General features: G+C 39.8%; 1 protein-coding gene across 4 annotated transcripts; it reads left to right on the top strand.

The window, feature by feature from the left end:
* The first annotated feature begins 16,823 nt into the window (after window positions 1-16,823).
* On the top strand, window positions 16,824-97,154 carry MAGED1 (MAGE family member D1). Of its 4 annotated transcripts, XM_006052111.4 has the most exons (14): window positions 16,863-16,900; window positions 50,352-50,439; window positions 91,029-91,102; window positions 91,813-92,541; window positions 93,195-93,863; window positions 93,998-94,061; window positions 94,278-94,357; window positions 94,555-94,646; window positions 94,884-94,963; window positions 95,055-95,097; window positions 95,371-95,433; window positions 95,991-96,105; window positions 96,350-96,735; window positions 96,944-97,154. In XM_006052111.4, the coding sequence occupies exons 3-13, from the start codon at window positions 91,058-91,060 to the stop codon at window positions 96,725-96,727; spliced, it is 2,358 nt and encodes a 785-aa protein (XP_006052173.1). In that variant the 5' UTR covers window positions 16,863-16,900; window positions 50,352-50,439; window positions 91,029-91,057; the 3' UTR covers window positions 96,728-96,735; window positions 96,944-97,154. The 4 variants fall into 4 exon arrangements, with proteins under 4 accessions (XP_045020450.1, XP_006052173.1, XP_045020449.1 ...); XM_045164515.1 differs by lacking the exon at window positions 50,352-50,439 and having other exon boundaries at window positions 16,824-16,900; XM_045164514.1 differs by lacking the exons at window positions 16,863-16,900; window positions 50,352-50,439 and adding an exon at window positions 76,314-76,338.
* Window positions 97,155-137,129: the final 39,975 nt, after the last annotated feature.

The following is a 137,129-nucleotide window of genomic DNA, read 5'->3' as shown; positions in this document are numbered from 1 at the left end:
ATAGCTATCACAGAACAAAGTAGATCTTTTGTTTTACTTTTTAAAAATTGAGTTATAAAAATTGGACAGTTACATGTATAAGAATGAAATTTGAACATTCCCTAACTCCATGTGTCTTCCCTGTGACTCAAGTGGTAAAGAACCTACCTACAATGCAGGAGACATAGAAGACACAGGTTTGATCCTTGGGTTGGGAAGGTTCTCTGGAAGAGGGAATTGCAGCTAACTCCAGTGTTCTTTCCTGGAGAATACCATGGACAGAGGAACTTGGCAGGCTACAGTCCATGGAGTCGCAAACAATTGGACACGACTGAAGTGATTTAGCCCATAGCCCTAGCCCTAACATCATATACAGAAATAAACTTGAAATGGATACTGATCCAAATCTAAGACCAGATACTCCTAGAGGAAAGCATACGCAGAGCAATTTTCAACATAAATTGCAGCAGTATTTTTTTGGATCAGTCTCCTAGAGTAATTAAACAAAAACAAAAATAAACAACCAGTACCTAATTAAACTTAAAATTTTTTGCACAGCAAAGGCAACCATAAACAAACAAAAAACACACAGAATTGGAGAAAATAGTTGCAAATTATGTGATCAACAAGGGATTAATTTCCAAAATATACAAATAGCACTTACAGCTGAATTAAAAAAAAAAAAAAAAAACAATCAAAAAACTGGGCAGAAGTCCCAGATGGACATTTTTCCAAAGAAGACATACAAATGGCCAATGGGCAGATGAAAAGATACTCAACATTACTAATTATTGGAGAAATGCAAATCAAAACCATAATGAGATATGTAACTGATACCTCACATGAGTTACCAAAAAGTCTAAAAATAATAAATGCTGGTGTGGGTGTGGAGAAAAGGGAACCCTCCTACACTGTTGGGAGGGATATAAATTGGTATGGCCACTACAGAGAACAGTATGGAGGTTCCTTAAAAAACTAAAAATAGTTACCATATAATCCAACAAGCTCACTCCTGGGCATATATCCAAAGAAATTTCTAATTAGAAAAGATACATGCACCCCAGTGTTCATAGCAGCACTATTTACAATAGCCAAGACATGGAAGTGACGTAAGTGTCCATTGACAGATGAATGGATAAAAGATTTGGTAGCTATATACAATGAAACATTTTCAGCCCTAAAAAAGAATGAAATTAAGTCATTTGCAGCAACGTGGATGTACCTAGAGATTATCACACTAAGTGAAATAAATCAGACAGAGAAAGATAAATACCATAAAGTATTATGTATATGTGGAATCTAAAAATACAAACGAGCTTATTTACAAAACAGAAATAGGCTCACAGACTTTGAAAACAAGCTAATTTCTCAAAGAGAAAAGTGGGGAGGGTTAAATTTGGGATTAACAAATACAAACTACTATATATAAAGTATATAAATGACAAGGACCTATGGTATAGCACAGGGAACTATATTCAATATCTTGTAATAACCTATAAAGCAAAAGAATTTGAAAAACAATAGATGTGTATGTATAACTGAATCCCTTTGCTATAAACCTGAAACATTGCAAATCATCTCTTCTTCAATTTAAAAACTAAACATTTTAAAAAGAAGTAAATGTGATAGTGGGAAAGAATAACAAAGAACAGAAAGAAGCCAACATAGGTGCACAACTGGAATTCACCCAGTTGGACAACTCTGAGAAATAGTAAATGCATCTTAGAGTTATATCAATTAAGTTATAGGAAACTACTGTATTTAGCCACTCATTCCCATCACTTATTAGTTTTTCTAAGGGAAATATCTAACACCTTTGGCTTGCTCTGACTGAAAATAAGTGTACTAGGAATTCCCTGGTAGTCCAGTGGTTAGGTCTCTATGCTTTCATTGCCAAGGGCTCTGGTTCAATCCCTGGTTGGTGAACCAAGATACCACAAGCCACACAGAGTAGGGGAAAAAAATACTTGTACTCCTATCCTATAGCAAGAAACAAAATTAAAAGTTCCCTCAGACAGAAAGTTGAGAAGTTCAATAAGGGCAACCTTCATTGTAAAGACATGAGTGTGGACAGGATATGGGCAGGGCAACAGTATCTGTCTCAGAGTTTATTTGATAGTGATTATGCTTCCCCTGTAGCTCAGTCAGTAAAGAATCTGTCTTCCTGGGTCAGGAAGATCCCCTGGAGAAGGAAATGGCAACCCACTCTAGTGTTCTTGCTTAGAGAATTCCATGGTCAGTGGAGACTGGCAGGTTACAGTCCATGGGGTCTCAAGAGTCACACACGACTTAGCAACTAAACCACCACAGTGATTATCTGAGGTATATAATACCTTCAAATGTCAAACAAGATATGAGTATTAAGGAGTTAACTGACAATATAAAGATTTTTTAAAGAACATATGAATCAATATAAAATAAAAAGTACAGATCATTTACATTCAAAGACATGACAATCCTTGGTGGGAAATGAAAGTAATAAAAATAAAAAAAAACACAGGATACTTTTTGATCAACCAACACAGTGGAAAATAAACATTTGGGAAAAAAATTAAAGTGTAATTGACATATAACACTATATTAGTTTCAGGTGTATAATAATGATGTGATATTTGTATATATTACAAAATTATCACCACAATAAGCCTAGTTACCACATATAGTTACAAAAAGTGTTTTTTTTATGATGAAGACTTTTATGTTTACTCTCCTGGCAACCTTCAAATATACAATCCAGTATTTTTAACTAACTATAGTCACCATCTGCACATTATATCCCCAAGATTCATTTATATTATAACTGAAAATTTGTACCTTTTGACCCCCGTTCACTCATTTTGCCCACCTCTACCCTCTGCCTCTGGCAGCCACCAGTCCGTGTTCTGTATCTATGAGCTTGGTTTGTTTTTGCTTTATTTTTAATTTCATGTATAAATGAGATCATATGATATTTATCTGTGTCTGACATTTCACTTAGCATAGAACCCCAAATTTCATCCATGCTGCTGCATATGGCACGATTTCCTTCTTTTTTTGTAGCTGACTAGTAGTCCATTTGTCTATTATCTTCCATTGATAGACATTATCTATCATCTTTATCTAGTCTTCCATTGATAGACATCAGGTTTCTCAAATATCTTGGCTATTGTAAACAATGCTACAATGAACATGGGAATGCTTATATCTTTTCTAATTAGTGTTTTAATTTCTTTGGATAAATTCCCAGAAATGGAATTGCTGGATCATATGATAGTTCTATTTTTAGTTTTTGGAAGATCCTCCATACTGTTTTTTATTGTGGCTGCACCAATTTACATTCCCATCAACAGCGCACAAGAGTTCCCTTTCCTTTACATCCTTGCCAGCACATTTTGTCAAACAGTACTGAGCCTGAGTATTCATGTTTTCCCAGCTTGACACCAAACCCACCTAATCCATTGTTATGGTTCAGTGGCTAAGTTGTGTCCAACTCTTTGCAATCCCATGGACTGGAGCATGCCAGGCTTCCCTGTACTTCACTATCTCCCGGAGCTTGCTCAAACTCATGTCCATTGAGTCAGTGATGCCATCCAAACATCTCATCCTCTGTTGCCCCTTTTCCTTCTGCCCTCAGTCTTTTCCAGCATCAGGGAATTTTCCAGTGGGTTAGCTCTTCACATCAGGTGGCCAAAGTATTGGAGCTTCAGCTTCAGCATCAGTACTTCCAGTGAACATTCAGGGTTGATTTCCTCTAGGATTGACTGGTTTAATCTTCCTGCTGTCCAAGGGACTCTCAAGAGTCTTCTCCAGCACCACAGTTTGAAAGCATCAGTTTTTTTGGCACTCAGCCTTCTTTATGTTCCAATTCTCATCTCTTACCTCTCATTTAGCATGATGTACCCTGCATATATAAGTGGAATAAGTAGGGTGACAATATACAGCCTTGATGTACTCCTTTCCCAGTTTGGAACTAGTCTGCTGTTCCGTATCCTGTTTTATTACTTCTTGGCCTGCTTTCAGGTTTCTCAGGAGGCAGGTTAGGTAGTCTGGTATTCACATGTCTTTAAGAATTTTCCACATTTTGTTGTGATCCACACAAAGACTTTAGCATAGTCAATGAAGCAGAAGTAGATGTTTTTTCTGGAATCCCTTTGGTTTTTCTATGATCCTTGCTTTTTCTATGTTGTCAATTTGATCTCTAGTTCCTCTGCCTTTTCTAAATCCTGCTTGTACACCCAGTCTGTTACCAGTTATTTATCATTCACATAGTAGAATATCAATAGGTGCTAGTAAAAGTGAATGATGCTAATAGAATTACAACCATTACTCCAATCAAGAAAAGTGGCAGGATGCTGTAGAAAAAGTAGTGGTTTACTTCCTATTTTTCATCTTTCCTGTCTAGACAGCAAGTCAAAAACTTTATTTTTTAAATCAATGGTATTCTTTCCTGTGTTTATTTTTTCATCTGCCAATTATCAATTTTTCATGTTTCCCAGGCCACAATGGCCAAAAACTTAAATGACTAATAAAGGAATATTTCTTTTATTCTGCTCCCACCTAGTCTTCAGAAATTTCAGTCTTTGGCAAATTACTTTGAGAGAACCCAGGAAGGTTTCTTTTGCCCCTCAGGTTTTCTCACCTTGTTTAGCATAAGAATTACCTCAAAGCCTCTCAGGCCTAATCTCATCCTCCCCACTCTTCCTCCTACCACTCCTCCTCCTCCCCCACCTCCTCCACTTTCTCCTCCTCTTCTTATTTTCCTTCTGTTAATTTTTGTGTTTAGTATGAGGTAAGGGTCCAAATTCATTCTTTTTGATGTGGATATTCAGTTTCTGAGGACCACTGAAGGGACTATTCTATCACTATAAACTGTCTTGTACTCTTGGTGTATTGATGATGAAAATTAATAGACCTAATGATGAAAATCAATAGACCAATTGCAAGAGTTTATTTCTGGACTCTCCACTTTATTCCATTTATCTGTATGTCTATTTTTATGCCAATACCAAAATGTCTTGATTGCTTTAGCTTTGTAGAAAATCTTAAAATCAGGCAGTCTATGTCCTTCAATTTTGACAATAAAGATTGTTTTAGCCATTATCAGTCCTATGAATTTTATGGCTAACTTGCCAATTTCTACCAAAAAAAAATGTAGGATTTGACAAGGGATTGCATTGAATTTGTAGATTAATTTGGAGAGCATTTCCATCTAAACAATACTAAGTCTTCTGATTCATGAACATGTGATTTCTTTCCCTTTATATAGGTCTTCTTGAATTACTTTTAATAATGTTTTCTAGCCTAAGAGTATACTTTTTAAACTTCTTTTATTAAATTTACCCCTAATTGTGTCTTCTAATTCTATGGTAACTGGAATCACTTCCTTGATTTCATTTTTGGATTGTTTAATGCTAATGTATAAAAATATAATTGAGTTTTGTATATTGATCTTATACTTTACAAACTTGTTAAACTCATTTATTACTTCTAATAGGTTTCTTTTGGAGATTCTTAGGATTTTCCCTAAATGAGATCATGTCTTCTGCAAATAGAGATAGTTTTACCTATTCTTTTCAATCAAGATTTGTTTTTTTAATCTTGTTGCATAACTGCCCTCTCTAGAACCTCTAGCACAATGCTCTAGTACAGTGTTTAAAAACTGTGGACGTGTCTATCATTGCCTTATCGTTTATCTTAGGGAGAAAGCATGCAATCTTTAATTATTAAGTGTGATAATAGTTGTGCATTTCTCACAGAAGACCTTTATAAGATTGAGGAAATTCTGCTCAATTTCTAGTTTGGCTTTTTTAAAAAAAATCTTGAAGGAGGATTGGATTTTGTCAAATGCTCTTTCTGTGTCTATTCAAATAAGTCATGGTTTTCGTCTTTTATTCTATTGATATGGTGACTTGTTTTAATAGATTTTTTGATTTTGTACCAACTTTACCTTTATAGGATATATTCTACTTGGTCATAATATGATCCCTTATATATGCTGGTAGGTTTGTTTTGGTAGTATATTTTTTTTTTGAGGATTTTTGTGTAAAAACCTGTAGTTTTCTTTTCTTGTCATTCCTTTGTCTGCTTTTGTTAGTAGGAAAATATTGGCCTTGTAGAATTTGGGAAATATTTCTCTTTTTCTTGGGGCTTCCCTGGTGGCTCAGAGGGTAAAGCATCTGCCTGCAATGCAGGAGACCTGGGTTCGATCCCTGGGTCAGGAAGATCCCCTGCAGAAGGAAATGGCAACCCACTCCAGTACTCTTGCCTGGAAAATCTCATGGACAGAGAAGCCTGGTAAATTACAGTCCATGGGATCGCAAAGAGTCAGACATGACTGAACAACTTCACTTTCACTTTCTCTTTTTCTATTTTCTGTAACAGTTTGAAAAGAATTATTATTGATTCTAATTAATCATTTAAAAGTTTGGTAGAATTTATCAGTGAATCTGAACGTGTATTTTCTCTTGTAGGAAGTTTTTTAAATTACAGATTCAATCTCTATAGTTGTTATAGTTTTATTTTGATTCTCCACTTCTTCTTGAATTAGTTTAGATAGTTTAATTCTTTCTAGGAATTTGTCCATTTCATCTGAGTATTATAATTTATTGGCAACAGTTGCTCATAGCATTCTCTTATATACTTTCTTGTTTCTTTACTGTCAGAGTAACACCCACTATCTCATTCCTTACTTTAGTAATTTGAGTTTTCTGCCTTTTTTCTCTTGGTCCTTCTAGCTAAAGTGTTATGAATTTTGTTGGTCTTTTCAGATAATTGATTTTTTTGTTCTCTTGATTTTCAATTTGTTGTTTTATGGCCTAGTGTAATTGTCTAACTTGGAGAATGTTCTGTGTGTACTTGCCAAGAATATCTATTTTGCCTTTTTAAGTGGAGTGTTCTATAGATGTCTATTAAGTTTATGTTCTTTACAGTGTTGTTCAAGTCTTCTAATTCCTTGTTGATCTTCTGCTTTATTGTTCTGAATATCCTGAAAGTAGAGTGTTAAAGTTTCCAACTATTATTGTTGAATTCTCCATCAGTTCAGTTCAGTTGCTCAGTTGCGTATGACTCTTTGTGACCCCATGGACTGCAGCATGCCAGGCTTCCCTGTCTTTCTCCATAAAAGAAAGAAAGTGAAGTCTCTCAGTTGTGTCCAACTTTTGCGACCCCATGGACTGTAGTCCATCACGTTCCTCCGTCCATGGGATTTTCCAGGCAAGAGTACTGGTGTGGGTTGCCATTTCCTTCTCCAGGGGATCTTCCCAACCCAGGGGTTGAACCCGGGTCTCCCGCATTGTAGGCAGAGGCTTTATCATCTGAGCCACCAGGGAAGATGTCTTTCTCCATAACTCTCTTCAATTCTACAACTTTCTCCTTTCATTTAATACTCTGCTTTGGGGTGCATATATATTTACAAATTTAATAACTTACAGAAATACTCTTTTATCATTTTAAATGTTTTTCTTTATGCATAGTAAACATTTTTGTTTTAAAGTATATTTTTTTCTAATATTATTGTAGCCACTCCAGCTTTTATACTTAATAGTGAAAAGCTGAATGCTTTCTCCCTAACTTCTGCAAAGAGGCTATTCTCACCACTTCTATTCAATATTGTATTTGTAAGTCCTAAACAGTGCAATTATGCATGAAAAAGAAATAAAATTTACATTAATTGGAAAGGGGAATAAAAAGATTCCTTTTTTTCAGAAAACATAATCGTCTAGAAAAAATTGCCAGGAATCTACAAAACCAAAACCCCTAGAAGTATCAAATGAGTTTAATAAAAACTCAGGATATAGGTCAGCACACAATAGTGAAATTTTTTAAAAATTGTACTAGCTCCAACATTTAAGCAAAATTGAAGAAACAATACAATTTATGATAACTCAAAAAGGAAAACCATTAGGTGTGAATTTAACAACAACAACAAAATAAACAGAATCTGGATCTGCAGGTTGAAAGCTATAGGACACTGATTAAAGGAAGCTAAGAAGATATAAAGAAATGGAGATGATCTAGTGCTCATAGATTTGTAGAGTCCTATTAATAAGATAACAATTATCCCAAGTTATTGTATAGATTTAACATAACTTCAATCAAAATCACAACAGGATTATAGGTAGTTATAGAAAAGCTGATTCCATAATTCATAGGGAAAGTCAAAGCAATTAGAATCATCAAACCAATTTTGAAAAAGAAAAATGTATTTGGAGGAATCACACTACTTGAGATTAAGATTTACTTTAAAACTACAGTTATTAGCGGGACTTACCAGGTGGCTCAGTGGTAAAGAATCTGCCTGCCAATGCAGAAGATGCAGGAAACTTGGGTTTGATCCCTTGTTTGGGAAGATCCCCTGGAGGAGGAAATGGCAACTCACTCCAGTATTCTTGGCTGGAAAATCCCATGGACAAAGGAGCCTGGCCGGCTACAGTCCATAGGGTTGAAAAGAGTTGGACACAACTGAGTGACTAAGCACACATACAGAGTTATCAGGACAGTATGATATTGGTGAAGGAGTAACACACAGATCAGTGAAAAAGAATAGAGCATTCAGAAATAGACCAATACAAATACAATTAATTGATTTTAAAAGCAAAGATACAGATTCAATGGAGAAACAATTGTCCTTTTAACAAATGATATGCATACTAAAATCACTAAGAGATTCTACTACATATCTGTTAGAATAGCAAACATAAAAGTAGTATAAACAATACCAAGTGCTGGCAAAGATGTAGAGCAATTATAACTCACACATTGCTGGTGGGAACACAAAATATTAGAGTCACTTTGGAAAACATTTTGGCAGTTTCTTATAAACATCTATACATCATAACCATTTATAAGCAATCCTATTCCTAGGCATTTCTTTTGAGAAATTAAAATTTATGTTCAACCAAAAGACTGATATGAATGTTATAGCTGCTTAATTCATCATCTTCAAAAGTGGAAACTACCCAAATATTTTTCAATTGGTGAATAGGTAAACAATTTGCAATACATCCATATGATGAAATGCCCCTCATAAATAAAGACTAATGAATGGTTGTTATATGCATCAACTTGAATGAATCTTAAAGGTGTTATCTGAAGTAAAAAAAAAAAGCCTGTCTCAAAAGGTTACATATTCTATACTTCCATTTAGATGATATTTTAGAAAATAATTAACTAGATTGAAAGAGAACATTAGGAGTGGGAAGGCTGTGTGACTTAGGGTATCATAGGAAATTTTGGGAGTTATGGGATTATTCTGTATCCTGACTGTGGTTTGGTTACATGATCTATGCTGTACATACCATAAAAAGTAATTTACTGTATGTAATTAAAAAAACCTTTTTATTTTGTTTTGGAGTATAGCTGAATAACAAACAATGGTGTGATGGTTTCAGCAGAACAATGAGGGGACTCAGCCTACTATATGTCATTTTTTAAAATGACAATTGTCTATATACCAAGATGAAATTAATGCCCATAAAATACAATTAAATGAAAAAATAATGGTGCAAAATAATTTGTATCACATGTGTTGTTTGGTAAAAACGTAAATATATATATATGTGTGTGTGTGTTTATTTGCATATGTATAACATATCTTTTGGAGAAGGCAATGGCAACCCACTCCAGTACTCTTGCCTGGAAAATCCCATGGATGGAGGAGCCTGGTAAGCTGCAGTCCATGGGGTCGCTAGGAGTCGGACACGACTAAGCGACTTCACTTTCACTTTTCACTTTCATGCATTGGAGAAGGAAATGGCAACCCACTCCAGTGTTCTTGCCTGGAGAATCCCAGGGACGGGGGAGCCTGGTGGGCTGCCGTCTATGGGGTCGCACAGAGTCGGATACGACTGAAGTGACTTAGCAGCAGCAGCAACATATCTTTGGAAGAATAATTAAGAAATGCACTAGGTAGCTAAGGGCCAGGTATAAGATGGAGAGTTGGACTTCCCTGGTGGTTCAGTGGTAAAGAAACAGCCTACTGATACAGGGGACATGAGTTAGATTCCTGGTCCGGGAAGATGCCACATGCCACAGGGCAACAAAGTCCAATTGCCACAATGATGAGTCTGCACAACTAGAACCCACAAGCCACAACTACTGAGCCCATGTGCTCCATCTACTGAAGCCCATGCTCCACAACAAGAGGAGCCACCACAATGAGAAGCCCACTGTGTACAACTAGAGAAAGCCCATGCACAGCAATGAAGACCTAGTGCAGTCAAATTTAAATAAATAAATAGATGGAAAGTTTTTATCATATATCATTTTGTCTCTTTTATGGCAATTTGAAATTTTTCTTTATATCTTTATTAAAATATATGATATATAGAAAATAATACATCTAATATATTTCCCATTCTAAACAATAGAATGGGGAAGACTAGAGATCTCAAGAAACTTAGAGATAGCAAGGGAACATTTCATGCAAAGATGGGCACAATAAAGGACAGAAACAGTATGGACCTAACAGAAGCAGAAGATATTAAGAAAACATGGCAAGAATACACAGAAGAACTATGCACAAAAGATCTTAATGACCCAGATAACCACGATGGTGTGATCACTCACTTACAGCCAGACATCCTGGAGTGTGAAGTGAAGTGGGCCTTAGGAAACATCACCACAAACAAAGCTAGTGGAGGTGATGGAATTCCGGATGAACTATTTCAAATCCTCAAAGATGATGCTGTTAAAGTTTTGCAGTCAATATGACAGCAAATTTGGAAACCTCAGCAGTGGCCACGGGATTGGAGAAGGTCAGTTTTCAGTCCAATCCTAAAGAAAGGTGATGCCAAAAATGTTTCAAATTACCACACAATTACACTCATTTCACACACTAACAAAGTAATGCTCAAAATTCTCCAAGCTAGGCTTCAGCAATACGTGAACTGAGAACTTCCAGTTGTTCAAGCCGGATTTAGAAAAGGCAGAGTAACCAGAGATCAAATTGCCAATATCTGTGGGATCATCGAAAAAGCAAGAGAATTCCAGAAAAACATCTACTTCTGCTTCATTGACTAGGCTAAAGCCTTTGACTGTGTAGATCACAACAAACTGGAAAATTCTTTAGGACATAGAAATACCAGACCACCTTAGCTGCCTCCTGAGAAACCTGTATGCAGGTCAAGAAGCAACAGTTAGAACCAGACATGGAACAACAGACTGGTTCCAAATTGGGAAAGGAGTATGTCAAGGCTGTATATTGTCACTCTGCTTATTTAACTTTTATGCAGAGTACATCACACGAAATGCCAGGCTGGATGAAGCACAAGCTGGAATCAAGATTGCCAGGAGAAATATCAATAACCTCAGATACACAGATGACACCACTCTTATGGCAGAGAGTGAAGAGGAACTAAAGAGGCTCTTGGTGAAGGTGAAAGAGGAGAGTGAAAAAGTTGGCTTAAAACTCAATGTTCAAAAAGCTAAGATCATGGCATCTGGTCCCATCACTTCATGGTAAATAGATGGGGAAACAATGGAAACAGTGAGAGACTTTATTTTTCTGGGCTCCAAAATCACTGCAGATGGTGACTGCAGCCATGAAATTAAAAGACACTTGCTCCGTGGAAGAAAAGCTATGATAAATCTAGACAGATTATTAAAAAGCAGAAACATTACTTTGCCCATAAAGGTCTGGATAGTCAAAGCTATGGTTTTTTCCAGTAGTCATTTATGGATGTGTGAGTTGGACCAAAAGAAGCCTGAGCACCAAAGAATTGATGTTTCTGAGCTGTGGTGCTGGTGAAGACTCTTTTGAGAGTCCCTTGGACTGCAAGGAGATCAAACCAGTCAGTCAATCCTAAATATTAATTGGAAGGACTGATGCTGAAACTCCAAAACTTCGGCCACCTGATGCAAAAAGCTGACTCATTAGAAAAGCCCCCGACGCTGGGAAAGATTGAAGGCAGGAGGAGAAGGGGATGACAGAGGACAAGATGGCTGGATGGTATCACCCACTCAATGGATGTGAGTTTGAGCAAGCTCTGGGAACGGTGAAGGACAGGGAAGCCTGGTATGCTGCAGTCCATGGGGTCGCAAAGACTGAGCAACTGAACTAACTAATTCCATTCTATTCCTCTACAAATTTAAGTGTATGCATTTTTCCTTATTGTACTTTTTACTCTCACTGTACTTCTGTTATTTTAGTGGTAACTTCTGAATATTTCTTAATTATTTAACTTAACAATGTCTGAATTTCAAAAATATATTAACTTCTCTACCAATTTTATTCTGATCTCTATCTCTTCCTGAGTTGTATGATATTTTTGTTTAGAATCTTTGAATCACCATTTTTTCAACCCACCACTCAGTATGATTATGTTTTTAATACACACCATGTTTTTTAAATTGACATCCATGTTTATCATTTTATTTACTCTTAATTCCTTTTAGCTTTTTAGACTGTCCTTCTGGTATCATTCTCCATATCCTGGAGTGCAATAGTTTTCTATCGTCTCTGTCCATCAGAAACACTTTTAAGGAGCTTTAAAAATATACATAAATGCCTGACCTCACTCCTAAGCTTTAGATTAACATTAGCTGGGATGGGGATCAGGGATTGGCATTTAACAAAGAAGAAAGATGGAAGCTCTCCTAGTTATATTAATGGGCATCCTGAGTTGAGAACTACTGCTTTATAAAGTCCATATTTATGTTGTTTATTGTTTGTCTTCCTCACAAAATGTAAATTACAACAGTGAAAGGACTTTTTTCCACTCTTTTATTTATGCTTTTATTTCTACCGCTTGGAACAGTGGCAATCGCATGATAGTTGACCATCAAATGTTTGTTGAGTGAATGAAAGTACTAAGAATAGTATACATGACAGAAGCAAACAAGGGGAGCAGTTGTCTGGTTTTGTTTAAAGAGTGAAACAAAGCATCAGCAAGGTTTTGAGCTGACCTTTGAAAGATGAATATGAGTTAGCAGAGTGTGAAAGCACAGAGATCTGAGATCTTGGTGCACTTTCCAAATTATAAGCAGCTGCATGAGACTTGGATTTAGGGAGAAGCTGTGTGTTGAGAGATGGAGTGAGAGAGAGACAGAGTTAGACTGTCAAGTGTTTTGTATATCATGGTTGGCATTTGGGGGAGAAACATGGAAGGTCTGAGCTAAGTGATCCTGATAAATCAGAAGTGGATGAAGTCTGTAAATGTCCAGTGAGTTTTTCTATAATGGCAACCTTCTCCCCCTTCACTACGTATTGTAACCCCGATAGTACATTCCTATCTCACTTTATTGTTGTTCAGTGTATGTCTCTTTTGTGACCCCCATGAACTGTAGCCTTCTAGGCTCCTCTGTCCATGGGATTTCCCAGGAAAAAATACTGGAGAAGGTTGTCATTTCCTTCTTCAGGGGATCTTCCCAACCCAGGAATCAAACCCTCATCTCCTGCATTGGCAGGCAGGGTTCTTTACCACTGAGCCACCAGGGAAGCCCCACTATTCCACTTACTTGGTTTATTTCTACACTTGTCACCTTTTAGCATGTATTTTCTAAAATATTTTATTATTCATGACACAAGAATGAAAGTTCTGTCAGAGCAGAAATTTTGCCCAATTTAGTCACAGTTCTATCCTCAGGGCCTGGTGCATATTAATTAAAATTTTTTTGCATGAAATAATCAAAATTTTGATTGCAGAGGGCACCAAGGAAAATGCTCAGGTTTCACTGCCTCTGGATTTATAATAATCCATTGCTTTTTTCTTTCTAGCTCAATTCCAAACACAATTAATTCTTAATATCATAAACCCCCTCATTTTCTGTATGTGGTCACTGATCACCACAATAGCCTCTAAACCAATCTCTCTGCCTCAAGGTTGCACTTGTTGCTGTTCAGTCGCTCAGTCATGTCTTACTCTTTGCAACCCATGTACTGCAGCATGCCAGGCTTTCTTATCCTTCACTATCTCCCAGAGTTTACTCAAACTCAGGTCCACTGAGTCAGTGATGCCATCAAACCATCTCTTCCTCTGTCGTCCCCATCTCCTCATGCCTTCAATTTTTCCCAGCATCAGGGTCTTTTCCAGTGAATCGGCTCTTCGCATCATGTGGCTGGATTATTGCTGCTTCAGCCTCAGCATCAGTCCTTCCAATGAATATTTAGGGTTGTCCCTTAGGATTGACTGGTTTGGTCTCTTTGCTGTCCAGTTCAGTTGCTCAGTCGTGTCCATCTCTTTGTGACCCCATGAATCGCAGCACACCAGGCCTCCTTGTCCATCACCAACTCCTGGAGTTCACCCAGACTCACGTCCATCGAGTCGGTGATGCCATCCAGCCATCTCATTCTCTGTCATCCCCTTCTCCTCCTGCGTCCAATCCGTCCCAGCATCAGGGTCCTTTCCAATGAGTCAACTCTTTGCATGAGGTGGCCAAAGTACTGCAGTTTCAGCTTTAGCATCCAAAGAAATCCAAGGGCTGATCTCCTTCAGAATGGACTGGTTGGATCTCCTTGCAGTCCAAGGGACTCTCAAGAGTCTTCTCCAACACCACAGTTCAAAAGCATCAATTCTTCGGCGCTCAGCCTTCTTCACAGTCCAACTCTCACATCCATACATGACCACAGGAAAAACCATAGCCTTGACTAAACGAACCCTTGTTGGCAAAGTAATGTCTCTGCTTTTGAATATGCTATCTAGGTTGGTCATAACTTTCCTTCCAAGGAGTAAGTGTCTTTTAATTTCATGGGTGCAGTCACCATCTGCAGTGATTTTGGAACCCAAAAGAATAAAGTCTGACACTGTTTCCACTGTTTCCCCATCTATTTCCCATGAAGTGATGCGACCAGATGCCATGATCTTCGTTTTCTGAATGTTGGGACTCTCAAAAGTCTTCTCCAGCACCAAAGCTTGAAAGCATCAATTCTTCAGTGCTCAACTTTCTTTATGGTTCAACTCTCCCATCCATATATGACTACTGGAAAAACCAGACAGATGTTTTTGTCAGCAAAGTGATGTCTTTGCTTTTAACATGCTGTCTAGGTAAGTTATAGCTTTTCTTCCAAGGAGCAACTGTCTTCATTTCATGGCTGCAGTCACCATCTGCAGTGATTCTGGAGCCCAAGAAAATAAAGTCTGTCAGTGTTTCCATTTTTCCCCCCATCTATTTGCCATGAAGTTATGGGACCAGATGCCATGATCTTAGCTTTTTGAATGTAAAGTTTTAAGCCAGCTTTTTCACGCTCCTCTTTCACTTTCATCAAGAGGCTTTTTAGTTCCTCTTCACTTTCTGCCATTAGGGTGGTGTCATCTGCCTATCTGAGGTTATTGCTATTTCTCCAGGCAATGTTGATTCGAGCTTGAGCTCATCCAGGCTTGCATTTCCCATGATGTACTCTGCATATAAATTAAATAAACAGGGTGACAATATACAGCCTTGATGTACTCCTTTCCCAATTTTCAACAAGGTTGCACTAGTACAACCCACTTCTATATTTTGATTTGAATCATTACTACATTTTTTCTTACTTAAAATTGTCTTTGATTTTGTTTTCCTCATAATTAAGCTCAAACTCCATAACATGGCATGCAAGGTTCTTCCTTGTCTGATCTCTTACATTCAGCCTTCATCTCTCATCACTGCTTCTTTCACACTATACTTCAAATCCACTATCTTTCTTCCTTTCCATTCATCCATTCCATCATTTAGTCAACATTAAACAAGTCTTCATTGAGTACTCTCTAGTATATAAGGAGTATTTTAGATTTTAATTATTCACCAGTCGATGGAGTAGCCATAGTTTCAACACTGTCTTCTCTTCATCTATTATTATTGTCACATTATAGTGCTACTAGTTGTTGATGTGTTCATTTTGCTCACTGGTTGGAGGGTCTTGAAATCCAGGATTATATCTTAATCTTCTTCATATGGACAATATGAGAAACAGAACCTTACACCGAGTGATTGTTCAAAATCTGTTGGTTGAATGACAAAACATGAGTCAAATGCTGAAATGAACTATACAAATACTAGCAAAAGTAAAGACCTTGTGCTAGCCCTTGTCATTGCCCTGACCACATTTTGGTAATTTATTTATTCATTCCACAAGCATCTATAATCACCTATTTTATGCTAGACTCTTACGTGTTTAAACGTTGCCTTAGCGCCTAGGCTGTGGGCTTCTAGTGCCATGTCTCTGGGTCTACCATAGTATTTGGTACACTTGCAAACTGGCTGAAAATAACCACAAAAGAGAAGAACTGGGGTATAGATTTTGGCCCTAGAGGAGTTTTCTGGAGGCAACAGCAATAGGTAACTCAATATTGAACTTTTAACCAAAGTAAGGCTTATTCTTATTATTGAAACTTTTTGTCAATTATCATTGTCTTCATTTGGGTGGGGGGGTATAAAAGTACACAAGAATGCTTTCTAAATGAGCTCACTTTCATTTGCAAATTTGAGTATGGAATGTTACTCTCTGGATACCATTCCAAGACAGAAATGATTCAGATTTACGACTTTTTAAAGATCTTGAAATTTTTATACCAGTAATTAAAATGAACTTATTTTTTAATTCCAGAAAGCAGTTAATCAGTATGGTAAATATGTAACTGTAGACATCCGAGAGTTAAGGAATAACAGTACTTGAAAGTCTGAATCAGCAAGGCGAGGTGACAAATAGGATACATAGAGTTTGGCAGAGATGCTACAGTTCCTGGGATGACTAGGGCTAGTAGGATTTGTAAAAAATTACTGATTCCTTCTTCCAGACATTCTACGTCACTATCCAGGTGCGCATCTGGTGAGAGAGCCATTGAGATACAGTATTTCAAAAGCTTGCTAGAAAGGCACAGGAAGTTGTCTGGAGTGAAGGCGGAGGTGGGGGCGGAGAGTGATGAGGCCGGGGGTGAGGGTGTGGCGTCCCGGGCAAAAGCTTCCGCCAAACAAAAGAAATTAGCACTTCCGGTCACGCCTTCATCTTGTCGCGGCGTTCTTCACCAAGGTGAGTGTAAAGAAAGGGATTGATAATTTTCACAAGTGAGTCCCCAAACACTTCAGGAACGCTTTCCTCTTTGTTTCACCACGAGGTGGAAAGAATTCATCTCCAGGGTACACTGAAGGATGTTTCTGACGCTTGTGGTTCTGATCTCTATCGCCACTCTCTCACTCCTCAGGAGATGGCTGGCCGTCGTCCCCTCCTTCTGACTCTTATGGTCCTTTTATGACTGATTATTCTTCACTTCACCTCTTTATCTCGAATCCTCTTCCCGGTCTTTATGAAGTTGGGTCATTCCCTGTACCATCGATTTTCTTTCCTACCTCTTACTCCCACCTTCCACCCCGCCCTCCTCTTAGCTCCAGAACTTTTGCTACCCTCTTCCCCGACTCCGGTTTCCCTGATGGCTCAGACGGTAAAGCGTCTACTGCAATGAGGGAGACCTAGGTTCGATCCCTGGGTCGGGAAGATCCGCTGGAGAAGGAAATGGCGCCCCACTCCAGTACTCTTGCCTGGAATATCCCATGGACGGAGGAGCCTGATAGGCTACAGTCCATGGGGTCGCAAAGAGTCGGAAACGACTGAGAGACTTCTGTTTTCTTTCCCCTAGTCTGAGCCTACATTCTTCCCTTTTTTTTCCCTTTAGACCTCAGTATTTTATTCCCCCTGAAGACTTCTGATTCTCTTTGGTCCTACTTCTGCAGAGGACAGTGAATTATTTATTAATACTTTATAAAACCAGGTGTGGCTTCAATTTCAAGGGCAAGGCTGTTTTTGTTGTCTTTAAAAATAAGCAAAGGAGCAGAAAATTTTTAGAGCTCTCAGAGACGTAGGAACTTGTTCAGATTATGTACTTGTATTTATTTATTACCCTAAACGAAATCACATATCAGATATTGCACTGGTTTCAGCCTATGACATAAAAAAATTTTGGTATACAACTGAATCTCCAAATTTTGAGTGACAAACATAGTGAGTTTTGCTTATAACTTGGTGTCAGCTTTAGAGGGTGGAAGCTTTCCCATCTTTAGAATTTCTCACAGGGCAGAAATGGTTGACAGATATGACATCCAATCACAAATTTATTAATTCATGTGAGTTGGGTTTATTATATAAATATTTTCCTGGTGTTCAGTAGCAACATTGAAGAACAAGTTGACAGATTTTTAAGACAAAGAATTTTTTTTTTGGAGCTATGCATGTATTATCTGTTTGGTGCAATATGAATTTTGTCTTTTTCATTTGTTGCAATGTGAATTTATGTTTTTGCGCCATTTATCATGTGTAAACTGTCTTGCAAGACTATTCATTAATTATCACAATTTATTATTTCAATTCCAAGAGAGAGAAAATTAAATTTATAATGAGGGTGAGGGGTATTTCAGGTTATAAAGAGGAATTTAACTAGCAGTCTCCTTGAACAAGCAACTTATTCCCTCTTCTGTAATGTGTTAGACTTGCCAAAATAAGGGATGATTAAGTATAGTTGAGAGACAATGAGTGAATATATAATAAATATATAATAGGTTGTGATAGAGAGGGTTGTACTATGTTAGATAGGAAAGGCAGAAAGGCCTCCCTGGTGTTGTGACATTTGAGCAGAAATCTAAAGGAAAAGAGGGCACAGACTATACATATATGAGTGGGAAGCCGGGATATATTTATGACAGTGGCTTTGCATTTGTTGGTCATTTTGCTTCCAGCATTCCCTCTTCTCCCCTCTGCCTGTGGTCACTAGCCAATGGCAACCCACTGCAGTATCCTTACCTGGAAAATCTCATGGACAGAAGAGCCTGGTGGGCTGCAGTCCATGGGGTCGCAAAGAGTCGGGCATGACTGGGCGACTAACACTTACTTACTTACTGCCTACTCGAATGATCTAATCTGTCCATGTAAGTTCCCCATATTGTCTTTCTCCTGGCTAGCTTCTTGCTACCATTTAGGTGAATTGTCAGTTACCAGCCCCTCTGGGAAGACACGTCTGCCTCTATCCTCACCTCTTCCTCAATGAGTTAATTTGTGGTGCATTGTATGCTAACCTGCAGCTTATTTGCTTTCCTCTCTCACTGCTCTTTTCTCTTCGTGTTCATAATGTTGCCCATAAATGTTTGGTGTGGTAAATTGAAATGAATTTAGTGCCTGTCTTTTATATACAACCTTTTTAATGTAGTTGGCTCCCTAATTCATGTTCAGAACCACTGTTTAAAAGTCAGTATCATTATTGTCATTTTCCTGATGACAAAACCCAGACTCAGGTGGTTAGTAACTTGCTAAATGGTAGTGGAGTTAATGGAGTTAAAGTCTGTCAGATACTCAGTACTGGCCTGATTGTCTCTTTCTCTCTCTCTGTCTCTGTTTATTAATGAGAAGTAGAAAATACACAGAATATTTTATTAGACATAGTCTGGATATAAAAATTTCATTTTGTAAGCTCTCTTTCACAAGTCTGATTATATCAGGTACTTGATTTACTTCCTAGTTATAAATGTTAAGAGCTGAAAAGTGTGATGACTTTTTACTTGATTTTTTCCCCCATTTTCAAACTTTTTATTCTTTTTTTCCTTTTTAACTTTTATTGGGGTATGAATACATAAGGGTACAGCTGAAAGCATTGTCAGCGCTGTAACCTACCACATGATCCAGCAATTCCACTCATGGTATATATCTGGAAAAAGTGAAAACACTAATTTGAAAAGATGTGTGCACTCCAGTGTTCTTAGCAGCACTATTTACAATGGCCAGGATATGGAAACGACCCAAGTGTCCATCAGCAGATGAATGGATAAAGATATGGTGTATATGTACAATGGAATATTGTTGTTTAGTCACTAAGTCGTGTCCGACTCTTTTGCTACCCCCTGTACTGTAGCTCACCAGGCTCCTCAGTCTGTGGGATTTCCCAGCAAGAATACTGGAGTAGGTTGCCATTTTCTTCTCAAGGGGATCTTTCTGACCCAGGGATCCAACTCGCATCTCCTACATTGGGAGGCAGATTCTTTACCGCTGAGCTAGCAGTGAAGCTTTGCAATTACTCAGCCATAAAAAAGAATGAAATTCTGCCCTTTGTAGCAGTGTTGTATGGACCTAGAGAATATTATGCTTAGTGAAACAGAAATACAGATACTTTATGGTATCACTTATATTTGGAATCTAAAAAATAATACAAATGAATATATATATAGCAAAACAGAAACAGACTTGGTGATATAGAAAACAAACTAGTGGTTACCAGTAGGGAGAGGGGCAAATAGCAGGTATGGGATTAAGAGATACAAACTACTATGTATAAAATAGATAAGCAATAAGGATATATTGTATAGCACATGGATTTATAGCTATTATATTGTAATAATTTTAAATGGAGTATAATCTGAGTCACCATGCTATACACCTGAAACTAATATAATACTGTAAATCAACGGTAAATTCATGTTGGGCTTCCCTGGTGGCTCATCGTTAAAGAATCTGCCTGCCAGTGCAGGCAACGCAGGTTCGATGCTTGGTTCTGGAAGATCCCCTGGAGAAGGAAATGGCACCTTGCTTCAGTATTCTTGCCTGGAAAATCCCATGGATAGAGGAGATTGCAAAAGAGTGGGACACAACTTAACAACTAAACAACAGCATACTTCATTTAAAAAAAAACAATTATCAGTATCTGAAATCCCTTGAATATATTTCCCTACCAGTTACAATCTAAACCTCAAATTAACCACATCTTGGCTTCTATCACTGTATAATAATTTTCCCGTTTTGGGACTTTATAAAAATTTGGTATGTTTTTGTGTGTGTTTGACTTTGGCTTAAGATTTTGTTTTTGATACTGAGCCAAGTTATCAAGTGTAGTAGTAATTCCTTCATTCTTATAGCTCTGTATTCCCTTGTGTGAATATGCCACAACTGATAGGCAACTTGGTTGTTTATATCTTTATTTGGTCTGCAAATAGTACTATAAACATTCTACAACATGTCTTTTGGTGATATATACACAGATTTCTGTTGAACATATACCTAAGAGTAGAATTGATGAATTCATAGGTTATGGATAATATTAGCTTTAGTATGTATTGCCAACCAATTTTCCAAAGCAGTTGTACTAAAAAAACTCCAAATAGAAAATCTTAAGAGTTCCAATGCTCTAGAATATTGCCAACACTTACTGTGTTGTCTTTTTAAGGAAAAAATATGTAACCATTCTAGTGGTTATTAATAGTATCTTGTGGTTTTATTTTGAATATCTCTGCTGATAAATGTGCATCTTTTCCTGTTTGTTGGCCTGGATATGTTTTTTTCAAGGTACCTATTCAAGTCTTTTGACCACTTTTTCTCCTGGACCATCCTTTTCTTATTGTTCTGTAGAAGATCTTTCTTTAGTAAGAATGTGAATACTTTGTTAGATCTGTTTATTGCAAATTTTCAATTGCTTGCACTTTCAGACTCTTAAAGGTGTCTTTTGATGAACTGAATACAACCACATTTTGGAAATATCGCAGGTTTGCTACTACCATTGCAGTAAAGTGAATATCACAATAAAACAAATCATACACATTTTTTGGTTTCAAGTGCGTTTAAAAGTCAATTTTGCACTATGCTGTAGTCAAGTAAGTGTGCAATGCATGCATGCTCAGTCGTTAAGTCTTGTCCAACTCTTTGCAACCCCATGGACTGTAACCCACCAGATTTCAGGCAAGACTACTGGAGTGGGTTGCCATTTCCTCCTCCAGGGGATCTTCCGAACCTAAAATCTGTGTCTCCTGCATTGGCTACCTGGGAAACTCCAAGTGTACAATAGCACTGTCTAAAAAAGAATATACCTTAATTAAAAAATACTTTATTACTAAAAAGTGTTAACCATCATCACACAGGGTTGCCACAGACCTTTAATTTGTAAAAAATGCAGTATTTGTGAAGCACAGTAAAACAAGATATGCTTGTATCTCAATTCTAATATTGTTGAGTTCATAATTTTTCCTCTATATGGGTAGTGCTTGTTTGTCCTGGTTAAGAAATCTTTGCCTTTCTCAAAGTCATAGAGAGATTTTTCTATGTGATGTTATTGTTTAATCTCATTGATATTCATTTGATACTGATTTTATTGTATGTTGCCAGTATGAGATATGGATAAAGGCCCATTGTTTTGTTGTTGTTGTTTTGAAACAGACATCCAGCAATTCAATACCATTTATTGAAAAGATCATCCTTTCCCTCTAGCGTCATCATCTTCTTCATAAATCAGATGATTAGGTTATATATGTGGGTTTATTTCTGAATTCATTTCATTTTGGTTTTTCTATTGTATGAGTACCACTGTCATAATTAATGTAACTTTATAATGTATCTTATATATGGTCAGTAAGTCCTACAGTTTTGCTCTTTATCTTTAATAATGCTTTGGTTATTCTTGGCCTTTCGAATTCCATATACATTTTAAAAAATTAGTTAATATATTTATTTTAATTGGAGGCTAATTACTCTGCAATATTGTAGTGGTTTTTGCTATACATTGACATGAATCAGCCAGAGGTGTACATGTGTCCCTCATCCTGAACCCCTCCCCATCCCAGCCCTCTGGGTTGTCCCAGTGCACTGGCTTTGTGTGCCCTGTTTCATGCATCGAACTTGGACTGGTGATCTGTTTCACATATGGTAATATACATGTTTCAATGCTATTCTCTAAAATCATCCCACCCTCACCTTCTCCCACCGAGTCCAAAAGTCTGTTCTTTTTATCTGTGTCTCTTTTGCTGTCTCACATATAGGGTCATTGTTGCCATCTTTCTAAATTCCATATATATGCATTAATATACTATATTGGAGTTGTTCTTTCTGACTTACCTCACTCTGTATAGTAGGCTCCAGTTTCATCTACCTCATTACAACTGGTTCAAATGCATTCTTTTTAATAGCTGAGTAATATTGTATTGTGTGTATGTACCACAGCTTTCTTATCCATTCATCTCTGGATGGACATCTAGGTTGCTTCCATGTCCTGGCTATTGTAAACAGTGCTGTCATGAACATTGGGGTACTCGTGTCTCTTTCCCTTCTGGTTTCCCTGGTGTGTATGCCCAGCAGTGGGATTGCTGGATCATAAGGCAGTTCTAGTTCCAGTTTTTTAAGGAATCTCCACACTGTTCTCCATAGTGGCTCTACTAGTGTGCATGCCCACCAACAATGTAGGAGGGTTCCCTTTTCTCCACACCCTTTTCAGCATTTATTGTTTGTAGACTTTTTCATAGCAGCCATTCTGACCAGCATGAGATGGTACCTCATTGTGATTTTGATTTGCATTTCTCTGATAATGAGTGATGTTGAGCATCTTTTCATGTGTTTGTTAGCCATCTGTATGTCTTCTTTGGAGAAATGTCTGTTTAGTTCTTTGGCCCATTTTTTGATTGGGTCATTTATTTTTCTGGTATTGAGCTGCATGAGTTGCTTGTATATTTTTGAGATTAATCGTTTGTCAACTGCTTCATTTGCTATTATTTTCTCCCATTCTGAAGGCTGTCTTTTCACCTTGCTTATAGTTTCCTTCGTTGTGCAAAAGCTTTTAAGTTTAGTTAGGTCCCATTTGTTTATTTTTGCTTTTTTTTCCATTCCTCTAGGAGGTGGGTCATAGAGGATCCTGCTGTGATTTGTGTCGTAGAATGTTTTGCCTATGTTTTCCTCTAGGAGTTTTATAGTTTCTGGTCTTATGTTTAGATCTTTAATCCATTTTGAGTTTATTTTTGTGTATGGTGTTAGAAAGTGTTCTAGTTTCATTCTTTTACAGGTGGTTAACCAGTTTTCCCAGCACCACTTGTTAAAGAGATTGTCTTTTCTCCATTGTGTATTTTTGCCTCCTTTGTCAAAGATGAGGTGTCCATAGGTGCGTGGATTTATCTCTGGGCTTTCTATTTTGTTCCATTGATCTATAGTTCTGTCTTTGTGCCAGTACCATACTGTCATGATGACTGTAGCTTTGTAGTATAGTCTGAATTCAGGCAGGTCGATTCCTCCAGTTCCATTCTTTTCTCAAGATTGCTTTGGCCTTTTGAGGTTTTTTGTATTTCCATACAAATTGTGAAATTATTTGTTCTACTTCTGTGAAAAATACCATTGGTAGCTTGATAGGGATTGCATTGAATCTATAGATTGATTTGGTTATTATACTCATTTTCACCCGTATATATTTTTTAGAGGGCTTCCCATGTGGCACTAGTTGTAAAGAACCTGCTTGCCAATGCAGAAGACTTAAGAGATGTGGGTTTGATCCATCAGGAACATCCAGTGGAGGAGGGAATGGCAACCCACTTCAGTATTCATGCCTGGAGAATCCCATGGACAGAGGAGACTGAAGGGCTGCAGTCTCTAGGGTTGCCAAGAGTTGGACACGCCAGAAGTGACTTAGCATGCACACATTTTAGAATCAGCTTGTCAGTTTTCACAAAAATCCTTGGCATTTTGATTCAGATACCACTTTAATAGGTCAATTTGATACTTTCCCCATAAATATCTCATTGTTCATCTCCTAATATTAGGAACACTTTGTAAATAATTTAATTGTCATTATCTTACTAAGAAAACTTAACAGTAATTCCCTAATATCATATACCTACCTACTGCATTTTCAGATTTTTTTCAAACAGTCTTTTATTTAAAACTGTTATCCAACCTAATGTGTTTTTATATTTCTTAAGATTTTATTGTTATTTTCTATATTTTATTGAACTTGTTATATATTTAGTACTTTTCAAGTCATTACTTCTTCTGTTGCTCAAACTGTCTGGTTTGGAAGTAGCCATATGAAACTTCTTCACGTTGGCTTCTGTTTTTTTTTTCTTTTATTCCTGAAATTTTCAAATGGTTTTAAAGAAGAAAGTAGTAAGCACACGCACCACACATAACCATGCATAAATCCTTTCCCAAGCTTCAACAATTAATACTGTTTAACCAATTTCATTTTATTTTTTCTCCTCACCCACTTTTCTCACTGGGGTATTTGAGAAAATGGCACTCAGCCACTATGTCATTGGACAGATAAATAACTCATTATGGATCCTTAAGTCATAGGTGTGTTAAATAAGGAACCACAAGGGGACGACAGGATGAGATGCGTGGATGGCATCACTGACTCGATGGACGTGAGTCTGAGTGAACCCCGGGAGTTGGTGATAGACAGGGAGGCCTGGCGTGCTACGATTCATGGGGTCACAAAGAGTCGGACACGACTGAGTGACTGAACTGAACTGAGGCTGTTATACTTAATAAGATTAACAGTAAAACTTTATATTATCTAATACTCAGTTCATATTCGGATTTCCATGATTGTCTGAAAAATGTCTATTTACAGTAGCTTTGTTAAATCTATATCCAAAAAAGACCATTTATTGCTACTGGCTGTTTTTCTCTTGAGTCTCTTTTCCTGTAAATCCTCTAAAGCCCCCACCCCCATGCCCTGCCAGTTTTAAAGACTGTTGATTTATTGGAGAAACTAAGTCATTTGTCTGATTGACAAATGGATTTAGATGATTGCTTCTTTGATGTGGTTTTTATTGTTTTCTCCTTCCCATATTTCCTCTTCACTGGAATTTAGAGCTAGAGGCTTGATTAGCTTCAGTTTAATTATTTTTTAAAGGTAAGAATCATCTCAGGCAGTGTAATGCACTTTTTATTGCATTACCTCATGGGTGATTTTATCTTTTTAACTGATGTTGGGGTTGATTTGTGTTTTCAGGTGATCTCAGCCTGATCCCTCCATTGTAGCATTTCCTCCCAACCTTTCTCCCGTTGATTTTCGGAGCCACTGGAGATAACTGTCTAAATTCAGTATTTCAATAGTGGTTGTAAAGTAGTGGTAGAATTCTGCCAGTTATTCTGCATTTACTAGCTGGGATTATTTTATAAAGGAGAACTTTTCCTTGCCAGATATGTTTTTTTGTTCTAATTTATGTTTAATTAAAAGAAACTCAGGATTTATGAACAGAAATAGACTCACAGACATAGAAAACAAACTGACGTTTACCAAATGGGATAGTAGGATTAGGGGAGCAAGAGATAAATTAGAAGTTTGGGATTAAAATATACACTACTATTTATAAAACAGATAAACAGCAAGATCCTATTGTGTAGTACAGGGAACTGTGCTCAATATCTCATAATAACTTATAATGGAAAAGAATGTGAAAAGCTATATATACATACACATATGTGTATATAACTGAGTCACTTTACCATACACTTGGAACTAACACAACATTATAAATTAACTGTAGTTCAGTTAAAAACTGTTAACATTTAAAACAAAGGATAAATGCTTTTTTTCATATATCAGTTTTCAGAATTGATTTCCTAGAGACCTTCATTGCTTAATATTATTAAGAATTCATGGATTTTTATGTATTTAATGTGTATCCATTGTGATTAAAATTTTTCACTGAGGTATAGTTGGTTTACAATGCTGTGTTAGTTTCAGGTCTACAGCAAAGTGATTCAGTTACAGACATATATTTGTTCTGATTATTTTCCATTAGAGATTATTATAAGATATTGAATATAGTGCCTATGCTATACAGTAAATCCTTGTTACTTATCTATTTTATATGTATATTAGTGTGTATTTATTAAACCCATCAGTTCAGTTCCATTCAGTCACTCATTCATGTCTGACACTTTGTGACGCCATGAACTGCAGCACACCAGGCTTCCTGGTACATCACCAACTCCCGGAGCCTGCTCAAACTCAATGTATGTCGAACTGGTGATGCCATCCAACCATCTCATCCTCTGTCGTCCCCTTCTTCTCCTGCCTTCAGTCTTTCCCAGCATCAGGGTCTTTTCCAGTGAGTCAGTTCTTCACATCAGGTGGCCAAAGTATTGTAGTTTCAGCTTCAGTATCAGTCCTGCCAATGAACACTTAGGACTGATTTCCTTTAGGATTGACTGGTTGGATCTCCTTGTGGTCCAAGGGACTCTGAAGAGTATTCTCCAACACCCCAGCTCAAAAGCATCAATTCTTTGGTGTTCAGCTTTCTTTATAGTCCATCTCTCACAGCCATACATGACTACTGGAAAAACCATAGCTTTGACTACACAGACCTTTCTTGGCAGAGTAATGTCTCTGCTTTTTAATATGCTATCTAGGTTGGTCATAGCTTTTCTTCCAAGCAGCAAGTGTCTTTTAATTTCATTGTTGCAGTCTGCAGTGCAGTTCACATCTGCAGTGATTTTTGAGCCCCCAAAATAAAGTCTCTCACTGTTTTCATTGTTTACCCATCTATTTGCCATGAAATGATGAGACCAGATGCCATGAACTTAGTTTTCTGAATGTTGAGTTTTAAGCCAACTTTTTCACTCTCCTCTTTCACTTTCATCAAGAGGCTGTTCAGTTCTTTGCTTTCTGCCATAAGGGTGGTGCTATCTGCACATCAGTTTTGCCTGCTTCATTTTGTACTCCAAGGCCAAACTTGCCTGTTACTCTAGGTATCTCTTGACTTCCTAGTTTTGCATTCCAGTCTCCTATGATGAAAAGGGCATCTTTTTTTTGGTGTTAGTTCTAGAAGGTCTTGTAGCTCATCATAGAACCTTTCAATTTCAGCTTATTCGGCATTAGTGGTTGGGGCATAGACTTGTATTACTGTGGTATTGAATGTTTTGCCTTGGAAACCAACAGAGATCACTCTGTCGTTTTTAACATTGTACCCAAATACTGCATTTTGGACTCCTTTGTTGAATATGAGGGCTAGTCCATTTCTTCTAAGGGATTCTTGCCCACAGTAGTAGATACAGTGGTCTCCTGAATTAAATTCGCCCAAAGGGGGAGTATGGGTTTAATGGGGATTATTCAAGATGGTGGAGTTGAAGGATGTGCGTTCCTCTTCTCCCGTGAGAACTCTAAAACTGCAACTCACTCTGAACAACCATTGACAGGAGAATGTTGGATCCCACCAAAAAAGATACTCCACGTCCAAGGGCAAAGGAAAAACCCCAACAAGGCAGTAGGGAGGCAAAATCACGTTTAGAATCATACCCCACACCCGCCAGAGATGCTCAGAGGGATCAAACAAATTGTGCCATTTTAGAAATTAGAAGTAGTTTTCATTTTTCCTGTATCATTTGACAAGAATTCATTAGATCTTGACTTCATTGCTCTCTGATACATTTTAGGCTCATCATGTACACTGTCTGCCCCAGTGCTGGAATCAGTCATTTTGCAAGGAATCGTGTATTCTTTCAGTAAGGATTGGTACTTAGAAAACAAGATGTGAATGCTCAGGAGATTTTTTTTGTCATGTGCTCTTTTCCTCTCTATTTTGAATACATTTGAATGGCTTTATTTATGTAGTTTTTCATTCATTCAGCAAAAATTCACTTACAACGATATATATGGTGTTATGTTTGGTATAGGAGATGTGAAGGTAAATCTGACTAGTTTCTTGTCCTTGATGAAGGTTCATTATAGTGGTAATATGAATAAACAGTCAGTGACTAAAGAGTATGATCAGTACTCTGGTGGGCATAGGCAAGTGGGATTGACAGTCTGTGGCAGCACAGAATGGGCATTTGAAAATGCCTTGGAAAGAGGAGATCAGATCAGATCAGATCAGTCGCTCAGTCATGTCCGACTCTTTGTGACCCCATGAATCGCAGCACGCCAGGCCTCCCTGTCCATCACCAACTCCCAAAGTTCACTGAGACTCGTGTCCATCGAGTCAGTGATGCCATCCAGCCATCTCATCCTCTGTCATCCCCTTCTCCTCCTGCCCCCAATCCCTCCCAGAATCAGAGTCTTTTCCAATGAGTCAACTCTTCGCATGAGGTGGCCGAAGTACTGGAGTTTCAGCTTTAGCATCATTCCTTCCAAAGAAATCCCAGGGCTGATCTCCTTCAGAATGGACTGGTTGGATCTCCTTGCAGTCCAAGGGACTCTCAAGAGTCTTCTCCAACACCACAGTTCAAAAGCATCAATTCTTTGGTGCTCAGCCTTCTTCGCAGTCCAACTCTCACATCCATACATGACCACAGGAAAAACCATAGCCTTGACTAGACGAACCTTTGTTGGCAAAGTAATGTCTCTGCTTTTGAATATGCTGTCTAGGTTGGTCATAACTTTCCTTCCAAGGAGTAAGCGTCTTTTAATTTCATGGCTGCAGTCACCATCTGTAGTGATTTTGGAGCCCAGAAAAATAAAGTCTGACACTGTTTGCACTGTTTCCCCATCTATTTCCCATGAAGTGATGGGACCGGATGCCATGATCTTCATTTTCTGAATGTTGAGCTTTAAGCCAACTTTTTCACTCTCCTCTTTCACTTTCATCAAGAGGCTTTTCAGTTCCTCTTCACTTTCTGCCATAAGGGTGGTGTCATCTGCATTTCTGAGGTTATTGATATTTCTCCCGGCAATCTGGATTCCAGCTTGTGTTTGTTTCAGTCCAGCGTTTCTCATGATGTACTCTGCATATAAGTTAAATAAGCAGGGTGACAATATACAGCCTTGACGTACTCCTTTTCCTATTTGGAACCAGTCTGTTGTTCCATGTCCAGTTCTAACTGTTGCTTCCTGACCTGCATACAAATTTCTCAAGAGGCAGATCAGGTGGTCTGGTATTCCCATCTCTTTCAGAATTTTAATGTTTGATATTGGATGAATAGAAGAAGTATGAAGGTAGAGGAGCTATGAAGGGTTTCAGTCAGAGGAAACTGAAAGAGGCAGAGGGATCTTGATGTATTTAAGGAAAGGTATGTATATAGTTGGTCATAACTGAAACATAAGTTTTATGTAGGGGAAGAGAGACAAAATTGGAGACCTGGATGGGGTCCAGGATGTTGAGAGCCCCCAAAGTCAGGTCAGAGAACTGAGATTTGACTCTGAAGGCTATGAAGGAGAAGTAATGAAATTGTCTAAAGCAGATGAGATATATAATCACCCCTGTGATGTACTGATGATGCACTGGCTGGGTGGGGAGGAATGGGGCAGTAGGAGAATAATAAGGAGGAGAAACAGAGGAGAAAGAATGTCATGTTACAGTGAACCTCAGGTATGTGTGTAGCATGTGGGAGAAGTGTGTGTGTGTGCGCATTGCAATAGGTTATAACATATATACTATAGAGTATATACACACAATAGATTATATATATTACACATAGAACTATATGCAGCAGGTATATATAAAGTGTTTAATATATAATGTATGTACATACACACGAGTGTCCCACATACAACACACACATATAGAATAATATATTAAAATAGATCTGTGCTTACACACATGGATGTAGTGTTATGTGTTTATAATTCTGTATGTGGATGTATATCCAGGGGCTGTCTCATTGCCATGGATCTAGACTTTAGAATATTTCCTTGGAGAAGCATTTCCCATGGAAGGCGGAGGGGAGGGAAACCACAATAAAGATTCTCCTTGACCTAACATTAGTCATGCTCCTTTGAGCCCTTTTTTCAACTAAACTTTATCCTTGGGCATTGTCTTGGCCTACTTAGCTCAGTTTTAGAAAGAATCCTGCCAAGTCAATTTAGCAAGAGTGCCCCCACCCTTGCTTGATATTTTAGCACTCTGATCTGCCTTCAGTGAGAATCCCAAGTCAGTTTAGCAAAGATCAACTTAGTTTTGATGTCTCCTTTTAGTAATTTTCTATAGCTCCATGCCTGTAGATCCCCAGCTGTCTTTAACTGTATTCATAGTTGAGTCCAATCTCTCCCCTGTATTGCAGTAGTCTTGACACCTATCACAGTAGTCTTTAATAAAGTCTTTCTTACCATTTTAACAAGTATTAGAATGATTTTTTATTTAACAGGCCACACCAAAACTTTGGCTTATTGTGCTTTTCCTCTTCAAAGCTCCACCAGTTGGCACTGAGGCCCAATTGTGTATCCTTAAGTAATCTTGAGAATTCCTCTTCCTCCTCTCCTTGGGATTTAAGGGTATGGAGAGGGAGGGAGTGAGGTGATTTTTTTTGTTGGCTTCTCCTGGAGGTTAGTATGTCGCTTTAACAGTTATCTCTGGGAGAGTGAAATGATGATTGAAGATGCTTATCTCCTTTTATATGTTTCTCTGTGCCGGGCATTGCTGTATACTAAAAAACGTGTATTGCACTTCTCTTTTAAAACTACTGTCTTAAACTTTTAAAAGTATATAATGTGAAATTCATCTACATGGATATATAAGATACAGACTTGAGACGGTTCTGTTAGGTTAAGGATTTAGGGGAAGCCAGGGCAGTGAGTGTGTATGGATCTGTGTTGGTGAAGGCAGAGAGGATCAGTAATGTAGTTGGCAAAGGTGTTGATGAAGTGAATGTAGACTGTTGTCTATGAAAAGTAGAATAGATAACAAGTGGTATATGTATATTTTTAGGATGAGAAATTTGAGCATGTTTATATGTTCTGTAGTGGAGGAGCTAATAAAGTCAAAGAGGTTGTTGAGAATAGAGGAGAGAAATGGGGTAACTGGAGAAACAGGTGTGGAAAAGGTATGGTATAGTGAATATGTGGAAGAACTGGCCATGAGCAAGAGAAGGGGCATCACTTCTAATATCAGAGTTAAAGAGGGTCAGAAAGGCTTGTTTGTGAGGTTGTGGAGAGGCAAGAGATTGAGAGTTTCTTTCTTGCCCTGGTACATTCTCTGTGATAAGGTAGTAAGGGCTTTCTGGAGTGTGCGAGGGGATGAACAGGGGCCAGAGGAAGGAGGAGTAAGGTTGCACCCTTCTCTGGGGAATGGGAGAAGATTGATGGGCAGTAAGTAATAAATGCATATCTGAGCTGGAAATAAAGTGATTTTAGTCTTGTCCTTTTTTTCCAGGTGTATTCAGCTGCCAAGAAGTGGGAGCAAGGAAGGCAAACATTGAATTTGATTTTAGATTTGTGAATGTGTGATGATGATTTTGAGTGGTGGGAGGTTTGAAGGGCTAAGTGGGTTGTTGAGGTTACTGATGAGGTTTGTTCAGGTTATAGACCATGGGATCTAGTCTCACCAGGAAAGAGTGTATTCTCAGTAGGATTCTGTAGAGAAGCTGGGAAGATAGGTGGGTGGCTGTCAGTGAAGCTGTATGGTGACTTCAAAGCTCAAAGAGTGGATGTTTAAAAGGTAGAATTGTGAATAAGAAATTGTGGTCATAGTAGGATATTGGAGTTTAAGATTTCAGAGGAAAAGTAGTTCTGAATGATGAGAAGGTTCTGTGGGTGGGTGAATTGGAGTGGAGGAGGTCAAGGAACTGTGAAACTGGGGGATGAACAAGCTAGCCATGGGATCATCAAAGACAGGGAAAGATACAGGGTTTAAGAGTGGAGAGGAAGGTGAGAAAGATGCTCTATTTTGTAGAAGAAGGGGTGAGTGTGGCTGAGAAGCACATGGTATGACATTGATTGGACATTGGATATGACATTGGTTGGACAATCCTTTGATAGGAATGGAGATTTTTACAGAAGGGAGGAGGATGGAAGCAGCTTTGCACCAGATCCCTTGGGTGGTCCTGGCCTTGTTTCAACTTTGTCTTTGCTTCACAAACTTTTTTTTTTTTTTTTTTTTTTTTGCCAAAAACCAGGACTAGGAAAAAACTGGTGGTAAAATCTTGAATGTAAGGGAAGATAGCATTCTGTTCACTGATTCCTGTGCTTGGAGGGACTTGAACAACTGTCCTTAGCGACTTTCAGGGAAATGGCACTGCTGGTAGGACCGTAGCCTGCCCGGGCTTCCCGTTCTAAGAATTCTATTATAAATGAATGTGGATAACCAGTGCCTATAGCTTTCACAAAGGGGTGGATGCTTTTTATATCATCCCTTATGAGATGAAGAACACATGCTCTTAGGGGATGCTTTAAAGGAGTTCTATATGAAGGCCCTGGATTCTTTTTTTTTAATGTTTTTCAAATTGTGTAATATAATAAAAATACAAAAAGTTGCATAAAGTGTAAAAGTACACTGAAATGAGTAATTATTAAGTAAACACCCATAAAAGAACCTTCCAACACCAAATATAGAACATTGCAAGTTATCTAGAAGCCTAAATTCTCTCCCAGAGGTAATGGTTCTCTCTCAGAGGTAACCATTTATCCTGACTTGCCTTTTATGGTAATCATTTCTTCACATGTGTATACAGACACGTTTCCACATGCACACCTACTTGTACATTCTACTACTTATGAACATTTGGATTGCTTTCAGTTTTTGGCTATTGTGAATAGTACTGCTCCTGTTCCACATGTGCTTGAGATACATATCTGGGAGAGGGATTTGCTAGTAATAGTTTATGCATATCTTCAACTTTACTTTGTTGTTGTTCTTCAGTCACTCAGTCATGTCTGACTCTTTGTAACCCCATGGACTAGAGCAAGCCAGGCTTCCCTGTCCTTCATTATCTCCCACAGTTTGCTCAAACTCCTGTCCATTGAGTTGGTGATGCTATCTAACCATCTCATCTTTTTCCCCCTTCTCCTCCTGCCCTCAATCTTTCCCAGCATCAGGGTCTTTTCTAATGAGTTCGCTCTTTGCATCAGGTGGCCAAAGTATTGGAAATTCAGCTTCAGCGTCAGTCCTTCCAATGAATATTCAGGGTTGATTTCCTTTGAGATTGACTGGTTTGATCTCCTTGCTGTCCAAGGGACTCTCAAGAGTCTTCTCCAATACCACAGTTCAAAAGCATAAATTCTTCTGTGCTCAGCCTTCTTTATGGTCCAACTCTCACATCTGTACATGACTACTAGAAAAACCATAATTTTGACTATATGGATCTTTGTTGGCAAAGTGATGTCATTGCTTTTTTAACCTTAAAAGATAACTTTAAGAGATAATTAAAAGATAATGGAAAGTTGATTTTCAAAAGGATTGCACCAGTTTTGACTCCCAGTAAAAGTACATGAGGATTCATACTTTGGTTCTTTTCTCCCCTAGTTTTGAGGCCAGAATACTATGGCCTGGAGGTGATCAGAGATAGCCAAGGACTCGTGATTTGCTGTGAATATGGGGGACTTGATTACAATCTTACCTTTCTCCTGGAACAGTTGCCCTTAACTGCTTCAGTAGAGAACCTTGGTTTGGTCCTATCTTTCCCAGAATTTCTAGACCCAAGAATTGGGCCATAGAATTCAGTGTGGTTGCTCAGCCTTTGAGGCCATTTGAGAATGAAGATAACCTGGGTTACCATCCTACAATACTCCTCTTTCTTGGATGGTCCAAACAATGATCTTAGCAATTAGCCAGGGGTTCTGTGTGTGGACTCTAACTCAGTTAACTCTTCCTCATACTCAGGGCTCAAGAACTGAAACCAGGAAGTGATCAGAGATAATTAGCATATGTGGATAACATATGTGGATAACAAGATATAAAGACTTAGATGACCCTGTGTCATCTAAGGAGGATTCTTGAATAACCTCCTTTAGCCAACTCCAAGGAGGGAGCTGGCTTGTTCCTTTCTTTCCCAGAGTCTATCCCTTAGGGAATCTTTTCCTTAGGGAGGGCCATGGCTTGTTTGTTTCTTTCCCAAAGTCTCAGCTATTGAGAACCTTGGTTGGTTTATTTCTGTGGCCAGTGTGAAGTGAAGCTGGCTGGGTAAGCATTTGGATTGCTTACCAAAGTCTGTTTACCAGAGTCTCATTTTTTTTTTTTTTCCAGTTTCTTCTCTTATTTATTTGGGGTTTGATTTTTCCATACAATCATGCTCAACAGAAACCAAACTCTCTGGAAGATGCATATTCAACTTTAAAATGCCTTACATTTCTAATACTGGGGAAAGGCATTGTCTTCTAAATTGTCTCGGGGTCTAGAAAGTTGCTTTTAAATTTTTATTTATTTTTAAAATTAATTTATTTTTTTGTTGAAGAATAATTGCTTTACAGAATTTTGCTGTCTCCTGTCAAACCTCAACATGAATCAGCCATAGGGATACATATATCCCCTCCCTTTTGAAGCTCCTTCCCATCACCCTCCCCATTCCACCTCTCTAGAGCCCCTGTTTGAGTTTCCTGAGCCATACAGCAAATTCCTGTTGGCTATCTATTTTACATATGGTATGTAAGTTTCCATGTTACTCTTCCATCGCACCCTCTCCTCCCATAAGTCAATAAGTCCATAAGTCAATTCTCTATGTCTGTTTCTCCACTGTTGCCCTGTAAATAAATTCTTTGGTTCCATTTTTTTAGATTCCATATATATGTGTTAGAATATGGTATATATATTTCTCTTTCTGACTCACTTCACTCTGTGTAATAGGTTCTAGGTTCATCCACCTCATTAGTACTGACTCAAATGCATTCCTTTTTATGGCTGAATAATATTCCATTGTGTGTATATACCACAACTTCTTTATCTATTCATCTGTCCACAGACATCTAGGTTGCTTCCATGGTCTAGCTATTGTAAATAGTGCTGCAATGAACAATAGGATACATATGTCTCTTTCAGTTTTGGTTTCCTCAGGGTATATGCCTAGGAGTGGGATCCTGGGTTATATGGTGATTTTCTTCCTAGTTTTTTAAGGAATCTCCATACTGTCTTCCATAGTGGCTGTATCAATTTACATTCCCACCAACAGTGCAAGAGTGTTCCCTTTTCTCCACACCCTTTCCAGCATTTATTGTTTGTAGACTTTTTGATAACAGCCATTCTGACTGGTGTAAAGTGATATCTCATTGTAGTTTTGATTTGCATTTCTTCAATAATGAACAATGTTGAGCATCTTTTCATGTGTTTGTGAGCCATCTGTATGTCTTCTTTGGAGAATTGTGTGTTTAGGTCTTTTTCCCACTTTTTGATTGGGTTGTTTGTTTTCCTGGTATTGAGTTGTATGAGCTGCTTGTATATTTTGGGAATTAATCCTTTGTCAGTTGTTTCATTTGCTATTATTTTCTCCCACTTTGAGGGTTGTCTTTTCACCTTGCTTATAGTTTCCTTTGCTGTGTAAACACTTTTAAGTTTAATCAGGTTCTACTTCTTTACTTTTGTTTTTATTTTCGTTACTCTAGGAGGTGGGTCATAGAGGATGTTGCTTTGATTTATGTCATCGAGTGTTCTGCCTATGTTTTCCTCTAAGAGTTTTATAATTTCTGATCTTACATTTAGGTCTTTGATCCATTTTGAGTTTATCTTTGTGTATGGTGTTAGGAAGTATTCTAATTTCATTCTTTTACATGTAGCTTTCCATTTTTCCCAGCACCATTTATTGAAGAGGCTGTCTTTGCCCCATTGTATAGTTTTGCCTCCATTTTCAAGAGTAAGGTGCCCATAGATGTATGGGTTTATTTCTGGGCTTTCTATCTTGTTCCATTGGTCTATATTTCTGTGTTTGTGCCAGTACCATACTGTCTTGATGACTGTAGCTTTGTAGTATAACCTGAAATCAGGAAGCTTGATTCTTCCAGCTTCATTCTTTCTCAGGACTGCTTTGGCTATTTGGGGTCTTTTGTATTTCCATATGAATTGTGAAATTTTTTTGTTCTAGTTCTGTGAAAAATGCCACTGGTAATTTGATAGGGATTGCATTACATTTGTAGATTGCATTTGGTAGTATATTTTGATAGTATATTTGGTTATTTTCGCAATATTGATTCTTCCTAACCAGGATCATGGAATATCTCTCCATCTGTTTACGTCATCTTTAATTTCTTTCATTAGTATCTTATAATTTTCTGTGTACAGTTCTTTTGTCTCCTTAGGTAAGTCTATTCCTAGATATTTAATTCTTTTTTGTTGCAGTGGTGAATGGAATTGATTCCTTAATTTCTCTTTCTGATTTTTCCTTGTTAGTATATAGAAATGCAAGTGATGTCATCTGCAAACAGTGAGAGCTTTACTTCTTTTTTGATCTCAAATCCTTTTATTTCTTTTTCTTCTCTGATTGCTGAAACTGGAACTTCCAAAACTATGTTAAATAATAGTGGTGAATGTGGACACCCTTGTCTTGTTCCTGATCTTAGGGGGAATGCTTTCAGTTTTTCACCATTGCGAATAATGTTTGCTGTAGGCTTATTATATATGGTCTTTACTATGTTGAGTTAGGTTCCTTCTATGCCCATTTTTTGAAGAGTTTTAATCATAAATTGTTGGTGAATTTTGTCAAAGGCTTTTTCTGCATCTATTGAGATGATTATATGGTTTTTATCTTTCAATTTGTTAATATGGTGCATCACATTGATTGATTTCCATATATTGAATCCTTGGATCCCTGGAATAAACCCAACTTGATCATGGTGTATGAGCTTTTTGATGTGTTGCTGAATTGTTTGCTAAAATTTTATTGAGAATTTTTGCATCTATGTTCATCAGTGATATTGGCCTTTAGTTTTCTGTTTGTGTGTTGTCTTTGTCTGGTTTTGGTATCAGGGTGATGGTGGCCTCATAGAATGCATTGGGAAGTGATCCTTCCTCTGCCATTTTTTTATTATAAATTTATTTATTTTAATTGGAGGCTAGTTACTTTACAATATTGTATTGGTCTGCCATTTTTTGAAAGAGTTTTAGAAGGATAGGCATTAGCTCTTCTCTAAATGTTTGATAGAATTCTCCTGTGAAGCCATCTGGTCCTGGGCTTTTGATTTTTGGGAGATTTTGGATCACAGCTTCAATTTCAGTGCTTATAATTGGGTTGCTCATAATTTCTATTTCTTCCTGGTTCAGTCTTAGAAGATTGAACTTTTCTAAGAATGTGTCCATTTCTTCTAGGTTATACATTTTATTGCCATATAGTTGTTCATAGTAGTCTCTTTTAGTCCTTTGTATTTCTTCATTGTCTATTGTAACCTCTCATTTTTCATTTTTAATTTTGTTGATTTGATTCTTCTCTCTTTCTTTCTTGATGAGTCTGGCTAAGGGTTTGCCAATTTTGTTTATCCTCTCAAACAGCCAGCTTTTAGTTTTATTACTCTTTACTATTTTTTCTTTCCATTTCTTTTTCATTTATTTCTGCTTGTTCTTTATGATTTCTTCCTTCTAATTTTGGGACTTTTTCTTCTTTTTCCAGTTGCTTTAGCTGTAAAGTTAGGTTGCCTCTTCGATGTTTTTCTTGTTTCTTGAGGTAGGATTGTATTGCTATAAACTTCCCTCTTAGAACTGCTTTTGCTGCATCCCATAGGTTTTGAGTTGTCCTGTATTCATTGTCATTTGTTTCTAGAAATCTTTTTATTTCCATTTCGATTTCTTCAGTAACCTGTTAGTTATTTAGAAACGTGTTATTTAATCTCTACGTGTTTGGGTTTCTTACAGTTTTTGTCTTGTAATTGATATCTAGTTTCATAGCATTGTGGTCAGAGAAAATGCTTGATACAATTTCAGTTTTCTTAAATTTACTGAGCTTTGATTTGTGAGCCAGGATGTAGTCTATCCTGGAGAATGTTCCATGTGCCCTTGAGAGGAAGGTGTATTCTGCATTTGGATGGAATGTCCTGAAGATATCAATGAGATCCATCTGATCTAATGTATCATTTAAGACTTGTGTTTCCTTAGTAATTTTCTGTTTTGATGATCTGTCCATTGGTGTGAGTGGGGTGTTAAAATGTCCTATTATTACTGTGTTACTGTCAATTTCTCCTTTCACGTCTGTTAGGTCTGTCTTATGTATTGAGGTGCTCCTATGTTGGGTGCATAGATATTTACAATTGTTATGTCTTCCTCTTGGATTGATCCCTTGATCATTATGCAGTGTCCTTCCTTATTTCTTGTAATCTTTATTTTAAGGCCTATTTTGTCTGATATGAGGATTACTGCTCCAGCTTTCTTTTGCTTCCCATTTGCATGGAATCTAATTTTCCATCCTGTCACTTTCAGTTTGTATGTGTCTTGAGGTCTGAAGTTGGTTTCTTGTAGACAGCATATATTGCATCTTGTTTTTGTATCCATTCAGCCAGTCTGTGTCTTTTGGTCAGAGCATTTAATCCATTTACATTTAAAGTAATTATTGACATATATGTTCCTGTTGCCATTTTCTAATTGTTTGGGGTTGATTTTGTAGACCTTTTTTCTTCTGTTGTATTTCTTGACTATATAAGTCCGTTTAACATTTGTTGTGAAGCCAGTTTGGTGGTACTGAATTGTCTTAACTTTTGCTTGTCTGAAAAGCTTTTTATTTCTCCATCAATTTTGAATGAGACCCTTGCCAGGTACAGTAATCTTGGTTGTAGATTTTTCCCTTTCAATACTTTAAATATATCCTGCCATTCTCTTCTGGCCTGCAGAGTTTCTGCTGAAAGATCAGCTGTTAAGCATATGGGGTTTCCCTTGTATGTTACTTGTTGCTTCTCCTTTGCTGTTTTTAATACTCTTTCTTTGTGTTTAGTCTTTGTTAGTTTGATTAGTATGTTTCTTGGCCTGTTTCTCCTTGGGTTTATCCTGTATGGGACTCTTTGTGCCTCTTGGACTTGATTGACTATTTCCTTTTCCATGTTGGGGCAATTTTCAAGTATAATCTCTTCAAAAATTTTCTCATACCCTTTCTTTTTCTCTTCTTCTTCTGAGACTTGTATAATTCGTATGTTGGTGCATTTGCTATGGTTCCAGAGGTCTGTGAGACTGTCCTTAGCTCTTTTCATTCTTTTTACTCTATTCTGCTCTTCCGAAGTTATTTTCACCATTTTATCTTCCAGCTCACTGATTTGTTCTTCTGCTTCAGATTTTCTGCTATTGATTCCTTCTAAAGTATTTTTAGCTTCAGTAATTGTATTGTTTGTCTCTGTATGCTTAGTGTTTAATTCTTCTAGGTCTCTGTTAATTGATTCTTGCATTTTCTCCATTTTGTTTTCAAGGTTTTTGATCATCTTTGCTGTTATTATTCTGATTATTTTTCAGGTAATTTTCCTATTTCCTCTTCATTTATTTGGACTTCTGTTTTTTTAGTTTGTTCCTTTATTTGTGCAGTATTTCACTGCCTTTTCATTTTTTTTAAGTTATTGTGTTTGAGGTCTCTTTTTCCTAGGCTTTCCTTGAAGAAGATTGAGTTCTTTCTTCCTTTTGGTTTCTGCCTTCCTCAGGTTGGTCCAGTGGTTTGTGTGAGCTTCGTATAGGGTGATATTTGTGCTGAGTTTTTGTTTGTTTGTTTTTCCTCTGATGGGCAAGACTGTATGAGGTGGTACTCCTATCTGCTGATGATTGGATTTGTATTTTTGTTTTGTTTGTTGTTTAGATGAGGCGCCTGCACAGGGTGCTACTGGTGGTTGAGTGATGCAGGGTCTTGTATTCAAGTGGTTTCCTTTGTGTGAGTTCTCATGATTTGATACTCCCTAGGGTTAGTTCTCTGGTTGTCTGGGGTCTTGGAGTCAGTGCTCCCACTCCCAATGGCTCACGGTTTGATCTCTGGTCAGGAACAAAGATTCCACAAGTGGTTTGTTATGGCATTAAGGGAGAGTAAAACAAATATCCAAAAATGAGAAACCAAAGATGAACCCCAGACAAATCGCAGTTACAAAATCAGGCAAGTGATAATTAAAATAATGGAATATACACATATACACCCATGGGCAAAGTGAAAACAGTCCAACAAAAATACAGTACAGTAGATTGATCTGGCGAACAAAGGAAATAAAAAATTATATTTACCAGTTAAGAACAAAACTAACTTAAGCACAAACTGGAAAACAAAAGTAAAGCAAGGTGCCAAGTAGGGAATAAAGCAATGAAAACAAAACTAACAAATAATGTTGAGAGGAAAGGAAAGAAAGAAAGAACAGATATGCTAAGTTAAATAGAGTTAGATGAAGAGGATTTATATACATTAAAGATTAACTACAAGGGGAAAAGAACAGTAGGAAAAGCAAAGAAAGGAATAAATTTGGAAAAAATAAAAATAGATTTTAAAAATTAAAATGAAAAAAAGGAAAACTCCATACAACTGCAAAAGCCTAATGTAGAGGCAGAAGTTTATGACAACAATAAAAAATGTGAGTGAGAAAAAAGAAAAAGCTCAAAAGTTTAATTGGATTTCTTAGTGCCAATAAAATCGACAACCACAACAGACCAGGGTGGGGTGGGGGGGCGGGGGGAAGGGGAAAAAATGAAAAAAAAAATCCAAAAGAATCTACAGAACAAGTAAAAAAATAAGAATAATAAATGTTTTTTTCATTCTCTACTGTCAGAGTCCTTTCCCACGCTGGGAATCACCGTCCACTTTACCTCCCTAGGATGCCCTCCAATAGTGTACTGATCTTTGGACCCGCTGTCGGGGCTGTTCAGATTCTAATCTGGTCCTACTCCTGTGTGTTCTGCCTCCAACGTCCACAGCTATCACAGCTAGTGCGTTTTCTTTTGTGGGAGCTCTCAGTGGCCTTTTATATATTCCATAGACACAGAGTCTGCTTAGTTGATCGTGTGGATTTAATCTGTAGCTTGTATAGCTGGTGGGAAGGTTTTGGGTCTTCTTCCTTAGCCATACTGCCCCTGGGTTTCAATTGTGGTTTTATTTCCACCTCTATATGTGGGTTGTCCACTGGGGTTTAGCTCCTGAGGCTGCCCTGGAGGGCTTGGGTTTGCCCCTGTGAGGGCCAGGTGTGGAAGTGGTGCAGCTGCTTGAGTCACAGAGGTTCTGGCAGCACCAGGTACTCAGGGGCGTTGGCAGCTAGGGCAGCAGGAAATACCATGCTCTAGAAGGGTATGGCACCCAGTGTTTGCCAGTATGCTCCAGTATTCTTGCCTGGAGAACTCCTTCTCTGACAGAGAAGCCTGGCAGGCCACAGTCTACAGAGTCGCAAAGAGTCAGACAGGACCAAAGCGACCCTGAGCGCATAAACACAAGACTTTTTTTTTTTTTGCCAGTGGCAGCTCTGCTCCAGTGAGAGTTGAGCATGAAGGTGGTACAGCTGCTTGGCTTGCAGGGACCCTGGCAGAGCCAAGTGTTCAGGGACACAAACTGCCTCCATGGCAGGAGTTATGTCCCTATCAGAGTCTTTTTTCGAGCCTCTTGTAGCTGGCAATCAGAAGGCCTCTTTGGCTAGTCTTTCTCTGTGGCTCTGCCCATTCAGGCACTTAACGGGATCCCTTGCCTGGGGTCCGTCTTTGTCGTTCGGCACATCAGGCACATAGAGGGGCCCCCCCGACTGGGGTCCTACTTTATAGTTCAGTACTTCAGTCACTTAAAGGATCACCCTGGGTGGGGTTCAGTGCGTCATGTGTTTGATCGGCCAGCCTCTCTATTATTCAGCTGCTGATGCTGGCCTATGGAGAGGGAGAGGCTATGGTGATGGCTTTAGCCTCTACACGTGACTCAGCAGTATTGCCTTGCTTCGATGGCTGCCTGGCTTTGCTCCACAGGCATTTCCCACCATGATCTCCTCCCTCACATCCCCTTGATCCGTCTTGCTGCAGTCAACAGCAGCCCTCGCCCTGGGATTGCTCCACAATCCCTAAACTCCAGCCCCTAGCTGCTGCCACTTCCAGGACACCCTCATTCCTGCTTACCATATGTATGGCTGCGGCAAGGACTGTCTGATTCTCATTCCATTTAGGCTGCCACAGATCAGCTGTTTGACTCTCAGCCTTAAATGTTTCTCCTCTGACTCAGACAGTTGCCCTGCGGTGGGGATTGGATCCCTGCTTCAAGTCCCCCACCCACCAAGGGTAGGTCCAGTCCTACTAATACTCCTGTTTTCCCCCCTAGTTCCTTTGTTCTACTGAGTTTTGCATGGTTCTATATATTCTTTTGGAGAAGGCAATGGCAACCCACTCCAGTACAGGTCCTCCTGTCCAGAGTCTCATTTTTTATGCTTGTTTGTTATGGCACACCTTGAATTACCTGAATTTAGTGGAAATACACTTATAGTGGTCAGAAATTGAGTTTATCAACTTTCAGAAAATTGACAAAATGTTTTATATTAAGATGTGAAATATTATGCATATGTATTATTGATTTCTTATTTTAAAACTAATAATAGAATAATAGCTCTAAACCTTAATTAAAATTAGTATTTAATGTACTTCTTGGATCTGACTATATATAAGTTATTTCATTAATATTACAGCATATTTAAAATTGGGCTTCCCAGGTTCCACTAGTGGTAAAGAACCCATTTGCCAGTGTAGGAGATGTAAGAGACACAGGTTCAGTCCCTGGGTTGGGAAGATCCTGAGAGCATATTTAAAATTAGGAGGCTCTTATTTCATATTTTAGTTCACTGTTTCTTTACTTTTTACTGTTGTTATTTCTGTTTTCTCTATGTATGTTGAGAATTAGAATTTTCAAGATATTGAAAGCAGTGGCATATTTATTGTGCTTCTCCACTTGATGTCCTTTCATCCTTTGGCTTCTGTTTGTGTCAGTCTGTATAATGCTCTGGCTGCATTTTCATACATACTCACATGGAAAAATTATTGTAGAATAACTTTTGTTATTCTGTGTTCTAGAAAACATCCTCTTTATTACCAGTTGGACACTACAGTGTAGTCCTACAGTACAGTTAGTGTAGGAGCCTGTTATCTTTTATGACACATTGGGCTTTGCTCTATTTCACAGGGCAAGCCACCTGAGAATGTCCATCTGACAGATGTTGCTTGAGTACTATGTTATGCAGAGGTTTCACATACCAGTGTGTGTAGTTTACCAGTTGGGAATTTTGCGACCAGGGATGTGGGAGATCCAGCAGGCTCAGGCTCCGTTTATGGCTTGGAGGTGAAGGGTGTGTTCTATACGTCACTGAAGGGTGTTTTGAGCTTATTTTTCAAGGAGGAGGGGATCCTGGAGATCGCAAAGGAGAGATTCTAGGTGGGAAGGAGAATAGTGAATAGATAACTTCAGGAGGCAATGAGCATGCCTTTCTACTTTTCATTTCCTCTATTTGTTTTCTTGGTTATTAGAAAAATATTTTCCCAAGGCCCTGGTAGACAAAAAGTGTGAGTGAACAAAGGGGGAAGTCATAGTAGATGAGAGAGGAAAATGTACATAGTCTGAGAATGTTAGAAGTGCTAGGATACCAATGGAGAAGATCAGTTGATTGCAAACCTTAGAAAAATTAGCTAGAAACTGTTAATTAATCAATAAAGAAAATAAGTTAAAATGTAGTGATATAGATAGACTCTTTGCTGCAAAATGAGCAGGTGTAGTTGAATTAGATGTATTGTCTACTGAGTCTGGTGGGTGAGATAGACACAGACATTGCAACAGGGAATATTCTGATGATGAGACCAGGGTGTGGTACTTTCAGTTTCAATATGGAGGAGGGTATCTCTAACCCATCCTGGGGCAAGGTTCAGAGAAGACCTTCTGGAAGGGCCTATGGGAAGAACTTATTTTCCATAGAAGTAGCATTTAACCTGGCAGTGGATGAGAATCCTCTGGATGTTGGGACCAGAGAGCAGGTGGTCATCTAGACCATGTAGGTCATCTAGTCTTGAGCTTGGGAACTACCTGAAGAAATGGACAGTTGGAGGCCACTTTGGTCTAGAAGAGCTAGAAAAGGGGTGCAGATAGAAATAGTTTCATAAATGGTTCAATTTATGCTATAATATTGATCACCTTAAAAAGCAGAGACATTACTTTGTCAACAAAGGTCCGTCTAGTCAAGGCTATGGTTTTTTTCAGTAGTCATGTATGGACGTGAGAGTTGGACTGTAAAGAAAGCTGAGCACCGAAGAATTGATGCTTTTGAACTGTGGTATTGGAGAGGACTCTTGAGAGTCCCTTGGAGTGAAAGGAGATCCAACCAGTCCATCCTAAAGGATATCAGCCCTGGTGTTCCTTGGAAGGACTGACGTTGAAGCTGAAACTCCAGTACTTTGGCCACTTGGTATGAAGAGCTGACTTATTTGAAAAGACCCTGATGCTGATAAAGATTGAGGGCAGGAGGAGAAGGGGATGACAGAGGATGAGATGGTTGGGTGGCATCACCGACTCAATGGATGTAGGTTTGGGTAGACTCCGGCAGTTGGTGATGGACAGGGAGACCTGGCGTGCTGTGGTTCATAGGGTTGCAAAGAGGACATGACTGAGCGACTGAATTGAACTGATTGATCACCTCAGCCTTCATGGAAGAGCAGCCACTTCCATTTCCCTATGAAATTATCAGTTTCTCTATATGCCATGGTTTTTGCATCTTTTTGAAGGAATTCTTCCTCATCCTGATTTCATAAAGGTGTTCTAGTATGCTGCTGCTGCTAAGTTGCTTCAGTCGTGTCCGACTCTGTGCAACCCCATAGACGGCAGCCCACCAGGCTCTCCCGTTCCTGGGATTCTCCAGGCAAGAACACTGGAGTGGGTTGCCATTGCCTTCTCCAATGCATGAAAGTGAAAAGTGAAAATGAAGTCGCTCAGTCATGTCCAACTCTTCACAACCCCATGGACTGCAGCCTACCAGGCTCCTCCGCCCATGGGATTTTCCAGGCAAGAGTACTGGAGTGGGGTGCCATTGCCTTCTCCCTGTTCTAGTATATCTTCCTATAAAATTCTTGTAATCTTCAGAATTAGATTTATGACTCACTTTGAATTCATTTTTATGTATTGTACTATGTAGAGGTCTTAATTTTTTTCTGAATGATTAATCAGTAGTTCAGGACTGTTTACTGTGTTGTCTGTTCTTTCTCCACAGATTTATAATGCCGTCTCTATAATATACCAAGTTGTTATGTATGTATATATTTATGTATCTGTTTTTAGATTTTCTGTTCTGTTCCACTGGTCTATTTGTCTCTTCTATACTAGTATTACACTGTTAATTACTGTAGTTTTATAATGTATCTGATATTTGATAGGGAAAGACCCCTTCCTTATTCCTCTCCCTCAAAAGTATGTTCTTTGCTGTTTACTTTTTCATATGAATTTTGAGATAAGGTTAATATGGTCTCTAAGAAACTGAAATTTTGATTAGAACTACATTTTAGTTATAGATTATAGATACAGAAACGGCATCTTTACAACAAAGAATAGTTTATCTCTCCTTTTATATAGGTATTTTTAATGTCTTTGAAAAAAGTTTTATAATTTTCTCTGCAAGGGTCTCATACCTGTTTTGTTTCTTTGCACTGATAGTTTTTGTTGCTCTAGTTAATATTTTTAAATTATATTTTGTAATTTGTTGTGACTAGAGTATAGGAATGCTTGTTTCTGGTGTATGGTTTTTAGATCCATTCACCTTACTAACCTTTCTCCAGGCCCAATTGTTCGTTTGCAAATTTTATTGAGTTTTTACATAACATTTATGTAAAACATACTTAGAAGTGTGTTTTATACATGAATTATACAGTTCAGTGAATCATTGGAAAATGCTTTTGGTTTGTTAATGTAATTTGTGAATAACTGCAATTGTTTTTCCCATTCAGTCCTTATACCTCTGTAAGTTGATGTCATTGTAGATAAAGTAAAGTAGAATTCTTTTGCGAAACAGTTTCACTTAAGCATCTCTGAGGCCTCCTGCTCTAACGAGCTGTGTTTGATATGTAAATACTGCAAAATTCATCAAAGAAAGGAAATTACCTTTATTTGGAAATTTTGCCAGTACCTAATAAAAAAAAACCTGTTGTTGTTTAGTCGCTAAGTCGTGTCTGACTCTGTGACCCCATGAACTGTAGCCTGCCAGGCTCTTCTGACCGTGGGATTTCCCAGGCAAGAATACTGGAGTGAGTTGCCATTTCCTTCTCCAGGGTATCTTCTCAACCCAGGGATCAAACCACATCTCCCCCATTGCAGGTAAATTCTTTACCACTGAGCCACCAGGTGGTAGTATTTCAGGCTAGTGACTACTATGGGTGGTGCTAGTGATAAAGAACCCTGCAATGCAGGAGCTGTAAGATCCTTGGGTCAGGAAGATCCCCTGGAGGGAAGGCATGGCAACCCACTCTAGTATTCTTGCCTGGCGAATTCCATGAATAGAGGAGCCTGGCAGGCTACAGTTCATGGAGTTGTGGAGTCAGACACGACTGAAGTGATTTAGCATGCTTGCACGTCCAGGATTTGGTCTTTAGCATTTGTGAAATGCTAAAATGAAACTTCGTGATAAACAAACACAAATTAATTTACTGAGACTAAGATATATACAGAGAGAAAAGCACATATGTCTTACACTAATATTTTCTTTCTGATAGCCAGAACACTCAGGTCCTCTCTCTAGGGCATGTCATTTGGGGTACTTGGAAAGTCAAACTAAGAAAACATCATGTTGCTCATTATAAGCATGGAATTAAAGAAAGAGTATCTCACAAACATGGAGTTTTTTGTGCAGCTGTGGTTTGTCTGAGGAATAGATTTAGATGTTCTACCCTCTCTTCATCACATCCCAAGTAGTTTGAGGGGCAGCAAGATGTAGTGAAAAAATATTGGACTTTGTAGCCAGTAGATAGGGATTTGAATCCTGGCTCTTTGTGTACTGACCTTAGATGTTTCATTTTTCTCACTGGTGAAATAGAAATCATTACAAATACATCCTCTCAAAGTATTTTTTACATAGTGAGTCCAGTGGAATCATGGGTTTATGTTTACCCATGCCTATGGGTAGAGAAGAAAGTGCCAATGATCCCTACCCAATTTGTCAGAATGATCTTAGAAGTATTAATCTGTTTTTAAATAGAGATGGCAATTTCAACTTTATCACCAGATATATTAGTTTCCTATCGCTGCTGTAAAAATTGTGGCATAGATAATAAACACAAATTTACTGTCTTGCAGTTCTGGAGGTCAGCAGTCCTAAAATCAGTGTATTATCAGGGTTGAGCTCCCGCCCGAGGTTCTAAGGGGAAATCTGTTTCCTTGCTTTTTCCAGCTTCTTAGAGGCTTCCAGCATTCCCTTGGTTCATGGTCTTTTTCTCCATCTTTAGATCTACCCGTATATCATCTTCATCTCTCTGATTCTGACCTTCTACTTTCATGTTCATAGCTCCTTCTCTGACTGATTCTCCTGCTTCCTTCTTATAAAGACTCTTGTAATTACATCGAGTCCACCAGGATAATTCAGGATAATCTCTTCATCTCAAAATTCTTAATCTCAAATGCAGAGTTCCGTTTGCTTTGTAAGGTGACAAATTCACAGGATCAGGATGTGGACATCTTGGGAAGGCCATTATTTTGTCTACCATACCAGGTTAATGAATTATCAAGTAAGAATTACACATTTCTTTTGTGGGTTATTTTCATAGAACAAAACATCAATTTCTAAAGTTGTAGAAGTCTTATCCCTTTCTTTAAATAATACTTTTAAGGAAAGATTTGTATTAACAGAATAGAATTAGTTGGTAGAAGTAATGAATATTCATTAGTCTCCGTATTGTAAAAGAGCACAAGATTGACATCTTATTAAAATTCTCAATTTAACATCTTTCAAATTAGAATATTTGAAATAATTGTGAAGCAAAATGATTTCCACCCCTCCAAGGCTGTAGGGGAGTGAGTCCAGAGCCCACATCTCTTTTTGATTTTCCTTTTGTTGATTGTGAACATTTGCATTTGTAAAATTAGGTTCTGGACTTTTACTAGTATATTTTTAAAGAAAAAGCAGGTCTGGAGCCCAATTTTTCTTTTAGAAATGGAAAAAGATATGAAAAGATTTTATTTATTATCAGTGAAATTCTGTATTTTGTGTCTCATAAAGTAGTTAAGATTTAGTGTGATCACTTTTACAAAGTTCTTATACCTGCTTGGTGAGTAAGAGCAATTTGAGTCTCTTACAGTCTTCTGGGGCTTTCCAGGTGGCGCTAGTGGTAAAGAACCCACCTACCAATGCAGGAGTCGTAAGAAACCCAGGTTCAATCCCTGGGTCAGGAAGATTGCCTGGAGGGGGAAATAGCAACCTACTCCAGTATTCTTGCTGGAAAATTACATGGACAAAGGAGCCTGGCAGGCCACAGTCCATAGGGTTGCACAGAATCGGACATGAGTGAAGCGATTTAGTGTGCACACACCTATACTTACATTCTTCTGTACTTTCCACCTTTTGACTCTTTTTAATTTCCTCTGACTTGTCTTAAATTTTCACAAATTATTTTCCTAGTCTCCCTACTGAAGCTATTCCTTGAGCTTTTCATTTGGGGTATTGTATTTTTTTTTTAGTTTGATTAGGTTTAATTATGATATACTAGTTATAATTTCCTGTTGCTTGGAAATATCTTTAAGTTTGTTATTTATCTGTGAAAAATACTTATTTATGGATTGTGTTTGCTAATCCCAGTGTTTGAAATCTTTTCTGTTATCCTGCTGATTTGCTTCTTTGTCTAATTCAAGGTTCAAGGATCCCAGGGCAAGTCCTGTAGTTGAGCTGCAAAATGACTTCCTTCCCATCTATCCAGCTGGTTGTAGGGAGGGTCTCCTGATAGATTTCCTACTCTAAGTAGTTCTGGGCTTTAATCTGTTTCCTTTGCCTTTCAAGACAACTGAAATGGAAGTTAAATTTGTGGGGATTGCCCTCAGGGCAGAAATTGCCTCTGCTTATATTTACTTTTCTAGGTTCCCCTTTTCTCATAGTGTTGCTTTGTTGCCATATTTTTATTGCCATTTTTGTTGTTTTCAGGTAGTTGTTACTTCTTTTCTACCAAGATTTTTTTCAGTTGTTTTATTATGAGAGTTTGTCCAAACAAGGTGGGGGGCAATTACCAGAACTAGAAAATTTTCCTCAAACTCTTTCCTACCTTTTTTTTTGAGATAAGATATAGTCTCAGGATGTTTCATTACCTTTAGGGTTTTATTTTCTTCATTTTAGAAAGGAAAGATCTGTTGGCTGAATTAAAATGTACAACCTAAAAGTTGGGAGTTAAGTTTGATTCGGGAACCTTACTGAGGGAGGAGACAGGATATATAGGAGGGTTTTTTTTTTTTTTTGCCTGGGAAAAAAATGTACTCAAACCTCAAAATATTATTGCTAATCGCAAAGATATACATCTCTAGTTAATGATTTTAGTGTTTATGTTTGGGAAGATGCAAGAGTCTGGGATCAATTTATTTCTTACATATGCATCTTATGACTATCTAGAGCAAGTGTCCCCAGCATAGAATGCTTCCTGTTTTTCTCTATAGTGAATTCCCTTCAGAATGAACCACGTGGAGGGAGGCAGGGTGTGGGGCGCAGGGCGCGGGGGCGGGGGGCGGCGTCTCCAGTGGCTGTTGACTTGACGGTGGGTAACATCTGTTGTTTACCGGAATGGCAGGCAACATTGTTTCCACACATCCCGTGCTCAAAAAAGCAAAGATACTTGCCCAAGGTCCAATAGCAAGGAAGAAACAACATTGGGATTTTAGCCTTGCTCTGTTTAACCCTGAAGGCTATGTGCTTAACCAGTTCAGTGCCCTCTAACCTTTGGATTCCAGTGTTTTTTGTTTGTGGATTATGGAACAAATCCATGAAGAGTAAATGACATTTTTTTTTTAATCGAGTTTTCATCGATCAAGGTCAGTACCCTCTCCCTGGCCCTTGGAAACACAACCATTTCTATGCCTCTTTCATAAGACCTTTGACTGGTTCTGAAACCTCCTGAGTAAGAAACCCCCTTCCACCGCCCTCCCTATACCTTTCAGAACTGAATTTAGGGACATGAAGTACCCCAATTCTAACCACAAAGTTTTGTTTCCTTTTCAACTGCAGGATTTTCCACATCAAAAGACCAAAATAAATTCCCAGCTGAACTTGGAAAGAGCTGAGGACAAAGAAACCCAGAAAGAAATCTTCTTAGGTGAGCACAGAAAGGAAACTGAGGCAGGAAGAGGCTTGTGAACTTATACCTTTATTAGATAGTGTTAAGGTAGTTTTGGAATTTTGGTTGGTGCCCACAGGCCCCTTGGCATGGTGGGAAAACACAGGTTAAGAGCCTGGCATACTTGAATTGGCTGTCAGTTCCCCTACTTACTAATTCTAAAATACTGAAGTCAGTTCCCCTCTCTGACCATCAGTTTCCCTCTCTGACCATCAGTTTCTTCATCTATATATTTGAAATAATAATATCTATCTCTCAAGGTTTTCCATGTGAAGTACAGCCTTTCAGTGAAGTGCTTGTGCCTTTGTTATCTTTATTGTTGCAACTGTAGGGGCAGGAAATTTTTTCCTTCTTCCTTTCTAGGTTCTTTGGTCTAATAATTGACATATGACAGATTAACAGGAGAAAAACTAATTTAATTTTTAAATTAATTTATTTTAATTGGAAGATGATTACTTCACATATTGTGATGTTTTTGCCATATATCAACATGAATCAGCCATGGGCACACATGTATTCCCCCATCCTGAATCCCCCTCCTACCTTTTCCACAACCCTATCCCTCTGGGTTGTCCCACAGCACCAGCTTTGAGTGACCTGCTTCACGCACCGAGTTTGCACTGGTCATGTAGTTTACATATGGTGATGTACGTGTTTCAATGCTATTCTCTCAAATCAGAAAAGCTAATTTAATTTTGTATGAACAGGCGTCCTACAAAAATGTGAAATTCAAGTGACCAGAGCAGAGCTGTTACAGCTTTTAGACAAAACAAAACCCAATAAATTTATGAAGTATCAACAAGGCATAGAGGGTTTGGGGCTAGAAGTAGTAAATAGTAAAGAATTAATAAGGTTTTTTGTCCGGCCATCTTGGGCTCTAAATTACCTGTCTCTGGTGATAAGGATGCCTTCTACCACACGGAAGATAGCTTTCCCTTGAGAAACTTCTCTCCTGCTTTCAGGGAGACAAAGGAGGTCCAGAGTATCCTTGTACTAGCTGTTTCTCAAGTACCTTTAATTCAAAATAATCAGTATGCGAACATGGCATATTTTGGGGTGACATTCTGAACCCCTATGCCCCTCTCAAACTCTCCATCTGGTGGGTGCCACAAGACCAGGCAAAGGAGAATTTTTTCCTATTTTCTTTGTGGCTACCTTTTTGTTAGCATGCCCAGTTACTTCTTACTTCTCTATTGCTTCCCCTTTTTCAGTACCCTGAAAATGAATCTCTTGCTGTCTCCCTTCTTCCAAATCCTTGCTTTTCACTCTTAGCACTTCCTTTGTTCAGGTCATCTTCTGATTTCTCTACTCAGTTGAATTTCCTTCACTGTCTCTGCCACTACCTTCCAAACAAACCAGTCATCCTGACATTACTTTGCTTCTCCAAGCCTTCCTGAGTTGAGCAGCCACCTAAAAATGAGACAAAGCCAAGAAGTTCCTAGGTCTTACTTTTCTGACCAGTTTTCTTTCTGCCTCATTTTGGCAGCTTCATCAAGTAAAAGTTATATGATTTTTTTCTGTCGGTTCTTTTTTAATTGTTTGCTTATGGATATCTTTACCTTTTTTTTTTAACATATTTTGTATTAAAACTTTATAAAGAAGGAAATAAACTTGTTCATTTCATTACCCAGCTATAAATCCTATTAACTAATTGATGTATTTTCTTGCAGTATATACAGTTTTGTATTCTGCTATATTAGTTTGTCATTGCCAGTACTGCCATAACGAAATGCAGGGTGTTGATAGGGTTGGTTTCTTCTCGGTCCTCTATCCTTGGCTTGTAGATAGCTATTTTTTCTTCTGTGTCATGTCTTTACATGTTCTTTCTGCTATGTGTCTCAGTGTTCTAACTTTTTCTTGTAAGGACACCAGCCATATTGGATAAAGGCCTACCCTAATGACCTCATTTTAACTAAATTACCTCTTTAAAGGTCCTGTATCCAGATAGTTACATTCTGAGGTATTGGAGGTTAGGACTTCAACATAAGAATTTTGAAGGGATACAATCAGCTCATACTTTCTCCTCTAAAACCTGCTTTCTTTAAAAATTATCTCATGAGAATCTCCCTTGTCAATAACAATTTTTGGCAACATTTTTGATGTCTGCATAATATCCCATCAGAAGAGTATACCGCAATTTGTTGAGTATACTGCAGTTTCCATGTTTTTGGATATTTTGTGTTTTCATTTTTTCACTAATATTAATGCTTCCTTGAGTCATTTTGTACGTGAATTTTTATTTGCAATCTGACCATTCTGTTGGATAGATTTTCTAAAGAGTGGCTCGAAAGGTACAACTATTTTTCTGACTCATAATTACACATTGGGAAGTTGTTTTCTAGAAATTGGTACCAGTTTACATTCATACCAGCAAAGACAACAATCAAACATGCACTCATATAAACTGCTTGGTGAGAATGAAAAAGGAACAGTTAACCTCACGTGGTTGTTTCAATTTACAGTTATTGATGACTAATAAGGTGAAATATTTCATGTGTTTATTATCTGTTTATATTTCCTTTTTGTGAATGGTTTATACATATTTTTTACCCATTTATGTTTGAGGATCTATCATTTATAACTAAGTACGATCTACTCGAAAGAGGGAAATTTCAGAAAAAGCCAAATTTCAGAGAATATTATGAATCCAGAATCCAAGACCAATTGGTCAGAGTCTCTTTTGTGGAGAAGACTAACATGTGATGACATAGGCTTCAAGAAAGCTTGGCAGGAATGAATCTAACATGTTCCCTTTTCCAGGGAGGTCTGTTGCAGGCACAACACTGCCTGCCACTTATAAAAATAATCCTACTGAAGAGAAAGGCTGAGAGTGTGATGGCTGAGAATAGGCTGAGCTAGATGTCTGCTATATGAGGAAAACCTCTAGAAGAAAGAGCATCGAGTTACAGTTCCTAGGACTATCACTCTGAAAAATTTTTAGAATGTGTGAGACACTGGGAGATTTTTGATGCACAGAAATCCTATGTGTATGATTAGTGTCTGAAAGCTTTTTGATGTTGTTGTTGGTGTTCATGCTTGATGCCTCAGAATACTCTAGTAGAGAGAAATCCTATGAAGGTAATGAATATAAAGTAATTTTTAGTCATTGAGGTTGGTTTTATTTGACATCTGAGGATTCACTCCTGAGAACTTATTCATTCATGTGACTATAAAAATGTGGGAAGGCCTTCAGGCAGAGCTCAATTCTCTTTCAACACCAGAAATTTCATAGGATGGGGAAACATTCCCAATGTGAAAGAAATTGCAGTGAATAATCAAGCTTTTTCCAGCATATGAAGAAGCATAGTGAAGAGAAACTCTGTGAATGTATTAACTGGAAAAGACTTTAAGACAAGCTCAGAGATTTTCTTTTGAAACATGAGAGAGAGAAGAGAAAATTTGATGGGAAAAAAAATCCTCCATGCTTGTAATGCCTGTGTGGAAAGCTTTTCAGATCCAGTTCAGACCTTACTAAGTATGGAAGAATTCATGGTGCAAAGAAACCTTATGTATGTAATGAATGTGGAAAAGCGACTTTGCTGATATCAGCCCTATAAAACATCAGAAAATTCATAGTGGAGATGGAAAGAGATCCTTCTTTATCACTGGCAAATTCATGGTGAAAAGAAACTACTAGAATGAAGAAGCCTTAAATTAGAGGCTGTCTTATCTATCATTAAATGATTCATAAAGGCAAGACCCTCTGTGTAAATAAAAATTATAAGTATGCTTTCATCAGGATTTAGCCTTATTTGATATCAGTGAGTTCATAGTGCAGTAAATGTAGAAAGGCCTTTAGTTTGAAGTGTAATTTTACTCAGCATTAGACAATACAGGAATCATATTAGTGTAATGCTATGGAAAGGTCTTCGTGAGAAAAATCAAATTTTGGTAGAAATGAAAAGAAGGTTTATAATAAAAGTTAATTAAAATGCTTTCCAGTTATTGCATATAATTATGCACCTACCACATGTGAGAGTTGGACCATGTAAAGAAGACTGAGTGCCAAAGAATTGATAATTTTGAATTGTGGTGCTGGAGAAGACTCTTGAGAATCCCTTGGACCTCAGGGAGATCAAACCAGTCAATCCTAAAGGAAATCAGCCCTGAATAGTCATTGGAAGGACTGATGCTGAAGCTGAAGCTCCAGTACTTTGGCCACTTTATGCGAAGAGCCAACTCTTTGGAAAAGACCCTGATGCTGGGAAAGATTGAGGGCAGAGGAGAAGGGAGCGACAGAAGATTAGATGGTTGGATGGTATCACCAACTCAATGGACATGAGTGTGAGAAACTCTGGGAGATGGTGAAGTACAGGAAATCCTGGCTTGCTGCCGTCCATGAGGTCATAAAGGGTTGGATATGACTTAGCAACTGAACAACAACAGCCACGTGCTAAGCACTATAAGAACTTTACATAGTTTGTTTAATCATGTAATTCTTACAGCAGTCATAATATAGGAACTCTCATTCTTTTTTTGCACATGAAGAAACTGAGAAAAAGAGATGAAAGAATTTCCCCAATGTCACAGAGCTATCACTGGAAGAGCTAGGATTTGAATCCCAGAGAGTTTAATTCTTCTGAGTTTATAATGGCAATGTGTAAATCTTCAGAGATGTGTTAGCCTTTATTTATCATTTAGGGATTCATTCCAGAAATCACAATTCATTCTTCAGTGCAGTGAGTTTTTGTAGCATTCAGTCAGTTGTGGGATCTGGTAAATACTCCCAGAAACTGCACATCGGTCTCCTAAAAATGGAGTAAAGGTTATAAAGAGTTTATCCTATAACTCCCTTTGAATAGGGATCACCTCCAATTTTGAAAGATTTCATTAATAGCCTGATTCTCTTCTCAAATGTTCTCCATAACCACTTCTCATGGTGTAGACTTTGAAATTGGTAAAGAGTTTTGTTGTTGTCTTTCAGTCGCTAAGTCATGTCTGACTCTGCAACCCCATGGGCTGCAGGGAGGAAAGAAGATGCTAAGTTGCTGGCTTTGATAATGAATAAAAGTGTCATGAACTAAGAAATGTAGACTCTCTGGAAGCTGGAAAAAGCAAGAAAATTGATTCTCCCCCAGAACTTCCAGAAGGAATGCAACCTTGTGAACCCATTTTAGACTTTCGACTTCTAGAATTATAAAAGAATAGATGTAATGCTGCTTTAAGCCACTAAGTTTGTGGTAATTTGTACTGATGATAGGAAACTAATACATTGCACAGGTAGCCCAGTTTGCCTGGAGGTTCCAGGCCAGTTACTTCTGGCGAAAAGTCTTGTCGAGTATAGCCTCGTGTCTGTACGTGTCATCGTTTTATATATGTGTTATGGTCTTAAGATTTGGAAACAGTGCTCCAATAAATTGTTCCATTTAAGGAAAGAGCTTTTATCCTTTTCTGTACTTTTCCCCGGAGAAGGCAATGGCACCCCACTCCAGTACTCTTGCCTGGAAAATCCCATGGATGGAGGAGCCTGGTGGGCTGCAGTCCATGGGGTCGCTAAGAGTCGGACATGACTGAGCGACTTCACTTTCACTTTTCACTTTCATGCATTGGAGAAGAAAATGGCAACCCACTCCAGTGTTCTTGCCTGGAGAATCCCAGGGACGGGGGAGCCTGGTGGGCTGCCGTCTATGGGGTCGCACAGAGTCGGACATGACTGAAGCGACTTAGCAGCAGCAGCAGTACTTTTCCCAGGGGTCCTGGGTGCAGAAGGAATGAGGATATGTTGATTCATTGTTTCTCCAGGTGTGATACGCCTGTTAGCTCAGGTGCAGCACTTTGCTTGTTACCAGATTTCTGATCCTTAGAGAGGAATATTTTCTGAATCAGTTGAGACAAAATTGAAGTATAAATCAGAATACCAATATATGGGGTTTTGTTCTTCTGATGACAAGATGTTTCTTCAGTGGGCAGTCTGTACGCACATGGACAGAATTTACCTCCCAATGCCGATTTTTGGTACAACATACTGTTGAAAGAGTGTTTAGGAGATACTCTGCCATTAGTTATGTTACTTCTCCCATGCTAGTTCTCCTAGATCAACTCTTCTTATTACTTAGGCGCTCCATTGTGACAGCCTACATTCCAAGATAAATAAGTGTCTTGTGCCTATTCCAACTGATTGAAATAGGTTTTCATACTATGCTGTCTTGACAGTGATTCTGAGGTGCAAGGGGGCAACTGTTTGGCAGATTACTGATATTTGCCAGAGATCGGAGACTGGCATCAGGCTGGCCTCATATACTACACCCTGATGATGATTTTTTAAAGAAATATTTTAAGTTTCTTCTCTATACCAGGTACTCTGATATATAGTTTGATAAAGATAAGCAAAAGATATGTTCCTGGTCATAGAGAAACTGATGTTAGTAAAAAGAGACATGTAAACAAATCTGCACGGCAACATATCACAGATGCTTGATAAAAAGTCTGTATAGAATACATAAGAGACACAAAGAAAGAAGTAGTTAATTCTGCTGGGTGAGAGAGGGTTCCAGAAGAAAATTAATGCATACATCTTGAAAGGTGTGTTGTCAATTTTAACTGTTGGATCTGAGAAATAAAGAGTCATTTCAAGCAGTGGTGGTATGAGCAAAGACACATTATATGAAATAATTCACTGTTTACAGTATGTTTATGATATGTTCAAGATCATTAGTAAACTTGGAACATAGAGAGTGAGAGGGTATTTAATGAGCAGGAGATAGTGGCTGGATCATGGAGAGCCTTGAATGCTATACTAAGAACAGTGGGAAGACATTTGGGGATTTCAGTCAAAGAATTAACATGGTAATAGTTGCACTTTAGAAATATCCACATTATATGAAATAATTCACTGTTTACAGTATGTTTATGATATGTTCAAGATCATTAGTAAACTTGGAACATAGAGAGTGAGAGGGTATTTACTGAGAAGGAGATAGTGGCTGGATCACGGAGAGCCTTGAATGCTATACTAAGAACAGTGGGAAGACATTTGGGGATTTCAGTCAAAGAATTAACAGGGTAAGATTTGCACTTTAGAAATATCCAGTGGGTGAGATTGTGATGGATACACTGAAGAAGACAGAACTGGGTACAGGGAGACCACTTGAGAGGCTATTACAAAAGAGGAGAGATGTTGATGCCTGAGTTAAGGCAGTGGGAATGAAATTAGAATACATGTATATAAGGAATTAAGAACTTGGTGCCTGACTGGAGGATATTTGAAGGCTGATGAGAAGAAGGAATCTAGGATGATCCTCAGTTTTCTTACTGCCTTGGGTGGTTGAGATTTAAAAGCCATTCCCTGAGCTGGGAACTCAAAATGAGAAACAGGTTTGAGGGGGAAAAGAATGAGTTCAATTCTGAACAGTTGAAATCTGAAGCACCTTTAGAATGTCCAAGAGGAATTACTCAATAAGCAACCAGCAATTTTATTCTGCTGCTTGAAGAAAAGTAGGGTTAGATCGTTTTGGAGGTCAAACGCAGAGGTGGTGATTTTAATTAAGGTATGAATGAGACTGCCCCAGGAGAATATGTGGAGTGAGAAGGGGGAGCAGGACAGAATCTCAGAAATACACGCATGTGAGGGTGAAGGGTGTGGGCAAAAAAGGTGAGAATGAGCAGCAGGAAAGATAGAGGGGAACCAGGGGAAATACTGCATTCTTGTTGTGCCCTCTTGTGGCGATCTGAGTTTCTCTCTCAGAATAAATTTCCCCTCTCCTGCCTTCAGTCTCCTCTGTCCCTGACTGTTTTGGACCAGTAATTTCCAGCTCCACTCTGTGACTGGAGCTACCAAGTCATATGGTGGTTCACCTTGTGATTCATCTAGCCTGGCATTTCAAGTGGTGTACTCTGCATAGAAGTTAAATAAGTAGGGTGACAGTATACAGCCTTGATGTACTCCTTTCCCAATTTGGAACCAGTCTCTTGTTCCATGAGCACCGAAGAATTGATGCTTTTGAACTGTGGTGTTGGAGAAGACTCTTGAGAGTCCCTTGGACTGCAAGGAGATCCAACCAGTCCATTCGAAAGGAGATCAGCCCTGGGTGTTCTTTGGAAGAAATGATACTGAAGCTGAAACTCCAGTATTTTGGCCACCTCATGCAAAGAGTTGACTCATTGGAAAAGACTCTGATGCTGGGAGGGATTGGGGGCAGGAGGAGAAGGGGATGACAGAGGATGAGATGGCTGGATGGCATCACTGACTCCATGGACGTAAGTTTGAGTGAACTCCGGGAGTTGGTGATGGACAGGGAGGCCTGGCGTGCTGTGATTCATGCTGTCGCAAAGAGTTGGACACGACTAAGAGACTGGACTTGATGAAGATTGAGGTCTATGTATCTTTTTGAATGAATGTTTCCATTTTCTTTGGATGTGTACACAGGAGTAGAGTTGCTGAATCACATGGTAGTTCTTAGGTTTAGGTTTTTTGAGGAGCTTTCATAGTGTTTTCCATAGTGACTGCACCAATATACATTCCCATCAACAGTGTGAGAAGCTTCCCTTTTCTCTACATCCTCACCAACATTTGTTACTGGTGTTCTTTTTGATGATAGCCTTTCTGACAGGTGTGAGGTGATAGACCTCAATGTGGTATCTCATTGTAGTTTTGATTTGCATTTGTCTGGTGATTAGCAGTGCTGAACGTATTTTCATGTGCCTGTTGGCCACCTGTATGTCTTCGTTGGAAGGATGTCTGTTCATGTCTTCAGCCGATTTTTTATTAAGTTGTTTGTTTTTGATACTGAATTGTATGAGCCTTTTATATTTTGGATATTAACCCCTTGTTGGTCGAGTCATTTGCACATATTTTCTCTGGTTCTGTAGGTTTTCTTTTGGTTTCATTTATGGTTTCCTTTGCTGTGCAAAAGCTTTTAAGTTAATTAGGTCCCATTTGTTTATTTTTGCTTTTTCTTTTTTCTTTAGGAAAAAGATCCAAGAAAACATTGTTATGATTTATATCAAAGAATGTTCTGTGTTCTCTTCCAGAAGCTTTTTGGTTTCAGGTCTTACCTTTAGGTTTTTAATCCATTTTGAGTTTACTTTTGTCTATGATGTGAGAAAATGTTCTATCTCATTATTTTACATGTAGGTGTCCAGTGTTCCCAATACTACTTGTTGATGATGAGACTATCTATTCTCCAATGTATATTCTGGTCTCTTTTGTCATAGATTAATTGATCATAGACGCTTGGCTTTGTTTCTGGGCTTTCTGTCTGTTCCATTGATCCGTGCCAGTACCATATTGTTTTGATTACTGTAGATTTGTAGTATAGTCTGAAGTCTTGGAGGATGATACCTCCAGTACTCTTTTTTCCTAAATATTTGACAGTTTGGGGTCTTTTGTGTTTCCATGTGAAATTTAGGATTGTTTGTTCCAGTAGTATGAAATATGTCATGGGTATTTTGATAGGAATTGCATTAAGTGTATAAATTGCTTTGGATAGAATGGCCATTTCAACAGATTAATTTTTCTAATCCAAAAGCATGGAATATCTTTCCCTTTTTTGGTATCATCTCCAATTTCTTTCATCAGTGTTTCATAGTTTTTATTTTTTTTTACATAATTAATATTTATACAATTTTCACACAACAGTAGGGTATAAATTCTTTTCAAGTTCCCATAGACTATAAGTTAGGAGACACTGGAACATATCCGGGGACATAAAACAAGGTGCAAAAGTTTCATGGTCTAAATGTGTTGAAGTCCTACAGAGTCTGTGCCCTTATCACTGTGGAATTATTTTAGAAACCAGTATCAAAAGATATTTGAAAATAGCCCACATATTTTCAAGTGCAATGTGACATTTACCAACAGAGATCTTTGACCTAGCCACTGAAAGCCTCAATAAAATTAGAAGACTGAAAACACACAGAGGGTGATTGGAGAGAGGAAAGCATTTAAATGAGAAATTAATAGCAGAGATTTTTTTAAAACCTCATGTATTTTGAAATTAAATGCCCACTTTTAAATGGTGGGTGTGAAGAAGCCATAACAAGGAAAACTAGAAAATACTTGTAACAGAATAAAACTGAAGAGAGAATTTACCAGAATTTGTTGCAGGCACCTGAAGGTACTCAATGCAACTAAATACAGTGTGGTATCTGGAATGAGGTATGAATGAAAATAGTGGACACTAGCATAAAATTTTGTAAAGTTTGAACAAAATCTGCACTGTAGTTAATAGTGTGGTATCACATGTTAATTTTATATTTTTTTAAACAATATAGTATTTCTTTATATTCTCAGAATTGAATTAGAAATTTCAAGCCTCAATAACCAATTATTTTTAATCACTAAGGTAATAAACTTTCTAGACTTTTAGCCGTAATACTAGATGCCAAAGTACATGGAACTATATCAAAGTTTTGAGTGAATATAAATTACAGATTTAGCGTTCTATTCATATTAATTCAAACAAGTGGAATCAAGATGTCATAAACTTTTCAGCTAGGCAAAAATTAATGAGTTTTCTAAAATGTATATTATGCATGCTATTTATGTATATATGTATACAAAAGCTTTTCTACTATGCTTAAAAAGGGCTTGAGAAGCAATTTCTGTAACTCAATTCCAGAAAAATAAACGACCCGATCAAAAAATGGGCCAAAGAACTACACAGACATTTCTCCAAAGAAGACATACAGATGGCTAACAAACACATGAAAAGATGCTCAACATCACTCATTATCAGAGAAATGCAAATCAAAACCACAATGAGGTTCCATCTCATGCCAGTCAGAATGGCTGCTATGAAAAAGTCTACAAACAATAAATGCTGAAGAGGGTGTGGAGAAAAGGGAACCCTCTTACCCTGTTGGTGGAAATGCAAACTAGTACAGCCACTCTGGAGAATAGTGTGGAGGTTCCTTAAAAAACTGGAAATAAAACTGCCATTTGACCTAGCAATCCCACTGCTGGGCGTACACACCGAGGAAACCAGAATTGAAAGAGACACATATACCCCAATGTTCATCGCAACACTGTTTACATGGAAGCTGGGACATGGAAGCAACCTAGATGTCCATTGGCAGATGAATGGATAAGAAAGCTGTGGTACATATACACAATGGAATATTACTCAGCTATTAAAAAGAATGCATTTGAATCAGTTCTAATGAGGTGGATGAAACTGGAGCCTATCATACAGAGTGAAGTAAGTCAGAAAGAAAAGCACCAATACAGTATATTAACACATATATATTGAATTTAGAAAGATGATAATGATGACCCTGTATGCAAGACAGCAAAAGAGACACAGATGTAAAAAACAGACTTTTGGACTTGGTGGGAGAAGGCAAGGGTGGGATGATTTGGGAGAATAGCATTGAAACATGTATATTATCATATATGAAATAGATCACCAGTCCAGGTTTTATGCATGAGACAGAGTGCTCAGGGCTGGTGCACTGGGATGACCCTGAGGGATGGGATGGGAGAGAGGTGGGAGGGGGGTTCAGGATGGGGAACACATGTACACCCATGGCTGATTCATGTCATTGTATGGCAAAAACCACCACAATATTGTAAAGTAATTAGCCTCCAATTTAAAGAAATAATTTTTTTAGAAAAGGGCTTGAGAAAGAACAACAACAAAGAGATGGAGAAACTGGAAAACATTAACTAAGTGAAATGGGAACACTGAATACGAAATAGAAAAAGTTAAAAAATTAGAAGTAAAAGATCATCATATAGACTAATTGTTTTTAAACATGGCTGCTCATTAAAAACACATTTGGAGCTTTGGAGAAAAAAGCAATGCCTGGGCATTTGTATTTTTCAGGAAATTCCAAGATAATTTTGATATACATCTGGAATTTAAAAAGTGGTTATGGGCTTTTCTATTAAATGGTGGTTTAAGTGATATAGAATTACATTATTTTCTGTTGACCAATCATGATACAATGGTATTTAGCAAATAATAGTTACATAATTGCAATAGTAAAAGATGTTTATCAATTTTCACATTCAATAGCCAGACAAAAAATAAAAGATAATTAGAATTGCAAGCCATAATGGAAATATGATTAAACTAACATCCCATGGACAGAGGAGCCTGGCAGGCTACAGTCCATAGGATCACACAGAGTCAGTCATGACTGAAGCAACTTAGCATGCATGAATATAAAATAATTATATACAATTTGGTGGGTTAAGTAAAATGATGTGATAAGTGGAAGTACATACATGCACCTGTTTTCATCTACTAGCCTGTCTTTGTCTTTTGGTTGATGTATTTAATCCATGTACATTTAAGGTAATTTTCTATATGCATGATCCTATTACCACTTGATTTTGGATTTATTTTGTGTTGGTCTTTTCCCTCTCGTGTGTTTCCTGCCTAGAGAAGTTCCTTTAGCATTTATTGTAAAGCTGGTTTGATGATGCTGAGTTCTCTTAACTTTTGCTTGTCTGGAAAGCTTTTGATTTCTCTGTCAAATCTGAAGGAGAGTCTTGCTGGGTAGAGTATTCTTGGTTGTAGGTTCTTCCCTTTCATCACCTTAAATATATCATGCCATTCCCTTCTGTTTAGTTTCTGTTGAGAAATCAGCTGATAACCATATGGAAGTTCCTTTGTAGGTTATTTGTTGTTTTTTCCTTGTTGCTTTTAATGTTTAATTTTTGTCTTTGCTTTTCATTAGTTTGATTACTACGTGTCTTGGTGTGTTCCTGCTTGGATTTATCCTGTCTGAAACTCTGTGCCCCCTGGACTTGGTTGACCATTTCCTTTCCCATGTTAGGGAAGTTTTCAGCTATTATCTTCTTCATATATTTTCTCGAGTCCTTTCTCTTTCTTTTTCTTCTGGGACCCTTAAAATGTGTTGTTGGTGTAATAATGTACCAGAGGTTTCTTAGGCTGTCTTCATTTTCTTAGATTCTTTTTTCTATATTCTGTTCTTCAGCAGTGATTTCTGCCATTATGTCTTCCAGGCTGTGATTTCCACCATTCCGTCTTCCAGGTCATTTATCCATTCTTCTGCCTCCGTTATTCTGTTATTGATTCCTTCTGGTGTGTTGCTCATCTCTGTTTGCTTGTGCTTTAGTATTTCTAGATCTTTGGTAAACGTTTCTTGCATTTTCTCCATTCTTTTTCCAAGATCCTGGATCATCTTCACTATCATTTTTCTGGAAGGTTGCCTCTCTCCACTTCATTTAGTTGTTTTTCTGGGGCTTTATTTTGTCCCTTGAGCTGGGACATAACTCTTCTTTTTCATGCTGATTAGCTTTCTTTGATGTGGTTTTAATTCTAACAGCTGCAGGAATATAGTTCTTGCTTCTTCTGTCTGCCTTCTGGTGGATGAGGCTAAGATTCTTATGTAAGCTTCTTAATGGGAGGGACTGGCAGTGGGAAATACTGGGTCTTCCTCTGATGGCATGCTCAGTAAAACTTTAATCCAATTATTTGATGATGGATTTTGTTAGTTGTTTGGCTTGAGGGCACCCAGCCCTGGGTCTAGGGCTCTATGGTTGGGTTAATGGTGACCTCCAAGAGGGATTACACCAAGGGATACCTTCTAGGACTGCTGCTGCCAGTTTTCCCATCCCCACAGTGAGCCACTACCAACCTATGCTTCCACAGAAGACCCTCCAACACTAGCAGGTAAGTCTGATTCAGTCCCCTATGGGGTCATTGCTCCTTTCCCTTGGGTCTTGGTGCACACAAGATTTTGTTTGTGCCCTCCAGGAGTGGAGTCTCTTGTTCTCCCAATCCTGTGGAAGTCCTGTAATCAAATCCCACTGGCCTTCAAAGTCAGATTCCCTGGGAATTCCCAGCCACTTTTCTGGATCTCCAGTCTGGGAAGCCTGACTTGGGGCTCAGAACTTTCACAACAATAGGAGAACTACTTTGGTATTATTATTCTCTAGTTTGTGGGTTGCCCACCTGGCGGGTATAGAATTTGATTATATCATGACTGTGCCCTTCCTACCATCTTGTTGAGGCTTCTCCTTTGTCTTTGAACGTGGGGTATCTTTTTGATGGGTTCCATTGTCTTCTCATCAATGGTTGTTCAACAGCTAGTTGAGATTTTGGTGCTTTCACAGAAGATAAGCACACATCCTTCTACTCCACCATCTCAAACCCATAGTGTGTTTAGAGTATAGATGTTTGACGTTCATAGTTATGTTTATTCCTAGGTATTTTACTCATTTCAGGGCTCATCAATGACCATTATTTTATAATAAAATCATTATTTTATTATAAAATAAAATAATCATTTTATTATATAATTGGAATTTTTTTAAGCTTTGAGCTTCAGAAAGGTTTTGGTATATGTGCTGTGCTTGACTTTTCTTAGGTATTCTTTTTACTCTTCAGTTAGGTTTTCACATATCTTGTTCAACAGTTTTGTTTTATTTTTCTTTGTTTGCTGAGACATATTTTATATGTGTATCTGTTTTTATGATCACTATTGCCTCCAATGTAGGCTGTAGAGGGTATATTTAGGTCAGTACCACGAGAGCACCCAACTATGTACAAGTATGAAAAGTGTTCCTATGCAAAAGAGATCACATGTAAAGTCCAGTCTGCTTTATTTCCAGAGAACAGTTCTTTACAACACAAATTGTCCTGGGGCAAAAACTGAAAATTCCATTATTTGGCCCTACTTACCTTGGACACAAATTGTACTCTGAAATGGTGTTATTTCAGTAATAGCAGACAAGCACAGTATTTAAGTTTGTATGCAAGGGCTTGAAAGCTAACACAAAGCTAGCTAGCAAAAGGAAAAAAAATAGCCAAAATGACTGTTAGATCTGAATTTCCAGAGAACTTGTTAACAAGAACATCCTATCAGAGTAAATTCTAGTTGTTTATTAAAAGGTTTTTTATGCCTTAAGAAATGATTCACTGACGTAAAATCTGTCTTACTTTAAAAAGGCTTCCATACATTTAGATGAATATCTAACTTCCTTTCTAATATTTCACATAAAGGTTTGTCATCCTATCCCAGGAAAGAGTTATTTTGGTTATGCTCTAGTAAGACTTATCAGTGTGGCCAAGGAAGATAGATCCAGTTGGTGCTTAGTCCCCACCATCCTGATTAATTAAGTAGCACCTACTGTACTATAGTATTTCTATCCCTTAAGAATTTGAACTCCCTAATCCAGGGCAATTGGGAGTCTAGTGGTGGTGGACATAAAGTTTCATGTTTAGATTTAATCTTCAGTTCAGTTCACTTCAGTTCCGTCGCTCAGTCGTGTACAACTCTTTGCGACCCCATGGACTGCAGCACGACAGGCCTCACTGCCCACCACTAACTCCCGGAGTCCACCCAAACCCATGTCCATTGAGTCGGTGATGCCATCCAACCATCTCATCCTCTGTCGTCCCCTTCTCCTCCTGCCCTCAATCCTTCCCAGCATCAGGGTCTTTTCAAATAAGTCAGCTTTTTGCATCACGTGGCCAAAGTATTGGAGTTTCAGCTTCAACGTCAGTCTTTGCAATGAACACCCAGGACTGATCTCCTTTAGGATGGACTGGTTGGATCTCCTTGCAGTCCAAGGGACTCTCAAAGAGTCTTCTCCAACACCACAGTTCAAAAGCATCAATTCTTTGGTGCTCAGCTTTCTTTATAGTCCAACTCTCACATCCATACATGACCACTGGATAAGCCATAGCCTTGACTAGACGGACCTTTAATTGCTGCCAAATATTTGTCTTAAGTGCTAATCAAAACCAAATTGCACCTAGAAACTTGTTTATGTTAAAAGATGGATAAAGCCAGTAAAGGGAATTTACGTGATTTCAGTGATCTGCATCATGTAGGAATTGTAAGGGATCAGTACACGGCATCCATTCCCATCACTTGATGGCAAATAGATGGAGAAACAATGACAACAGTGGCAGACTTTATTTTTTGGGGCTCCAAAATCTGCAGATGGTGACTGCAGCCATGAAATTAAAAGACGCTTACTCCTTGGAAGGAAAGTTTTGACCAACCTAGACAGCATATTCAAAAGCAGAGACATCACTTGGCCAACAAAGGTCCATCTAGTCAAAGCTATGATCTCTCCAGTAGTCATGTATGGGTATGAGACTTGGACTATAAAGAAAGCTGAGTGCTGAAGAATTGATGCTTTTGAACTGTGGTGCTGGAGAAGACTCTTGAGAGTCCCTTGGACTGCAAGGAGATCCAGCCAGTCCATCCTAAAGGAAATCAGTCCTGGATATTCACTGGAAGGACTGATGTTGAAGCTGAAACTCCAATACTTTGGCCACCTGATGCGAAGAGCTGATTCATTTGAAACCCTGATGCTGGGAAAGATTGAAGGCAGGAGGAGAAGGGGATGACAGAGGATGAGATGGTTGGATGGCATCACTGACTTGATGGACATGAGTTTGAGTAAACTCCATGAGTTGGTGATGGACAGGGAGGACTGGCGTGCTGCAGCTATGGAGTCACAAAGAGTTGGACATGATTGAGTGACTGAACTGAACTGAACTGAAGTAAATAACACTTGTTTTCCTTGCCCAGGTTCAGAATCAATTGAAATATAAATGTAAGAATCAGATAGATGGAGATCAAAACATTATCTTCATTACTCATAAAGCTGCTTGGAGAAGATGGTTTTAGTGTGAACTTCCAGTTAGTGTGGACCCCAGAGTTAGGCAGACTTAGACAACTGCAAAACCACAGGACTCCAGGCCAAAAGTAACCCCCTTCTTGCATGGCAAGGAGCCAGTCAGAATGCATGTTCACTGTAGACACACAAGTTACTGAAAGGGAAGCAGAGAAGAAGGGCCGGAGCCAAATCTACTCAGATATTTCTTCTAAACATACTAGGCATATAACTCATTTCTTCTCCCATGGGCAGAAGAGCAGGAGTGTTAGTCTAGTTGAAGTTCTTCCACATGGAAACATGAGAAGTAAAGATTAAGTGTCCCATCTAACATAGCTCAGTGATATATTCAGTACTGCCATTTACTTGAAACTGTCTATCCTCTTCAGTACCAAAAATATCACAGGTTTGCTTCTAGGTTCACACAAAAAATCTATTGGGATATTTTTGGAAGACTAAAGTATAGTGCAAATAATTGCATAGTATCATATTAAAGTCATATCAATAGAACATTTCAAAACTTCATCTAAATGCAATAACAAAACATGAAGAAATGCTTCTTAAAGGCAAATGTACTGAAAGAAATCCATTTACAACTATCAAGTGGGAACTCTAAATATTGTAACTTTTGAGCAAGATATGTTCTAGTTACTAAAGCTCTGAAATGAGGCTTCAAGTAAGAAATTTCCGTATTATATTTGCATTCATGTAATGTCCTCATATTGGGAGAGTTATGGTATGGGGGCAGGAGAGAAGAGAAAGGAAGGGGAAAAAAGAAATGAGAAAGATTGCAGTGGATTGGCACCATGTATAAAATTGTGGATGATCTGAGCTATGTATTTGATGCAGAAATGGGAAGAGTATTGAGTGACAGTGGGATAGTGTGGTGGTGAAGTGCCAGGGTTTGTGTGATCGTGGTGGCAGTGGGGACAGTGCGAATAACAGTGGAGGATGGTATGAGATCACTGGAAATGAAGTTGGGCAGTGTGAATGATAGTGACAGGACAAGAGCAGAATGTATGTGATAATGATAGTTAGGGACACAGTGTATGTCATACTGTGGAAGATGAAAATTGTGCATGTGAATGGATGTGTGAAGGAGTAGGGTGGGAGAGACAATGGTGAGAAAGGATATGAAGTTAATGAGACATGGGATCTTTGTGTGTTTGAAAATTGTGGATGGGGCATTTCAAGCAATAATAAGAGGATGTAGACAGTGGATGGAGTGGGGAAAATGTAGTGTGATGGTAGAAGATAGGTACATGGTGGAAGTTAGGGTTAGGGCATTTGTATTCTTGTATGTGATTCGGCGGGCAATGAGAAGTGTTACCAATTTGCGGGGGCGGATAGGTACAGTGAGCATGCCTGACAGTGGAGAATGAGAACATGATCATTTGGAGCATGGAAATCATGAGTGTCTGAGTGGGGTTGTTGAATAAAGTGAATGTTGGGAAAATGCAGTTTCTGACTGTCAGGAATGGCACAAGTATGTGTGTGAGGAGGGAGGTGATGTGGATATTCATTGTGAGTGTGTATGATATGGAGATGACATGAGCATGTGGGGAAGGAGTTTTGGAGGATGATGGAGATTTTATAGTGGGGATGGGACTCTGTGATAGTGGCTGTGGATAGGCGCTGTGTGATAGTGTAGGGATTGAGTAATGGTAGATGTGACTGAGTGATGGAGATGGTGTGTGTGAGAATGTAAGTTGATTAGAGATAGTCGTATTTGGCAATGGGTATTGTGATACTGTATGGATTCTTGTGTGTATGATAATACAGGATAGAACAATGTATGTGCAGAAATGGGAGTAATAATGACAGTTGTGTGTTAGTGTGAGAGTTTAGAGAATTGGGATAGTATATGGAGATCATAAATTACAGTCATTATCATATAAGTCATAGAAGGAATCATGTATGAATGAGATAGTATGTTAAAGACTGTGTATGTTTGTCTGTGTATGTTTGTCAGAGAGGGAGATTTCATGTTTTGTGATAGGTATTTGAAATTGCATTTGGATATGAGTAACAGTGATATGAAAAATAAGTTGCTTATAGGGGATATTTTTATCTTAACCCAAAACAAATCCAATGGTATAAAGCCCAAGACTTCCATGATTTTCATCAATATCTTAGCTACCACATATTTTATTGTTTGTTGTTCCATGACTCCTACTTAGCATGTTGTTCCCATCATAGTTGCCCAATGGCTGCTGCAAGTCTGTTCCAGGTAGGAAGATGAGGAAGAGGAGAAGGCAAAATATCTTGTCAGTAGAGTTATTCTCCTTTATACAAAGCTTTCCCCCAAATCCTACCCAACAGTTTCTACCTACATCCAGTGTCTAGTGGACAGATCTGTGACACGTGACCACCAGTATCTGCAAGGTTGTCTGGGAAATATAAGTTTAGCATTGGGAACATTATCACCCATAATAAAAAAAAAAAAGTTTATCTAAATAAGAAAAGATGTTGGGTAGGATACAGCCGGTAGACAAAGAGAGGTTGAAGATATGGAAGAGAGGGTATAATGAATAGATTAAAATATCAGATGTGAGAGATACAGAATTCAGGGTACAGGGACACTATATAATTGGCATAGTTTGAGGTGCTGGGGATGATGTTGTGGTAGGCAAAAATAAACATGTTTTCTCTGTCGTCATTGAATTTTACTATCTTGTGAAAAAGGCAGACATTAATCACAAACCAAATTTTTGTGAAGGTGATACCGCTGTGGAGGGGAAGTACGGGGTTCTGTGAATAGGTTTAAAGAGAGGTTGATCTACTCAGGGAGGTCAAAGACAGAGGAAGTGATGATTGAGCCGAGATCTGAAGGCAGAGTCAGAGTTAACTGGATGAAGGATGATTGATGGTTGGGATGGGGGAAAAGTGTTCCCAAAAGAGGAAACAGGATAAAAGACATTTGTGCACTGTTTTTTCTTAAAAAATTTTAACTTTAATTTAGAATATTTGCTATTGTTATGTCTTCAAGTTCACTAATCTTTTTCTAGTTAATTCCATCCAGTGTATTTTTAAATTTCAGTTATTATGGTTTTAATCACTAAACCTGTGATTTGCATCTTATTAATTATATATCATTTCTCTACTTAACATGACCATTGTTTTCTCTAGCTTTTTGGTCATATGGAACAAATATATGTTATCTGCTAAATATAGCATCTATATAAGTTCTGCATCAGTTTGGATTGATTTTTTTTTTTCTCCTCATGATGGGTCATGTTATTTTGTTTCTTCATATGCCTGGGTTTTTTTTAATTGGATGCCAGACATAATGAACTTCACTTTTTGGTAAAATTTTGGTATAAATGTTTACCTTTGGGTACTATTTTTGTATTATTAGACATCTTTTTGAGCTTTATTACAAGAAGCAGTTAACTTTGAAGCAATTAAATATTTTTCAAGCCATGCTTTTTAAGATTGATTAGGCAGGACCACAGCAGTGTTTGCTAAATCATCCCAGTGTACTGAAGCAAGACTTGTCTGAATAACCCATGCCTCAGGAATTACGAGTTTTTCTGCTCTGAATGGTGGGAACAGTCCACAGACCTGTTTGAGCTTCTGACACTTGTTCCCTCTAATACTTTCAGGTGGTTCTTTTCCTAGCCTTGTATCATTTCCTTAAGTGCATTCACTAATCAGTACTCTCCTGAATATTGCAATGCTTCAAAGGTCTTTGGAGTGCTCCCTAAGTGCAGCTTTCTCCTTTTTAGTATTCTCTGAACTCCAGCCACCTTGGTCTTTTCTGGTCTTATCCCTGTCACCTAATAGAATCCTTTGAGGCTTGACTGCATTCTCCCTCATTGTACCACGAACTGGAAACTCCCCCAAATTGTAAAGGTTCACCTCATTTTCCTTTATCTCTTAGGGATCACTGTTTTTCACTTCCTGATGTCTAGTGTCTTTAAAAAAATTATTTCACATTTTTGGTCCTGTCTTTTTAAGTGTTTTTGTCAGGTTGGAGTATAAATCGCATCTCCAGCTTGCCTCTCAGGAAGCTATGTGGAGGAGACTTGTTAAAGAATTCTTTCCTTTCTTTCCATTTTCGTTTCCATTTCCTTTTGCTCTTCTTCTTTATTCTTCCTCTCCTCTCCTGTAAGCTGGTTGATTTCCTCACTGCTGCCATGTATCAGGTATAAGTGATGGCTGTACTTTAAAATTTGTGTTGTCAGATAAAGAGAAAGAGCCTGATCAAGAAAAAGAACTTTATTCAAAATCAAGGATTGGAGGAAGATTTTGGATCATAGGGAATGTGACCACATATTTCAAGGGTCACTCTTCAAGACTATGAATTTAAGGAGCTTCTGAGTGTAAAGACAGGTTAAAGATGCTGATTAACTTCCCGTCAAAGGATAGATGTTTAAGCCTTGGAATAGATACTCACCGAATTGGCTCCCAACCAGAGAGCTTCCAGGACTATAGTAAGTGTTAGAGTAACTGTGCTTTAATCTCAGACACTGTCTTATATTAGGATAAATCCATACATAGGACAGACAGCCTATGATGTAGGTCACATGATTATAGCTTCAGTCCAACTGTGGAGATCATAAGTCACCAAGAAGGTCATGATGGTGAGAAAACATGTGCAAAGAGCATTGAAGAGCCTTTAACCAGACTTCAGATATTGCTAACACCAGAAAATTCATCAGCAGAAATAAACCTTACAAATGTAGTGATCATGGCTGATCTTTAAGCCAGAGTTCAGATTTACTCAACATCGCTAGCCATTAGTTCAGTTCAGTTGCTCAGGCGTGTCTGACTCTTTGCGACCCCATGGACTGCAGCATGCCAGGCTTCCTGTCCATCACCAACTCCCGGAGAGTACTCAAACTCATGTCCATCGAGTGATGCCATCCAACCACCTCATTCTCTGTCGTCCCTTTCTTCTGCCTTCAGTCTTTCCTAGCATTAGGGTCTTTTCTAGTGAGTCAGTTCTTCATATCAGGTGGCTAAAGTAGTATCAGCTTCAGCATCACTCCTTCCAATGAATATTCAGGACTGATCTCCTTTAGGATGGACTGGTTGGATCTCCTTGCAGTCCAAGGGACTCTCAAGAGTCTTCTCCAACACCACAGTTCAAAAGCATCAATTCTCTTGAGCTCAGCTTTCTTTATGGTCCAACTCTCAAACCCATGCATGACTACTGGAAAAACAATAGCTTTGACTAGATGGACCTTTGTTGGCCAAGTAATGTCTCTGCTTTTTAATATGCTGTCTAGGTTGATCATAGCTTTCCATCCAAGGAGCAGGCATCTTTTAATTCATGGCTGCAGTCACTATCTGCAGTGATTTTTGGAGCCCAAAAAAATAGTTTCTCACTGTGTACATTGTTTCCCCATCCATTTGCCATGAAGTGATTGGACCAGATGCCGTGATCTTCGTTTTCTGAATGTTGAGTTTTAAGCCAATATTTTCACTCTCCTCTTTCACTTTCATTAAGAGCCTCTTTAGTTCTTCCCTTTCTGTCATAAGGGTGGTGTCATCTGCATATCTGAGGTTACTGATATTTCTTCTGGCAATCTTGATTCCAGCTTGTGCTTCATCCAGCCTGGAATTTCATATGATGTCCTGTCATATAAGTTGAATAAGCAGGGTGACAATACGCAGCCTTGACATATTCCTTTCCCGATTTGGAACCAGTCTGTTGTTCCATGTCCAGTTCTAACTATTGCTTCTTGACCTGCATACAGATTTCTCAGGAGTCAGGTCAGGTGGTCTGGTATTACCATCTCTTACAGAATTTTTAAGAGTTTGTTGTGATCCACACAGTCAAAGGCTTTGGTGTAGTCAGTAGAGAAGTAGTAGATGTTTTTCTGGTATTCTCTTGCTTTTTTGATGATCCCATGGATGTTGGCAATTTGATCTCTGGTTCCTCTGCCTTTTCTAAATACAGCTTGAACATCTGGAAGTTCATGGTTCATGTACTGTAGAAGCCTGGCTTGGAGAATTTTGAGCATTACTTTTCTAGCATGTGAGATGAATGTAAGTATTCAGTAGTTTAAACATTCTTTGACATTGCCTTTCTTTGGGATTGGAATGAAAACTATCCTTTTCTAGGCCTGTGGTCACTGCTGAGTTTTCCAAATTTGCTGGCATATTGAGTGCAGCACTTTCACAGCATCATCTTTTAGGATGTGAAATAGCTCAACTGGAATTCCATCACCTCCACTAGCTTTGTTCGTAGTGATGCTTCCTAAGGCCCACTTAATTTTGCACTCCAGGATGTCTGGCTCTAGGTGAGGGATCACGCCATCATGGTTATCTGGGTCATGAAGATCTTTTTTGTACAGTTCTTCTGTGTATTGTTGCCACCTCTTCATAATATCTTCTGCTTCTGTTAGCTCCATACCATTTCTGTCCTTTATTGTGCCCACCTTTGCATGAAATATTCCCCTTAGTATCTCTGATTTTCTTGAAGAGATCGCTAGTCTTTGCCATTCTATTGTTTTCCTCTATTTGCATTGATCACTGAGGAAGGCTTTTTTTAATCTTTCCTTGCTGTTCTTTGGAACTCTGCATTGAAATAGGTATATCTTTCCTTTTCTCCTTTGTCTTTTGCTTCACTTCTTTTCTCAGCTATTTGTAAGGCTCCTCAGACAACCATTTTGCCTTTTTGCATTTCTTTTTCTTGGGGAGGGTTTTGATCACTGCCTGCTGTACAGTGTCATGAACCCCCATCCATAGTTCTTCAGGCACTCTGTCTATTGGATCTAATACCTTGAATCTATTTGTCACTTCCACTGTATAATCATAAGGGAGTTGATTTAGGGCATACCTGAATGGTCTAGTGGTTTTCCCTACTTTCTTCAATTTAAGTCTGAATTTGGCAATAAGGAGTTCATGATCTGCGCCACAGGCAGTCCCAGTCTTGTTTTTGCTGACTATAGAACTTCTCCATCTTCGGCTGCAAAGAATATAATCAGTCTGATTTTGTGGTGATGTCCATGTGTAGAGTCTTCTCTTATGTCGTTGGAAGAGGATGTTTGCTATGACCAGTAGGTTCTCTTGGCAAAATTTTGCCCTGCTTCATTTTGTACTCCAAAGCCAAACTTAATTGTTACTCCGGGTATCTCTTGACTTCCTACTTTTGCATTCTTTCCCCTATGATGAAAAGGACATCATTTTTCGTTTTAGTTCTAGAAGGCCTTGTAGGTCTTGATTGAAGCATTGAACTTCACCTTCTTCAGCATTACTGGCTGGGGCATATACTTGGATTACTGTGATATTGAATAGCTTGCATTGGAAATGAACAGAGATCACTCTGTCATTTTCAAGATTACACCCAAGTACTGCATTTTGGACTCTTTTGTTGACTATGAGGGCTACTCCATTTCTTCTAAGGGATTCTTTGCCCACAGTAGTAGATGTAATGGTCTTCTGAATTAAATTCGCCCATTCCAATCCAGTTTAGTTCACTGATAACCTAAAATGTTGGTGTTCACTCTTGCCATCTCCTGTTTGACCCCTTCTGATACGTCTTTATTCATGGACCTAACATTCCAGGTTCCTATGCAATATTGCTCTTTACAGCATCAGACTTTACTTTCTCACCAGTGACATCAACAACTGGGCATTGTTTTTGCTTTGGCTCCATCTCTTCATTCTTTCTGGAGTTATTTCTCCACTCTTTTCCAGTAGCATATTGGGCACCTACAGACCTGGGGAGTTAATCTTTCAGTGTCGCATCTTTTTGCCTTTTCATACTGTTCATGGGGTTCTCAAGGCAAGAATACTGAAGTGGTTTGCCATTCCCTTCTCCAGTGGACCACGTTTTGTCAGAAATCTCCACCATGACCCGTCTCTCTTGGATGTCCCTACAAGGCATGGTTCATAGTTTCATTGAGTTAGACAAGGCTGAATGGACAAATGAGTTAGACAAGGATGAATGCATAAAGATGTAGTATACAAATACAAAGAAATACTAACCATAGAAACAAATGAAAATCTGCGATTTGTAACAACATAAATGGTCCTAGACAAATACTGTATGTTATCACTTATATGTGGAATCTAAAAAATAAGACAGATGAATGAATATAGCAAAACAGAAACAGACTCTGAGATACAGGGAACAAGCTAGTGGATACCAGTGGGCAGAGGGAAGGAGAGGGGGGCAATGTAGGAGTAGGGGATTAAGAGGTGTGAACTACCATGTGTAAAATAAATAAACCACAAAGATATATTCTGCAGCACAGGGAATTTATAATTCCTTTAAATAGAATATAATCTATAAATGTATTGAATAGTATTGAATAATCTATAAAAGTATTGAATACTGTAAATGTTGTATACTTTAAACGAATATAATATTGTAAGTTAACTAAATTTCAATATAAAAAAGTTACTAACTGTAGTTCAATGTATGGTGATGAGAAGCCATAGGCATGCACTCTAAAAGTCTTTAGGAACAAGTCAAACCTTAGTAATCATCAGAAATTCCAACCTGGAGGGAAACTGTTGACTATCCAAAATGTAATGCAAAACTCCCCTCTCTTCATTTAAATAATTTTTTGGAGTATAGTTACTTTACAATGTTGTGTTATGTGCTGCTGTACAGCAAAGTGAATCAGCTATATGTATATATATATCCCCTCTTCTTTGGATTTCCTTCCCATTTAGGTCACCAAAGAGCATTGGGTAGAGTTCCCTGTGCTATACAGTAGGTTCTCATTTCTTACCTATTTCATACATAGTAGTATATATATGTCATTCCCAGGATCTCCCAATTCATCACTCCCACTTTCCCTATTGGTGTCCATACATTTGTTCTCTACATCTGGGTCTGTATTTCTGCTTGGGAAATAGGTTCATCCATACAGTTTTTCTAGATTCCACATATATATGTTGATATATGATATTTGTTTTTCTCTTTTTGACTTACTTCACTCTATATGATAGTCTCTGAGTCTATCCACATCTCTGCAAGTGGCACAGTTTTGTTCCTTTTTATGGTTAAATAGTTTTCCAGTGTATGTATGTGCTACATCTTCTTTATCCATTCCTCTGTTGATGGACATTTAGGTTGCTTCCATGTCCTGGCTATAGTAAATAGTGCTACAATGAACTGTTGGTGGGAATGTGGATAGGTGCAGCCGCTATGGAGAACAATGGGGATGTTCCTTAAAAAAACTAAAAACAGAGCTATCATATGACCCAGTAATTCCACTCCAGGGCATATATATATACATCCAGAGAAAACCATAATTCCAAAAGATAACATGCATCCCTTCTCTTACCTCATGCAGATTCCCCCTAATCTCTGTAAGTGGTTCTTTGGATCCCTCGTCACATGGCTTTGGGCTTCCCTGGTGGCTCAGATGGTAAGGAGCCTGCCTGCAATGTGGGAGACTGGTTTTATCCCTGGGTTGGGAAGATCCCCTAGAGAAGGAAATGGCAATCCACTCCAGTATTCTTGTTTGGAGAATTCCATGGACCAAAGAGCCTGGTGGGCTATTGGTCCATGGGGTCACAAAGAGTCGTACACGACTGAGCAATTAACACTCACATGGCTTTGGCAAGGGAATCACATGCCCTTCCCTTCTTCAAGAGAGGGAAAGACACTACCAAGCCAAGGACTCACAACACCGTAAATTGTTCTCTGATTCTTTCTAGTCTCTTAAGTACATTTGATTTGGGCTGAAAAGGAATGCAATAAGTATCAATAACATGACTAGTCAGCCACCCCTGCCTAAGCCCTATAGGATTGTGTTCAGGACTCTGTGGTGTCTCTTTTTAGAATATGGGGATACTTGGCATCCTTTTTTGTTCGCTTGTTTTAGCAGTGCAGCTTTAACCAAAATTCTGAGGCAACTGTAGAAGTCCCATTAAATGCCCTGCTGAATTTGTATTGTGTTTTCTTATTTTATACTTCTGTAGAAGCATGCTTCTGTCATGAAAATCATCAAAATAATTCAGAATTTTATCATTTTCACTTAGAACATAGTCTTGAAAGGTAAATTACTAAGAAAGCATTTTTAGGCCCGAAATCCACATTTCCAAATTAATTTCCAGAAAAATAAATGTCTATTTGACTTTTGGATTGCCATAAAAAAATAGAGTAACAGTGGAAAAGAAAGTAATGGTTTACCTTTTTTCTTAGATCAGGAATTCATAAACAAAAGGCAAGCTACAAACTAAAAAAAATGCAACAAATGTGCTAGGTATAAGGTTAATATCCTTAATATATAAAGAACTCTCAGGCAGAAGTACACATGACTAATAAACACTGAAAGTGTGTTGCACTTCATTAATCATGAAAGAAATACAACTTAAATCAATTAAGTTATCAGTTTGTCTATCAAACTGGAAATATTTTTAAGGTAAACATTCAATACTAACACTCTCAGAGTACATGAGACCTCTTGTACATTACTAGTATTGATTAAAAATTCTTACTGGAAAACATTTTGGTAAAAGAGTTCATATACCTTTGCCTAGTAATTCCATTTCTAATAATTTACCATAAGGAAATAATTTGAGATATGCATTTAAGTTTGTGGGGGAAAAGTCACCACAATGATAATCTAATGAACAAAAATAAATAGAAATAATACTTTTGTTAATTAGCATAGGTAAATTTGTATCCTTGGATAGTGCATAGTTATTATAAAGGAAGTTTGCAAGGCTTTTTAATGTCATGGAAAATATTTTGTGAAAATAATTGTGATGTAACATCATGTACTGAAAACTGTCTCAGATGGAGTACATCTATTACTATTGTGCATGCGAGTGTGGTGTACAATGTTGGCATTGGTATGGTATTCCAGTGCTTTTCAGATGATCCTTGTTTCATAAAATGTAATCAGGAAATGCCATAAAGCTGAAGTATGTAATGACTTGTCTAAGCCCAGATCCTTATCTGTTACAGTTGTTGTTAATGCTTCATGATTCTCAAATTACATATTATATTGATACTGAACATTAAGACACACATGGAGCTAAATCATATTGCAGGTATCTGAGAACATAGATATATGTATGGATTTGCCAGTGCAAATGATAGAGGGCCTGTATGTCACAAGATACTGAGAGCCTGTGTGGCATGATCATCTGATAAAATACCAAACAAACATTCTCAAACTGTGTGGAAAGTTCTACTAGTAGGCTTCTTCCTCTTGTCTCTTCTGGTAACCTTCTGCCTATTAATGGAATGTTAGTTGTTAGGTGATGGGAAGGAGGAATTAACTGGAAGGGAAGTGGGGGTAATGAAAGAAGGCAATGGCATCCCACTCCAGTACTTTTGCCTGGAAAATCCCATGGATGGAGGAGCCTGGTGGGCTGCAGTCCATGGGGTCGCGACTAGTCAGATACGACTGAGCGACTTCACTTTGACTTTTCACTTTCATGCATTGGAGAAGGAAATGGCAACCTACCCCAGTGTTCTTGCCTGGAGAATCCCAGGGACGGGGGAGCCTGGTGGGCTGCCGTCTATGGGGTCGCACAGAGTCGGATACGACTGAAGTGACTTAGCAGCAACCTATTTAAGTTTATAACAAAATCATTTGATGTAATCGCAAGATGTCAGTTTGACGGCTCCCATGATGAAAATTGGCATGAAAAACACAGTAAGGTTTCTTAAAATTGTGTGTGATTGGGCTCAGTTGTTTATGTAAGACTGAGATCCATTAGTCCTTGAAAGCAGTTACTAGGTGTGTTTTTGCTCATCATTCTATCCCCTACACTTATCCCAATACATAGCATCTCATAAGTGTACAGGACTTTAAATTTCTGTGTTCTTTTACATATGTAAATGAAAGAGATGAAATCAAGTTACCTCCATTTCAGAAAACATGGAAGAGGGATTTAAGAATTCCATAATGCTCATTTTGAGGCACCATGGTGTTTTATGTTTGGGCTTTGATGTATAGTATCTTTGTAAGAGTTTCAAGAATCATATTTGTTTATTTTTAATCATAGTTTGGCCACTCATTGTGGCATGCAGGATCTTAGTTATCAAACCCATGCCCCCTGCAGTGGAAGCACAGAGTCTTAACCACTGGACCACCAGAGAAATCCCTCAGAAATCGTATTTTGAATGATTAGTTTATCATTTACTTAGAAAGGGATGTTATAATCACATGCTATGATTTGGGTTTTATTATTCCTTGTACATCTATCAAATTGTTTTTTGTATATTATTCTGTTTACATTATGCAAGAAACTTAATCTAAAATAATGTTTTGCCTTAAAATACTATGTCTAATATGAATATATCTTCTTTTGTTTATTGATTATGTGCCATAACTTATTTCATCCTTTTATCCTTGCTGTGTGTTTGTGGTTGAGATAGTTCTTTTGTGAATTTCATGTAATTATTTAATAATGAAAAAGGTATTGCATAAATTTCCTTTTATTAAAGCATCCCCAAGATATCTATAATTGTAGTTTGGATTTTCTCTTTGAAGGAAAGCTTCACTTATTCCCTCTCTAATGCTCTTCCTGTCTTTATATAATTCTACGTTTCTGCCCTGTGTCATTTTTCTTGTGCCTGATAAATCTTTTAACACTTCTTGTAGGGTGGATCTTCTGGTAATGAATTCCTTCAGTTTTTGTTTGTCTGAGAAAGTCTTTTCATCTCCTTCACTTTTAAAGAATACTTTAGCTAGACACAGAAATCTAGGCCATTGGGTTTTATTCTTTTAACATTTTAAAGATTTCACTTCACCTTCTTCTTGCCTACATAGTTTCTGATGAAGTCTTGTGTAATTCTCATCCTTGTTCTGCTATAAGTATACTTAGATTTATTTCTCCCTTGGCTTCTTCCAGTATTTTTTCTTTGCTTCTGGTTTTCTGCAGTTTGAATATGATGTTCCTCAGTGTAAATTTCTTAGTGTTTTTCTGCTGGTGTTCTCTGAGTTTCTTGAATCTGTGATTTGTTGTCTGCATTAATTTTGGAAAAGTCTTAGTCATTATTATTTGCAGTATAATGTTCCATTCCATTCTTGTGTTCCATTCTTTCTTTTTTCTTCTTCTTTTGTTCCAGTTGTGGCATATGTTGAATCCTTTGAAATTGTCTCACAATAATTGAATGTTCTGTTTTTGTTTTTGTTTTCCTTTCTTCTGTTTATATTAGTTTGGGAAGCATCTCTGGCCATATCTTCCAAATTCACAGATTCTCTCAGCCATGTCTAGTCTACTAATGACCCCATCAAATGCAATCTTTATTTCTTTTATGAGATTTCTGTATTTCTAGCATTTCCTTTTGGGGGGACAGCACCCCTTGGCATGTGGGATCTTAGTTCCTGGATCAGCAGTGGAACACATGCCCCCTGCAGTGAAAGCGTGGATTCTTACCAGTGGGCTGCTAGGGAAGTGCTTCTGGCATTTCCATTTGATTCTTTCTGAGGATTTCCATCTCTTTGCTTACATTACGCATTTGTTCTTGCATATTGTCTGTTTTTTTATTAGAGTCTTTGACATATTAATTATAATGTATTAAATTCCCTAATAATTTCAATAGTTCTGTCATATTTGAGTCTGATACTTTTGCTTTGTCTCTTCAGACTTTTTCTTCTTGCCTTTTGGTGTGCCTTGTAATTTTTTTTGAAAGCTGGACAAGTAATAGGAACTGACAGAGGTGGGCCTCTATTGTGAAGATTTATGTTTGTCTTACTAGGAGTTGGGCTTTGTTTAAATTTTGCTTTAGCAATTAAATTTTGCTTTAGCAATAGGTGGCAGAGGCTTCATATTCCTTTAGTGTCCTTGATTTTGTCTCCTGTCTTGACTTTGGGCTCCTTAAAAGGTCTCTGCTTGCAGCTCATTCAAATATAATCCATTATAATATACTTGAGCCCTGTTGGTATGGTGGTAGGTGCTCTCTTGCTCAGTCGTGTCCAACTCTATAGCCCCATGAACTGTAGCCTGCCAGGGTCCTCTGCCCATGGAATTTTCCAGGCAAGAATACTGGAGTGGGGTGCCATTTCCTACTCCAGGGGATCTTCCCAACCCAGGGATCAAACCCACATCTCTTAAATATCCTGCATTGGCAGGTGGATTCTTTACTACTGAGCCACTGTGAAGCCCAAGGTATGGTATGGTATGGGGGAAAGGGAGTGTTTTGTAATATTCCAATTATATTTCAGTGTTTTAGTGGGCCTGTGACTCTGGCCTATGGCCTTTACAAGTATTTCTATTTGTTGAGTCCTCCCCTGCCCCCACCCCTCCCACCCCTTCTCTGCCACACACACACCTTAGGTGAAACAAGAAAGGTAGAGAGGGGCTGGAACAAAGCTCTGGTAGTCTTTCCTCTTGAAAAGTAGGACTTTGTTATGGAGAAGGCTCTGGGCATATTTCACAGGTATAATCACAAAGACTCTTCCCCTGCTTCTGCTGGGGCCATAGCAGGGGGTCTTTCTCAGATCTTGACTGTGAGAACCTGGTGAGATTCCTGAAATAAAGCCCATGAAAATGTGCTTCCCCAACAGGACTACCACTCCCAAGCGTTTCTCACTCTCATTTTAGTCCACATTCAGCCTCTAGGAGTTTGTCACATTTTCATTTAAGAGTTCCTACAAGTTTATGGCTCTAGTGTCTTCTGCCTTAGGTAAGCAGATCTTATTTGTGACCCTTGATTTGCCTGTCCTTCAATATTACAGGATGGTGATTTGCTCTGAAACCTCATTTTTCTGTTGAGTACAAGGAAAGTCATTGACTGTTAGTCTGTTTAGCTTTTTTGTTGTTAGCACTTCTTTTCAAGACTCTCTAGCCTCACATTCACTGTTTTGTGAAGAAATGCAAAAAAGGAAAGAGTCAGTTGATATTGTGGGTTCCTGAAAAAAAAAGGAGAAACCTAGACCCTGTATTCTAGTGATGGGAAGAAACCCCAGATAGGTTTGTAAGATTCTCTTAACAGTGTGGCCTTGCATCTCACTTCCTGGGAAAGGCCAGGAAGAGGATGAAAACAAGACTACAAAATAAAAATGGTTGTGTGGTGTCTTTAGGCATTCTGAGCTTTGAGTCTCCTCACATAGTTTCTCTCAGCTCAGGATATCATGGAAGTATAAAAAGCGTATGTTCATCAAAGACAGCCTCACAGAGATGAAAAAGGCTCAGCATATGATAGGAGTAGGAGGGTATTTCCCATGTATATGAGTGGAATATGATACCCTCAGAGAGAGTGAGACCCCATCAGGGCTTTGTGGTAGCTTGGACAAACAATGGTAAACCAAATACGACATCATATCATGCTGGCATGTATATATGATACCCAACATATATCACCCATCCTGATGTTTGACACTGAGATACCATAATTTAGGCACAACCCCAGGTGAGGAGAACTTCACACTGCTGGAGTTGAGTTTCAGCCACTCAGTAGATTGGGAAATTGACAGAATCCAAGCTAAGTTGCAGAGAAAAAGAAAACTTGCATTTCTTGTATACCTAAATTTGTCAGATGATATCCATACCTGATGAAGAACCAGCAGCAGAAAGTATGTGATAAATGCTGAGTGTGTGTGCTAAGTTACTTCAGTTGTGTCCAATTCTTTATGACCCTATGGACTATATAGCCTGCCAGGCTCCTCTATCCAAAGCATTCTCCAGGCAAGAATACTGGATTGGGTGGCCATGCCCTCCTCCAGGGGATCTTCCCGACCCAGGGATCAAACCCATATTTCTCTCTGTCTCCTGCATTGTCAGGCAGATACTTTACTACTAGCGCCAGCTGGGAAGCCCTGTAAATACTGAGTATCACAGACAAATTTATCTATTCAAAACATGGGCCACGTGGCTCTTATTGATTGAAAACCACAGTGGTCTTACCTCCAGGCAAGAGTGACATCATGTGAGAAATGACCCCTGGCACTTTGATGAGTACCAAATATAAAGGGAACTAGATATTTGAGGAGCAAAAAGAAAGAACTTCTAACATTAAGCATTCTTTCTGCAGTGAAAGCTGCCATTCCACATCACTCCTCCTCCTCCACATTTTCTCTCTTATTTCAGACACTTCTCTTTTCTCCCTAGTTATTTTCTCTACATTCCTCTTCTTTTTCTTCTTTCCCCGTATTTATTTTCCTTTCTTTTTCATTTACTCCTAACCTGTTTTATCTCCTTCCATTTCCTTTACACATTCTTCCATCCTACGTCCCTTCTCCCTTCTGCATTCTACTTCCTTATTCTCTTCCTGCTTTTTCCATTTCAACTTAGTATCCATTGTTTCTCCATTCTCGTGTTTCTCATTATCTTAATAATTCCATTTACTTGCAATTGTCATTAATTTTTTCTTTTATTACTGTTTTCCTTTTTTTTTCCTTCCTCCCTTTTCTTCCTCTTATACCCTCTCTTTTCAATTTTTCTCTCTTCATTTCTTCCTATCTTCATGCTTCTAACAACAAGGTGATAAAAAGTAAGAGAATAGAATGGAACCAAGATGTACTTAAAATGGTACAATCAACAGGGATAGGATTTGGGAAAAAGGCAGAAAAAAAACATGAAAAACTGTAAGTAAAATAAGAGAAATAAACTACTAAATATGTTTAAAAACTACTTATAAAAAAGCAACAACATTCTAAATGGTGAAATTGTAAAGTCATTTCAAGAAAAAGAAAGGGATATTACTTATTGAGATTATTACTTAATATCTTTTTTGATGTTTCACCAAGTCATCAGAATAACTGTAATATATAATGTAAATTCAGTTCAGTTCAGTTGCTCAGTCTTGTCCGACTCTTTGTGACCCCATGGACTGCAGCACGCCAGGCCTCCCTGTCCATCACCAACACCCGGAGTTTACTCAAACTCATGTCCATTGATTTGTGATGCCATCCAACCATCTCATCCTCTGTCATCTCCTCCTTCTGCCTTCAGTCTTTCCTAGCATCAGGGTCTTTTCAAATGAGTCAGTTCTTTGCATCAGGTGGCCAAAGTATTGGAGTTTGAACTTCAACATCAGTCCTTCCAATGAATATTCAGGGCTGATTTCCTTTAAGGAAAATGTAGTGTACTTTTTAATGTAAATTAAGTGATCAAATTATTTTTATAGTATGATTTTACATTAGAGATCTCAATTTTTTAAAAAATACTTGACTTGGGGACTTAGACTTCCAGCAAGAAGGAATAAATGGTGTAGATGTACTCTTCCATGTTTGTCCTTGTGTGCATTCTATATAATCTAAATGTGAAATCACGCTGAAAGTAGAAGATAAGATGGTTATGGCTATAGTCTCTGGCTATGTAATTAGGCACCCAGGTCTCTTCCAGTCAGGGCAGTATTCCTACAAGCTTAATATGGAGCTGGAACTCTCATTTAGCCCTCAGTAACAAGGAGCCCCTCTCTCCCAGGTGTCAGTGGAGGTGGAGTGGGAATATGGACTTCCACTCACATGTGATAAGCCAGAAGATTAAATAAGATTCAGATCCTTATAAGATGCAAAATATCTTGGGTACAATTGAAAACTACTTGTCATATCAAGAAATATGATAATCACACCTTGAATGAGAGAAGACAGTCAACACATACCAACATCAAGATGATACAGATATTAGAATCATCTACAAGGGTTTTTAAACAGCCATGATAAAGATGTTTCAATGAGCAACTGTTCATAGAATACAGAAAGTCTCAGCAAACAAATAGAAAATCTCCAAAAGAAATAGAAGGTATAAGGAGCAATCAAAAAGAAAATTAGGAACTGAAAAATCCAAAATCCAATAAATGAACTTAACTAATAATAGATGAACTCAGAAGTAGAATAAATAGAAAAAATGAATTAGTGAACTTAAGGTGGAATGACAGAAAGTATCATATCTGACAGGGAAAAATAGACTGAAAACCAAAAATAAACAGAGCTCTCAAGTATTTGTTGGACTACTGCAAAAGATCTAACATAGGTGTCATCATAGTCACAGAAAGAGAGGAGGAGGGACTGAAAAATGTCTGAAAACTTCCCATGTTTGGAAAAAAGCATAATTGGATAGACCCAACATCATCAACCAACAGGATCTAATTGATATTTATAGAACACTCCCCCCAACAATGACAGAATACAAAAAAACTGTGATTAAGAAGTCAAAGAAAATCAAAATAAAAGGAGAGAATGCCCACAGATTGAATGCAGTTGCTCTCATAATTACAGTAAGATGCTTTGTGTGTGTGTGCCCAGTCATGTCCTACTCTTTGTGACCCCCGTGGACTGTAGCCCACCAGGCTCCTCTGTGCATGGGATTTCCCAAGCAAGAATACTGGACCATTTCTTTCTCTAGGGGATCTTTCCAACCCAGGGATTGAACCCAAGATACTTTGTAGATATAAATTATTCCAAAATGTATGGGAAAGCAGAAGAACTAGAATAACAGATAAAATAATTCTGAAAAAGAACAAAATTCTGTTCAACTTCAGGACTATTGTATAGCTACAGTAATCAAGACCATTGCAGTATTGATGGAGGAGTAGACAGACAGACCAATGGAACAGAATAGAGAACTTGAGAAATAGCCTTACACAAGTATGGCCAACTGACCTTTTACAAAGGTGCAAAAATAACTCAATGGGAGGATTATCTTTTCAACAAATTGTGCTGGAATGATAAGATGGATTTTTGTAGCTCTGCCTCTCCCATCCCCCCAAATAAAACTCAACCTAGACCTCACATCTAATTGAAAATTTAAATCCAAATGGAAGATAGACTTCCATACAAAAGTTAAAACCACAAGACTTCTGGAATATAATACATGATAAAATCTTCAGATCGTTAGGGCTTGTTGAAGAGTTCTTAGAAATGACACAGATCTTTAGAAGGAGAAAAAATCAATAAATTGGACTTTCTAAAAAATGTGCCATGTGACTCTTAAAGAGGATGAAGACAAAAGTTACAAACTGGGAGAAACCAGTTTGCAAACCATATATCTGACAGGGGACTTATACATAAAATACATAAATTCTTAAGACTCAACACTTAAAAAAACACAAGCAATTAAATTAGAAAACTGGACAAAAGACATGAAGAAACATTGCACCAAAGAGAATATATTGATGGCAAATAGGCATGTTAAAAATATTCAACATCATTAACCATTAGTGTTAGCTGCTCAGTCATGGCCAACTCCTTGTGACCCCATGGACTGCAGCCCACCAGGCTCCTGTGTCCATGAGATTTTCCAGGCAAGGATATTGGAGTGGGTTGCCATTTCCTTCTCCAGGGGATCTTCCCAACCCAGGGATCAAACCCGGGTCTCCTGCACTGCAGGTAGATTCTTTACCGACTGAGCTACAAGGGAAGCCCGTAAGTTCTTATTTCTCTGGGATAAATGCCCAAGAGGGCAGTTGTTGGATTGTGTAATAGGAGCATGTTAGGTTTTATAAGAAACTTGCCAAACTTTCCCAGTGATTGTATCATTTTACATTCCCAGCAACAATGTGTGAGTGGATCTATTTTCTCCAAATCCTTGCCAGCACCTGTTGTATTTTTTTAAGCATTCTGATAGATGTGAAATACTAACTCATTGTGGTTATAATTTACATTTTCCTCATTAACCTGAGTGACTGAACTGAACTGAACTGATGACTGTTTGTGCAATAGAAGACTTGACTCGGCAGGTCTGAGGTGTTCAGACCCTGAGCATTCCAAAAAAATGTCTGCACATTCCAAAGAAAGGTCCAGCTCTTGACAAGCTCCTGGGAGATAACCTTTAAACCTTTGGCATATTATGCCTGATTAGAATCTTTTTGTTCAGCCGGGGCTTTGGGCCAACAGATGGTTTATGTTAAGAGTATGATTTATAGTGGGGCCTTGAGCCTTGTGGCATTAGTTTGACCTCAGCACAGGCTGGAGACTGAGTAGCTAAGGTTAGCCACCCAGGTGTTCCATGCCTACGTGACTAACCTCCAGGAAATCCCAGGGATCAGGTTTGTCACACATCTTGCTGGGAGAATTAAGCACTGGCCATACAGTTCCACTGAAAGGGAACAAATGGAAGCTCACCCCTGTTCTCTCCTGGACATGTGAGTTATCCACCTTTTAGCTTTGTGGATTTAAATTGGTATCCTTGCATTGTAATAAACTATAGCCTTGAATGTAACACCTATCCTGAGTTCTGTGAGTGCTTCTAGTGAATCATTGAATGCAAGGGTGGTCTTCAGGACCCTGCTGCTGCTGCTGCTAAGTCACTTCAGTCATGTCCGACTGTGTGCGACCCCATAGACGTTGACCCACTAGGCTCCTTCAGGACCCTACCACTGGTAAATCCTAGGTCACATTCTTTTAGCTGATAAGGTGGCTCTTGCAGTTGGAACTGTTACGTAATATAGAATATACACACTGTATTACCTTACTAAAATGTGAAAAAAATATTTGCAATACATGTAGCCCTACGGGATTTCAATTAGCATCTGTAAGACTGTTCAAAGAAATCTCCAAAATAATTAAGACAAAGACAACACAAGAAAAATAGGCAAAAGACTTGCACAAGCACTTTACAAAAGAAATCCAGTAGGTCCATTGACATATGAATATGTATTCCACTACTTACTTATCAGAAATGTAAATTAAAACCACAAGGAGATACTAATAAAACACACACCAGGTTGGGAAAAAAACTGAAAAAGGCTTATGATGCCAAATACTGTCTAGTGTATTGATCTTACTCCTGGGCATCTGATGTCACAGGAATAAATATTAAGCATTAAAAGTAATGATATATGTACAGTTATTTTATTGCAGTGTTGTCAGTATGTGCTTCCTCCCCACACCAAAACACCTGAAACCAAAATGAATTACCATCAATGAGAAAATGATTTAATATATTGTGGTCCATCTCTATCATGGAATAGTATGCAGCAATGCAAAAGAATGAATCAGAGGTAGATTAACATTAACTGAGATAAATCAGATAGATTAAAATATATATAATATGATCTTCATTTTTACAGATTAAAATATATATAATATGATCTTCATTTTTGTAAAACACTAAAGGACTTTTTGAACATGATAGAATATAAAAAATGGTTTTTAAAATGCATGTCTCAGATGAGGGTAGAGGTAAAAGCAAGTGGGAGGCAGTAAGTATTAATAAAAGAATGCAATTCAAAGTATGGCATATATAAAGTAATCCCATTTATGTAAGAATATATGTACATAAAGTGTTGTATGAGAAGTTAGCAACAAAACCTTAACAGTTAACTCAAAGTGGTGAGATTTGGAGTGATGGCTACTTAATTTCTGAAATACTTAGGTAATGTTTGAATTTTTAATGACAGATATGCATTTGTGTAATGAGGAAAAGTAGGTAAATTCATCACAGGAAAGAAACAAGAATGCCTCTGAGGTTTCTTGTATAAGCAACAGAATGGATGGTGGTATTCATTCATTCATTAAACAAGTATTTTTAGAGCATATAAAATACACTAGGCACCATTTTATGTTCTAAGGATACAGCAATGAATAAAACAAAAATCCATCTCCCTAAAAGGATTCTAATGGAGAGAGAAGGGCATGATAGGACAAACACAGTGTTGGTTAGGAGGAGGATATATGGGACCTGTTAATTGTGAAAATACAGAGACAATTGCAAGAGTGGCATAGATTGTCAGATTACAGATTTAGAATTCATAAGTCAAGACTGGAGATAATAGATATGGGATCAGAAAGCATATAAAATGGTGTTTTAGGCCTCCTTTCTTGAGTCTGATCACGTCCCACTGCAGACACTTTCCAGAGGAAGTGCTGAGAAAAAACAGGCAGCTGACAGAGGAGGTTGCTATGCAACAGATGGGGAAAGTTATCCAGCCAGGCAGAATTGATGTTGGCCCTTGGGGACCAAATGCTGCAGTACTTCCCAGCATTAGCTTCCTTTTGTATGTTGGCTTCTGGCAGGAGCTGATGCCAGAATAAATGTGAAAGGTACAAAGATGTACCTTGGATGTTTGGAAAGTATCAGTTCAGTTTGAGTCATTTCACATCTATGTAACATTTTCTGCCTTTTTGAGCCTCTCCATTCTGGAAGCACAGTTTGTGTCATTGCATAGGACCCCAGTAAGTGCTACTTGTCTTTCCCATTTTGCATGTTGAGAAGCCAGACTCGGAGAATTCCAGTGGCCTGAGTGGGCTCACACAGCTAGTGACAAACTGGCCCAGCACTCCATCCCAGGAACTGAGGCCCAGCCCTGGAAGGAACCAGAGCAGACATTCACTCTCAGTCAAGGCTTGCCATGATTCAGACACACAAGTACCTGAGTGTCCTGGCTGCTCTGGAGGGCACCAAGAAGGCCTCAGGGACATTTGTGCCACTTAGAGCAAAAGAGGCCTGATGGATCAGGCAGTGGACCCCAGAGAGCAATTTGCACACCTGGATGGACCCACATAGAGCAGGCAGGGGTGGGGAGTGGGTGCTGGGGCCCCTTCCTGTGTTCTCCAGGATGCAGAGCATGAGCTCAAGTTTGGGGCAGACGTTGACAGAGCCGGGGAGGTTGAGTGAATCTGCTGCTCAAACTGAAGAAGTGAGGGTGCCTCAGTCCCTGAGCCAGCAATGGTGCAACATGGGTTTTAGGGTCTGGAAAACCAGGTCCACATTTTGCATTTTCCGTTTACTGACTGTCCTTGTCTAGTTCATGCAATATGTCTGTACCTCATTATCTTGATCTGTAAAATGGAGATGCTGATATCCACTTTTCAGGGCTTCTGTGAGAGGAAAACAAGCCCCAGCATAGATCCTGCCGTTAAGTACAAGCTGTACCCATCCCTCCCCACCTCCCCACACAAAATAAATAGCTGGAGCTGCACAAAGGGCAAGAAAGTAGCTAATGTTTGAGTCCGGAAACTGTTGAGTGGGGAGGAGATCTTGTAGGGTCACATGGCAGGCACAGACTTTTTCTACCGCCATTAATGTATCCCTCTCTGGCCATTTTCCTAGGTGCCTAAATGGATGAGATTATTTTTAGCAGAAGCTTAGCACTTGTTGCAATTAGAGACCCTACATAGAGACCTCTTTAATAGTGACCTAAATGCTGCTAGACAAGAGGGTGGTTGATGTACGCTGACTGACAGGAGGGGCCGCTAGAGGGGAGGGAAAGAACAGAGACGCATTGCGGAAAAGGTAGGGGGGCCGACGCGTGGGGCAAGGGGTGGGATCTAGAGGCACAGCGCATCTGTTTGGGGGAGGGGCCGATGCATACTGTCAACCTGGTTGGTGATGGGGTGGTGTGTTGGCAGAGGGGCGGGACTGCTTCCCACTGCACATGCTCAGCATAGCCTTCAGGGCGAAGCTTTTGTTGGGGAAGCAGGCGGGACTCTTATTTGGTCGATCAGGTCTTGCGCATGCGTACAACCATCTGAGGTGGTGGGTGGTATATTAGGCGAAGAGGCGGGGTCGTCTTAGCTGCCGCGCTGGCATTTTCTCCTGGACAAGGAGAGGGTGCGGCTGCTGAGAGCCGAAAACTGCAATCCCGATCCTCTGAGTCGTGAAGAAGGGAGGCTACGAGGGGGTTGGGGTTGGGGCCTGAGGCAAGGTGAGAATTAGCCCCCAGATAGGGCATCTTGCCCCCTGGTGCGGGCCCCCTATTTTTCATCCCGATCCCTTTATCCCGGATTCGTATCCCTTTTCCACTCCCCAAGCCCCGATTCACACCCCTCACCCGATTCTCCCTTATTCAGAATCCCTGTTCGCTCTCTAAACCCCTCCCATCGTTCAAAACCTCTACAGATTTCTCGACTTAGGTCTGTACTGTTATACGATTCTCATTATTTGAAAACTCCATTCAATTTCCCAAATGCGAATCCCAATTCAATCTGCCTGGATTCAGAATTCTTATCTGAATCCCGATTTGAAGCTTCTCTTCGTAGCTTCTCAGGATTCAGAACCTCCATCTGGACACCCATTCACTTTTCCCACTCCAGTCTGGCCCGTTCCTCTCATATTCAGCACCTCATCCGCCCCCACAATCAAACCTCAAACACCACCATCTCCCAAAATTCGTTCCTTCTCGTTTGCCCTTTAGTATAACGCTCCCCAAATTCGTTCCTTCCCGTTTGCCCTCTAGTATAACGCCCAACTCCTCCTCCACACCCCCCAGGCTCTGCTCTTGCCAGAGGGACAAGAATCATGTCTCAGAAAATGGACTGTGGTGCGGGCCTCCTCGGCTTCCAGGTGAGATCTCCACTCCCCACCCCACCGTTTCCCTAGCCGACAGTTCCCCCGGGGCTCCTTTGGCTGTCCAGACGTTGCCTTCTTGATGCCTAGATTCCGTCATTTTTCAAATTCCTATGGTTTAAGGTGTGTGTGTGGCGAGGGGGGCGGGTGTCATCCCTTTTCAGCCGTCAGTCCCCCTTCAGATAAAGGGGAGACCATGTTAATAGTAAGGGCAATCTGCCCAGAGAATCCCGATTGAGTAAGGAACCTTCCCCCCGCCCCCCATAGTCCTGGCGCTTATGGAGCTCTCTGCCGCCCCCTCCCCCAACCTCCTGCCTCCACCTTCCCTTTCTCCCGCATTCCCCACCCCCTGCGACCCCCTTGTTTTCCTCAACTCCTCAAGGCGGCACTCTCGTTCCACCTCCTCCTCCTGAGCTCCTACCCCGGGCTACATTGCTCTGCTCTAACCTCACTCCTAGATCAGCAGCCCCCCTCCACACTTGTCCCCTCTCTTCATTTGGCCCCACTCCTTGTTTACCCACTGCCTCACTCAGCCCCTATCAGATGTTTTGTTACCCCTTCACGCCGCTCAGGCCTCGAGATGTCTTACTCACCCTTCTCTTTATGCATCAACCAGCCTCACCTTCCCTACACATTCTGCCCCCCACCTCACCCTTCCAACCCCACTTCGGGAGCCCAGAGATTTAATTTTTACCCCTTATTTGCAGGCTGAGGCCTCCGTAGAAGACAGCACCTTGCTTATGCAGACCCTGATGGAGGCCATCCAGATCTCGGAGGCCCCGCCTACCAGCCAGGCCACAGCAGCTGCCAGTGCACCGAATGCTAGTCCTCAGAATTCACAGCCCCCAGCAGCCAGTGAGATGGCTGATACGCAGGCTTTAGCAACTGCCACTAAGCCTAAGACAGCCTTTAAGGTCCAGAATGCCACCACAAAAGGTCCAAATGCTGCCTATGATTTCTCCCAGGCATTTAATGCCAAGGAGACTCCCAACATTCTGCCTACAGCACACTTTAAGTCCCAAAATGCCCCCGCAAAGGGCCCAAATGCTGCCTATGATTTTTCCCAGGCAGCCCCTACCGGTGAGTTAACTGCCAACAAGTCAGACATGGCCTTTAAGGCCCAGAATACCACTACTAAAGTGGTCCCAAATGCGGCCTACAATTTCTCTCAGTCTCTCAATGCCAGTGAGATGGTCAACACTCAGCCCAAGACAGCCTTCAAGGCTTGGAATGACACCACTACGGCCCCAACTGCTGATACCCAGACCCAGAATGTTAACCCAGCCAAGATGGCCACTTCCCACACTGACATAGAGGCTGACCCAAGCCCAGGTATCTGTGAATCTGATGGTGCAGCTGCACAGACATCAGCGGACGGTTCCCAGGCTCAGAATCTGGAGTCCAGAACTATAATTCGGGGCAAGAGGACCCGTAAGGTGAGATCACTACTAGTTCGACTTTGCTTTGGGCTCTTTCCTTTCTTCTTTGAGGCAGTTCATTTGTTCTAAACAAGACAAAACTAAATATATATAATTGTCTGTATTCAGCTACGTTGTAGGGGATGATATGGTAAATATGATGATTCTTGTTAGTCCACAGACTAATGGGGAGATGAGACATGGACCCGTAATGTATACAGTCTTTGTGTAATTCATTTTACATTTTAAAAGTAGCCATGTGTTAGATCTTGGCCTAGGCACATTCACACAGGCTATCTCACTCACTAAATCTTCAAGGTACCTCATAGCAGCTAGGGATCATAGTTTCAGTGTTACAGAGAAGGAAAATAAGTCCCAGAGAGGTGAAGTGACTTGAGTGATTTGTCCAGGGTGGTACAAGCAGAGCCAGTGATGGACATAGGAAGAGGAGAAGCCTCAGGCCCCACCCTTGGGTTGCTCCTGGCCTGGTTCAGAGATGAAACTTCTGCCTGGAAGACAGTGAAAGACAAGCCCAGGACTCAGGGTGACCATTGGCTAGTAGGTCAGGCTGTCACTACAGGTGAGGGTTTTAGGGGGCCTTCCTGAAATAGATATGGTGAGGACATAGAAACACTTGGTAACCCTGACCTTCCTTTTCTTTGCTAATGCAGATTAATAACTTGAATGTGGAAGAGAGTAGCAGTGGGGATCAGAGGCGGGCCCCACTGGCTCCAGGGACCTGGAGGTCTGCACCAGTTCCAGTTACCACTCAGAGCCCACCTGGCGCACCCCCCAATGTGCTCTGGCAGACCCCATTGGCCTGGCAGAATCCATCAGGCTGGCAAAATCAGCCAACCAGGCAGACCCCACCAGCACGTCAGAGCCCCCCAACTAGGCAGACCCCACCAGCCTGGCAAAACCCAGTTGCTTGGCAGAACCCAGTGATCTGGCCAAACCCAGTGATCTGGCAGAACCCAGTAATCTGGCCGAACCCCATTGTCTGGCCTGGTCCGGTTGTCTGGCCAAACCCACTGGCCTGGCAGAATCCACCTGGGTGGCAGACCCCACCTGGATGGCAGACTCCACCAGGCTGGCAAGGTCCTCCAGATTGGCAAGGCCCTCCCGATTGGCCACTACCCCCTGACTGGCCACTGCCACCCGACTGGCCGCTCCCCACTGACTGGCCACTCCCACCTGACTGGATCCCCACTGATTGGCCAGTTCCACCAGACTGGCAAAACCTGCGCCCCTCACCGAACCTGCGCCCCTCTCCTAATTCGCGTGCCTCACAGAACCTGGGTGCCTCGCAGCCCCGAGATGTGGCCCTTCTTCAGGAAAGAGTAAGAACTCTAACTCCCCAGTTGCTTCTCCCCACCCACCCTCACTTCTTTTCTTTGTTGTACTTCCATCTATAATTCAATCAAGTGTTCTGTCAATATCTTATAATTTTAATGGTTTTCTTTTTCCCTCTCAGGCTAATAAGCTGGTCAAGTACCTGATGCTTAAAGATTACACTAAGGTGCCCATCAAGCGCTCAGGTAGGCATTCAGTACCCTCTCCCAGAGATCTGCCCTTCCCCTCACCCCATTCTCTGTGGATATCTCTGTGCTTATATGTCCCCTCCCCTTCAATCCCCTCCTTCCATGGTTGAGTCTTCCTTTTTCACTTACTGTGCTCCCCTGGGCAGGGCTGGCAAAGATGTCACAGCTCTGTGGCCCCTGCTCAGCTCAGATGCTTCCTCCTCTCACCTACAGAAATGCTAAGGGATATCATCCGTGAATACACTGATGTGTATCCAGAAATCATTGAACGTGCGTGCTTTGTCCTGGAGAAGGTGAGAAGGCAACCCTGAAGGACAGAATGATGGGGAAAGGTTTGCGAGGAGGGGCTTTGATAGATACTATGAGAAAGTCTTGGTTTAAAAGATTCATGGGATTCCTATTGGGAGTTTTATGCAAATCACAGGGAGTGAATGTGGGTATGCTTATGCTAGATTCTGTAATTTCATAGTCCGTTTTCTTGCCCCTGTAGAAATTTGGAATTCAACTGAAAGAAATTGACAAGGAAGAACACCTGTATATTCTCATCAGCACCCCTGAGTCCCTGGCTGGCATACTGGGAACGTAAGATGGGAAAGGAGGAGAAACATTGCCATTCTCAGTGGTGGTTTTTTCCTGGGAGTTTCAAGTAGATCGGCGTTCAGGATTCAGGGTCACATAGCAGGTCATGGGCAGAGGTGGGGTAGAGTTGTCTCCTAGCTGAGGAATACTAGGAAAGCTGGATGGGTAAACTGCCTGGGGTGCCTGTGTAAATGGCTGCTGAATATATATATATATATATTTTTTTTTTTACTTCTTTAGGACCAAAGACACACCAAAACTGGGTCTCCTTTTAGTGATTCTGGGTGTCATCTTCATGAATGGCAACCGTGCCAGTGAAGGTGAGTGGCCGGGCCAGCAGTTGGGGGTTGGCTACCGCCTGATTTCCATGTTCATTTTCCATCCCTTGTCTCCCCTTGCCTCCCATTGCAGCTGTCCTCTGGGAGGCACTACGCAAGATGGGACTGCGTCCTGGGTATGATTGGGCTCTTTCATCTCTTGCCTGTTATATGATTCTTTGGCAACAGAGGATGGTTCCAGGATTGCATCAACCTGGTAGTCTAAGGGAATTGGTTTGGGGAGGTACAGAGCCCAAAGATGTGACCTGGGTAGATGGGGAAATAGTCCTGGTCTCTTCCTCTTCTCTTATCTCTGACTTCTGTGCTGGAAAACTCTTTTCTTTCCTTTGGGCTATGTCATAGTCTCTAATTATGGATCTCTCCTTTTTTTTTTTTTTTTTTGCTTTCAGGGTAAGACATCCCCTCCTTGGAGATCTGAGGAAGCTTCTCACTTACGAATTTGTAAAACAAAAGTAAGTGATGCCTAAGCGGCTTTGTCTTGTCCTCATGAATTTGTGTGCTGGTCAGCCTCAGAAAGCCCTTCCCATGCTGCTCATTTCTTACATTAACTATACCTATGCATATGCACACATATATACTCAGGAGTACTTACTGAGTATATTCCTTGTGGCTAAATTTTCCTGCAGTATAGTTATCTCGCAAGTGGAGCTTGTCCACCACGCCTACAGTAGATATTCCCAAGGCTGGGTTAGCAGAGGCTTTTCAGTAGGCCTATCTGTGGTTCAGTAACAAGATTGTAAGAACCTGGAGTCAGAACTGTGGCAGAGGGGGTGAAAAAGTGTTGTGCTTTCTATGACTCTACATAAGTCATCCTCTAGTCCTAGGTGACTGGTGTAGAAACACAGGAATTTGAAGGCCTGATTATTAGAGGGTAAATAATCTGTGTTTCGGAATGAGACTGGAGGGAGTTGCTACCTGAAATCTGAGGTGTCAGAATCTCGGATTATTATGCATTGATGAACTCTGATCTTGGCTGGGTAGAAACAAAGGCCTTTCTCCTCTTTCTAAGGTACCTAGACTACAGACGAGTACCCAACAGCAACCCTCCTGAGTATGAGTTCCTCTGGGGCCTCCGATCCTACCATGAGACTAGCAAGATGAAAGTGCTACGATTCATTGCAGAGGTAATAGAGGAACAGCTCTAGACTTGATAGGTTAAGGGATGAAGTATGACTGGCTGGGAAAAGTCCAGAGCAGGAATGAGATCTTTCTTAGGTATTGCACATGGTAGGTGCCACATTATTGGTGGTATTTGTTGTTGTTACTATGTAAACAGTAGCACAAAGTAGGGTGCTAAGTATATAGTGGGTGCTTCATAAATATTAACTAATACTATCACGGGCTTTTATTTTCTACTCCTCATCTCAGGTTCAGAAGAGAGACCCTCGTGACTGGACTGCACAGTTCATGGAGGCCGCAGATGAGGCCTTGGATGCTTTGGATGCTGCTGCAGCCGAGGCTGAGGCACGGGCTGAGGCGAGAACCCGCATGGGGATTGGAGATGAGGCCGTATCTGGGCCCTGGAGCTGGGATGACATTGAGTTTGAGCTGCTGACGTGGGATGAGGAAGGAGATTTTGGAGATCCCTGGTCCAGAATCCCATTTACCTTCTGGGCCAGATACCACCAGAATGCTCGCTCCAGATTTCCTCAGACCTTTGCCGGCCCCATTATTGGCCCTGGTGGTACAGCCAGTGCCAACTTTGCTGCCAACTTTGGTGCCATCGGTTTCTTCTGGGTTGAGTGAGATTTTGGGTAGGTATATCACTTTGGATTGGGCACTTAGGGTCACTGGGAGTTATAGAATCCATAGGAATGTATTTATGTGCTCTAGCTGGGAGTTCTAGGAAACCCATGGTGATGAGATGAAGGAAGTATGGGGAAGCAGTATTTGTTATTTATATTCCTTACTACTTGGTATATGCATTGATTTTTAATTTTTTTTCTTTTTTTATGTTCACAGATATTGCTAATACGTTGCAACTGTCTTTCCCCTGAGTGAGGATGAAGCCTCAGAATCCTTCTAAACGCAGCTATCTAGAGAGCCACATCCTGTTGACTGAAAGTGGCATGCAGGAAAAATTTATTTGCTGTTCCTTGTCTATTGCTTACCCCCTCCCTTGTGTGCTGTCAAGTTTTGGTATCAGAAATAAACGTTGAAACTGCAAAGTAAATTAGATGTGTTCCCTGTTTTCTGGATTTAATGAAAAATCACCATGTTTGTATGGGAGAAATGGGGCCTCAGTACTAGCCTGAAGGGCAGATCAGTTTTCTAGCTAATGGATAGGGAAACAAAAGAGTGATTGATGAACATGAATGTTAAAGAGGTCTAAAAATAGGTATGGTATTAAATATCACTTAAGTGAATCATGTGATAGATATGCTGCTAGATGTTTTGGAGTGACATTGAAAGATGAAATGAGAGAGGGTGTAGGTGGTCAGACAGTTGCATTTAAGAAGACAGAGGGGGTAGAACTCCAGGTAATAATAATAAAGTTCAGAGAGTGGGTAGTTGAAGGGAAGGGAATATAGCTGTTCCTGGAGATAATGTTCTGGGGACTCAAGGGTGTTGGTTATATTATCCATGTGGAAAGTGAAATAACTTTGATGGGGGCAAGAATAGGAGCAGAGAACATGATGAACCAGGTGCCAAAGATTCCTGTGTGAGAAGAAAAGTCTCATACCTAATCACATTGCCTGTAAAGGAGTGGGCCCACTGACCCCCCCCACCCCCACCCCCGCTGCTATCTCTGGAAATGCTGCCCAGGAATCTGCCTCTAGAAAGCCTTTGCAATTCCCTACCCCCACAGGAACAGGATCTCATCACAGAGACAACATCTTATGCATAGTGAAGGAGGCCTCACAATGCCTTCTCCCCTCCTCCAGGGAGAAAACGGAAATTATTGCTTATGTGTGCATGCTAAGTCACTTCAGTTGTGTCTGACTCTGACCCTACAGACTATTGTCTGCCAGTCTTCTCTGTCCAAGGAATTCTTCAGGGAAGAATACTGGAGTGGGTTGTCATGCTCTCCTCCAGGGGGTCTTCCCAACCAGGGATTCAACCCTGGTCTCTTATCTCCTGCATTGGCTGGTGAGTTCTTTACCACTAGAACAACCTGGAAAGCCCCCTTTATTGCTTAGGGAACAAAAATTCAGAAAGTAAGACAAAGTTCCATGCAGAGCCAGTCAGCCTTTTGGCTGTTGAATGGGAATGGCTTGAACTGCTGGAGTCTTGCTGGAAGCAGAGTTCTCTTACTGAGGATCAAGTTAGGTTGAGGTCGTAACTTCCTCAAAGGCTTAGTGGTACCCACGCATGTGGGCAAGGGCAGATGTAGGAGCTCTTGGGGCTGAAGAAAGCAAGAGCAAAGAGTTGAGCTTCCTGGGAAGGGCTTGGCAGTGGGCAAGGACAGTGTCCAAGGCTTCTTTCAGGTTCCTGGGTAATATCCATATTCTGAGAGGAAGAACCCAGTGTTAGTTGGAAGGAGCCAGTAGTCTGGAGCCCCCACCCCTCCCTGCCTTTTGTCCTCACTGCCAGGCTTCCCTCTTTCAGCCAGGCCTGGGTCCTGACCATTTTCTTAGGCAAGCCTAGGGGAACTGTTGAATCCTGCCCCAGTCCCCTTTTACCAAGGCCACAGAAGCAGAGCCCAGAACCAAGGACACCTCCAAAGCTAATTGAACCCCTTTGTAACATTGCCAAAAGCCCCTAATCATTAACAAGCTTCCTGACTCCAACTTAGCCAAAGATGCCCACTCCAGTAAACACCTATAGCACCCCAACCAATTACCTAATGCCAACCTTCCAGCAGGATTTTTTCTTTGACTTGAGGCTATAAAAATTGGCTATTAACTCATGAAAACTGTTGACTCTCTTTGGCTTGTCAGGAGTTGTCAGCCTGCTGCACTTGCAGTGCCCACTTGATCTCTCATCTTTGTTCCTGATAAACTTACTCCTATCTGCGGTACTCTGTATTTGGAAATTCTTTTCCACCTCATGGTTGGACTGGCCCAACATTTGGTGGCCTGTACAGGGACTACTCTCAGGGAGCTCTACCCCACTCTCCTTTTCTCTCTTATTTTTTTCTCAAACCCTCTGTGAACAGGCAAGTGGCCGTGGAAGCAATTGAGGAACTCTGGTCATGGTTACTCTCGGGCATGTTCCAAAGGCTCCACTGCCCACGCCCCAGTATCTGCCACCCAAGTGGATGCTGCTGCTGCTGCTAAGTCGTTTCAGTCATGTCCGACTCTCAGCGACCCCATAGACTGCAGCCCACCAGGCTCTGCCGTCCCTGGGATTCTCCAGGCAAGAACACTGGAGTGGGTTGCCATTGCCTTCTCCAGTGCATGAAAGTGAAAAGTGAAAGTGAAGTTGCTCAGTCCTGTCTGACTCTTAGCGACCCCATAGACTGCAACCTACCAGACTCCTGCGTCCATGGGATTTTCCAGGCGAGAGTACTGGAGTGGGGTGTCATTGCCTTCTCTGCAAGTGGATGAGGGCTCTCGTTTTCTCTCTCCTCCTTCTCCCTTAAGCTGAGGACCAGGCCAATTAAAATTGTGTGGGCATGGGTCAGGCACTTAAAACCATTAGGGCACCTGCTGCTTGAAGACTCACATGACAGGATAAGGGGAATCACAGAACAGACCAGGCTATCAGAGCATCTGCCCCCAGCAAGACCACTTTGTGCACTGTCTCAGGCACATATTGCTTCAAGCAAAACAGCCCACTCCCCAGGTCGCTGCCTTCCCAGCAGGGCTACAAGGCAGATTCCTCAGCCTGTCCTCTCTGCTACTTTCACTTTTCCTCCCTCTGTCCAGATTAATTTACAGGAGCCTAAAAGCAGCCTTTGAGTCATCCCAAAGAGTGCCATCCACATTTCAGGGAATCGTCAAAAAGCATTCACAGTTGGTTCCAGGAAACTCTTTTCTGTTGTCACTGACCTTAGCCACCAGGTGTATTTTCGCAGTGTGTGCCTAGGCTTGGGCCTAACTGCATGGTTTTGTGCCACTCTGTCAAACACTCAGGGGTCACCTCTCACTGTCAGATGCGATTGTTGGGACAGTTGTCCATTTGTGCCATTAGCCACATGTGGTGCCTTGTCACACGTGGAGGATTCACTGGGAAAGTTGGGATGGCTTTTGTGGCTAGTGAGCTCTCAGTACTCCCATTCTAAGAATGGACTCAGGTACATCTTGAGAACCTGCCTTAGACTCACCTCTAGGCTGTATTCTCAGTAACTGGAAAAATTTGACCCTGGAAATCTTGAAAAAGCTCACATTCTTTTGCAACAAAACTTGGATCTGGTATAAATTGGGGAACCAAGAGGAATGGCCTCTTAATGGCACATTAAATTATAACACAATCCTCAACTTGATTTCTTGTGCCATTCCTTGTGCTAAAACCTTAATGGCACTTAGTCAGAATCTGTACTTGAGGGACTCATGCCACATATGTCTTTCTGTTGCCACCCCATCTCCTCAACTCCCTCTGTCTCTCCCTTTCCATCAGATCTCCTAACCCAGAACTTTCTCCTATAATCAAAAGCCTGGGGAAAACTCTTCTAACATTCTACAGAATCCCCTTCTAACTCCTCCTATCTCTTGGGGCAGCAGGGCTGGGGGGGAGGAGAAGAAAACAGGAAAAGAACCAAACTTCCCCTACTCCTGCAAGTTCCCTTACTCCTTCAGGTTCTTCTTATCAAACTAAGACCCCTACCTCCCCAGATAAACAATACTTGCTGGGACAACAGTCTGCCTCTGTCATCAGAGTAAATCTGAACATGCTTTGGTTTAAAAATTTTAGCTATGAGACTATGACCACAGAAAAGAAAAGGACAATATAGCCAGAATATTGTTAGACTCTGGAGAAAACTGGTTAAAATGAATTTTTTTAAAAACTGCAAAAACTGGTTCTTTTCACATGTGCAATTAGAAAAAGCTGGCTTGTTAAATACTTTTTTGTAGCTCTGATCCTAATGTAACAGAAACACGCCTGGGTAAAAGCCTGAAGTTAACTCTTACCATGTCCTTGGAACTAAAAAGCCTCTTGATTAAAGTGAAAGTGGAGAGTGAAAAAGTTGGCTTAAAGCTCAACATTCAGAAAACTAAGATCATGGCATCCGGTCCCATCACTTCATGGAAAATAGATGGGGAAACAGTGGAAACAGTGTCAGACTTTATTTTTGGGGGCTCCAAAATCACCACAGATGATGACTGCAGCCATGAAATTAAAAGACGCTTACTCCTTGGAAGGAAAGTTATGACCAACCTAGATAGCATATTCAAAAGCAGAGACATTACTTTGCCAGCAAAGGTCCGTCTAGTCAAGGCTATGGTTTTTCCAGTGGTCATGTATGGATGTGAGAGTTGGACTGTGAAGAAGGCTGAGCACCAAAGAATTGATGCTTTTGAACTGTGGTGTTGAAGAAGACTCTTGAGAGTCCCTTGGCCTGCAAGGAGATCCAACCAGTCCATTCTAAAGGAGATCAGCCCTGGGATTTCTTTGGAAGAAATGATGCTAAAGCTGAAACTCCAATACTTTGGCCACCTTGTGCAAAGAGTTGACTCATTGGAAAAGACTCTGATGCTGGGAGGGATTGGGGGCAGGAGGAGAAGGGGACGACAGAGGATGAGATGGCTGGATGGCATCACTGACTCGATGGACGTGAGTCTCAGTGAACTCCAGGAGTTGGTGATGGACAGGGAGGCCTGGCGTGCTGCAATTCATGGGGTCACAAAGAGTCAGACACGACTGAGCGACTGATCTGATCTGATCTACTTGAAAATTCAGCAGTTGGGCAAATTAGTATAGCTTCAAGCCAACAGCAACAAAAAAACGACAGACTTTAAATCTCAAGCAGAAAATTGTGAGATCTCTATCTATCTTGATATATATGTATGTCTCAGTGTGTGTCTTTGTCTTTGGGTAATATTGCTGAGGTTAATTTGCAGATAAGCTCTAATTTAATTGGCCTAAAGAAAAGTAAGTGCATACAAACCAAACAATCCTAAATTCAAAAAAAAATTAAACTATATGAATTTCAGATTCACATGAACTGGAGAATATTTACTATTAAACTAATACCTGATATTAATGTTTATTTGTTAATCTACTTAACATAGACATTGTAAAGAAACTTTTAAGAAAGAAAATGCAAATGAGATAAGAGCTTTGGTGGTTTATGTTTACTAATCTACAGAAGCTGATATAAAGGACAGTTCATGGTTGCTGAAGGAAAGTAAAATGTGTGTTTTTTTAAAAAGTTACAGGAAATGGGAATGAAGGGATGGAGCCAAAGCCAAAAAACACCCAGTTGTGGATGTGACTGGTGATAGAAGCAAGGTCCAATGCTGTAAAGAGAAATATTGCATGGGAATCTGGAATGTTAGGTCAATGAATCAAGGCAAATTGGAAATGGTCAAACAGGAAATGGCAAGAGGGAACATTGACATTCTAGGAATCCGCGAACTAAGATGAACTGGAATAGATGAACTTAACTCAGATGACCATTATATCTACTACTGTGGGCAGGAATCCCTTAGAAGAAACGGAGTAGCCATCATGGTCAACAAAAGAGTCTGAAATGCAGTACTTGGATGCAATCTCAAAAATGACAGAATGATCTCTGTTTGTCTCCAAGACAAACCATTCAATATCATGGTAATCCAAGCCTATGCCCCAACCAGTAATGCTGAAGAAGCTGAAGTTGAATGGTTCTATGAAGACCTACAAGAACCTTTAGAGCTAACACCAAAAATGATGTCCTTTTCATTATAGGAGACTGGAATGCCAAAGTAGGAAGTCAAGAAACACCTGGAGTAACAGGCAAATTTGGCCTTGGAGTACAGAATGAAGCAGGGCAAAGGCTGATAGAGTTTTGCCAAGAGAACGCACCAGTCACAGCAAACACCCTCTTCCAACAACACAAGAGAAGACTCTACACATGGACATCACCAGATGGTCAACACTGAAATCAGATTGATTATATTCTTTGCAGCCAAAGATGGAGAAGCTCTATATAGTCAGTAAAAACAAGACTGGGAGCTGACTGTGGCTCAGATCATGAACTCCTTATTGCCAAATTCAGACTTAAATTGAAGAAAGTGGGGAAAACCACTAGATCATTCAGGTATGACCTAAATCAAATCCCTTATGATTATACAGTGGAAGTGAAAAATAGATTTAAGGGACTAGATCTGATAGAGTGCCTGATGAACTATGGACGGAGGTTTGTGACATTGTACAGGAGACAGGGATCAAGTCCATCCACAAGAAAAAGAAATGCAAAAAAGCAAAATGGCTGTCTGGGGAGGCCTTACAAATAGCTGTGAAAAGAAGAGAGGTGAAAAGTAAAGGAGAAAAGGAAAGATAACACATTTGAATGCAGAGTTCAAAAGAATATCAAGGAGAGATTAAAAAAAAGACTTCCTAGGTGATCAATACAAAGAAATAGAGGAAAATAAATGGAAAAAAACTAGAAATCTCTTCAAGAAAATTAGAGATACCAAGGAAACATTTCATGCAAAGATGGGCTCAATAAAGGACAGAAATGGTACATAGCTAACAGAAACAGAAGATATTAAGAAGAGGTGGCAAGAATACACAGAAGAACTGTACAAAAAAGATCTTCAGTTCAGTTCAGTTCAGTCGCTCAGTCGTGTCTGACTTTTTTGACCCCATGAATTGCAGCACGCCAGGCCTCCCTATCCATCACCAACTCCTGGAGTTCACTCAAACTCATGTATCTTCATGACCCAGATAATCACGATGGTGTGATCACTCACCTAGAGCCAGACATCCTGGAATGTGAAGTCAAGTGGGCCTTAGGAAGCATAACTATGAACAAAGCTAGTGAAGGTGATGGAATTCCAGTGGAGCTATTTCAAATCCTAAAAGATGATGCTGTGAAAGTGCTGCACTCAATATGTCAGTCAACTTGGAAAACTCAGCAGTGGCCACAGGACTGGAAAAGGTCAGTTTTCATTCCAATCCAAAAGAAAGGCAATGCCAAAGGATGCTCAAACTACCGCACAATTGTACTCATCTCACACGCTAGTAAAGTAGTGCTCAAAATTCTTCAAGCCAGGCTTCAGTAATATGTGAACCGTGAACTTCCAGATGTTCAACCTGGTTTTAGAAAAGGCAGAGGAACCAGAGATCAAAGTGCTAACATCTGCTGGATCATCAAAAAAGCAAGAGAGTTCCAGAAAAACATCTATTTCTGCTTTACTGACTATGCCAAAGCCTTTGACTGGGTGGATCACAATAAACTGTGGAAAATTCTGAAGGAGATGGGAATACCAGACCACCTGACCTGCCTCCTGAGAAATCGGTATGCAGGTCAGGAAGCAACAGTTAGAACTGGACATGGAACAACACACTGGTTCCAAATAGGAAAAGGAGTACGTCAAGGCTGTATATTGTCACCCTGCTTATTTAACTTATATGCAGAGTACATCATGAGAAACGCTGAGCTGGAAGAAGCACAAGCTGGAATCAACATTGCCGGGAGAAATATCAATAATCTCAGATATGCAGATGATACCACCCTTATGGCAGAAAGTGAAGAAGAACTAAAGAGCCTCTTAATGAAAGTGAAAGAGGAGAGTGAAAAAGTTGGCTTAAAGCTCAGAATTCAGAAAACTAAGATCATGCCATCTGGTCCCATCACTTCATGGCAACTAGATAGGGAAACAGTGGAGACAGTGTCAGACTTTATTTTGGGGGGCTCCAAAATCACTACAGATGGTGATTGCAGCCATGAAATTAAAAGACACTTACTCCTTGAAAGGAAAGTTGTGACCAACTTAGACAGCATATTCAAAAGCAGAGACATTACTTTGTGAACAAAGGTTCTTCTAGTTGAGCCTATGGTTTTTCCAGTGGTCATGTATGGATGTGAGAGTTGAACTATAAAGAAAGCTAAGCTTAGAAAAATCAATGCTTTTGAACTGTGGTGTTGGAGAAGACTCTTGAGAATCCCTTGGACTGCAAGGAGGTCCAACCAGTCCATCCTAAAGGAGATCAGTCCTGGGTGTTCATTGGAAGGACTGATGTTGAAGCTGAAACTCCAGTACTTTGGCCACCTGATGTGAAGAGCTGACTCATTTGAAAAGACTCTGATGCTGGGAAAGATTGAGGGCAGGAGGAGAAGGCGATGACAGAGGATGAGATGGTTGGATGGCATCACTGACTCAGTGGACTAGAGTTTGGGTAAACTCCGGCAGTGGGTGATGGACAGGGAGGCCTGGTGTGCTGCGGTTCATGGGGGTCACAAAGAGTCATCGACGACTGAATGAGTGAACTGAACTGAACAGGGAAAGGAATTACACTTTATTAAGTGAAAAGGCAGTAAATGTGATTTTACAGGTGGCTGTTCTCTGTATGGGCAAATAATTGATGAATCAGTTCTCTTCAGTTCAGTCGCTCAGTCGTGTCTGACTCTTTGCGACCCCAAGAATCGCAGCATGCCAGGCCTCCCTGTCCATCACCATCTCCCGGAGTTCACTCAAACTCACGTCCATCGAGACGGTGATGCCATCCAGCCCTCTCATCCTCTGTCGTCCCCTTTTCCTCCTGCTCCCAATCCCTCCCAGAATCAGAGTTTTTTCCAATGAGTCAACTCTTCGCATGAGGTGGCCAAAGTACTGGAGTTTCAGCTTTAGCATCATTCCTTCCAAAGAAATCCCAGGGCTGATCTCCTTTAGAATGGACTGGTTGGATCTCCTTGCAGGCCAAGGGACTCTCAAGAGTCTTCTCCAACACCACAGTTCAAAAGCATCAATTCTTCGTCACTCAGCTTTCTTCACAGTCCAACTCTCGCATCCATACATGACCACTGGAAAAACCATAGCCTTGACTAGACGGACCTTTGTTGGCAAAGTAATGTCTCTGCTTTTCAATATGCTATCTAGGTTGGTCATAACCTTTCTTCCAAGGAGTAAGCGTCTTTTAATTTCATGGCCGCAATCACCATCTGTAGTGATTTTGGAGCCCAGAAAAATAAAGTCTGACACTGTTTCCACTGTTTCCCCATCTATTTGCCATGAAGTGATGGGACCAGATGCCATGATCTTTGTTTTCTGAAAGTTGAGCTTTAAGCCAACTTTTTCACTCTCCTCTTTCACTTTCATCAAGAGGACCACAGCCTTGTTTAACTCAATGAAACTATGAGCCATGCCATGTAGAGCCACCCAAGACAGACAGGTCATGGCGGAGAGTTATGACAAAACGTTGTCCACTGGAGAAGGCAATGGCAAACCATTTCAGTATTCTTGCCTTGAGAACCCCATGAATAGTATGAAAAGGCAAAAAGATATGACACTGCAAGATAAACTCCCTAGGTTGGTAGGAGCCAAATATACTACAGGAGAAGAGTGGAGAAATAACTCCACAAAGAGTGAAGAGATGGAGCCAAAGCAAAAACAACTCCCAGTTTTGGATGTGACTGGTGATGGGAGTAAAGTCCAATACTGTAAAGAAGAGTATTGCATAGGAACATGGAATGCTAGGTCCATGATTCAAGGTAAATTAGAAGTGGTCAAACAGGAGATGGCAAATGTGAATAACGACATTTTAGTAATCAGTGAACTAAAATGGACTGGAATGGGTGAATTTAATTCAGATGACCATTATATCTACTCCTGTGGGCAAGAATCCCTTGGAAGAAATGGAGTAGCCCTCATAGTCAACAAAAGAAAATGCAGTAATTGGGTGCTCTCTCAAAAATGATAGAATGATCTCTGTTAGTTTCCAAGGCTGCACCTAAGGAAAGTTCTTAAATTCTTACTTATGACCTTTCTATAACTGCTAGCTGTATTGTTTTCTATATTGCCTGTTTTACAGAATGGTCTCTCTCACATTACTAAATGTGTGACTGAGTTTCTAATGAAATGATGATGTATAGTTCCATATGAGATCAATGATTGTAATAATGTTACTCTGTATATGGGATAAAGCAACAAGAGGGAATATTTTTCTAGACTATGAGACTACTAGTTAGACAGATATGGCCCAGGAGTTTTGCTACTTTCATAGTCCAGTAACAACATATTGCGTGACCTTTCAGAAAAATCTTCACCAGACCTGGGAATGGGCTTTCACAGTACTATAGGACAAAATGGTCATAAAATACCCCCCAGATCATGGTCAAATTAATGCCCATGAAGAGGCCCTGCCAACTGGAAACTGCCACTTGCTATGTGCCTCTGCAAAGATTAAATTAGGAGCTGCTGCAACTGCTGACTTTGAACATCCCCTGAAAAGAGTTCATGGTAGAAATCAGGAATGAGGCACTCTGTGCTCTGGGAAAAACTGGCAGGACAGACCTTCAGATAGTTAGATATTTTCAAGTAAAGGTTTTCATGAGCCCCAATTCTTGCATCTTCCACATACCCAGAGGAAAACTTACATCATGGGCCAATGTCTGGTCCTGACTCTCCTGACTGGCCCCCCTTTTCTAGGCCCCGTGGCAGCTTTTCTGCTTCTGTTAATCTTTGGGCCATGTATCTCTAACCTTCTTGTTGAGTTTGTTTCATCTAGAATGTGATAAATAAACCTCCAGTTGTTGCTACAACAAGGATAGCAGCCTGTTAGTACACAGACTACACTGGAACAAGTCACTTTATCATTCCACAGACTCTCATTTCCCTCCGCAAATGCACCCTGGCAGAGAGCAGGCATTGGAACCCAGGACCCCACAATGCCTCTCTCCAGAAGGAAGAAGCCAGAGTGGTCTCTGCCCCTTTTCTAATGACCTGGGTCCTCGTGACCTAAGAAGAGGATAAGCAGGTAGACATGAGCCGGGTGTTAAGAGGCCAAAGATTTGGCACATTGATAAGAAGAGAGAAGAATGTAGAGTCTCGCCCAAGGCCACAGGTGTGAAGCCTTGTGCCAAGGCCACAGAAGCAGAGCCCAGAACCAAGGACACCTCCAAAGCTAACTGAGCCCCTTTGTAACATTGCCCAAAGTCCATGATCCTCACCTAGACGTTTCCTGACTCCAAATTGGGCAAAGATACCCACTCCAGTAAACACCCTATAGCGCCCCAACCAGTCACCTAATGCCAACCTTTCAGCAGAAGTTTTCTTTGTCTTGAGGCTGTAAAAATTGGCTATTAACTCACAAAAACTGTCCCTGGTCTGTCAGGAGTTGTCAGCCTGCTGTGCTCACAGTGCTCACTTTATCTCTGCTATTTGTTCTTGATAAATTCACTCCTATCTGCAGTATTCTATATCTGGAAATTCTTTTCCAACCTCTTTTAGGACTGCCACAACAGAACCTCACCCAGAGGCCTTTCAGGCAGGGTTGCTCTAGATCTGCATCTTATGGTACCTTGGGTCTGGACTGATGTCCTTACATTTTTGGGTGCTGGTTATTCTACGGGTTGGTGGAAACACCCAAGCTCTGTTGGACTGGGGCTGCCTTTCTGCAGGGGAGGGTGCTTTCACCACGTCCCAGCTTTGGCCACAGAGGCCCTCACCTACCCCAGGCTTCTCTCAGTACGTGTTTACAGCACCCACGTTCAGGTAGATAGACTCTATTTTGCAGCCTCAGGAAAGAACAACATGTCCATCCATAAGCCACCTGGGTAAGTGCAGGTCTCCCCTGAACTATCATTCCCTCTCCCCATCAACACCCACACCCCCAGCTCCAATTTGTGTGCAGATTATAGCTGACCTTTAGGGAGGGGAGCTATAGGGGCTTTTGGCAATGTTATAAAACTTCTCTTTAGACCAGCTGTGTGATGTCTGGGGATGACACCAGGCCTAAGAGGCAGGCTCTTCCCCTAATAGTCTCAGAGTTCTTTGAGGCTCCCTTGCCCAGTTGTCAATGGAAATGAGAGATGAGAAGAGATTATCTCTTCCCCCCTCCTTAGCTCTTGTCTGTAAGACATAAACCTAATCTGTGTAATAAGGATGGAACTCTGTGCATCCTCCCAGCTGTGTTAGGTGCTGAAGTGCTGGAAGAATCTTGGGGTCACTGCCTTCGGACAACTAATCCCAGGTAAATTATATTTCAAGAACTATGTGGTTACTGTAGCAAGGAGAGCAGTGGTGTGCAAATGGCTCTGAACTTTCTCCACCTCTGAGGGCACTTGGGGAACTTTTCATTCTTCTCTTACCTCACCCACACTCTCCTTTGGAAAATAAATATGTTTAAATGTGCAGCAGAAAGATCACTGACTTTGGTGTGAGATCCGAATTTGAATCCAGCCTTCACTTATTCTTAGTGTAATACTGGTCAAGATATTCAGTCTAGAGTCAGTTTTCCTACCTGTAATATAGAGGCAGAGAGCTTGGCTGGTGGTGGGCCATGCAGGCAGCAGGTTGGCCCCGGGTCAGCCAGAAGCAGCAGTGAAGTCAGGGAGCTCTCCACTTCTGAATATCCTCCAACCTTGACTCCAGCCTTCTCCAGACCTCCCAGTGACTCCAGCAGGGCCTTTGCCCAGGCCCCCAGGTAGCATGCTGACTGACACCCGGTGGCTGGTGTAGGTTTACATGGTTAATGAGGACCAGCAGTGAGACAACCAAGACACCATACATGTCACCCAGCTATGTGGAGCAGCTGAGGGGCATGTCCCTGCTAGACAGGGCCTGACAAAATGTGGTCCACTGGAGAAGGGAATGGCAAAACACTTCAGTATTCTTGCCTTCAGAACCCCATTAACTCAATGAAAAGACAGAAAGTACAACACCAGAAGATGAGCCCCCCAGGTCAGTAGGCCTCCAGTGTGCTACTGGGGAAGAGCAAAGAAACAACTTCATAAAAAATGAAGAGGCTGGGCCAAAGAGGAAACATGGATCAGTTATAAATGTGTCTGGTGGTGAAAGTACAGTCCAGTGCTGTAAACAGGTTCTCATTGCATAGGAACCTGGAATGTTAGGTCCATGTATCAATGTAAATTGGAAGTGGTCAAGCAGGAGATTGCAAGAGTGAACATCAATATTTTAGGAATCGATGAACTAAAATGGACAGGAATTGGTGAATTTAATTCAGATGACCATTTTATCTACTGCCGGGGGTGGGGGCAAGAATGCCTTAGAAGAAATGGAGTAGCCATCAAAGTCAACAAAAGAGTTTGAAATGTAGTACTTGGGTGCAATCTCAAAAATGACAGAATGATCTCGGTTTGTTTCCAAGGCAAACCATTCAACATCAGAGTAATCTAAGACTATGCCACAACCACTAATGGCGAAGAAGCCGAAGTTGAATGATTCTATCAAGACCTACAAGATCTTCTAGAACTAACACCCAAAAAAGATATCCTTTTCATCAGAGGGGACTGGAATGCAAAGTAAGAAGTCAAGAGATACCTGGAGAAACAGGCAAGTTTAGCCTTGGAGTACAAAATGAAGCAGGGCAAAGGCTAACAGAGTTTTGCCAAGAGAACACACTGGTAATAGCAAACACCCTGTTCCAACAACCCAAGAACCCAAGAAATGACTCTACACAAGGACATTACCAAATGGTGAATACTGAAATCACACTGATTATGTTCTTTGCAGCCAAAGACAGAGAAGCTCTATACAGTCAGCAAAAACAAGACCTGGAGCAGACTGGGGCAAAGATCACCAGCTCCTTATTACAAAACTCAGGCTCAAACTGAAGGAAGTAGGGAAAACCACTAGGTCATGCAGGTATGACCTAAATCATTTCCTTTACGATTATACAGTGGAAGTGATGAATAGATTCAAGGGATTGATCTGGTAGACAAAGTGCCTGAAGAACTATGGATGGAGGTCCTAACACTGTAAAGGAGGCAGTGACCAAAACCATCTCCAAAACAGAAACACAAGAAGGAAAAGTGGTTGTCTGTGGAGGTATTACACATAGCTGAGAAAAGAAGAGAAGTGAAAGGCAAAAGAGAAAGGGAAAGATATACCCAACTGAATGCAGAGTTCCAAAGACTAGCAAGAGGAGATGAGAAAGCCTTCTTAAGTGAATAATGCAAAGACATAGAGGAAAACAATAGAATGGGAAAGACTAGAGATCTCTTCAAGAACATAGGAGATACTAAGGGAAGAATTCATGCAAAATGGGCACAATAAAGCACAGAAACGACAAGGATCTAACAGAAGCAGAAGAGATTGAGAAGAGGTGGTAAGAATACACAGAAGAACTATGGAAAAAAGATCTTAATGACCCAGATAATAACTATGCTATGATCACACACCTAGAACCAGACATCCTGGAGTGTGAAGTCAAGTGGCCCTAGGAAGCATCACTACGAACAAAGCTAGTGGAGGTGATGGAATCCCAGCTGAACTATTTCAAATCCTAAAGGATGGTACTGTTAAAGTGCTGCACTCAATATGCCAGCAAATTTGGAAAACTCAGCAGTGGGCACAGGACTGGAAAGGTCAGTTTTCATTCCAATCCCAAAGAAAGACAATGCAAAGATTGTGCAAACTACCATACAATTGCACTCATTTCACATGCTTGCAAGATTATGTTCAAAATCCTTCAAGCTAGGCTTCAGCAGTACGTGAACTGAAAACTTTCAGATGTACAAGCTGGATTTAGAAAATGCAGAGATCAGAGATCAAATTGCCAACATCCCCTGGATCATATACAAAGCAAAGGAATTCCAAAAACTTCTGCTTCATTGACTATGCTAAAGCCTTTGACTGTGTTAGTTCAGTTCAGTCACTCAGAGATGTCCAACTATTTGTGACCCCATGGACTGCAGCACAGCAGGCTTCCCTGCCCATCACTAACTCCTGGAGCTTGCTCAAACTCATGTCCATTGAGTCAGTGATGCCATCTAACCATCTCATCCTCTGTTGTCCCCTTCTCCTCCTGCCCTCAACCTTTCCCAGCATCAGGGTCTTTTCCAATGAGTCAGCTCTTCCCATTAGTTGGTCAAAGCACAGGAGCTTCAGCTTCAGCACCAGTCCTTCCAGTGAATATCCAGGAGTGATTTCCTTTTGGATTGACTGGCAGGATCTCCTTGCAGAACAAGAGACTCTCAAGAGTCTTCTCCAACACCACAGTTCAAAAGCATCAATTCTTCGGCACTCAGCTTTCTTTACAGTCCAAACCTCACATCCATACATGACCACAGGAAAAACCATAGCTTTGACTAGATGGACCTTTGTTGGCAAAGTAATGCCTCTGCTTTTTAATATGCTGTCTAGGTTGGTCATAGCTTTTCTTCCAAAGAGCAAGCATCTTTTAATTTCATGGCTGCAGTCACCATCTGCAGTGATTTTGGAGCTCCCCAAAATAAAATCTCTCACTGTTTTCATTGTTTCCCCATCTATTTTCCATGATTTAATGGATCAGTTTTCATTGCAATCCCAAAGAAAGGCAATGCCATGCTCAAACTAACACACAATTACACTCATCTCACACATTAGTAAATTAATGCTCAAAATTCTCCAAACCAGGCTTCAGCAATACATGAACCCTGAAATTCTAGATGTTCAAGCTGGTTTTAGAAAAGGCAGAGGAACCAGAGATCAAATTGCCAACATCCGTTGGATCACTGAAAAAGCAAGAGAGTTTCAGAAAATCATCTATTTCTGCTTTATTGATTATGCCAAAGCCTTTGACTGTGTGGATCACAATAAACTGTGGAAAATTCTGAAGGAGATGGGAATACCAGACCACCTGACCTGCCTCTTGAGAAACCTGTATGCAGATCAGGAAGCAATGGTTAAAACTGGACATGGAACAACAGACTGGTTCCAAATAGGAAAAGGAGTACATCAAGGTTGTATATTGTCACCCTGCTTATTTAACTTATATGCAGAGTACATCATGAGAAACACTGGGCTGCAGGAAGCACAAGCTGGAATCAAGATTGCCAGGAGAAATATCAATAACCTCAGATATGCAGATGACACCACTTTTAAGGCAGAAAGTTCTTCTTCTTTAGTAACTTCTTTTTACTAAAGAGTCTCTTGATGAAAGTGAAAGAGGAGAGTGAAAAAGTTGGCTTAAAGCTCAACATTCAGAAAACTAAGATCATGGCATCTGGTCCCATCACTTCATGGCAACTAGATGGGGAAACAGTGGAAACAGTGGCTGACTTTATTTTGGGGGGCTCCAAAATCACTGCAGATGGTGATTGCAGCCATGACATTAAAAAACGCTTACTCCTTGGAAGGAAAGTTATGACCAACCTAGACAGCATATTAAAAAACAGAGACATTACTTTGCCAACAAAGGCCCATCTAGTCAAGGCTATGGTTTTTCCAGTAGTCATGTATGGATGTGAGTGTTGGACTCTAAAGAGGGCTGAATGCAGAAGAATTGGTGCTTTTGAACTATGGTGTTGGAGAAAACTCTTGAGTGTCCCTTGGACCAGTCCATCCTAAAGGAGATCAGTCCTGGGTGTTCACTGGAAGGACTGATGTTGAAGCTGAAACTCCAGTACTTGGGCCACCTGATGTGAAGAGCTGACTCATTTGAAAAGACCCTGATGCTGGGAAAAATTAAGGGCAGGAGGAGAAGGGGACGACAGAGGATGAGATGGTTGGATAGCATCACCGACTCAATGGATATGGGTTTGGGCAAACTCTGGCAGTTTGTGATGGATAGGGAAGCCTGGCATGCTGCGGTTCATGGGGTCCCAAAGAATCAGACACGACTGAGTGACTGAACTGAATGAGACTGGATGCCATAATCTTAAGGTTTTTGAATGTTGAGTTTTAAGCTAACTTTTTCACTCTCCTCTTTCACTTTTATCAAGAGGCTTTTTAGTTCCTCTTCAGTTTCTGCCATAAGGGTGGTGTCATCTGTCATCTGCATATCTGAGGGTATTGATATTTCTCCCTGCAATCTTGATTCCGGCTGTGCTTCATCCAGCCTGGCATTTCACATGATGTACACTGCATATAAGTTAAATAAGCAGGACGACAGTATACAGTGTTGACGTATTCCTTTCCCAATTGGAAACCTGTCCGTTGTTCCATGTCTGGTTCTAACTGTTGCTTCTTGACATGCATACAGATTTCTCATCACAACAAACTATGGAAAATTCTTAAAGAGATGGCAATACCAGATCCCCTTACCTGCCTCCTGAGAAACCTGTATGCAGATCAATGAAGCAACTGTTAGAATAGGACATGGAGCAACAGACTGGTTCAAAATTGGGACAGGAGTATATCAAGGGTGTATATTTTCACTCTGCTTATTTGAGTTATATGCAGAATATATGGTACAAAATGCCAGGCTGGGTGAATCACAACCTGGAATCAAGACTTCCAGGAGAAATCTCAAGAACCTCAGATATGCAGATGATACCACTTTATTGGCAGACAGCAAAGAAGAAGTAAAGAGCCTCAAAATGAGGGTGAAAAAGGAGCATCATAGCACCCAGTTCCCTCAAAAAATGAAGTCTTGGTACCCGGTTCCAACACTTCATGCAAATAAAAGGGGGAAAAATTGGAAACATTGACAAGTTTTATATTCTTAGGCTCTGAAATCACTGTGGACGATGACTGCAACCACGAAATTAAAAGATATTTGCTCCTTGGAGAAAGAGCTATGACAAACTTAGTGTATTGAAAAGCAGAGACATCACTTTGCCAACAAAGGCCTGTATTGTCAAAGCTATGGTTTTTCTCGTAGTCATGTATAGATGTGAGAGTTGGACAATAAAGAGGGCTGAGGACCCAAAAATTGATGCTTTCAAACTGTGATGCTGGTGAAGACTCTTGACAGTCCCTTGGATAGCAAGGAGGTCAAACCTGTCAATTCTAAAGGAAATCCACCCTGAATATTCATTGGAAGGACTGATACTGAAACTGAAGGTCTAATACTTTGGCCACCTGATGTGAAGAACTGACTCATAGAAAAAGACCCTGATGCTGGGAAAGATGGAGAGCAAGAAGAGAAGGGGGTGACAGAGGATGAGATGGTTGTCCGGCATCACCGACTCAATGACATGAGTTTGAGCAAACTCCTGGAGATAGCAAAGGACAGGGAAACTTGGTTTGCTGCAGTTCATGGGGTCGAATGAGTAGGACATGACTTAATGACTAAACAAAACAATGTGATTACTGCAAGATCATATGTGTGGAAGGCCACAAGGTAGTTCTTGGGATACTGAAGTAAGAGGAAGGTGGTGCCATTGGGGCCTGGAGCTGGCAGAGGAGGCCCAATGCCTGTGGAAGCCCCTTTGGCTCCAACTCTGGATTTCACCCTAATCCTGGCTTCAGTATACCATCTGCCCTGTTCACACCTCAGAAGAGATTCAATACTTTCCCTTCTCTGCTCACAAAATTCTGGTGCAATTTGGATAGCTGACAAAATCCAAATAAGGTCTATTAATATCAATGTTACTGGTCTGGGTTTGATTATTGTACTGTTTTCTGTAAGAGAATGTCTGCAACTTACTCTCAAAATATTTTAAAATTTGTGTCCTCGTGTGTGTGTGTGTGTGTGTGTGTAGAGAGTGAGAGATAGAGGGAGGATAATACAAATATAGTAAAATATTAACATTGGAGGACCTAGGCTAAATGTATATGGTAATTCTTTTTATTATTCTTGCAACTCTTTTGTAAGTCTTAAATTATATAAAATAAAAATTTAAAAATTATTTTTATTTTAACAAATATTACTCAAGTTCATTTATCCAGCATCTACACACACTTCTTGCCATTGCACTCTTTGAGGTTATATATGGCCTTAGGAACATGATTTCCCTGTTCAAAGGCTGATACCCAACTTGTCAACACTATACTGAATTCCTAGTATATACTAATCTCAAGGACCAGTCAGTCAAGTACTGAGGGCATATGTTAATTAATTTGAACCTGTTATATCATGGAAGAGTTAGTTAGCTTTATAATTTCTCTGCAATAAGTGAGTATTCTAGACATGGACTTACCTTCACTGCCTGCAGTACTTCTGTCAATACCACCATCTGTGATTTCACAGAACATTTCATCCGTATTACAGAAATTTCATCCATGTGAAATTTCATGAAGAATTGCTTCTGATCAAGGGATTATTTTAAACCCAAACAGTGTGGTGATTGGTTTATACCTGTGGAATTCACTGCTTTTATCATGCACTCCATCACTCAGAAATAAAAAAAAAATGTCCTTATCCAATGGAATAATGACTGTATTGAAGAAAGTTATGCCACAAGTTGAGAGACAACACCTTTTGTGTTAGAGGTGCTGCCCTACAATATATGCTATATGTCTTGAAAGTGAAAGTGAAGTCGCTTAGTCGTGTCCGACTCTTTGCGATCCCATGGACTGTAGTCTACCAGGCTTCTCTGTCCATGGGATTTTCCAGGCAAGAGTACTGGAGTGGGTTGCCACTTCCTTCTCCAGGGGATCCTCCTGACCCAGGGATCAAACCCAGGTCTCCTGCATTGCAGGCAGATGCTTTACCCTCTGAGCCACCAGGGAATACTACATATGTCTTGAAGTAGCCACAAATATATATGAGGTCATCTAGTGGCTCAGTCGGAGAAGGCAATGGCAACCCACTCCAGTACTCTTGCCTGGAGAATCCCGTGGATGGAGGAGCCTTGTGGGCTGCAGTCCATGGGGTTGAGAAGAGTCGACACAACTGAGCGACTTCACTTTCACTTTTCACTTTCATGCACTGGAGAAGGGAATGGCAACCCACTCCAGTGTTCTTGCCTGGAGAATCCCAGGGACAGAGGAGCCTGGTGGGCTGCCGTCTATGGGGTCGCACAGAGTCGGACACGACTGAAGCGACTTAGCAGCAGCAGCAGCAGTGGCTCAGTGGCAAAGTATCCACCTGCAACGCAGGAGATGAAGATGTGGATTTGATCTCTGAGTCAGGAAGATCCCCTGGAGGAGGAAATGGCAACCCATTCCAGTATTCTTGCCTGGAGAATTCCTTGGACAGAGGAGCCTGGTGGGCTACACTCCCAGGGGTAGTAAAGAGTCAGACAGGACTGAGCATGCATGCATGCGATCAACAACCAGAATTCCTATGTTTAAGAATGGAAGAATGGAAGTTAGAGTTGCTCCTAAAGACCTATTCACAAAATGTTTTTGTTCCCTGAAACTCTGGACTCTACTGGGTTAGAAGTTTTTAGTATCTAAGGAAGGCATAGTCCTATCAGATTACTCAACAATGTCTCCATTGATTTGGAAGTTTAGATGGCCACCTGGTGATTTTGGAATCTCCGTGCCAGTAGACAAATTAGGCAAAAATTGGGTCTTTTGAACTGGCTAGATGACAGATGTCTTTTTTCTTTTCAGAGCGTTAGGATTTTATTTAAAATAAGAGGTTTAGAGTTCCCTGTAGAAAGTAAAGGAAAAGATTCCCCTTCCTTCTTTTTTCATGTACTTTAGAAACCCTAAAGTTGTTAGTAATTTCTCTACATTTCTTTGAAATGTAGATAAATCCTTTCAAGAACTAGATAGGTCTTTTGTCAGCTTTACAACCCAGAAATGCCTTTCTCAAAGACTGGAACCCATCTCTTTAAAATGCAAATGTCAAGGCAGATACCCCTAACTCCCATTTTCTGGGAAGTAGGGGTAGGAGTCTAACATCTGTGGGTACCGGATCCAAGCTGTACAGCTACCTTCAGTCATAAAGAGGTTAGAAGTTTGTTTTACCTCTATATAAAATCAATTTCATAAAGAGATTAGAAGTTTTTTTTTTTACCTCTATATAAAATCAATTAGCTAACCTATATTATCACCCCAATTACTGGATAAAATTAGTGACAAATGGTGTTGTCAAGTGCTAAGAGGACTGATTTCAATCTTCAAGGGGAAGTAAGGTTGATCCTACATAATGGGGGCAGAAAGAAGTGTGTCTGGAGACCAGGAGATCTTCTAGGGTAACTTATCATGTCCCAACATGGTTAAAGTTATTACACAACTACAGCAGCCCCATAGAGACAAGGCTACCAATTTCTCAGACTCCACATAAATAAATGTTTGAATTGTTCTTCTAGATCTAGAAGCCATCCAACTGAAATGCTCATGGGACAAAAGGAAATAGGACATGAAGAGTAAAGAAAGAAAGTTTATATCAACTTTGACCTTGCAACAAGTTTTAGAAATGAAGACTGCAATAGTTAATCATATTTGATTCTTCACAACAATATGCATATAAGTATATAGTTTTAGCATGCCCCTTTATCATTCACTTTTAGCTAATATTTTATGTATGATGAGGGTTTCCCTGGTGACTCAGATGATAAAGAATCTTTCCGCGATGCAGGAGATCCAGGTTCAATCCCAGTTCAGGAAGATCCCTGGAGAAGGAAATGGTAACCCATTCCAGTATTCTTGCCTGGGGAATTCCATGGACAGAGGAGCCTTGTGGGCTGCAGTCCATGGGGTCACAAAGAGTCAGACATGGCTGAGTGACCAACACTTATGCATGATGAGTTAGTGGTAGATTTATTTTATATTTTTCCATTTTAATACAGAATATTGATTCAATATTTGTATTGAACCAGAAGAAGAATTGATGCCATCTGAAGATCCTGAACTTGGACCTGGATACTATGATTGGTAACACTTCAGGTTTGGCTCCCTTAGGGATGAGTAAATACATTTCTGCTTGTATGAAGAATAGTTTCATGTTGTCATTTTCCCAGTGTATGAGATGGCAAAAGTGTGTGTAGATATTGGACAAATGGACTGTAAGGAATATCCGTCTTGTTGGTATCCATTCATTTTCCTAATGGCACTCAATTTCCTTTTAGAATATTATAGTTCTTCCATTTTTGTAGTAGACAAAACTATGGTAGTTAGGATTCTAGGATGAATCACAAGATCCCCACCTCTGGTGTACATACAGCTTCTCACAGTTATTCAATAAAGCACCAATCTAGACACTGACGTGAAGAGATTTTCCACATGTAATAAAGGTCCCAAATCAGTTGACCTTAAATTGGGATGATCATCCTGGATGGGCCTGCCCTAATCAGATGAGGTCTTAGGGGGACCTGTACTCTTCCTGTTAAGAGATATTTGAAGAGTGAGAAGGATTTAGTGCATGGAACTTACCCATTCCTGGATTTGAAAATTTGAGGGGCTATATGGCAAAGAATATGGGTAGCTTCTATGAACTAAATGAAGCCTTCAGCTGATAGTCAGGAAAGAAACAAGGACTGCAGACCAACAACTACAAAGACAGGAGTTCTGCCAATAGTCTGAATGTACATGGAATTGAATTCTTCCCCCAGAGGCACCATAAAGGAATGTGGACCTACTAATACTTTGATTTCAGGCTTGCCTGAACAGAGAACCCAGTCAAGTTGTGCCTAGACTTCTGACCTACGATTACTATGAAATAATAAATGGATGTTATTTTCAACTCAAATTGTAGTCTGTTGTTTTTCATTAATAGGAAACATACATAGTCTTTGTAGGATGACATGTTCAGATATGTGCCTCATCCTACTGAAATGTCATAAGCCAAATTCTTCCTCTCCCTGTCCTGCTATTGTAAAGGGGCAGGCATGCAACCTACTCTGCTCAATCACATGTCTTTCCTTTGGACTTTGAAGCTTAACTTATTGACCCAAGAGTGAAAAGATGGTTTATGTGATTTTTATCCCCAGAGCAGCATCCTGATCAGACTGTTTCTGTTTTTCTGCTTTGTGCTCCCTATCCAGTTCTCAGATTCCTTTTTCCAGTCTTCCTCCAGTTCTGTGAGTCTCTGACATCTTTCTAATAAAGTCAACTTCCTATTGCTTATGACCAATAATGTGCTGGGGCCAGCTTTCCCCTATGTGTACTTCATCCTGTCTTTACATTCAGTGAAACTGGTAACTTGAAATTGGTCTTGGTGGGATTATGTACTGTATGAAAAGTGGCAAGCACTACCAATCAGGGATATTTTTTGTTTCATTTTGAGAACCAGTTGTTAACCATTACCAGCATACCATGCTTATAATAAAAATCTTAGATGGTGAAACGTGTGAGAGCATGGAAAAGGGCTGCGATACTGTGAGCTTTAGGAGGGCAGAGATAGTAGGATGTTGTAGAAAGAACTTAGATTTTGCCATCAGAGAGCCCTAGCCTCTAATTCTGCTCCACCAACGGTGTAATTTGAGGCAAGTGTTTTCTCCTTTCTGTGTTTTAGTTTACTCACCTATGAAAGTATATGAGAAAGGCCATCTATGGCAAACCCACAGCAAACATCATTCTCAATAGTGAAAAAATGAAAGTACTTCCTCTAAGGTCAGGAATAAGACAAGGATGTATACTCTTGCCACTTATTATTTGCTTCTTTGCTTTCTTTTCTATTTTTTAAATTTATATTTTGATCGTAATAAAATTGCTTTATAATAATGTGATAATTTCTGCTGTGAATGTGAAGTGAAAGTCACTCAGTCATGTCCAACTTTTTGCAACCCCATGGACTACACAGTCCTTGGAATTCTCTAGGCCAGAATACTGGAGTGGGTAGCGTTTCCCTTCTCCACGGGATCTTCCCAACCCAGGGACTGAACCCACATTTCCCACATTGCAGGCGGATTCTTTAGCAACTGAGCTATCAGGGAAGCCCGTAAGACACTGCAAATTAGCCATAATTATACATATATCAAATTGCCAACATCTGCTGGATCATCAAAAAAGCAAGAAAGTTCCAAAAAAACATCTATTTCTGCTTTATTGACTATGCCAAAGCCTTTGACTGTGTGGATCACAATAAACTGTGGAAAATTCTGAAAGAGATGGGAATACCAGACCACCTGATCTGCCTCTTGAGAAACCTATATGCAGGTCAGGAAGCAACAGTTAGAACTGGACATAAAACAACAGACTGGTTCCAAATAGGGAAAGGAGTACGTCAAGGTTGTATATTGTCACCCTGCTTATTTAACTTATATGCAGAGTACATCATGAGAAACGCTGGGCTGGAAGAAGCACAAGCTGGAATCAAGTTTGCCAGGAGAAATATCAATAACCTCAGATACGCAGATGACACCACCCTTATGGCAGAAAGTGAAGGAGAACTAAAAAGCCTCTTGATGAAAGTGAAAGAGGAGAGTGAAAAAGTTGGCTTAAAGCTCAACTTCCAGAAAACGAAGATCATGGCATCTGGTCCCATCACTTCATGGCAAATAGATGGGGAAACAGTGGAAACAGTGTCAGACTTTATTTTTCTGGGCTCCAAAATCACTGCAGATGGTGGTTGCAGCCATGAAATTAAAAGACGCTTACTCCTTGGAAGGAAAGTTATGACCAACCTAGATAGCATATTCAAAAGCAGAGACATTACTTTGCCAACAAAGGTCCATCTAGTCAAGGCTATGGTTTTTCCTGTGGTCATGTATGGATGTGAGAGTTGGACTGTGAAGAAAGCTGAGAGCCGAAGAATTGATGCTTTTGAACTGTGGTGTTGGAGAAGACTCTTGAGAGTCCCTTGGACTGCAAGGAGATCCAACCAGTCCATTCTGAAGGAGATCAGCCCTGGGATTTCTTTGGAAGGAATGATGCTAAAGCTGAAACTCCAGTACTTTGGCCACCTCATGCAAAGAGTTGACTCATTGGAAAAGACTCTGATGCTGGGAGGGATTGGGGGCAGAAGGAGAAGGGGACGACAGAGGATGAGATGGCTGGATAGCATCACCGACTTGATATACGTGAGTTTGAGTGAACTCCAGGAGTTGGTGATGGACAGGGAGGCCTGGCGTGCTGCAATTCATGGGGTTGCAAAGAGTCGGACAGGATTAAGCGACTGAACTGAACTGAACTGATACATATATCAACTCTCTCTTGAGCCTGCTTCTCCCCCATTCCTATGCCTTTAGATCATGACAGAGCTTATGCGTGGGCTCCCTGTGTTAAACAGCCACTTCTCACCAGCTCTCTGTTTCACATATGGTAGTGTATATATGTTGATGCTACTTTCTCCATTCATCCCACTCTCTCCTTCCCCCACTGTGTCCAGAAGTCCCTTCTCTATAGCCGCCTGTCCATTCCTTGCTGGCAAATAGGTTCATCAATACCGTATTTTTAGATTCCATATATATGCGTTAATATACTATATTTATTTTTCTCTTTCTACTCACTTCATTCTGTATAAAAGGCTCTAGGTTCATCCACCTCACTAGAACTGACACGAATTTATTCTTTTTTTTATGGCTGAGTAACATTCCATTGTAATATGTACCACTCCTCTGTATTCATTTGTCAATGGACATTTAGGTTGCTTCCATGCCCCAGCTATTGATAATAGTGCTGTTATAAACATTGGGGTACATGTGTCTTTTTCAATTATGGTTTTCTCAGGGTATATGCCCAGTAGTGGGATTGCTGTGTCATATGGGACTTTTATTCCTAGATTCATAAGGAGTCTCCATACTGTTCTCCATAGTGACTGTATCAATTTACATTCCCACCAATAGTGCAAGAAGACTCTCTTTTCTCCACATCCTCCCTACCGTTTATTGTTTGTAGATTTTTTGATTATGGCTATTCTGACCAGTTTTGATTAGCATTTCTCTAATAATTAGTGATATTGAGCGCCTTTTCATGTGTTTATTAACCATCTGTATATCTGCTTTGGAGAAACATCTGTTTAGGCCTTCTGCCCATTTTTTGATTGGGCTGTTTGTTTTTCTGATATTGACCTATATCAGCTGCTTACATATTTTGGAGATGAATTCTTTGTCAGTTGTTTCACATGCAATTATTTTCTCCCATTCTGAAGGTTGTCTTTTAATCTTGTTTACTTTGCTGTGCAAAAACCTTTACGTTTCATTAGGTCCCATTTCTTTATTTTTATTTCCACTATCCTAGGAGATCACTCAAAGAGGATCTTGTGGTCATTTATGTCAAAGAATGTACTGTCTATGATTTCCTCTAAGAACTTTATAGTTTCTGGCCTTAAATCTTTAATCCATTTGAGTTATTTTTGTGTATGGTGTTAGGAAGTATTCTAGTTTCATTCTTTTACATGTAGCTGTCCAATTTTCCCAGTACCACTTATTGAAGAGGCTGTCTTTTCTCACTGTATATTCTTGCCTACTTTGTCAAAGATAAGATTCCCATAGGTGCATGGGTTTATCTCTGGGCTTTCTATCTTGTTCAGTTGGTCTATATTTCTGTTTTTGTGCCAATCCCACACTGTTTTTAATGACTGTAGCTTTGTAGTATAGTCTGAAGTCACAAAGGTTAATTCTTCCAGTTCTGTTTCTCTTTGTCAAGATTACTTTGGCTATTCAAGGTCTTTTATGTTTCCATACAAATTGTTAAATTTTTTGCTCTAGTTCTGTGAAAAATCCTATTGTTATTTTGATAGGGATTGCATTGAATCTGTAGATTGCTTTGGGTGTGTGTGTATGTTAGTCATTCAGTCATGTCTGACTCTTTGGAATCCATGGACTGTAGCCTGCCAGGCTCCTCTGTTCATGGAATTCTCAAAGCGAGAATACTGGAGTGGGTAAGAATTCCCTAACCGGGGATCTTCCAGACCCAGGGATTGAACTTGGGTCTTCCCCATTACAAGCAGATTCTTTACCCTCTGAGTCACCAGAGAAGCACAGATTCCCTTGGGTTATTGTTCACTTGCTCAGTTGTGTCTGACTCTTTGTGACCTCATGGACTGCAGCACACCAGGCTGCCTTGTCCTTCACCATCTCCCAGAGCTTGCTCAAACTCATGTCCATTAAGTCAGTTATGCCATCCAAAAATCTCATTCTCTGTCATCCCTTTACCTCCTGCCTTCAATCTTTTCCAGCATCAGGGTCTTTTCTAATGAGTTGGCTCTTGGCATCAGGTGGCCAAAGTTTTGGAGCTTCAGCTTCAGCATCAATCTGTCCAATGAATACTTAGGATTGATTTCCTTTAGAATTGACTGGTTTGATCTCCTTGCAGTCCAAGGGATTCTCAAGAGTCTTCTCCAAAACCACAGTTCAAAAGCATCAATTCTTTAGCATTCAGCTTTATTTATGGTCCAACTCTCACATCCATACATGACTACTGGAAAAACCATAGCTTTGACCAGGCGGACCTTTGTTGGCAAAGTAATGTCTTTGCTTTTTAATATGCTGTCTAGGTTGATCATAGCTTTTCTTCCAAGGAACAAGCATCTTTTAACTTCAGGGCTGCAGTCACAATCTGCAGTGATTTTGGAGCCCAAGAAAATAAAGTCTGTCATGGTTTCCATTGTTTCCTCATCTATTTCCCATGACGTGATGGGATCGGATGCAATGATCTTAGTTTTTTGAACGTTGAGTTTTAAGCCAGCTTTTTCACTCTCCTTTTCACCTCCCTCAAGAGGCTCTTTAGTTCCTCTTCACTGTCTGCCATAAGGTTAATGTCATTTGCATATCTGAGATTTTCGACATTTCTCCCAGCAATCTTGATTCCAGCTTGTGCTTCATCCAGCCCAGCATTTTGTATGATATACTCTGCATATAAGTTAAATAAGCAAGGTGAAAATATACAGCATTGATGTACTCCTTTCCTGATTTGGAAGCAGTCCATTGTTTCATGTCTGATTCTAACTGTTGTTTCTTGACCTGCATACAGGTTTTTCAGGAGGCAGGTAAGGAGGTCTGGTATTCCCATCTCTTTAAGAATTTTCCACAGTTTGTTGTGATCCATACAGTCAAAGGCTTTGACTTAGTTAATGAAGCAGAAGTAGATGTTTTTTTCTGAAATTCTCTTGCTTTTTCAATGATCCAATGGCTGTTGGCAATTTGATCTCTGGTTCCTCTGCCTTTTCTAAATCCAGCTTGAATACCTGGAAGTTCACATTTCATGTATTGTTGAAGCCTAGCTTGGAGAATTTTGAACATTACTTTGCTAGCATGTGAAATCAGTGCAATTGTATGGTAGTTTGAACATTCTTTGGCATTGCCTTTCTTGGAGGCTTGAATGAAAACTGATCTTTTTTAGTCCTGTGGCCACTGCTGAGTTTTCCAAATTTGCTGATGTATTGAGTAGAGCACTTTGACAGCATCACCTTTTAGTATTTGAAATAGCTCAACTGGAATCCCATCACCTCCACTAGCTTTGTTCGTAGTGATGCTTCCTAAGGCCTACTTGACTTCGCATTCCAGGATGTCTGGCTCTAGGTGAGTGATCAGATCATCATGGTTATCTGGGTTATTAAGATCATTTTTGGTACAGTTCTTCTGTGTATTCTTGCCACCTCTTCTTAATATCTTCTGCTTCTGTTAGGTCCATACTATTTCTGTCCTTTATTTTGCCCATCTTTGCATGAAATGTTCCCTTGGCATCTCTTAGTTTTCTTGAAGAGATCTCTAGTCTTTCCCATTCTATTGTCTTCCTCTATTTCTGCATTGTTCACTTAGGTAGGCTTTCTTATCTCTCCTTGCTATTCTTTGGAACTCTGCATTCAGATGTGTATATCTTTCCTTTTTTCTTTGCCTTTCACTTCTCTTCTTTTCTCAGCTATTTTGTAAGGTCTCCTCAGACAACCATTTGCCTTCTTGTACTTTTTTTTTTCCCTTGGGGATGGTTTTGATCACCACCTCTTGTACAGTGTTACAAGCCTCCATCCATAGTTCTTAAATGACTCTATCAGATCTAATCCCTTGAATCTATTTGTCACTTCCACTGTATAATCGTAATGGATTTGATTTTGTTTGTACCTGAATCGCCTAGTGTTTTTCCCTACTTTCTTCAATTTAAGTCTTAATTTTGCAGCAAAGATGTCATTATCTGAGCCACAGTCAGCTCCCGGTCTTGTTTTTGCTCTCTGTAAAGAGCTTCTCCATCTTCGGCTGCAAAGAATGTAATCAGTGTGATTTCAATACTGACCATTTGGTGATATCCATGTGTAGAGTTGTCTCATGTTGTTGGAAGAGGGTGTTTGCTATTATCAGTGGGTTCTCTTGGCAAAGCTCTGTTAGCCTTTGCCCTGTGTAGTGTAGTCATCCTCACAGTATTGATTCTTCCAGGCCAAGAATATTATCTCTCCATCTCTTTGTGTCATCTTTGATTTCTTTCATCAGTTTCTTATGGTTTTCTGCATACAAGTCTTTTGTCACTTTAGGTAGGTTTATTCCTAGGTATTTTATTCTCTTTGTTGCAATGGTGAATGGGATTGTTTCCTTAATTTCTCTGATATTTTCATTGTTAGTGTATAGGAACACAAGGGATTTCTCTGTATTAATTTTATATTCTGTGACATTACTATATTCATTGATTAACTCTAGTAATTTTCTGTGGCATCTTCAGGATTTTCTATGTATAGTATCACGTCATCTGCAAACAGTGAGAGTTTTACTTCTTCTTTTCCAATCGAATTCTTTTTATTTCTTTTTTCTTCTCTGATTGCTGTCACTAGGACTTCCTAAATTATGTTGAATAGTAGTGAGAGTGGGCACCGTTGTCTTGTTCCTGATCTTAGAGGAAATGCTTTCAGTTTTTCTCCATTGAGAATAATGTTTGTTGTGCATTTGTCATGTATGGCCTTTATTGTGTTGAGGTAGATTCCTTCTATGCCTACTTTATAGAGAGATTTTTATCATAAATGGGTATTGAATTTTGTCAAAAGCTTTCTCTGTATCTTTGAAGTGATCATATGGTTTTTATCTTTAAATTTGTTAATATGGTGTATCATAGTGATTGATTTTCATATACTGAAGAATCCTTGAATCCCTGGGATAAACCCCACTTGATCATGGTGGATGATCCTTTTATTGTGTTGTTGGACTCTGTTAGCTGAAATTTTGTTGAGGATTTTTGCATCTGTGTTCATCAGTGATGTTGGCCTGTAATTTTCTGGGGTTTTTTGGCATCTTTGTCTGATTTGTTATCAGGGTGATGTTAACCTTGTAGAATAAGATTGATAATCACTTTCACCAGTTTTATTCAACATAGTTTTGGAGCTCTTAGCCACAGTAATCAGAGAAGAAAAAGAAATGAAAGGAATCCAGGCTGGAAAAGAAGAAATAAAACTGTCACTGACAGGATACCAAATGTAGAAAATTCTAAAGATCCTACCAGAAAACACCAGAGCTCATCAATGAATTTGGCAAAGTTGCAGGATACAAAATTAATGCACACAAACCTCTTTCATTTATATGCACATTTATATGCACTAACAATGAAAAATCAGAAAGAGAAATTAAGGAAATAATCACATTTATCATCATATAAAAAGAATAAAATACCAAGGAATAAACCTATCTAAAGGAGGCAAAAGACCTGTACTCAGAAAACTATAAGATAACAATGAGAGAAATCAAGGATGGCACAAACGGATGGAGAGATATACCATGTTATTGGATTGGAAGAATTAATATTGTGAAAATAACTATACTACCCAAAGTAATCTACAGATTCAATGCAATCCCTATCAAATTACCAATGGCATTTTTCACAGAATTATAACAAAATAAAAATAATTTGTATGGAAATACAAAAGATCCCAATTAGCCAAAGCAATCTTGAGAAAGAAAAACAGAGCTGGAGGAATCAGGCTCCTAACTTCACACTATACTACAAAGCTAGTCATCTAGACAGTATGGTACTGGCACAAAAAGAGAAATATAGATCAATGGAATAGGATAGAAAGCCCAGAGATAAAACCACACACCTTTGGTCACCTAATCTCTGACAAAGAGGCAAGAACATACAATGGAACAAAAACAGCCTCTTCAATAAGTGGTGCTGGGAAAACTGGGCAGCTACATGTAAAGGAATAAAAATAGAACATTCTTTTACAGCATACACAAAAGTAAATGCAAAATAGATTAAAGACCTAAATGTAAGATCAGATACTATAAAACTTTTAGAGGAAACCATAGGCAAAACATTCTTAACATTAATCACAGCAAGATCTTTTTTGATCCACCTCTGAGAATAATGAAAATACAAATGAAAGTAAACAAATGGGATCTAATTAAACTTAAAAGCTTTTGAATATTAAAAAAACCATGAAAAAATGAAAATAAAACTCACAGAATGAGAGAAAATGAAGCCATCAACAAGGGGTTGATCTCCAAAATAAACAAACAGCTCATGTAGCTCAATATAAAAAAAAAAAAACATACAAGTCAAGAAAGTGGTCAGAAGCTGTATATAGACATTTCTCCAAAGAAGACATACAGATGGCCAAGAAGAACATGAAAAGATGCTCAACGTCCTCATTATTAGAGAATTGCAAATCAAAACTAAAATGAAATATCACCTTACACTGGTCAGAATGGCCATTATTAAAACATTTACAAACAATAAATGCTAGAGAGAGTTTGGAGAAAAAGGAACCTTCCTACACTGTTGGTGGGAATGTATATTGGTATTGCCACAATGTAGAACAGTGTGGAGTTTCCTCTGTTGTTGTTCAGTCATGGTTATGTCTGACTCTTTGGGATCCCAGGGACTGCACCATGCCAGGCTTCCTTGTCCTTCACTATTTCCTGGAGTTTGTTCAAACTCATGTCCATTGAGTCAGTCATGCCATCCAATCATCTCATCCTCTGTCGCCCATTTCTGCTTCTGCCGTCAATCTTTCCCAGCATCAGGGTCTTTTCCAATGAGTCAGCTCTTCGCATCAGGTGGCCACAGTATGGAGCTTCAGCTTCAGCATCAGACCTTCCAACAAATATTCAAGGTTGATTTCCTTTAGGATTGACTGGCTTGATCCCCTTGCTGTCCAAGGGACTCTCAAGAGTCTTCTCCAGCACCATAGTTTGAAAGCATCAATTCTTTGGCACTCAGCCTTCTTTATGGTCCAACTCTCACATCCGTACATGACTTTTGCAAAAATCACAGCTTTGACTATATGGACCTTTGTCAGCAAAGTGTATTCCTTAAAAAACTAAAAATAGAGCTACCATATGATCCAGCAATCCCACTCCCAGGCATATGCCCAGAGAAAATAGTAAATTGAAAGGATACACATGCCTCAATGTTCATTTCAGCACTATTAACAATAGCCCAGAAATGGAAGCAACCTAAATGCCCATTAAAACAGGAATGGATAAAGAATATATGGTACACATATACAATGGAATATTACTCAGCCATAAAAAAGAATGAAATAATACCATTTACAGCAATGTAGATGAACCTAGAGTTTGCCATACTAAGTGAAGTAAGTCAGACAGAGAAATACAAATATATGATATCACTTATTTATGGAATCTTAAAAAATGGTACAAATGAGCTTATTTATAAAACAGAAACTGAGTCATAGAAAATAAACTTATGGTTATCAAGAGGGAAAGAGGGGAATAAATTGGGAGATTGGGATTGAAATATACACACTACTATATATAAAAGATGATTAATAAGAACTTACTGCATAGCACAGGGAATTGTATTTGGTGTTCTGTAATGACCTATATGGAAATGGAGTTCTAGAGTCACTTTGCTGTACAGCATAAACTAATACAACATTGCATGTCAACTGTATTTCAATAAAAATTGTTTAAAAAGAGGAACTATATGAGGAGAATTCACTATTTGGCAAATAAAAATAAAAAAATAAAAAACACAAAAACCACTTAGTCTTGTTTCTCAGCCACCTTTGCAATTTTGTTGGGATCATATGACTATTTCTAGCCAGTTGATAGAAGTAACATGTGCACTTCCAGGACAATACCTAAGAGTCCATATATCTTTGAAATTAGGTGTGCCCTGCAGACTCCTGGGGGAGGTTCCCTAGATGGATACTTGGATGTGGTGGTGGAAGTAGGACCGATAGTAGTAGGATGAGAACATGGAAGGACTGGGGTGGCCTCTAAACCCGGGGTCTGGCCCCAACTTTCTCTGACTCTGCCAGAGCACTGAGCTACCAAAAATTTCACACACAGAAGTAGTTGATTTTAGTCATTTGCTTTGTTATGGAGAAGGGCAAGTGAATGACATAGGTAGACTGGAGTAGTGGTCCCAATCCAAAGGGAAACAATGGAATTAGTGTAGGTTGGGGTCATATTGAAGAAAAGCCTCAAGGACCAGCCTGGTCAGCTTAGATTCTCTTCTGGGGTATTAATAAGTCTTATACACGATGCCAATTTTTTCACCCACTAATTTTAGTATCCATTGATGAGTCTTGCTTCATTTGATTATTATCATGCTTATTGTCCAAAAATCACTTTCTACTTTCATCACTTTTTCTACTTTTAAAAAGTTAGATTTCTACTGTTGAATTTTCATCTATAAAGAAATTTCTTTCCCTTCTCATGTGTTATAAGAATGTATATATGCATTGAACTTGGCCTGGTGATTTATTTCACATATGGTAATATACATGTTTCAAAGCTATTCTTTCAAATCATCCCACCCTCTTCTCCTCCCACAGAGGCCAAAAGTCTGTTCTTTATATCTGTGTCTCTTTTGGTGTCTTGCATAAGGTTCAATGCATGAAACAGGGCACTCAAAACCAGTGCACTGGGACAATCCAGAGGGATGGGATGGGGAGGGAGGTGGGAGGGGGTTCAGGATGGGGGACACGTGTACACCCATGGCTGATTCATGTCAATGTGTGGCAAAACCCACCACAATATTGCAAAGTAATTAGCCTCCAATTAAAATAAATATTTTTTTTAAAAAAGAATGTATGTATGTGTGTATATGTATATTAGTGTTGACTCATTGTTATTCTAGCCAATGTAGTATAATACTTTACTAAGATTATTTATATATGCAAATATTTACACATTTGATCAGTAGGAACCCCTTTTAGTTGACATCTGAGTTTATTTGATGCATTCCCATAATTTTTTGAGTATTTCTTATGTTTGGCACAGCAACATAACACAGACTCATTTTGTATGTCTCTGGCCTCAGCCATCCTACATTCCATCATGGAGGTCTTGCTTTTTTTTCGCCCCCAGTGGGTGTTTATAAACCAAGACTTGGGTTCTAAGTGTGCTTACTGCTATTGAGGTATCATTGTTACTATTCCATCTCAGAAGACAGATATAGGAGATGTGTGTGTCTCCACATTTTAATCTATTTTAGATCCATTTTTAAAAATATGAGTTCATACTGCAGTGTACTCCAATCCTCACCCCCAGTAAAGGTCAAATGGAGAGTCTAGATTTCTACACTTGCATGAGTGTAAACAGGCACTCTAGACTCTGACCCTGCCAGGATGGTGTCAGAGAAAGGTGAATGGGGATCTAGGACTTCCATCCTCTCTGGGTGGCAACTAATTCCACCCCTCACCTCAGATGTCAAGACCACATGCAGCAGTAATGAGTTCTTCTTCTTCCTGACTCTGGTGATGTCAGAGAATACCTAAGTGGAGAGTCAGAAATTTCACCACCTCTAGGGTAAGGAGTCCACCTTTGTACCTGGTACTCTTGTACTCCAGTACTCTTGCCTGGAAAATCCCATGGATGGAGGAGCCTGGTAGGCTACAGTCCATGGGGTTGCAAAGAGACAGACACGACTGAGCGACTTCATTTTCACTTTGTACCTGGCAGTGACAATGAAAACAATGTGGAGTCTGGACTTCTACACCTACTCAGAAATAATGAAGCACTCCTCCATCCCCAGTAGGGTGGTGTCAGAGAAGGTCTGTAGAGAGCCAGGACTATCACCATCCCTTATCCTTAACAAGGCTGTGTCAGTAGAGACCACATGGGGTACACTAAAAAGGCACTTCTTTTCTCCACACCCTCTCCAGCATTTATTACTTGTAGACTTTTGAATCACAGCCATTCTGACTGGTGTGAAATGGTACCTCATAGTGGTTTTGATTTGCATTTCTCTGATAATGAGTGATGTTGAGCATCTTTTCATGTGTTTGTTAGCCATCTGTATGTCTTCTTTGGAGAAATGTCTATTTAGTTCTTTGGCCCATTTTTTGATTGGGTCATTTATTTTTCTGGAGTTGAGCTGTAGGAGTTGCACACTGTTGGTGGGAATGCAAACTAGTACAGCCACTATGGAGAACAGTGTGGAGAGTCCTTAAAAAACTGGAAATAGACCTGCCTTATGATCCAGCAATCCCACTGCTGGGCATACACACTGAGGAAACCAGAAGGGAAAGAGACACATGTACCCCAATGTTCATCGCAGCACTGTTTATAATAGCCAGGACATGGAAGCAACCTAGATGTCCATCAGCAGACGAATGGATAAGAAAGCTGTGGTACATATACACAATGGAGTATTATTCAGCCATTAAAAAGAATACATTTGAATCAGTTCTAATGAGGTGGATGAAACTGGAGCCTATTATCCAGAGTGAAGTAAGCCAGAAAGAAAAACACCAATACAGTATACTAACGCATATATATGGAATTTAGAAAGATGGTAACAATAACCCTGTGTACGAGACAGCAAAAGAGACACTGATGTATAGAACAGTCTTATGGACTCTGTGGGAGAGGGAGAGGGCGGGAAGATTTGGGAGAATGGCATTGAAACATGTAAAATATCACGTATGAAACGAGTTGCCAGTCCAGGTTCGATGCACGATACTGGATGCTTGGGGCTGGTGCACTGGGACGACCCAGAGGGATGGAATGGGGAGGGAGGAGGGAGGAGGGAGGAGGGTTCAGGATGGGGAACACATGTATACCTGTGGCGGATTCATTTTGATATTTGGCAAAACTAATACAGTTATGTAAAGTTTAAAAATAAAATAAAATTAAAAAAAAAAAAAAAAGGCACTTCTGCCTCTACTGGCCAGGGTGATATCAGCAGAAGCCTAAGGAGGATCCTGAACTCCTGACCCTGCACAGTGATATTAAGAAGTTCCTCTTGCACTCTGGGTATCAACAGAAGTGAAGTGGAAAACCTGCACTTCCGTTCCTACCTAACAGGAATAAGGCAATTCCACCTTACAATAGTTGGAGTAGTGTCAGAGGATGCCTGCTAAAACATAGAATTTAAATAAGATATTTTTTGAAAATTTAAATAAGATTTTTGACACCCATCACAAAATACACCAAATTTCCAAACTGCAATATGAAATCACTAATCAGGGTGAAAACTTAATTCGTGTTTGAAATATTTTAGTTCAATTATTTTTTATTATGGCAAAATACAAGTAACATAAAACTTAGTATCTTAAGCATTTTAAAGTGTCTAGTTCAGTGATATTATATATATTCATATTGTGCAAGTATCACCATCATTCATCTCCAGAATTCTTCATCTTGCATAACTGCAACTCTGCACTCATTAAATAATAACTCCTCATGACTCAGACTCTGGTAAACACCACTCTACTCTTTGTTACTACAAGTTTAGGTTTTTGTTTGTTTTTATTATTATATGTTCCACATATAAGTGAGATAATATAGTATTTTTCTTTCTCTATCTGATTTATTTCACTTATCATAATGTCCTTAAGGTCTACTAATATTGTCACAAATGGTGAGATTACCTTTTTGTGAATAATATTCTATTACACATAATTAGCTATTATGAATAATGCTGTAATGATCATGGGGTGCTGATCTCTTTGAGATAGTTGGTTGCATTTTCTTCAGATATATATGTAGGAGCAGGATTGCTGAAGCATGTTTTCCATAGAGGCTGTACCTGTTTATTTTCCTACCTAGAGTACATAAAAGTTTCCTTTTTTTACAGTCTCTCCAACAGTTGTTTCTTGTCTTTTTGATAATAGCCATTCTAACAGGTGTGAGGTGATAGCACATTGTAGCTTTGATTTGAATTTCCTTGATGATTAGTGAAGTTGAGCATCTTTGCATGTGCCTGTGGGCCATTTATATGTCTTTGGGGAAATGTCTGATCGATTCCCTTGCTCGTTTTCTTTTTAATAGGATCGTTTAATAATTTATCTTTTTACTATTCAGTTGTGTGCCTTCTTTATACATTTTGAATATTAATCTCTTATCAGATAGAGCATTTGTAAATATTTTTTCTCAATCTGTAGTGTAGCTTTTAATTATATGGATTGTTTCTTTTACTGTGCAGAAGCTTTTTTGTTTCATCCAGTGCCATTTGTTTACTTTTGCTTTTCTTACTTGTGCTTTTGATGTCATATCCAAAAAATTGTTGCTAAGACCAATTTCAAGGAGCTTTTAACCTATGTTTTATTTTAGTAGTTTTACAGTTTTGAGTCCTATGTTTAGGTTTTTATCCATTGTGAGTAAATTTTTATAAGTCGTGTAAGATGCAAATCTAATTTCTTTATTTTGCATGCAAATACACAGTTTTCCCAACACCATTTACTGTAGAGACTATCTTTTCCTCATTGAATACTCTTGGCTCTCTTATTGAATATTCAGTTCAGTTCAGTCACTCAGTCGTGTCCGACTCTTTGTGACCCCATGAATCACAGCTCCTCAGGCCTCCCTGTCCATCACCAGCCCCCGGAGTTCACTCAGACTCACGTCCATCGAGTCAGTGATGCCATCCAGCCATCTCATCCTCTGTCGTCCCCTTTTCCTCCTGCCCCCAATCCCTCCCAGCATCAGAGTCTTTTCCAATGAGTCAACTCTTTGCAGGAGGTGGCCAAAGTACTGGAGTTTCAGCTTTAGCATCATTCCTTCCAAAGAACACCCAGGACTGATCTCCTTTAGGATGGACTGGTTGGATCTCCTTGCAGTCCAAGGGACTCTCAAGAGTCTTCTCCAACATCACAGTTCAAAAGCATCAATTCTTCGGCACTCAGCTTTCTTTACAGTTCAACTCTCACATCCATACATGACCACAGGAAAAACCATAGCCTTGACTAGACGGACCTTTGTTGGCAAAGTAATGTCTCTGCTTTTGAATATGCTGTCTAGGTTGGTCATAACTTTCCTTCCAAGGAGTAAGTGTCTTTTAATTTCATGGCTGCAGTCACCATCTGCAGTGATTTTGGAGCCCAGAAAAATAAAGTCTGACACTGTTTCCACTGTTTCCCCATCTATTTGCCATGAAGTGATGGGACCAGATGCCATGATCTTGGTTTTCTGAATGTTGAGCTTTAAGCCAACTTTTTCACTCTCTTCTTTCACTTTTATCAAGAGACTTTTTAGTTCCTCTTCACTTTCTGCCATAAGGATGGTGTCGTCTGCATATTTGAGGTTATTGATATTTCTCCCAGCAATCTTGATTCCAGCTTGTGCTTCTTCCAGCCCAGTGTTTCTCATGATGTACTCTGCATATAAGTTAAATAAGCAGGTGACAATATACAGCCTTGATGTACTCCTTTTCCTATTTGGAACCAGTCTGTTGTTCCATGTCCAGTTCTAACTGTTGCTTCCTGACCTGCATATAGGTTTCTCAAGAGGCAGATCAGGTGGTCTGGTATTCCCATCTCTTTCAGAATTGTCCACAGTTTATTGTGATCCACACAGTCAAAGGCTTTGGCATAGTCAATAAAGCAGAAATAGATGTTATTCTACCCCACTTCCGAGGTCAGGGGCAGCAGCCGAGAGGAACTACCCAGTGTCCGAGGTCAGGGGTGGTGGCCGAGAGTGCCAGGCTGCAACAGCGCAGGAGCAGCTGAGAGGAGCTACCCCACGTCCAAGGAGCGGTGGCTGCGCGGGCGCAGGAGGGCCTAGAGGAGCTATTCCACGTTCAAAGTCAGGAGGGGCAGCGGTGAGGAGACACCCCTCGTCCAAGGTAAGAAGCAGTGGCTGCACTTTGCTGGGGCAGCCGTGAAGAGATACCCCATGTCCAGGGTAAGAGAAACCCAAGTAAGACGGTAGGTGTTGCAAGAGGGCATCAGAGGGCAGACACACTGAAACCATAATCACAGAAAACTAGTCAATCTAATCACACTAGGACCACAGCCTTGTCTAACTCAATGAAACTAAGCCAAGCCAAGAAGGGCAGGTCATGGTGGAGAAGGCTGACAGAATGTGGTCCACTGGAGAAGGGAATGACAAACCACTTCAGTATTCTTGCCTTGAGAACCCCATGAACAATATGAAAAGGCAAAATGATAGGATACTGAGAGAGGAACTCCCCAGGTCAGTAGGTGCCCAATATGCTACTGAAGATCAGTGGAGAAATAACTCCAGAAAGAATGAAGGGATGGAGCCAAAGCAAAAACAACACCCAGTTGTGGATGTGACTGGTGATAGAAGCAAGGTCTGATGCTGTAAAGAGCGATATTGCATAGGAACCTGGAATGTCAGGTCCATGAATCAAGGCAAGTTGGAAGTGGTCAAACAGGAGATGGCAAGAGTGAATGTCGACATTCTGGGAATCAGCGAACTGAAATGGACTGGAATGGGTGAATTTAACTCAGATGACCATTATATCTACTATTGCGGGCAAGAATCCCTTAGAAGAAATGGAGTAGCCATCATGGTCAACAAAAGAGTCCGAAATGCAGTACTTGGATGCAATCTCAAAAACAACAGAATGATCTCTGTTCATTTCCAAGGCAAACCATTCAATATCGAATATTAGTTGACCATATACAGATAGAGTCAGGCTTCCCAGGTGGTGCTAGTGATAGAGAACTTTCCTGCCAATGCAGGAGACATAAGAGTTGTGAGTTCAATCCCCGGGTTGGGAAGATTCCCTGGAGGAGGGCATGGCAACCCAGTATTCTTGCCTGGAGAATCTTATGAACAGAGGAGCCTGGTGAACTATGGTCCATAGGGTTTCATCAGATTTGGACATGACTGAAGCGAACTAGCACACATGCATGTAGATTTAATTCTGGGCTCTTGATTCGATTCCATTGGTCTTTATGTCTGTTTTTATCCCAGTACCATGTGGTTCTGATTACTATAACTTTGTAATAAAGTTTGAAGTCTGGGAGTGTGATGCCTCTGTTTTGTTCTTCTATCTCAGGGATTGCTTTGAGTATTCGGGGTCCTTTGTGGTTCCATACAAATTTTAAGATTGTTTCTTATACATCTGTGAAAAATGCCATGGGAATATTGATATGGATTTCACTGAATCTATAAATGATTTTGGGTAGTATGGACATTTTAACAATATAAATTCTTCCCAAACATGAACGTGGAATATCTTTCTACTTGTTTGTGTCTTCCTCATCAGTTAGATAGTACTCAGTGTATACATCTTTCACCTCTTTGGTTAAATTTATTCGTAGATATTTTCTTTTTTATTCCTAGATATTTTCTTATTTTCATTTTATTATAAATGAGATTTTTACAATATCATAAAAATAATTTTCATCTTTTCAGATAATTTGTTGTCAGCAAGTAGAAACACAATTGATTTTTATATGCTTATTTTGTATCCTGCAAATTTAGTGAGTTTGTTTATCAGTTCTAACAGGTCTATTGTGGAGTCTTTAGGGTTTTCTATCATGTCATCTGCAAATAGAGACAATTTTATTCTTCCTTTCTGAATTTTATGCCTTT

Source organism: Bubalus bubalis, chromosome X (assembly GCF_019923935.1).
Source record: "Bubalus bubalis isolate 160015118507 breed Murrah chromosome X, NDDB_SH_1, whole genome shotgun sequence".
Taxonomy (NCBI): Eukaryota; Metazoa; Chordata; class Mammalia; order Artiodactyla; family Bovidae; genus Bubalus; species Bubalus bubalis.
The sequence above is the reverse complement of the archived record's forward strand: the minus strand, read 5'-3'. Positions and strand labels throughout refer to the sequence as shown.

Excerpts from the sequence above, each read along its gene's own strand:
- MAGED1 (XM_045164515.1), top strand. The coding sequence starts at position 91,058 with ATGTCTCAGAAAATGGACTGTGGTGCGGGCCTCCTCGGCTTCCAG. Across the intron at positions 94,062-94,277 it reads GGTGCCCATCAAGCGCTCAG|AAATGCTAAGGGATATCATC; the intron begins GTAGGCATTCAG and ends TCTCACCTACAG. Across the intron at positions 94,964-95,054 it reads TGGCAACCGTGCCAGTGAAG|CTGTCCTCTGGGAGGCACTA; the intron begins GTGAGTGGCCGG and ends CTCCCATTGCAG.